General features: G+C 41.7%; 7 protein-coding genes and 1 pseudogene across 9 annotated transcripts in view; all 8 read left to right on the plus strand.

The window, feature by feature from the left end:
• Nucleotides 1-4434: 4434 nt before the first annotated feature.
• LOC139424378 (B-cell receptor CD22-like) lies at nucleotides 4435-25711 on the plus strand. Its single transcript, XM_071176141.1, has 9 exons — nucleotides 4435-4507; nucleotides 19717-19794; nucleotides 19902-20237; nucleotides 20426-20626; nucleotides 21179-21505; nucleotides 22627-22845; nucleotides 22990-23349; nucleotides 24594-24848; nucleotides 25070-25711. The coding sequence occupies exons 2-9, from the start codon at nucleotides 19740-19742 to the stop codon at nucleotides 25354-25356; spliced, it is 2040 nt and encodes a 679-aa protein (XP_071032242.1). The 5' UTR covers nucleotides 4435-4507; nucleotides 19717-19739; the 3' UTR covers nucleotides 25357-25711.
• A 9365-nt stretch (nucleotides 25712-35076) lies between these two features.
• LOC139424232 (B-cell receptor CD22-like) lies at nucleotides 35077-51646 on the plus strand (annotated as a pseudogene).
• Nucleotides 38121-39552, plus strand: LOC139424397 (putative nuclease HARBI1). The gene is made up of 3 exons (XM_071176170.1): nucleotides 38121-38316; nucleotides 38598-38709; nucleotides 38804-39552. The coding sequence occupies exons 1-3, from the start codon at nucleotides 38248-38250 to the stop codon at nucleotides 39172-39174; spliced, it is 552 nt and encodes a 183-aa protein (XP_071032271.1). The 5' UTR covers nucleotides 38121-38247; the 3' UTR covers nucleotides 39175-39552.
• A 15446-nt stretch (nucleotides 51647-67092) lies between the features above and the next one.
• LOC139424380 (sialoadhesin-like) lies at nucleotides 67093-108790 on the plus strand. 3 transcript variants are annotated; one of them, XM_071176143.1, is made up of 10 exons: nucleotides 83678-83759; nucleotides 83977-84026; nucleotides 102402-102479; nucleotides 102576-102920; nucleotides 103083-103295; nucleotides 104335-104661; nucleotides 105778-105996; nucleotides 106141-106500; nucleotides 106904-107155; nucleotides 107963-108790. In XM_071176143.1, the coding sequence occupies exons 3-10, from the start codon at nucleotides 102425-102427 to the stop codon at nucleotides 108004-108006; spliced, it is 1815 nt and encodes a 604-aa protein (XP_071032244.1). In that variant the 5' UTR covers nucleotides 83678-83759; nucleotides 83977-84026; nucleotides 102402-102424; the 3' UTR covers nucleotides 108007-108790. The 3 variants fall into 3 exon arrangements, with proteins under 3 accessions (XP_071032245.1, XP_071032244.1, XP_071032246.1); XM_071176145.1 differs by having other exon boundaries at nucleotides 83697-83759; nucleotides 106904-106966; XM_071176144.1 differs by lacking the exons at nucleotides 83678-83759; nucleotides 83977-84026 and adding an exon at nucleotides 67093-67119.
• LOC139424233 (B-cell receptor CD22-like) lies at nucleotides 67688-73170 on the plus strand. The gene is made up of 10 exons (XM_071175910.1): nucleotides 67688-67759; nucleotides 68052-68399; nucleotides 68569-68781; nucleotides 69392-69655; nucleotides 69764-70036; nucleotides 70274-70537; nucleotides 70727-70817; nucleotides 70905-70959; nucleotides 71055-71290; nucleotides 73089-73170. Exons 1-10 carry the CDS (start codon nucleotides 67705-67707, stop codon nucleotides 73168-73170), a joined length of 1881 nt encoding a protein of 626 aa, XP_071032011.1. The 5' UTR covers nucleotides 67688-67704.
• An 11953-nt stretch (nucleotides 108791-120743) lies between the features above and the next one.
• The window catches only part of LOC139424381 (sialoadhesin-like), a 51145-nt gene continuing 30609 nt past the window's right edge, over nucleotides 120744-141279 (plus strand). Inside the window, exon 1 of the mRNA XM_071176148.1 lies at nucleotides 120744-120758. The gene's annotated coding sequence lies outside the window, so the exon portion shown is untranslated. The remainder of the gene's footprint in view (nucleotides 120759-141279) is intronic.
• On the plus strand, nucleotides 121488-131928 carry LOC139424234 (uncharacterized). The gene is made up of 5 exons (XM_071175912.1): nucleotides 121488-121542; nucleotides 130544-130888; nucleotides 131051-131263; nucleotides 131465-131794; nucleotides 131885-131928. Exons 1-5 carry the CDS (start codon nucleotides 121488-121490, stop codon nucleotides 131926-131928), a joined length of 987 nt encoding a protein of 328 aa, XP_071032013.1.
• LOC139424235 (B-cell receptor CD22-like) lies at nucleotides 138342-139921 on the plus strand. Its single transcript, XM_071175913.1, has 5 exons — nucleotides 138342-138582; nucleotides 138828-139088; nucleotides 139181-139268; nucleotides 139362-139401; nucleotides 139524-139921. The coding sequence occupies exons 1-5, from the start codon at nucleotides 138342-138344 to the stop codon at nucleotides 139764-139766; spliced, it is 873 nt and encodes a 290-aa protein (XP_071032014.1). The 3' UTR covers nucleotides 139767-139921.

Genomic DNA, 141279 nt, shown 5'->3' on the forward strand with positions numbered 1-141279 from the left:
GTTACCCCAAAGTCCACAGATACACAGCACCTTAAAGCTTGACCTCTAACCTATGACCCCAAACACCACAGGCACACAACATAAAATACCACAATACTCAAATTAGATTTGTGTAATCTTGTCCAAACTCTCTCTCTCTCGCTCTGGTTCTTTGGGAATAATTGATACAGCTAAGGGTGTTTGGAGATCTACTCCTCTGACTTATCACAAGCTCAGAAGTCCATCCAGCTTGCTCCTGATTGGCCAAAGTGATGCTTCCACAAGGGAGTGCACTAACAGGGTTGAAGGTCACTATCTGAGCTATCTACTGTGAACGTGCACAATGCTTTGTGTGTGTCTGTCTGTCAGAATTCTGACTCTCTCGCCATCTTTCTTCCTCCCCCCTCCCCTCTTCTCTCCAGCAGTATGGTGAGGCAGAGAGGGCCATGTAACAGAGTGGAGGCTCCTCAGAGGAGGAAGGGGAGGGACATCCCCCTTAGTGAGTTTAACTATGTAATCAAATAAATTATTAAAACACACTATTTCGCAATGAAGGTCTATAGTAGCCTCAACAGCACTCTTTAGGGTAGCACCATGGTGTAGCTGGAGGACAGCTAGCTTCCGTGCCCTGGTACATTGATTTCCATACAAAACCTAGGAGGCTCATGGTTCTCGCCCCCTTCCATAGACTTACACAGTAATTATGACAAGTTCCAGAGCATGTCCTCCAACCTGTCAGAGCTCTTGCAGAATAAACTGACGTTTTGTCCACCCAATCAAAGGATCAGAGAATGAATCTAGTACTGAAAGCATAAGCTGCAGCTAGCTAGCACTGCAGTGCATACAATGTGGTGAGTAGTTGACTCAGAGAGAAAGACAATAGTTGAACAGTTTTGAACAAACACATTTTTTCCAAAATGAAGGAGGAGCAAAATAGAGAGCGATTTCATCATTATTTTTCACTTTCACTTTCTTAGCTAGCAAATGCAGCTATCTAGTTTAGCCCAGTCAAACACCCTGCTGAAACAGAGGGATGCTATATTAGCTAGCTGACTATGATGATCCAACTCAACACTGGAACTCTTCCACGTCAAGGGAAGCTTTTGGTTTTACTCATTTATTGCCACCGGGGCTCGCCTGTGTAAGTGCTAAACAGCTTACTGACAGAACACAGTAACGTTACTGCATGATTTTAGAGGGATTACTAACACTATAGTTCTATTAGCTATTGTAGCGACCCGCACAGACAGCTGTGTGTTATGTGTTAGGCTATTAGTTGGTTGTGTTGTACTTACCAGTACCCAGTGTTCGCGGGGCTGACATGCCAATCAACCTGCCAATCACGGAATGCCTGGAATGTTCTGATGCCGGGCATCCTGGTGGTTGGTGGAGTGGCATGGGGGTGGAGTGGCGTGAACATGGGGGTGGAGTGGCGTGGGGGTGGGGGTGGGGGTGGAGCATACATCTTGTATTTCCAGGTTTAGCCATTGTTCTCTCTCTTACGTCTGGCCTTCACAAGAGAAGTTCACGGTTGTTTTATAGGGTATCCTTCATTTATTTGGCGTGGGCTACGGCCAAACAGTAGCCTGTGTGAAGTTGGGTTAATAAAACCTAAATTCGTAAACTCAAACCTCTGTCTGGACAATTGTTCCTTTATGATCTAGCCAGGTCATTGCACTATGTTGACTATGACATTACTTTAGCTAATATGGTGACAACGATATAGGGTGTGTGTAGTAGTTTGGCTAGGAAAGTTGTTTTCGCCTGGTCACTTACAGCTGATGCGTTGTACATTGCTACTATAGCAACCTCCTCTCTTCTGGGAAGGCTAGATGTTGTAACATTGCTACAAGCATTTCGCTACAGCATTTGGCTAACACCCGCAATAACATCTGCTAAACACGTGTATTTGACAAATACAATTTGATTTGATTTGATTGCTGTGGGGAATTGCTTCCATTCAGCCACAAGAGCATTGGTGAGCTTGGGCAGTGATGTTCGGCGATTAGGCCTGGCCTGGCTTGCAGTCGGTGTTCCAATTTATCCCAAAGGTTTTTGATTGGGTTGAGGTCTGAGCTCTGTGCAGGCCAATTAAGATCTTCCACCCCGATCTCGACAAACCATTTCTGTATGGATCTTGCTTTGTACACTGGGGCATTGTCATGCTGAAACAGGAAAGTGTCTTTCCCAAACTGTTTCCACAAAGTTGGAAGCACAGAATCGTATAGAATATCATTGTTTGCTGTCGCGTTAAGGTCTCCCTTCACTGGAACTAAGGGATCTAGCCTAAACCAAGAAAAACAGCCCCAGACCATTATTCCTCCTCCATCAAACTTTACAGTTGGCACTATGCATTGGGGCAGGTAGCGTTCTCCTGGCATCCACCAAACCCAGATTCGTCCGTATGACCGTATGGTGAAGCGTGATTCATAACTCCAGAGAATGCGTTTCCACTGCTCCAGAGTCCAATGGCGGCAAGCTTTACACTACTCCAGCCGACGCTTGGCATTGCGCACGGTGATCTTAAGAAATGGAAACCCATTTCATGAAGCTCCCGACGAACAGATCTTGTGCTGAAGTTGCTTCTAGCCGCAGTTCGGAACTCGGTAGTGAGTGTTGCAGCCGAGGACAGATGATTTCTACACGCTACGCGCATCAGCACTCAGCGGACCCCGTTCTGTGAGCTTGTGTGGCCTACCACTTAACGGCTGAGCCGTTGTTGCTCCTAGACGTTTCCACTTCATAATAACAGCATTTACAGTTGACCAGGGCAGATCTAGCAGGGCAGAAATTTGACATCCTGACTTGTTGTAAAGGTGGCATCCTATGAAGGTGCCACGTTGAAAGTCACTGAGCTCTTCAGTAAGACCATTCTACTGCCAATGTTATGGAGATTGCATGGCTGTGTGCTCGATTTATACACCTGTCAGCAACAGGTGTGGCTGAAATAACCTAATCCACTAATTTGAAGGGATGTTCACATACTTTTATATAAAAAACAAACACATTTTGTTATATCCCCTAGATAGAGGACAGTCACTTCAAAACATTAGTCCTTATGATACATTTTTTCACTGTCTTTTTTAAAACCATTTATGGTAGTGTTACTCAATGCGTTTGTATTGTCAATAGCAGTAAAGGACTAATTCAATATTTTATCAAATCATTTTTTCATGTATTTAATTTTTTTACCTAAAGGGATACTATAATTCAAAATCAAATAGCTAAATGATCCAGCTAAATGATCCATGGTACGACCACCTTAAAACAATTCCAATGTCCAGCAGCTAAACACACAAATCAAATCTAATTGTATTTGTCACATGCGCTGAATACAACAGGTGTAGACCTTGCTGTAAAATGGTTACTGACAAGCCCTTAAGCAACAATGCAGTTGTTTTTATGTAAGAAAATATTAGATTTTTTAAACGATAAAAATGATAAAAAAATGAATTACACAATAAAATAACAATAACGAAGCAGCAATAAACAACAACATGAAAGATTATTCATTGTCATTTTCAAAAAACACTCATCATGCAGACTGAATGGGACAATAATCACAGACAGACAGACAGACAGACAGACAGACAGACAGACAGACAGACAGACTTAGTTATGTGGATGTCAGGGTTCACCTTGGGTCCGTTGTTCTGAAGATCAGTGAGCTGAAGACATCTCTTTCACACAAGAACACAGTGGAAATACAGAGCAGGTTTCCTTGGCCTTGGCATAATGACAGCTCACTGTTGTCTGTTGTTTCTAGCTAGCTAATGTTGATAGCTAAATGTCAGCTAACTAACTAGCTCACTAGCTAACTATAGGGTCTTGCTGTAATTCAGCAGCAGCACATCATATTGTTCACAATCCAGTACATTCAGAGTAGCTGTGTGATGCACAAAAATGCTTGTTTATCACTTAATAACAGCCACTTCATGTAGCTAACAAGCTAGCTGAGATCACTAGTTCACTCAATTCAAACGCCAGTTCAACATAAGTCCCAATAACAGTATTTTTACGTGCATGCCTAGTTTATTCTATATATATATTTGACATTTTCTACCTTCTATTGTGTATATTTTCATCAGACTAATAGGGGCATATGAAGCCTGGAGGCTGCAGTAATGTTGAGATGTCAGTAGGGAGAGCTCTAGTCTAGAACACTGGTACCAAAGATACTCCCCTTTCATCTGTTCTGGAACCTTCAGTACCAGCTGATGAGGAGTGATGGGAATGGGTCACATTTTGTCTCTTGTAAAACATGTAGATCCACTCCTCAAATAAAGAAATGTAACTACAGTATTCTGACGTTAGACCATTTTCTATTTAGATACAGTAACATCCCTTATGTGACATGCTGTTCCTGCATGTTAATGACCTGACTAGACTACTCGATAAGTGTCAACCACAGAACTCACACATAGGCTATGTCTGCTTCTACTAACACTTACAGTAGACTACTTCTTGTTTCCACACAGTGACAGTAAGTTGACTCACTGTTCAAGACCTCTCCTCTTCACTTCACTCTGTAAGTACACTTGACAATATCTTGAAATATAGTTTTAGTTTTGATGTTTTTAGCCAAACATCACATGACTTCCTGTATCTTTGTACTTGTTGGTTTATATTGAACTGTGTTTTGGTTGTTACATCAGGGCCTGTATTCATAAAGTGTCTCAGATGGTCCATATAATTATGATCTAAAAGGCTAAACTGATCCCAGATCAGCTCTCCTACTCTGATACACTTTGTGAATACTGACCCTGGACTGTGGTTTCATGTGTTTAGTTTAGATCAGTTTATTCATTTACATGTTTAAAACATGATCAGTAGAGTATACCAGTAACACCCAGATCTCCATTCAATAGGGTCATGTTCACTGTCAAAGTATAACAGGGTCAATGATAACTGTGTGTGTGATATGTCTGTGTGTGCGCGTGTGTAAATACATTTTTACATATTAATCTGATTGTTGGATATACAGTCAAGACCAAAATTATTTGCACCCTTGACAAATATTGAGCTATATTGTGTGCTATAAAAGATAGGAAGTACATTGTACATGTGGTTTCACATAAAGACTTGTGCATGCTATTTTAAGGGCTCTCAGAGCAACAGATTGTTGTGGAGACATTTTGAAAATTGCCTTAAGTAAGAGTGAGTGAGTAAGAGTGATTGAGTGGATGCTTCGTAAGAGCTTAGGAGTAGTATTAACATGAGACACAGTGATGGTGGGTTGTGTTTAGGAGTAGTATTAACATGAGACACAGTGATGGTGGGTTGTGTTTAGGAGTAGTATTAACATGAGACACAGTGATGGTGGGTTGTGTTTAGGAGTAGTATTAACATGAGACACAGTGATGGAGGGTTGTGTTTAGGAGTAGTATTACCATGAGACACAGTGATGGTGGGTTGTGATTAGGAGTAGTATTAACATGAGACACAGTGATGGTGGGTTGTGTTTAGGAGTAGTATTAACATGACACAGTGATGGTGGGTTGTGTTTAGGAGTAGTATTAACATGAGACACAGTGATGGTGGGTTGTGTTTAGGAGTAGTATTAACATGACACAGTGATGGAGGGTTGTGTTTAGGAGTAGTATTAACATGAGACACAGTGATGGTGGGTTGTGTTTAGGAGTAGTATTAACATGAGACACAGTGATGGTGGGTTGTGTTTAGGAGTAGTATTAACATGAGACACAGTGATGGTGGGTTGTGTTTAGGAGTAGTATTAACATGAGACACAGTGATGGTGGGTTGTGTTTAGGAGTAGTATTAACATGAGTAGTATTAAATCAAATCAAATAACATTGTATTTGTCACATGCACTGAATACAACAGGTGTCACCTTACAGTGAAATGCTTACTTTAAAGCCCTTAACCAACAATTCAGTTTTAAGAAAATACCCCCCAAAAGCAAGAGATAAGAATAACACATTATCGACCCCACAAATGCTAATGCTCCAGAAACTCAACTTGTCACGTTCTGACCTTTTTTATGTCTTTGTGTTAGGTTGGTCAGGGTGTGAGTTGGGGTGGGTAGTCTATGTTTTCTATGTTATATTTCTATGTGTTTGGCCTAGTATGGTTCTCAATCAGAGGTAGGTGTCGTTCGTTGTCTCTGATTGAGAATCATACTTAGGTAGCCTGTTTTCCCCATTTTGGTTGTGGGTGTTTAATTTCTGTTTTGTGTCTGTTCACCTAGCAGAACTGTTTCGTTTTCTCTTCGTTATTATTTTGTGCAGTGTTCAGTTTGTTCTATTAAAACATGATGAACACTTACCATGCTGCATTTTGATCCTCCTGCGTGCCCATAGTAAACTGAAAAGAAATCTGTCCAAAATTGCTAATATATGCATATAATAATTATTATTGGATAGAAAACTCTCTAAAGCTTCTAAAACCGTTTGAATTATGTCTGTAAGTATAGCAGAACTCACAGGGCAGGCAATCTCCAAAACTAGTTTTGGAATACTGAAAGTTGGGGCAACTTTGACGTCATCGCCCCCACCGTTCCCAACCAGCTATGGATCTGGAGACACTTTCTATGTCTTCCACTAGATGTCCTCATTCAGTAGAGCATTTAATTGTGCAAATCCCGTGAGCTTTGACCCTTTGGGAGGCGAAAGAGTGAGTGTCACGAGAAAATACATGTGCGTTAGGGCGCGCTTTGGGCACAGAGCTTCCTTTGTTCCAGCTCGCCTGAGAAGAAGTGTGATTGTCCGGTTGAATTGAGAATTGTTTTGTACGTTTATAACATCCTAAAGCTTGATTCTGCACTTAGTTTGACCAGTTTAGTCGACATATAATATGTAATTTTGAAGTTTTGATGCACAACTTTTCGGGACCAGAAGTCATTTTGGGTGCATTTCAGCTGAAAGTGGTGGCAGATGCTACTATAAGGACACACGAACTGAAACAAAACGATGTATTGGGTAAGTATGACTCCTTCCACTACATTCTGATCGAAGACCATCAAAGGTAAGGGAATATTTATGTTGTAATTTTGTATTTCTGTTGACTCCAACATAGCGGAGAAATATTGCTTACGTCTGAGCGCCGTCTCAGTTTATTGCATAGTCAACTAATTCTGTAACGTTAAAAACAAATCTGACACAGCGGTTGCATTTAGAACCAGTGTATCTTTCTAACTATATGTAAAACATGTATCTTTAGTCAAAGTTTATGATGAGTATTTCTGTTATCTGGCGTAGCTTTCTATAATTTCTCCGGACATTTTTGATAATTTTATGAACATGGCGTCAATGTAAACCGAGATTTATGGATATAAAATGCATATTATTGAACAAAACATAAATGTACTGTGTAACATGTCATATGACTGTCATCTGATGAAGATTTTCAAAAGGTTAGTAAATGATTTATTTTTTAATCCTGCTTTTATAATTTTATATTTTCTGGGACAAAATGGCTGCCTCTTGTCTTTGTTTCGGTGGTGGTCCAATATAAATATGTGCTGTATTTTCGCCGTAAAACATTTAAAAAATCTGACATGCTGGGTAGATGAACAAGGTGTTTATCTTTCATTTGAGGTATTGGACTTGTTAATGTGTGTAGGTTAAATATTTCTAAGAATATTTTTGCATTGCCTGCGCCACCGTTTCAGCTGAACGGGGGGGGGGGTGGTACCCCCTGGGGAACCTGTACCGTTAACAGGTCTAAAGAAGGTGTGGTGGTTCATTTCTTTACTATCAAATAAGGAGAGACAAACGTATCACACCAGTCAGAGTTATACTTAAACTAAATCTTTAATAATAAGATCTTTGCAATAGCAATGACTTTCAATGATTCACCATTTCTCATGAACCGTTGAGAGTGACAACATAATGGCTACTGAGATCTTTTACAGCAAAGATCCACCCCCCTATTCGACATAACAAACCAGAGATATTAGGAACAGTTCACAAAGTGAGACTTTATAAATGAGAAAGGAGTATCCCGTAGCCTGGTCCTCCATCCTCAGTGTCTGGTGGGCAGTATGGCACCTTCCTGCAGTGGCTGGCATGGATCCAACCTATCAGCTACGCGAACAGCAGTGGGGGTAATCAGCATCACCTGGTATGGTCGAGCCAACCTCTGCTGGTTCCAATGCTTTCGTCTCAGGTCTTTCACCACCACTCAGTCACCTGGTTGCAGTTTTTGCAGGACCCCACCAGAGGCTGGGGTAGAGCCGCTTTCACCCTGGGGAAAATAGCATTCAGAACATTGTCTAGAGCTGTACGATAACTTACAATGTCATCGTCACAGCCCATAAGTGTCAGCTTGTTCTGTGGGAAGGGAGAATTGATCGTCCTCATTGGTCTACCTGTTAGAACCTCATGAGGAGCCAATCCAGTGGTTCTGTGGGGCCGCCATCGCATGTATATCAGAGCCAGGGGCATCACAGTAACCCAGGAAAGCCCTGTCTCTGCCATAAGCTTCACCATCTTAGATTTTAGGGTGTGATTAGCGCGTTCAACTAAACTGCCTGATTGAGGCCTACGGCTATTATGGGTCCTGAGGTCTATCTGCAGACTCTCAGACAGGTTCTGTATCACCAGGTTCACAAAGTGGGAGCCATTGTCACTGATTAATTCAGATGGTAACCCCCTCCTTGGGATGATCTCCCTAAGGAGATTCTTGGCTACTGCCATAGCAGTGGAATGTCGACAGGGGAAAGCTTCTACCCACTTGGAGAAGACATCCACTATCACCAGACAATATTTGTAACCCTGACAAGAAGAGAGCACAGTAAAATCCATAATTACGTGTTCAAATGGTCCTTCAGGGGTTGGATGAGCCGACAATGGCATGGGAATCCCTCTTCCCATGTTGTTAGTCATACAAATCACACATTTTGCACAAAATTGTTGAGCAAACACAGAAACCACAGTTGCAAACCAAAATGTATTTACAAAACCAACAACTCCCCATTTGACACATGATCCCTACAATGTGACAACTTAGCTAAGCAGGGGAAACATGAACGTGGTGAGACTGGTATCCCAGCCGGGCACAGCCAGAGTTTCTGCACCTGGTCATATGTACATAGTCGTTTCCACTTCCTCAACTCAACTGGACCTACAGAGGATTGCAAGTCATATCAGTGGGAGAGAAGAGGTTATGATCAGGAAGTAAAACCATCTGTAACACAGGGGCCTCCAAGGAGACAGCTGCTGCCTTAGCTGCCAAGTTAGCCATAGCATTACCTTTGGAGACGGGGTCGGAAGAGTTAGCATGAGCAAGGCACTTACAAACAGCACCTTCAGAAGGGAGCAAAATAGCCTTTAGCAAGTTATCAACAAGTTTTGAATGAGAGATTGTCTTACCAGAGGAGGTCAGGAAGCTGCGCTGTTTCCACAGAATACCAAAATCTTGTACCACACCAAAGGCATATCTACTATCTGTATAGATAGTAGCAGACTGGCCCGGTTCTCCTTTCTGGCCTGGTTCTCCTTTCTCAGAACGCTGAGCAAAGCCATCTACAAACAGTTCCAAATGTGCATTTTGCAAAGGGACATCAGTTAAATACGACCTTGGTTTAGAGACAAGCTCCACCAGGGCAGCACAGTTGTGCGGCTCTCCATCATCCTCGGTTGGCAACAAAGTAGCAGGATTTAACACAGTGCACCTCTTCAGGGTCACATTGTCAGAAGAACATTCTGATAATGGAGCAGTTGAGCTGGTGTTAGATGGGCCGTCTTTGCCTGTGAAATAAGAGCATTTACAGCATGAGGAACGTGTACAGTGAGTTCACGCATGGCAACAATGTCTGCACAAGCCAACACAGCTTCAGTAGCAGCAGCCACAGCTCTCAAACAACAAAACAGACCTCTGGCCACACTGTCCAGCTGTTTGGAATAATACCCAACCGGGCGCTGCTTTCCTCCATGATCCTGTGTTAAAACAGATGACATAAAACCATTTTTCTCACAAACAAAGAGGTTAAAAGGTTTAGAATGGTCAGGGAGCCCCAAACATGGAGAAGTTGTCATGAGTTGTTTCAGTCTGGTCAGAGCAGTCAGTCCCTCTGGTGTCCACTTAATTTTCTCATTCATAGCCATTTTGTGGCCATATATAAGGTCAGCAAGCGGCTGCACCACCTCAGCATAGTCAGGTAACCATGCCCTGCCATACCAGTCAATGACATCATGTGCTGTTTAGTAACCGGCTGTGGGACGGAGAGAATAGTCACGACCCAGATACTTCACTGTCTGTGAAACCAACTGTAACTTTTTCTTTTAAACTTTGTGGCCATTCTCAACGAGAAATATCAACAGAGCCCGAGTATCAGTTTCACAAGCTTCCATTGAGCTGGAGCACAACAACAAATCATTCACATACTGAATCAGAGTGCTGCCCTTAGGTGGTATAAAACCCTCCAGATTTTGAGCTAAAGCTGCCGAAAAAAATAGCGGGTGTGGGTGGTACTGCCCCCAACAGAGTAGTAACATTAGGAACCACCGGGGCACGGGCAAAAGCTGCATCGTTCACAGGCCTTAAGTCCTGGACAAATCTCCAATCAGGGAATTAAAGCACCATTAGCTAAAAGGGATGCATGAACAGGAGTAATACCTGCTATTGCCTCCCTACTGAGTGGATAATGTGCTCTAGATGGGTGCCTGGTATCTTTAGAAGTGACCACCATTGGCTCAGCTCCCTTAATTCTCCCAAAATCATATTTGTCCCTTGCCCATAGGCATTCAGGGATCCCTCTCAGGAGGGGTGAGTCTTCACTCAACAACATGATATTGGTAGAAAAAGAAACCTGATCAACACCATGCACACCCCTCTCAGTTGGTGTTCCCCAACTGAGTGGGTAACAACTTGTCAGTGTGCTGGGTGAATAAGTTGACCCATCAGGGCACATCTCCCAGTCTGTAGCATCAACCAAGCCTTTCATCTAAATTCCAGTATCCACCCATTCTACTCTGTCTGATTTTGCCAGGGACACATGTGGTGCGCTATCCTCAAACAGGTAGAGCTTTTTCTACGCAGGGGTTAGATTAACCCATAAAGCACATCAATCACTTCTACAGTATAAACACTGCACTGACTCATTCTGTAATGTATCACACAGCCATTGTTTCTCATAATGGAGATCTCTTGTCAATGGTGAAAAATGGGAGGTGCAATGTAAGCCTGCTTCAGACGTGAAACTGCCCTCGTGGCCCCAATGGGTTTTGGACATTGAGAAAACACGAGCAATATTGGGCACCTCATCATCAACATCCCATGCATAATACCAGTCACAACACTCAGACATTAACATAAATTGTCCCCCCCTTCCTCCTCTTCCTCATGAATAACGGTTAAACCGGTTCGGCCACATGTTATGTTGATGCCCAGTTTACACAGGAGGTCCCTGCCTATCAGATTGACAGGACAGTGGTCAGAGTAGAGAAAATGATGTTGACACTTCTCACAAAAAAAGACAGGCAGAGGCATAGTAACCTGCTATCTGAATGGGAGGCCTGAAGCACCTACAGTTGTGACTGTTTCACTAGACATGAGAGGCTTTGTCATAGCCTTGCAGTTAATGACAGACATAGCAGCCCCAGTATCAACAAGAAATATTAGTGACTCACCATTGACGCAAGCCTCCACTGTGGACTCTACTCTCGGAAGAGTTTGACACTTTAAAAACAACTGCTCTTGTTGCTCTGAGGATTTTAGCACAACTGTCCCTGTCTCCTCATCACGTCAATACTCCTCCTTCTGTCCCTGTCCTGGATTGTACAGGGTTGTCTGTGCCGGCGGCCCCGTCTGTCAGGCTCCAGGTTGTCCTCTGCCTGGAGGGATTCCTTGTGGGCCCCACTGTTTCTGTTGCTTGACCCCGTGAGGTGGCCAGACCTGCCATTGGCTGGGAGGTGGCTGCCATGACTGTTGTTGGAATGGGGCTGTCCATGCAGGTGCTCCTTTTCCTCCTCTTCTTGCCCCCTCCCTTTGGGCCCCTCTTCTCGGTCCACCCCTGCCTGTGTTCCTCTGTGGATTCAGTGGCTCGGAGCAGTCCCGGCTTCCTACAGTTGAAGCACTTGCGCACTCCACCCCCTCGTCCTGTCCCTGCTGGGGCTTCCTGGTAAAACATCATCTGGGCAGCCTGTAGTTTCTGTGTCTTCACTTTTTCTTCCTTAATTTTTTCTTCCTTCTGAGTACTTTGTTGTCTTTCAGCATGCTTGTAGTGCTGTACCACCGTTGCTAATGGCTCAGTCTCCCAACTGATGCAGGTAGTCCTCACAGCTTTCTCTAGGCCCGGTACCAGACCCCTCACCAGGGTGTCTTTCAGCAGATCCCCATATGCATGTTTGTTTGGTCTGATGCCACTGTGTAGCCTGAAACAGGTCTCAAGTCTCTTTCTGAAAGCCTCCAGGCCCTCCTCTTTCATAGTGCATTCTCTGATGGCAGTCCAGTCGGTCTTAGTTGGATACATCTCCACAATCCTGGCCAGCAATGCCATTATCTGGTCCTGATACGCACCATTCTCAGCCCACAGGTAGTTGCAATCAAACTGTCCCTGTACATCCGCCCACCTGAGTCCCAGTTTCTTTTTTTACAGATATGGGCTATCTCAGCAGCAGATGGTTTGTACTGGCCCACCAATACCCTCATATCTGCTGAATATTTCACAGCATCCTTACTTGGGTCTGGTAGGTCTTCTACAATGTCTTTGATTTCATCATGTCTCCACGTCCTCTGGACATACACAATGGGGTTCCATGCTGCGGAGGCAGCAGCATTAGCATCATCAGGTCGAGGGTTGGGACAGGCCATTAGAGGGTATTGTCGATACATGTCTGATGTTGGGTCGTATGGGGAGGGGGTAGAGAGTTTGTGGGGCTGCAGGTTGTAGTGGTCTTGCATCCAGCGGACCAGCAGGAGGCGACTGAGGAGGAGGGAGGTCCGGCAACACTGAGTAGAGAGTTTGAGGAGTACAGTAGGGAGGGGGACCGTCTCTGTTATCATCATCCTTCCCATTCCTTCTCACTCTTTCATCTTTCCCCTTCTATTCTACTTCCTCAGTCTGAACTACCATATTCTGACAGGATTTCCCCCGAAATGGGTCCTGTCTCTTCTTTTGTTTGTCAGCTTCCCTTTCCCATTTCCTGAATTTCACCCAGTTTTCCATAGTTTACCTTCCTTCTCTACCAATTTATGTCTTATCTCATCTAACAGCGTCACACTTAGTGTCCCTGTCAAAGGAAAACCACCCTCTCTATGCCATAGAGGTACCTGTTCCAGAATATCTACCATAACTTTCAAGGCTCCAGTAGGAGGGTTCGGAATGCCTGGTTCTTTGCACCACGCGCACCCATGGCTCCTTAGTCACACACACACTCAAACACAAAATCTCACTCACACAAACAAAGGGAGAGAAAAACAGTTATAACAGAAATTCCTTAGGTACTCACACAGAACATTAATGATCACCCCACAGGATTGGTCAGATGCTAGCACAGAACTGGTCAGATGTCCACACAGAACAAATATTGAAAGGTTACCCACACAGAGTCAACCTCCCTCGCCCACACAGAACGCTCCTACAAAGATTACCTACACAGGATTTCAAACCCTGTCTATATGTACAGGGTAACACTGTAATCAAAATGTCACCTAGTGGTCCCAAAACACAGCACCCACACAGGGTAACCCAGGGCAAACCTGGCTAGCACATTTACAATTATTGGATTTCACCACTTCTGAGGGTCACTTAGACACTTTCAGAACAAGATCCTTCTTCCAATAGGGCTTCACCAAGTACCGTGTTTCACACAGAATGCACAGACCGCACCAATCCCCATTGTGATCAATTCAGTGTCAGGAAGGCTCTAGGTTGCCCGCAACCGACCACTGGCAGAGTATCTTTGAGTCCACAAACTCTCAGATTACTCTCCTCTGACTCGGCCCTGCTTACGCCTCCAAGGTGCCCCCCTCACACAGGAATACACACTCAGAGCCCACGTAACAGAGGCTATTGTTAAAAAACTCAACTTCAAGTGTGGTTTGCTCACCTCTTTTTCCTTTTTTTTATTACTATGTTTGGGATGTGGGATCCACTCAGCTCGCTGCCTCTCAGATCTTAGGTTGGTCCATCTGCTCCGTTCCCGAAGTGTGGTCTCCCTGAGATCCCAAGTTTGAGGGATCCCTTGTGCACGATTTACCCATCGACAAATGTGGTGGTTCATTTCTTTACTATCAAATAAGGAGAGACAAACTTATCACACCAGTCAGAGTTATACTTAAACTAAATCTTTAATAATTGCAATAGCAATGACTTTCAACGAGTCACCATTTCTCATGAACCGTTAAGTGACAACACGATGGCTACTGAGATATTGATATCTGATTGTCTTTCACATACCAGGGATATGTGAAAGACAAGCCTGACCTCTCCCCTCTCTGGGCCCAAAGTGACTGAGCCCCAGCTGAGGGAAGAAGTGCAACTGCCAACACCATAATTTATAACACATATCATTCACCTTATTACAATTCCAGTGGGTCAGAGGTTTACATACACTAAGTTGACTGTGCCTTTAAACAGCTTGGAAAATTCCAGAAAATGGCCTTAGAAAGCTTCTGATAGGCTAATTGACATCATTTGAGTCAATTTGAGGTTTATCTTTGGATGTATTTCAAGGCCTAACTTCAAACTCAGTGCCTCTTTGCTTGACATCATGGGAAAACCAAAAGAAAAACAATTGTAGACCTCCAAAAGTCTGGTTCATCCTTGGGAGAAATTTCCAAACGCCAGAAGGTACCACGTTCATCTGTACAAACAATAGTACGCAAGTATAGAAACCATGGGACCACGCAGCCGTCATACCGCTCAGGAAGGAGACGCGTTCTGTCTCCTAGAGATGAACGTACTTTGGTGCGAAAAGTGCAGATCCATCCCAGAACAACAGCAAAGGACCTTGTGAAGATGCTGGAGGACACAGGTACAAAAGTATCTATATCCACAGTAAAACGAGTCCTATATCGACATAACCTGAAAGGCTGCTCAGCAAGGAAGAAGCCACTGCTGCAAAACGCCATAAAAAAGCCAGACCACGGTTTGCAACTGCGCATGGGGACAAAGTTCGTACCTTTTGGAGAAATATCCTCAGGTCTGATGAAACAAAAATAGAACTGTTTGGCCTCAATGACCATCATTATGTTTGTAGGAAAAGGGGGAGGCTTGCAAGCCAAAGATCACCATTCCAACCGTGAAGCACGGGGGTGGCAGCATCATGTTGTGGGGGTGCTTTGCTGCAGGAGGGACTGTTGTACTTCACAAAATAGATGGCATCATAATGAGGTAAAATTCTGTGGATATATTGAAGCAACATCTCAAGACATATGTCAGGAAGTTAAAGTTAAAGCTTGGTCGCAAATGGGTCTTCCAAATGGATAATGACCCCAAGCATACTTCCAAAGTTGTGACAAAATGGCTTAAGGACAACAAAATCAAGGTATTAGAGTGGCAATCACAAAGTCCTGACCTCAAACCCCCCCAAAAATTGTTGGCAGAAATGAAAAAGCCTGTGCGAGCAAGGAGGCCTAAAAACCTGACTCTGTTACACCAGCTCTGTCAGGAGGAATGGGCCAAAATTCACCGAACTTATTGTGGGAAGCTTGTGGAAGGCTACCCGAACTGTTTGACCCAAGTTAAACAATTTCAAGGCAATGCTACCAAATACTGCAATACTACATAACAGGCTACATTAGATTATATATCAATAAAAGGCTACATTAGACTATATATAGATAACAGGCTACATTAGATTATATATGGATAACAGGCTACATTAGATTATATATGGATAACAGGCTACATTAGACTATATATGGATAACAGGCTACATTAGACTATATATGGATAACAGGCTACATTAGACTATATATGGTAACAGGCTACATTATAATATATATGGTAACAGGCTACATTAGACTATGTATGGATATCAGGCTACATTAGACTATATGTTGATAGCAGGCTACACTAGACTATATATGGATAACAGGCTACATTAGACTATATATGGATAACAGGCTACATTAGACTATATATGGATAACAGGCTACATTAGACTATATATGGATAACAGGCTACATTAGACTATATATGGATAACAGGCTACATTAGACTATTGATGGATAACAGGCTACATTAGACTATGTATGGATATCAGGCTACATTAGACTATATATAGATAACAGGCTACATTATACTTCATATGGATAGCAGGCTACATTATACTATATATAGATAACAGGCTACATTATACTATATATGAATAGCAGGCTACATTATACTATATATAGATAACAGGCTACATTATACTATATATGGATAGCAGGCTACATTAGAATATATATTGATATCAGGCTAAATTAGACTATATATGGATAACAGGCTACATTAGACTATATATGGACAACAGGCTACATTAGACTATATATGGCTAACAGGCTACATTAGACTATATATGGATAACAGGCTACATTAGACTATATATGGATAACAGGCTACATTAGACTATATATGGATAACATGCTACATTAGACTATATATGGATAACAGGCTACATTAGACTATTGATGGATAACAGGCTACATTAGACTATTGATGGATAACAGGCTACATTAGACTATGTATGGATATCAGGCTACATTAGACTATATATGGATAACAGGCTACATTAGACTATATATGGATAACAGGCTACATTAGACTATATATGTATAACAGACTACATTAGAATATGTATAGATAACAGGCTACATTAGACTATTGATGGATACCAGGCTACATTAGACTATACAGTATATGGACAGCAGCAGTCAATGCAGCAGACTATGGTGATGATGATACTGATGTCTCTGCTAACTAATGATACTACCAGTACTGTATACAAGGGTCAAAAGTGTAACGTAATATGATAGTGGCATGTTGTACTACTACAGACATCAGTGTTTGTGTGATTAAACGTTACTTTGTCAAGTAGCCAGTGTTGTGTTTCACCATTCTATTTGATTCATTTCCAGTTTGTAATGTTGTTATTAGCCCAACATTATTGAGGACATTATTATTAGGATGGTGCAGTAATGTTGAGATGCCAGTAGGCGGAGCTCTAGTCTAGAACACTGGAACCTTCAGTACCACTTTGATGCAGCTGATGAGGAGTGTAAATTGAATGTGTTTGTAGAATAGAATGAATGACATCATGGAACTAACCAAATGTAAATGGGACTTTGACCTGTTCCATGTAGAACTCAGAGGGTCAAGGCAACACATTCTAAGATATTATAAACATTCCATATAGAATAGTCAACATATTGTTAACATGGTTCTGTATTTAAATAAAAGTGGAAATGGGGGACATTGTCACGTCCTGACCTTAGTTCCTTTTTTATGTCTCTATTTTAGTTTGGTCAGGGCGTGAGTTGGGTTGGGCAATCTATGTTTTGTTCTGTATGTTATAGGCTACCTAAGTATGGTTCCCAATCAGAGGCTGCTGTCAATTGTTGTCGCTGATTGAGAACCATACTTAGGTAGCCTGTTTTCCCACTTTTGTTTGTGGGTGGTTATTTTCTGTTTAGTGTGTGTTGCACCTGATGGAGCTGTTTCAGTTGTTCTCTTTTTGTTACTTTGTATTTAGTGTTCAGTTTATTAAAATGATGAACACTTACCACGCTGCACCTTGGTCCTCACCTTCTTCAACCCACGACAGCCGTTACAGACATTTTGTCCATTATAGAAATGTAGGGCCCATTTTAATACAGTAACCTCCCTTTTCTGATGTGCTGGTCTGGTCCTCATGCATGTTAATGTCTTAAAGAGGAAGAAAGGACTGTTCTGTATCAGCTACTTGTGTTCTGACTACTATAAATATGTATCAACCACAGAACTGACACTTACTAGCAGTTGACACACACTACCAGTGAGTTAACTCACTGTACAAGACCTCTCCCCTTCACTTCACTCTGTAAGTACTCTTGACAATATCTTGAAATATTTTCTGGTTATTTGTTTTTAGTCATTAGTCATGTACTTGAGGGTAATGTATAATTTTACTCCTTGTTATGTTTTGAGCTGTGTTTTGGCTGTTACATCAGGGCCAGTATTCATAAAGTGTCTCAGTGTAGGAGTGTTGATCTACATAGGGATGAGATGATTAACCAGGGTAAGAAAAGACATGCAAACAAACATTGTAACACTGCATTGTGTGTGTCTGTCTGTCTGTGTGTCTGTGTGTGCGTGTTGGGGGGGATTTGTACATTGCTAGACATGACCACCTTGTTGACCTGATAGCAAGTAGTCTCACCAACAGCACACATGCATAAACGTTCGTGTGTAAGGGGAAGCTGGTTTAATGTTGATTATGATGTGTTTTCCTGTGTGCCAGATATTGTTGTTGTTGGGGGGGGGGGGGGGGGGGGGTGTGAGGTGCTCATTTTGGAAGTGAGCTGCTCATTTGATGAATACATGGAGCAGGCCCTTACAGAGAAGCTGCTTAAATATTAGCCCCTCGTGGAGCTTGGACAGGTGGAAGTGCAAGCTGATGGAGTTGATATTTGGCAGTCTGAGCCACTGCAGTTTGTGGCTTCCAGATTGAGGACCTGACAAAAGCTAGGTCAAATCAACTGGCTAGGTACTGCTCAGTTTCAGCTGACGCGGGCAGCCTAGCTGTTTGGAGAAGGAGGTGCTTTCGGTACCCTTGAGTGCCATGAATACAGGGGCCTTCAAAATGTTTGGATGCTTTTTATTTACAATTAGATTTTTTTGGATTCAAATAAAGTATTTAAAATGTGTATGACACAGTGGATTTATCTGAGGGCTCTTCAGGACCAGACTGATATTTTATTTAACCAGGCAAGTCAGTTAAGAACAAATTCTTATTTTCAATGACAGCCTAGGAACAGTGGGTTACCTGCCTGTTCAGGGGCAGAATGACAGCTTTGTACCTTGTCAGCTCAGGGATATGAACTTGCAACCTTTCGGTTACTAGTCCAACACTCTAACCACTAGGTACCCTGCCACCCCAGAGTAGGTTTGACCTCTATACTGTGTAGGATGTGTGTTTTAACTTTTTTACATCCATAACAACCAGCTCTCTAGACTTTGATACAGACTCCATGGGCCTTATGGGCCTTCACTACAGATGCTCTGTGTGTGTGTGCGTGCGTGCGTGCGTGCCTGCCTGCCTGCCTGCCTGCCTGCCTGCCTGCCTGCGTGCGTGCGTGCGTGTCACTTGCTGTTTATCCTCACAGCTTGGGGATAGGAGCTATCATTCAACCTGGTGGTCAGTCTTTAGGCTGCTGTAGAGCTTGATGGACCGTAGAGGATTGAACATTTATCCTCCTATAATTGTGGATCTGAGAATAAAACAGCTTCAGAACAATCAATGTAGAAATATGTGTTTACAGTTCTACAGATCTGTTGAATAAGTGGTTGTTGATGATGATGACTTTATTGAATTCATGAGGAAATCATTATTGTATCATACATCATGTCATCTTAAATAGACAGATGTAGACAGACATGCAACACATCACATTACATACATAGTGGAATAGACTTACAGACAGACAGTATTCACATAGACAACCATATAGCACAATACATCACAACACAATATGAGCCTGGTTCATTTTCAGTAATGAGGCCCTGTACCCCATTTACAGTTTATACTTCAATGTATCAGGTGTAGTTATTCACCAGCTATAGAGTGAGTTGTTGTTTATGTTTCTAAGACTGCAGGTTGGGAGATGCAACAATGGCCTTGAGAACAGCAGGAAGTGTGTTGGTGGTCTTTCTCTGGTCTGTGACAGGTATGGTCTCATTCATAGCTTGACATGTTTTTCAATCTACAGGCATCAGTGTGAGCCAATTAATTGGCTTAATTCTGATACCATTGTGTTGTGTGACTGTGTTTCAGTGGTACTGGGTCAGGATGGCTGGAGTGTGACATACACCACTCAGAGTATCTGTACCTTGAAGGGGTCAACAGTGGAGCTGACCTGCTCTTACAAATATCCCAGTGGTTATACAATCACAACAACCTTCTGGTTCACTAAAAATTATGCTGTTAGTCTGAGTAATGATGCAGACTACAAAGGACGTGTGACGTACCGTGAGAATAAAGACAATGGTCACACCCTGACAATCACAGACTTGATAGAGAGTGACTCAGCTAGGTACAAGTTCAGATTTACAGATCAGACTGGGAAATGGAGATATACTGGCGAACCTGGAGTCGCTCTGTCTGTCACAGGTACAGTTACATTATATATCCTGGTGATCTGTTTAATCACTCTGTCTGTTACAGGTACAGTAACATTCAATATAGGAAAATTGTCTTGGTTTGTGTTTATGTCTGTATAACATAGGATTTCTTCCATCTTTGTATTAGAGTGATAAATCAGTGATAAAGGGATTTACAGTGATATTGTTTTTCTTCAGGTCTTCAGGTGAAGGTGACTGGTAAGACACTGACCTGTATCACCACCTGTACTCTGACTGACAACCCCACCTACATCTGGTACAAGAACGGACACAAAGTGAAGGAGGACACTTCCAGCCTGTACCCAGACTCCTTTAGTCATGTAGACAGTTACTCCTGTGCTGTAAAAGGCCATGAGGATCTCCTCTCTCCTGCAGTGTGTAAGTGTGGACTTTTACATACAACATTTGTTTCAGGTTGTCAGACAATCATTATTGAATTTGCTGTGAATGTGACGTCCACTTCTGCTTTAGTTCCGTATGCTTTGCCACGCAGTGTTGAATGGGCTTCAAGATATATAATCACATTCATGAAAATGCAGTCAATGGATGAATTTACTTCTACCAGATACCTGTCATTATGTTGTTGTGCCTGTACACCATGGCACTACTTTTTTAAACAATGAAAAAAATGAAAATAAAAAGCTGAGGGACTAGTCACATCCTGGTTACTTTCTCTTTTTTCTTATTTTTCTTATCTTAAAATATTGTGGGTGCTCGTGTCTCTGGTTCCAGTTGTTGTTGCTAGTCAACTTTCAATGGACATGAGTGTCTTTCACAACCTCTCCTAGAAACCGGTCTCATTTTGGTATTTTTTAGTGACTCTTTGCTATTTCCCCCTTCTGTTTGAGTGACGTTTGGTTTTCTTGCAGGTGAACGTAACAGCGTAAGTGTATTGGTAATATTAAGGTGTTATATTGTCTTGTATTTTAGGTCAGAAGTGTTGGAGTGTGACTTACACCACTCAGAGTATCTGTACCTTGAAGGGGTCAACAGTGGACATATCCTGCTCTTACACATATCCCAGTTACCATGAGATCAAACAAGCTTTCTGGTTTACTAAATGGTCTGGTAAGGATCCTGAAGATCTGAGCTCAGTGCCAGGGTATGAGGGTCATATAGAGTACCTTGGGGATAAGGAGAGTGACTGTACCCTGAGAATCACAGACCTGAGATTGAGTGACTCTGCTGGGTACATGTTCAGATTCATAACATCCGGAGACAAGTTTGCTGGCTCACCTGTCTCCCTGACTGTCACAGGTAATATGTCACTCATCTCACATCTATTACTGTAATGACCTTATTAAGGGCAATCGTACAGACACAGTTGTGGCATGTGATGAAAAAATACCAAATATACTATTTCACATAAGAGGCCATACCGAACAAAAATGCAACATGTAATGTGCTTGTTACATGAGCTGAAATAAAAGATCCCAGAAATGTTCCAAATGATTCAAAAAATGTACATCTCTCAGATGATGTGCACACATTTGTTTACATCCCTGTTTGTGAGAATTTCTCTTTTGCCAAGATAACTCATCCACTTGACAGGTGTGGCATATTATGAAGCTGATTAAACTGCATTATTATTACACAGGTGCACCTTGTGCTGGGGACAATAAAAGGCCACTATAAATTGTGCAGTTTTGTCACACAAGACAATGCCACAGATGTCTCAAGTTTTGAGGGAGTGTGCAATTGACATGCTGACTGCAGGCATGTCAACCAGAGCTGTTATCAGAGAAATGAACGTTCATTTCTCTACCATAAGCAGCCTCCAACGTTGTTTTAGAGAATTTGACAGTGCGTCCAACTGGCCTCACAACCACAGACCACGTGTATGGCCACAATCAACAGCCTGATCAACTCTCTGTGAAGGAGATGTGTCACGCTGCATGAGACAAATACGCTTTTTGTTCATATGGAACATTTCTGGGATTTATTATTTCAGCTCATGAAACATGAAACCAACACTTTACATGTTGCGTTTATATTTTTGTTCAGTGTAGTTGAAACAGAGACCCGAGAGAGAGAATGACTGTCATTATTGTCTCTAAAATAGTTTATTCAGATTTAGGAGGGCAGTATGACACAGAGTTACTCTGTCTGTCACAGGTAATAAATACCGTGCTAAATACTAGACCAAGATTCAATACAAATGTGCATTATCAATCTACAGACTAACGTAATTTGAATTCAAACAAAATGAATAATCTAGTTATTGTAGGTTAGTTCAACACATCTTGATTTGTGTTTATTCAGTTTTAGGGTCAGGATGATAGTCTGTACAGACTGTAATAGGACAGGCTTGCATCATTTCTTCAGAAGAGAACTCAGTAAATTCATACAGTATTTTCATGTGTTGTATTTCTCTCCAGTTCTACAGGTAAAGATGACAACTTCAATGTTTTCAAGCTGGGTGACTGTGACCTGTAGTACCACCTGTACTCTGACTGACAGCCCCACCTACATCTGGTATAGGAATGGACACAAAGTAAAGGAGGACACTTCCAGCCAGTACTCAGACTACCTTAGAAATGCAGACAGTTACTCCTGTGCTGTAAAAGGCCATGAGAATCTCCACTCTCCTGCAGTGTGTGAGTGTAGATTCAAATACAGTATTCCTCCTCATTAGGCTATATTCATTCATGTTGGTGAATTACACATCTGAAACACTCATCACACAGAAAGATCTGAGAAAAGAATACAGAAAACACTATATTGTCATGTTATTGTTTAAGGTGTCCGTGGTCAGAACTGTTGGAGTGTGACTTACCCCCATGAGGGAGTCTGTGCCTTGAAGGGGTCAACAGTGGATATATCCTCCACGTATGACAGTGGTGATGCTACGATCACATCATCACGCTGGTTTAGTTCTAAACAGAGTTCCAGCTGGAAGGATGAGTTGATCCCTGAGGACCTAACCACAGACCCAGGGTATGCAGGTCGTGTGGAGTATGTTGGAGAGAAGGAGAGAGGTCGTTCCACCCTGAGAATCACAGATCTGAGAGAGGAGGACTCTGCTGAGTACAAGTTCATATTCAATACACAAACCTCAGAATGGGGGTACAGCTTCCCTGGAACAACTCTGACTGTCACAGGTAACACTGCACTCACAACCTACAGGTGAATGTGACTCCTGCCTGGTGATTCAACACTTTGGGAACATTCCCCAAATTCCAGAAATCCTAGTTGGAGGATTAATTCCTTCTGATTCTGGGAATATTGTGTAAAACATGGGGATTCTGGGAATATTGTGTAAAACATGGGGATTCTGGGAATATTGTGTAAAACATGGGGATTCTGGGAATATTGTGTAAAACATGGGGATTCTGGGAATATTGTGTAAAACATGGGGATTCTGGGAATATTGTGTAAAACATGGGGAATCTGGGAATATTGTGTAAAACATGGGGATTCTGGGAATATTGTGTAAAACATGGGGATTCTGGGAATATTGTGTAAAACATGGGGATTCTGGAAATATTGTGTAAAACATGGGGATTCTGGGAATATTGTGTAAAACATGGGGATTCTGGGAATATTGTGTAAAACATGGGGATTCTGGGAATATTGTGTAAATCATGGGGATTCTGGGAATATTGTGTAAAACATGGGGATTCTGGGAATATTGTGTAAAACATTGGGATTCTGGGAATATTGTGTAAAACATTGGGATTTTGGGAATATTGTGTAAATCATGGGGATTCTGGGAATATTGTGTAAAACATGGGGATTCTGGGAATATTGTGTAAAACATGGGGATTCTGGGAATATTGTGTAAAACATGGGGATTCTGGAAATATTGTGTAAATCATGGGGATTCTGGGAATATTGTGTAAAACATGGGGATTCTGGGAATATTGTGTAAAACATGGGGATTCTGGAAATATTGTGTAAAACATGGGGATTCTGGGAATATTGTGTAAAACATGGGGATTCTGGGAATATTGTGTAAAACATGGGGATTCTGGGAATATTGTGTAAAACATGGGGATTCTGGGAATATTGTGTAAAACATGGGGATTCTGGGAATATTGTGTAAAACATGGGGATTCTGGGAATATTGTGTAAAACATGGGGATTCTGGGAATATTGTGTAAAACATGGGGATTCTGGGAATATTGTGTAAAACATGGGGATTCTTGGAATATTGTGTAAAACATGGGGATTCTGGGAGAGTTACCAGAAGTGTTTAACCCTGTTCCTGCCACAGTGACAATGCAGCTGTGGGTGTGGTCTTTTTTTTTTTACATTGATACAATATGAACCTTCTGTGTAGGAAAGTCTTTGTTTATTGTAATAGATCAGGTGATTCAGGGTTTTAATTATGTTTTTACTCCAGGTCTTCAGGTGCGGTTTAATAAGGATCCAACCAACATCATAGAGGGAACGTGTCTTCGTCTGTTCTGTGAGTCCATATGCTTTCTGCAGGACAACCCCTCTTACATCTGGTACAAGAACGGACAACGTCTGATCAGACACGAAACTAAGTACCTGATCCTAGACCCAGTCAGCAGTGAGGATGCAGGCAGATACTCCTGTGTGGTTAACGGCCAGGAGGATCTCCCCTCTGCTGAAGAGGCTCTCACTGTTAGGTGTGAGTATGTGGGATATAGTTCTAGAACTACACACTGATTATACAAAACATTAAGAACACCTGCTTTTTCCATGACATAGACCAGATTTACACAACTGGTGGTCTGCAGGCCAAATTTGGCTTGCGGGTGGTTTAATTGGCCCCCCACAAGCAAGGTAAGAGTACACATTGTTGCATTATACTATGTGTATTCTTACCTTTTATGTCCTCCTCTTTACCAGATGGCCAAAGCAACACCTCGGTGTCAGTCAGTCCCTCTGGTGAAATAGTGGAGGGCAGTTCAGTGACTCTGACCTGCAGCAGTGATGCCAACCCACCTGTGGACAAATACACCTGGTACAAGATAACATACAAGAAAATGTCAATGAGACATTCTGGACAGAGTTACACCATCCATAATATCAGCTCTGAGGACAGAGGAGAATATTACTGTGAGGCTGAGAATGAAGTTGGAGCCAAAATATCAAAGCTTGTTCCTGTAAATGTTTTGTGTAAGTATTGCATATAATCTCCAATTTCGACTCTATTTTACTTGAATTGTGATTTTACAGATATATACTCTGACCCCAAAAGGAAAGTATTGTGACACATTTTTCCATCAGATAAACCAAAGAATACCTCAGTGTCAGTCAGTCCCTCTGGTGAAATAGTGGAGGGCAGTTCAGTGACTCTGACCTGCAGCAGTGATGCCAACCCACCTGTGGACAAATACACCTGGTACAAGAAGAATGTAGCCTCACCAAAAGCATCAGGACAGAGTTACAGCATCACTAACATCATCTCTGAGGACAGAGAGGGATACTACTGTGAGGCTCTGAACATTATAGGGAGAGAGACTATCCCTGTCCATATTAAAGTTATATGTAAGTATGACACATTCTGTCCATTTTTGGTGCTCTGTAATTTTACATATTTCATTCTGACATCATGCATTTATAAACCCAAGATCCTGCAGCAGTGTTTTCCTGGGTTCCTGTGATGGGGGTGGGGGCTGTCCTGACTACTGGAGCTCTGCTACTCACCATCTACTGCTATATGAAGAGGTGAGTCTCTCATTGACATGTACTGTATTAGTAACATATCAACTTCCACTAGAGGTCAGTAGAGAGCAGAACTCAAACTGTCCCTCATTACAGGAGCTCCACAGGAGGAAGTGATTCCACAGCAGACACACAGGTAATAATGTCAACAACCAAAGTTATTTCAATACCAATACAGCAGAAACAGACAGGAAGCAAATACATTTATGTATGTGTGTTTTATACAGTATTGTGTTTCTGTGTCTCTCTCTCTCGACAGAGTGTCCATCCTGATCCTAACAGTGAGACGTACACAGCTCTGAACATGAAGACCAGGTCTCCAGAGTACGACACCCTGGCGGTAAGTATTTTATAATGCAGTTTGTGTGTCTTTGTCTGTAAAAGTGTTAGAGGGAGGGGTTTGGAAAGTGCTCATTCAATGTGTCTTCTTTCAGAATGTGAGGGACTCCCCAGTGACACAGCCCCCCAAATAGACACTTAGCCCTCCGATTATGAAAACTTCAGAGAACCACCACTGAACCTGGACTGAAGAGAACCACCACATAACCTGGACTGAAGAGACCCACCACAGAACCTGGACTGAAGAGAACCACCACAGAGCCTGGACTGAAGAGAACCACCACAGAGCCTGGACTGAAGAGCAACAGCATCAAACTAAAGCTAGGCCTCACAATGTTATTATCTTACTATCATAATGCTTTATAGTCTAGAAGGTTTTCCAGACAATGATCTTTAACTTTTGAGTGAACGCTGGAATTTAGATTGTTCTCCTAATGATAAATACAGTATGTATATAGATGATCAATACAGTATGTATCTAGATGATAAATGGAATAGATTATGCTTCTGCTCTTTTTCTATAAGATTTTGCCTTTTCCAGATTTGATTACATTTCACGTCGAAATATGTTGAACTATTCATTAGCTCTGCTCCTTCAGGGTAGCAGTAAACTATACCACTCCCCCAGCAGGAACAAAGAACCTAACAGGTGGAGGCTGGGGTGGTGGGATGAGCTGAAAGCCAGCTCATAATAGCAGCAAGTGGCAGCAGGATGAGTGAGCAGACCTGGTCATCCTAAATATGTCACGCCTTGACCTTAGTTATCTTTGTTTTCTTTATTATTTTGGTTAGGTCAGGGTGTGACGAGGGTGGTTTGTTAGTTTTAATTGTCTAGGGGTTTTTGTATGTCTTGGGGTTTTTCTAGTCTAGGAGTTTATATGTCTATGGTTGCCTAGATTGGTTCTCAATCAGAGGCAGCTGTTTATTGTTGTCTCTGATTGGGGACCATATTTAGGTAGCCATATTCCTTGGGTATTTTGTGGGTTGTTATTCTATGTTTAGTTGCCTGTTCTGCACTAGCCATATAGCTTCACGGTTCGTTTTGTTGTTTTGTATAGTTTTGTTCAGTGTTCTCTTTCATTAAAGAGTTATGTACGCTTACCACGCTGCTCCTTGGTCTCCTGTTTATGACGACCGTGACAGCGTAAATGATACTAGCCTCTAATTGGTGCAATCTTAGCTGATGTGTCAGCTGAGACGGGCACTCAGGTTTTTTTTAATGAACTGGCTCCGCTTAGTTTCAGAAAGAAAACACCACAGAGAAATATGTTTAACCATTTACACTGTATTCAGACCTCTGGACTTTTTCCAAATTTTGTTACATTGGAGACTCATTCTAAAATGGATGAAATAGATTATTTCCCTCATCAATCTAGACACAATACCCCATATTCACAAAGCAAAATGTTTTCTCATTTATCAAAACAAATACAGAAATACCTTATTTACATAAGTGTTCAGGCCCTTTGCTATCAGACTTGAAATTGAGCTCAGTTGCATCCTGTTTCCATTGATCGTCCTTGATATGTTTATAGAATTTGATTGGAGTCCACCTGTTGTCAGGTTGTGCTCTACTGGTATAGAAGTCAAGTGCAGGAGAGCAGAGAGTTGTGATCAGACACCTTAAATGGCAGAAGAAACAACAGACGGACGCAACTGCTTCAAAAAACCTCCAGCCAATGGCAAAAGTGAAAAGCGCGACAACAGTCACAATGATGCAAATGTTTAACAATTAAACGTACTTCGAGTTAAACAAGGTACCCGGGCAAAAACCAGCCTGGCGCATCACACAAAACACATAACAAAATAATTCCACACAAAGACATGGGGGGGAACAGAGGGAATATATATGTAGTGTGATTAGGGAATGTAAACCAGGTGTGCGTGGAAACAAGACAAAACACATGGAACAATGAAAAATGGAGCTGCGATGGCTAGAAGACCAGTGATGCCGAACGCCGCTGCCCCAACAGGGAGAGGAGCCGACTTCGGTGGATGTTGTGACACCTGTGGTGAATTCAATTGATTGGACATGATTTGGAAAGACACACATCTGTCTATATATGATCACACAGTTGACAGTGTATGTCAGAGCAAAATCCAAGTCACGAGTCGAAGGAATTGTCCATAGAGCTCAGAGACAGGATTGTGTTGAGGCACAGATCTGGGGAATGGTAACAAAACATTTCTGCAGCATTGAAGGTCCCGAAGAACACAGTGGTATCCATCATTCTTAAATGGAAGAAGTTTGGAACCATCAAGATTCTTCCTAGAGTTGGCCGCCCGGCCAAACTGAGCAATCGGGGGAGCACCTCAGGGAGGTGACCAAGAACCTGATGGTCACTGACAGAGCTCTAGAGTTCCTCTGTGGAGATGGGAGAACCTTCCAGAAGGACAACCATCTGTGCAGCACTCCACCAATCAGGCTTTATGGTTGAGTGTCCAGACAGAAGCCACTCCTCAGTAAAAGGCACATGACAGCCCGCTTGGAGTTTGCCAAAAGGCACCTAAAGGACTTTCAGACCATGAGAAAAAAAGATTCTCTGGTCTGATTAAACCAAGATTGAACTCTTTGGCCTTGAATGCCAAGCGTCACGTCTGGAGGAAACCTGGCACCATCCCTACGGTGAAGCATGGTGGTGGCAGCATCATGCTGTGGGATGTTTTTCAGCCCCAGGGACTGGGAGTTTAGGAAGGATTCTGCACGACAGGCTGACAGAATCCTTATCATATACCAATACTGCAGGAACTCATGTAGGCTCCACAACCTAAGGTCAATCAAATGTAACATCGTAGCAGCAGAGCCCATGTCATGGGCCCATGTTCTTTAGAGTTAAGCTGGCATTGATTGAGAAGCAGTAGCAGTGTCAATGCAGACTTGGGAGGCCATAGCTCAGAGCTAGCCCTCATTGTTGATGAAGGAACCAGAGCCCGGGATGATTTCCCTGTTAATTATTTAATCTTGGGGTTTACGAGAGAACTCTGATTTACATGTCAGAGACCGTAATGTAAACAGAACTTAAGAGATCATGCAAAATTCAAGGGAAGAACATTCAGTGGATTTCAGACTGAAGAACCCATAAAGCCTTCATACAGAGCACCTCTGGAAAAGCTGAATGTAAACCCAACACCGTGAACTCAAACTTGTACTATTGAAAGAGGAGAGATACTCTTTGAAATGCATGTTCGTTGCTGCTCTGTAGGCCATGTTCAGTAGTCGACGATGGATTCCTGACTAGACTGCACGCTGAAGGGTCCTGACACAAAATATGAACTCGATGCCTGCTATCGGACCATGATAAGAAAGGAAATTGGAATAGAAAAGGCATACATGGTTATACAACAGAAGACATTGTACAGAGAGAAGAAAACAGTAGACTGATGCAGAGCGACAGAGCTCAGCCATGACATACTATCACATAGCATAAAACACAGTATTACTTACAAACCCCCCAAAACTGTAACTAAACATTAGATAGCTATCTTACTATCTAAATAGCCCAATGTCCTACTGAAACTGCTCAGCAGTAGCTGATGCATCTGCAGCATACACAGTGAGAGTGACCTGATAATCTGTCACGCCCTGAACGTAGATTGCTTTGTATGTTTCTATTTTTAGTTTGGTCAGGGTGTGATGTGGGTGGGTATTCTTTGTTGTATGTCTAAGTGTTGTTTTTCTATGTTTAGGTCTGGTATGGTTCCCAATCAGAGGCAGCTGGTTATTGTTGTCTCTGATTGAGAACCATACATAGGCAGCCTGTTTTCCCACTATGGGTGTGGGTAGTTGTTATCTGTCTTTGTGTGTCTCCACCAGACAGAACTGTTTCGTTTGTTCCACTTTGTTGTTTTTTTCTTCTTGTGTTCAGTTTCTTTATTAAATTTACCATGAACACGTACCACGCTGCACCTTGGTCCTCTTCACCTTCTTCCACCTACGACAACTGTTACATAATCACCCTAGAACTACAGTATAGTCTACCTGAGCTGAAGGCTAATGTTTAACGGTATATACCGGTAAGCCATGACAGAAGAATAAATTATGGCCTGATAACAAGAGAAATAGACCCTGTACATTACTAGAATACGCCTGCATATACTGTAAGTGTCTCAAGTAAACTACAACAGACATTTCCACAAGCTACATAGAACGTGTGATTACCAACACTGATCGCCATGTGGGTGTTAAGTAAGACCACCACATACTAGGTAATGCTAGTATCAACATCCCATCCAACACAGCTGAAACTACAGTAAGACCACCACATGTTAGGTAATGCTAGTATCAACATCCCATCCAACACAGCTGAAATTATAGCTAGACCACCACATGCTAGATTATGCTAGTATCAACATCCCATCCAACACAGCTGAAACTATAGTTAGACCACCACATGTTAGGTAATGCTAGTATCAACATCCCATCCAACACAGCTGAAACTATAGTAAGACCACCACATGCTAGATAATGCTAGTATCAACATCCCATCCAACACAGCTGAAACTATAGTTAGACCACCACATGTTAGGTAATGCTAGTATCAACATCCCATCCAACACAGCTGAAACTATAGTAAGACCACCACATACTAGATAATGCTAGTATCAACATCCCATCCAACACAGCTGAAACTATAGTTAGACCACCACATGCTAGGTAATGCTAGTATCAACATCCCATCCAACACAGCTGAAACTATAGTAAGACCACCACATGCTAGATAATGCTAGTATCAACATCCCATCCAACACAGCTGAAACTATAGTTAGACCACCACATGTTAGGTAATGCTAGTATCAACATCCCATCCAACACAGCTGAAACTATAGTTAGACCACCACATGCTAGGTAATGCTAGTATCAACATCCCATCCAACACAGCTGAAACTATAGTAAGACAACCACATGCTAGGTAATGCTAGTATCAACATCCCATCCAACACAGCTGAAACTATAGTTAGACAACCACATGCTAGGTAATGCTAGTATTAACAGCCCATCCAACACAGCTGAAACTATAGTAAGACCACCACATGCTAGGTAATGCTAGTATCAACATCCAACACAGCTGAGACTATAGTAAGACCACCACATGCTAGGTAATGCTAGTATCAACATCCAACACAGCTGAGACTATAGTAAGACCACCACATGCTAGGTAATGCTAGTATCAACATCCCATTCAACACAGCTGAAACTATAGTAAGACCACCACATGCTAGATAATGCTAGTATCAACATCCCATCCAACACAGCTGAAACTATAGTAAGACCACCACATACTAGGTAATGCTAGTATCAACTTCCCATCCAACACAGCTGAGACTATATCTAGCCTTGATTTGTCATCACACAGCTATACAGCGTCAGCTTCTCCACTAAGGTCCAATGTGATAACTTGAAGTCTTAGGAGGAAAGGTTAGGGTTAGACAGTAGTATCAATGTAAAATGATTTACTACTATTGTAAAATGATGTGTTCCATCGTACTGTGATGCACCAACCTGATGCTGTGGAAGGGGTATTTAGTGTTGGCCTTAATGTCAACACAACCTCACAGGTGTCATCGTTCTCCTCATTGGCCTGCTATATTTTGGACAGCCGTATTTCATTTATGGCCCTCAACTCCACCACTGCCCACACCTGTCACATCTGCTCCTACTCTCCCCCCCTGGCGCTTGAGGGCGCCAGGCTGCCCTGCATCATGCACTCCTAACATCCATTACGCACACCTGCTTTCCCTCATCACGTGCATCTGTGAAATTGGACTCACTTATCACCTAGTTATTACCTCCTCTATATTTGACAGTTCCCTTGCTCTGTTCCCCGCTGCTGAATTAATTGTTTTTTGTCTGTATTACTAATTGGCTGACGCTGTTACTGTCTCGTTCAATATTAAATGCTTGACTCCCCGTACCTGCTTCGTCTCTCCAGCGTCATCCCATGTGATACTGAGGCTATCCACAGTAATTGTCACATTGTAGGAATGATTGGAGACAGGCGGAGGAATCCGTAATGGAGGGGGGGTTTAACACTCCACTCAAAATATACAACATGCCTTGAAAGACACACGGACAAAGTCCAAAACAAACACGTATACCAAAAACACAAGGATGCAACCCAAACAAGATGGCAAAGTGGCTTAAGGACAACAAAGTCAAGGTATTGAAGTGGCCATCACAAAGCCCTGACCTCAATCCAATCGAAAATTTGTGGGCAGAACTGAAAAAGCGTGTGCGAGCAAGGAGGCCTACCAACCTGAATCAGTTACACCAGTTCTCTCAGGAAGAATGGGCCAAAATTCACCCAACTTATTGTGGGAAGTTTGTGGAAGGCTACCCAAAATGTTTGACCAAGTTAAACAATTTAAAGGCAATGCTACCAAATACTAATGCAATGCTACCAAATACTGACCCACTGGTAATGTGATGAAAGAGATAAAAACTGAAGTAAATTATTCTCTCTACTATTATTCTGACATTTCACATTCTTAAAATGAAGTGGTGATCCTAACTGACCTAAAACAGGGCATTTGTACTACGATTAAATGTCAGGAATTGTGAAAAACTGAGTTTAAATGTATTTGGCTAAGGTGTATGTAAACTTCCAACTTCAACTGTATATACACTGCTCAAAAAAATAAAGGGAACACTAAAATAACACATCCTAGATCTGAATGAATGAAATATTCTTATTAAATACTTTTTTCTTTACATAGTTGAATGTGCTGACAACAAAATCACACAAAAATGATCAATGGAAATCAAATTTATCAACCCATGGAGGTCTGGATTTGGAGTCACACTCAAAATCAAAGTGGAAAACCACACTACAGGCTGATCCAACTTTGATGTAATGTCCTTGAAACAAGTCAAAATGAGGATCAGTAGTGTGTGTGGCCTCCACGTGCCTGTATGACCTCCCTACAACGCCTGGGCATGCTCCTGATGAGGTGGCGGATGGTCTCCTGAGGGATCTCCTCCCAGACCTGGACTAAAGCATCCGCCAACTCCTGGACAGTCTGTGGTGCAACGTGGCGTTGGTGGATGGAGCGATACATGATGTCCCAGATGTGCTCAATTGGATTCAGGTCTGGGGAACGGGCGGGCCAGTCCATAGTATCAATGCCTTCCCCTTGCAGGAATTGCTGACACACTCCAGCCACATGAGGTCTAGCATTGTCTTGCATTAGGAGGAACCCAGGGCCAACCACACCAGCATATGGTCTCACAAGGGGTCTGAGGATCTCATCTCGGTACCTAATGGCAGTCAGGCTACCTCTGGCGAGCACATGGAGGGCTGTGCGGCCCCCCAAAGAAATGCCATCCCACACCATGACTGACCCACCGCCAAACCGGTCATGCTGGAGGATGTTGCAGGCAGCAGAACGTTCTCCACGGCGTCTCCAGACTGTCACGTCCGTCAATGTGCTCAGTGTGAACCTGCTTTCATCTGTGAAGAGCACAGGGCGCCAGTGGCGAATTTGCCAATCTTGGTGTTCTCTGGCAAATGCCAAACGTCCTGCACGGTGTTGGGCTGTAAGCACAACCCTCACTTGTGGACGTCGGACCCTCATACCACCCTCATGGAGTCTGTTTCTGACCGTTCGAGCAGACACATGCACATTTGTGGCCTGCTGGAGGTCATTTTGCAGGGCTCTGGCAGTGCTCCTCCTTGCACAAAGGCGGAGGTAGCGGTCCTGCTGCTGGGTTGTTGCCCTCCTACGGCCTCCTCCACGTCTCCTGATGTACTGGCCTGTCTCCTGGTAGCGCCTCCATGCTCTGGACACTACGCTGACAGACACAGCAAACCTTCTTGCCACATCTCGCATTGATGTGCCATCCTGGATGAGCTGCACTACCTGAGCCACTTGTGTGGGTTGTAGACTCCGTCTCATGCTACCACTAGAGTGAAAGCACCGCCAGCATTCAAAAGTGACCAAAACATCAACCAGGAAGCATAGGAACTGAGAAGTGATCTGTGGTTACCACCTGCAGAACCACTCCTTTATTGAGGGTGTCTCTAAATGCCTATAATTTCCACCTGTTGTCTATTCCTTTTGCACAACAGCATGTGAAATGTATTGTCCATCAGTGTTGCTTCCTAAGTGGACAGTTTGATTTCACAGAAGTGTGATTGACTTGGAGTTACATTGTGTTGTTTAAGTGTTCCCTTTATTTTTTTGAGCAGTGTATATATTTATATATATATATATTTTTTTTTTTACAATTTCACAAATGTTAATGCCAAAGACACAGCAGAATGGCTTACTAAGAGGTGTTCAGTGTTCCTGAGTGGTCTAGTCTCAGCACCTGACTTGCTTAACAATCAGAGACAAGGTTTGAATATTGCTGTCCATCAATGATTCCCAACCAAATGTTAAAAACTTGAGCAATTAGGATAAAAACAATGGGTAGATATTGCCCTAAGATTTTTGCAAAGGTGGTAGAATCTTATTTCAAAGGTTTCACAGCTGTAATGGCTGCCAAAGTGGTTTCCACTAAATATTAACTCAGAGGGGTGGAGACTAATCCAACTATGATGTTTCTGATTTTTTTCTTAATTAGAAAAATAATCTATAACTTTCTTTCACTTTCAAAATGATGAGTTGGTTGAGTATATCTGTTGGGAAGTTGTTTTAATTAAATTCCTTTTTATATTTAATTTTAAAGCAGCAAAATGTGAAAAAAGTTCAAGGGTGTGTAGAAATGTTCTATTTTAATACAGTAACCTCCCTTTCTGACATGATGTTCTGGTCCTCATGCATGTTAATGTCTTAAAGAGGAAGGAAAGGACAGTTCCGCATCAGCAACTTCTGACAACATAAATATGTATCAACCACAGAACTGACACTTACTAGCAGTTTCCACACACTACCAGGAAGCTGACTTACCGTATACAACTTCTCCCCTTCACGCTGTAAGTATGCGTTATGATATCTTGAAATATTGGTTTTGGTAATATGGTTTTTAGCCATAAGTCATGTACTTTTTGATTTATTTTGAGCTGTGTTTTGGTTGTTACATTAGGGTGAGTATTCATTAAGTGTATCAGAGTGTAGGAGTGCTGATCTAGGATCTGGGCCCCTGGTCCATTTAAGTAGGATATAAAAGGTGTGTGTGTGTGTTTGTGGACATGTTTAACTATAGTTGTGGGAACCAGATGCCCCAAGAATAGTAATCTACAAGAATTTGACCAACTAGGAACATTTTTGTTTGGGGTTTAAGGTTAAGGTTAGAATAAGGGTTAACATAAGAATTTGGTTTATGTTTAGGAGCTAGGGTTAGGGTTAAGGTTTGGTTTTGGGGTCAAGGTTAGGGTTAGGGTTAAGGTTAGGGTTAGGGCAAGTGTTAGGGAAAATAGGATTTTGAATGGGACTGAATTGTGTGTCCCCACAAGGTTAGTTATACATGACTGTGTGTGTGTGTGCGTGTGTTTGTCAGTCACTTAGCCTCACAGATTGTGGATAAGAGCTATCATTGAACCTGGTGGTCAGTCTTTAGGCTGCTGTACAGCTTGACGGACCGTGGAGGGTTGTACATTTATATTCCAATAGTTGGGGTTCTGAGTATAAAACAGCTTCAGAACAATCAATGTAGAAATATGTGTTTGTAGTACTACAGATCTGGGGCCTGTTGCACAAAAGTAGAATTAAGACATCCGGGATAAATGACTCAGCTGAGCTCAATGAAGCCAAAACATGTGCGTCCAGGCTTAATTGGTTGCACAAAGACCAAGCCAGGATGAGCAGACACGGATTCATTAAGCCAGGTGAAACCAATCCTGGATAGGTGCGCGCTCACGGCTCACTCAAATAGACCCCGCCACAGATCACAGATTAACTGATTTACCATGGCAACTAGAGCCGCGTACTTTTCCCCGTCGGAAGCACAAATCCTCATGGAGGCATACGAGGAGGTAAAAGATATAATTAAGAAGAAAGGCAACACCGCCACAGTGATAAAGCAAAGAGAAAAAGCGTGGCAAAGTATTGCAGACCGCCTGAATGCGTAAGTAGTGCACAATTACACACTCACCGCTCTGCTGAAACATCACAATTACAATTCAAATATTTAATTCACATCTCCAAAAATGCAGTTGTACTGTAATTATGAAACGGTTAATTTTTTTTATTGAAATGCACTGCAGATATGAGTGAAATTGTGTAAAGTAACTCCATCACACTGTATAAAGCTATGATAAAATTTTTGATATTTTTACTGAAAACAAGACAAAAATACCAAGTAATTTTTTGCAGTGTGACTCCATTAAGTGTGTGTGTGTGTGTGTGTGTGTGTGTGTGTAGATTAAACATGAACGGGCCAAAACGGACATGGCAGCAGGTCAAAATCAAATACAAGAACATTCTGCAGAATGGTATGGTCCCTGACTAATATTTAACAAAGCACAAGCATATATTGTACCCAGAAGGTGCCTGCTCACACATTGTCTGTACTGTTTTAGCAGTGAAAAAGAATACCCACAGACAAGGCACGGGTGGTGGGTCACCAAAGGCTGACCTTACCCCAGCAGAGGACATGGCCTTGGAGCTAAATAAAGGCAGGCCCGTCTTAGAGGGGATCCCTGGGGGGAAAGAGACGAGCATAGGTTCCTCCCAAGATGCCACCCGCTTCATTCAAGGTATGTCCTTCCATCTCTACATGGGATACAACCACATTCATATTGAATCAATTTGGACTGTCTGACTTTGGTTTACCTATTGCCTTGCAGTGTCTGTGTTCCTGTTAGAGCCACCAGCACAAGCACCAGACGATGCTGATCCAGTGAGTACTCCATCAAAGGCATACTGTAGGCCTGGCATGTCTTGTCTACTAGCTTCAATATGAATCCGATTAAATGTGATAGGGTGAAGGCCCCAGTGCAGCAGCAACAGCACATGATGGAGACGATGATGAGGAGGAGACCATCTCTCTGGATTCCAGAAGGCATGAGGTATCATGTTAAGACTGTGAAAGTACTATTTACTCTACAATGGTGAGGAGTCCTCATCAAAATCAAAAAATCTAATTTCTTTTACAGGACCCAGATGCTATACAGTGGGAAAACCAGCCTGGCAACATAGTGCGTATTAATAAAAGGACACCACATCCTGCCAAATTCCAGCTGCGCTAATTGTATTGTGTTCACAGAGCTCACAAGCTATCAGAAAGTTGTATGGCAACCACCTCCGGTGCCAAATAGAACTGGCAGACATAGACATTCAGTACAAGAAGAAAAAGATGGAAAATCTTGCACTGGAGTTCGAAATAAAAAAGAGGACAATTAGGAAACTGGACCTTGAAATAAAAAAACTTGAGAGGGAGGTGAGATATGCCTTCAATGTACACTGTATGCTAACTGTAACACAAATGTATTAATCATTATTTTTCTTTCCTCCCCCAGCTCCAAGAAGATGACACAGCTCAAAATAAAAATTAGGTATATTCTCGTAAAGTCAAGTGAGCCATGACATATGAGCTCTTATTGTGAGCACACAGGACGGTGGCATCTTTCTAAGGTTTTTTTTATTTTCCCAGCAATCAGTACAACCAAGTCATCGTTATAAGGCATCGCCCTCTTTTTCCCACCCCCCCCAGCACCAGGTGTGGCCACTAGCCTATATGAAGGCCCAAAATTGTGTGTTCCTTTCTGCTCTGACAATGGCATGCCCATTCGTGCGAGATGTGGTGGATGAAGAAGCACTTGTGCTGAGGAGAGCCTTCAGGTGAGAAAGGGTCTTCAGGGACCGGTTGGACCCACTGGCCTTCCCTGATGACCATCTATATGAAAGATACAGGTTTTCTGCAGATGGCATCAGGTATCTATGCAGACTACTGGGTCCCAGGATTAAGCACCGCACTGCACGGAGCCATGCACTGAGTGTGGAGCAAATGGTTTGTGTGGCCTTGCGCTTTTTTACTAGTGGAGCCTTCCTGTACTCAGTGGGGGATGCAGAACAGCTGAACAAGGCCACAATTTGCCGCACAATAAGGAGTGTGTGTCTGGCTATCAAAGCATTAGCAGATGTCTTCATCTCCTTCCCTGGCCACAGAAGACTCTGTGACATCAAAGAGGAGTTCTATAGGATTGCAGGTAAGAGGATCTACAAATTACAGGACAACTGTTAACACATAGTAGGATACTCATTACTTTGTGTGACAGGTTTCCCCAATGTCATTGGTGCAGTGGACTGCACACACATAAGGATAAAAGCCCCCTCAGGTGCCCATGAGGCCGATTTTGTGAATAGGAAATCCTTTCACAGCATTAATGTTCAGGTGAACATAACTTTTTGATATTGTCCATTGACGAACACTCTGCATTGCCAGTGATGTGCATTGATTGGTGTAATATTCCTCATCTTATGATTTCAGATGGTCTGCAATGCTGACTGTGTGATCAGCAATGTTGTGGCAAAATGGCCTGGCTCAGTCCATGACTCCAGAATCTTTCGGGCCTCTGAAATCTATCAGTGCCTATCACAAGGTAAGCCACACAACCCCTATTTATAACCATCATGGCTGTGTCAAGAATATCACTGTGTTTATGAGGTAGTAATGATGAGATTTTGTGTTGACAGGTGAATTCTCTGGTGTGTTGCTGGGAGACAGGGGGTATGGCTGCCAGCCTTTTCTCCTGACACCTTTCACAGACCCCCAGGAAGCACAGCAGGCCTACAACCATGCCCATGCCAGGACCAGGGCCAGAGTTGAAATGACCTTTGGCCTCCTGAAGGCACGCTTTCACTGCCTTCACAAATTAAGGGTCAGCCCTGTTAGGGCATGTGATATTACTGTGGCTTGTGCTGTCCTCCACAATGTGGCCTGCCTGAGGAAGGAGAGGGCCCCCAGAGTGCCACCAGCCATGGACTGGGACAATCCGGCAATCTTCCCTGATGACGACAGTGGTCGGCTGCTGAGGGACCAATATGTGTTGAATTATTTTAGTTAGTATGTGTGCTTTCAATTTTGGTTAAATATGTCCTGCGGTGGCAGAGGAATTTGGTTTTTTTTGGGTTCGTTTTTTGACGAATTTGGCCTCTTATGATGTTTGTGCGGTATACTGTGTGTAATACAAGGCTGCAGGGAGGCTACTGCATCCATTCATTTGTCTGTTCAGTTGATGTGTATGGATTTGTCCTGCATTTATTTTAGTGTGCAGACATGCAGGGTGTGTTATACACATTCAAAGGTCTGTATATGTATCATTTTGTATAATATGCTTAGATTCTGTGCTTTCCATCTTGTAGAGTCACTGTGACTTCAGTTTTGAAAGGAGCTGATGGTTTACCTGCTTTGTTTTGTCCTTATTCAATAAAGGAACATAATGTTACACATTGTGTTTTTATATTCATATGGAATGTGTATTTGTTTATATGACAGAGTACTAGGGCCACACTGAAGAAAAAGGATAAAGTCATAAATTTATGAGGCTGGTTCTTTCTGCAGAAAAGCTACATATTGTTTTTACAGTTTTGATACTTATGACAATGTGATACTTAATATTCTGGCACATCAGCATGTCTTTGTTTATGAAACCATACTGAAGTACAATTTCACGAAATGCCCCACATCTGTCATTTTAACAACTGTCCTCCTTTAAAACAACTGGTTACAATATTATGACTTGTGTTTTTTTCCCCTCTGTGGCCCTAATATTCTAGCATTTTATATATAGCCTTATAGTCTATGGGAAACTGTAAATTATCTAATGATAGCAACATCATCTAAAAATCATTTTTTATCCAAAATCATTGAAATTAATGATCACAAACGTTTAAATAACAGTGGGTCTAGTTATATGTGATAACAATGTATAGTGAGCAGTGAAATAACTATTGGTTTCCATTTGTGGTGACTGCTGACTGACATTAGGGATGAGATTAAATAGATCCTGGAATTTAGCCTGGTCTGGAGCAGGCTAGCTCCACAGAATAAATCTCCATGGTAATTTATACCATAACATATCCTCCTGCCCCCTATCCATCTTTAGTGCAACCGGATTACGGATCAATTGAGCCAGGATCACCAAGATATCCTGGCTTAATCCCTTATCCTAGTTTTGTGCAACAGGCCCCTGTTCTATAAGTTATTGTTGTTGTTGTTGTTTGTGTTGTTGTTATTGCTGTTTATGATGATGACTATTGTATACATTAGGAAATTGTTTTTGCATCATACCACATCTCAGTTTAAACATACACAATGACCATGTTTACATGTGCACAGTATTCCGGATAGTAGCTGTTTACATGTGTAACAGTATAACTTTAGACCGTCCCCTCGCCCATACCCGGGCGCGAACACCGCTGACTAGCTAGCCGTTTCACATCCGTTACACATGCACCTTTGATATCCCGCTCACCAGTATCCCTGTACCCATGAATACACAGAAAATGTATAATTGAAATTCACATAGGCTAAATGGAATAGTAACTGAAATATGGACACTGTCTGTAGGCCTATATCCTATTAATGCCAGTAGAATTGTGCTTTTTTCCCCCAGTAAAATGAAACAACAAATGTTAAATTTGTATCAGGAACAGGAGTGGAGAAATATGACTTCTTTCTTTCAGCATCTCTTGAGAAAATGGAATGGCGTGTCATGTGTTATCTTTGACACTGTTAAGCGAGCAGACAGTATTTCAACCACATATAATATGCACCCACGAATGAAGTCGAATCAGAAACTTGTTTCATAATTTCCTTCAAACTGGTCAAACTGATGACATTTGGACATTTGGCACAGGACGACACTTTCCACTGTTTTGGAGTTATTGTGTTTTCTCCCCGGTCCCTAAATGAAACAGAACTTTACTGGTGTTAATTACTAATGCACACTAATGCTCACTAATGCATTAATTCTTTCTATGTAAGACATTATTCTGGTTAGCACTACTTTATTTAGTCCTCTGGGGCAACAAGTTACGACAGAAGAGAAGCGGCTAACTGTAGTTGTGTATATATATATATATATATATATATATATATATATATATATATATATATATATAGATTCAATGCATACTATATATACAAAAGAATGTGGACACCCCTTCAAATTAATGGATTTGGTTATTTCGGGCCAACCCCAATGCTGACAGGTGTATTAAATCGAGCACACAGCCATGCAATCTCTTACTGGCTGTAAAAGCACGAGTGATGCGCGTTTGGAGCAATACTGGCTGTAATCAAGGCCAATCGTTCACATTACATAACAACAGAATGCAGCGCAGCACACAACTCAAGAAAGAAGAGATAACCAACTTACTAGTTACATCATCAGCGTGCGCCTTGGAATTGGCATTTTGTCAGTTACAGCAGCGCGTCCCCTGAATGATAACGAAGAGGTAACGTTAGGTGAGAAGCCTGAACACGGAGACATGGGTGAGAAGGTGATGAAATGTACTTCATGAGCTGTAACCGAAAAACAACTGATATTTGGAAAGTTTGAGGATAGGGAGAAAGAGGTGGAACAAGTATTTTTCAGTATCTTGCTAGCTGGATCGAATTATCCGTTAGTTAGCCAGAGAAATGTTGAACAACATTCAAATAATATATATTTTATGAAATATATTTTCATATGTTTAAAACTTTGTTGGTTACTACATGATTCCATATGTGTTATTTCATAGTTTTGATGTCAAACTACAATGTAGAAATAGTAAAAATGAAGAAAAAACCTTGAATGAGTAGGTGTGTCCAAACTTTTGACTGGTATATTTGTAAGTCCAAAAATCGATGTAACAACAACAGATTGCCCCTTTAAGTCTATCAAAAGTGTGCGAGTTTGAGCAGTTGTCCATTAGGCCTATGGGTAAAAAAAACTATTATCAGCATGAATTAGATTGAGCAATAAAAGCTCCACTTTTATTCCATAGGCTGGGAACCACACTATGCAGCTGTTGCAAGAGCGCATTTTTCACTGGCTGTCCACTGGTTTAAAAAGCAATGATTGATAGGCAGCTTAAACTTCCTGAATTCAACCACTATTGGGTTCAAATACACATTTAGATTTGTGAATAGCCGTCCACAACAACCACAATCCGTAAGGCGCAGATAGCTAAATGAGAGAGCAGCAGTATGATTCACATCAATGCGCTATGTAGATATCAATAATAAGAAATATCTGTATCACCGTAGACTACACCACTGCTGTCATCTTTACCTCCAAGAGTTTATTCAAGTTGGATAATCTTTGGATGCCGACAGCAGTCGCACCATTGGAAGACATAGCTTGGACTGAAGCCTACAAAAGCCCATTCCTGAGCTTTTCCCATGATCGATCAAACATATTTGGTGTGTCATCACAGGGATGTCTGACTTGAGCCTTTTTTCAATGATGATTTGAATTCCATTGAGAAAACAGAGAAGTGTCAAAGATATTTTTTGCAAACATCCTTTCTGAATGTAAAAGTCATCCTCGAATTAATCATCTAGTTTTTCAAAAGTATCCGTAATCTGATTGCAATATTTTTGCTGGTAACGTAACGGGTTACAGTTACCGTCTTTGTAATCCCTTACATGTAACCCGTTACTCCACAACCCTGTTTATTTATATAACTATTCAGACCCTTTGCTGATAGACTCGGAATTGAGCTCAGGTGCATCATATTTCCATTGATCATCCTTGAGATGTTTCTACAACTTGATTGGAGTCCACCTGTGGTAAATTCAATTGATTAGACATGATTTGGAAAGGTACACACCTATCTATGTAATGTCCCACGGTTGACAGTGCATGTCAGAGCAAAAACCAAGCCAAGAGGTCGAAGGAATTGTCCGTAGAGCTCCGAGACAGGATGGTGTCGAGGGGGAAGGGTACAGTACCAAAACATTTCTGCTGCATTACCCAAGAACACAGTGGCCTCCTTCATTCTTAAACGGAAGAAATTTGGAACCACCAAGACTCTTCTTAGAGTAGGCCGCCTGGTTAAACTGGGTAATCGGGGGTGAAGGGCCTTGGTCGGGAAGGTGACCAAGAACCCAATGGTCACTCTGACAGAGCTCTGTGGAGAGGGTAGAACCTTCCAGAAGGGCAACCATCTCTGCAGCACTCCACCAATCAGGCCTTTATGGTAGAGTGACCAGACCGAATCAACTCGTCAGTAAACATGACAGCCCGCTTGGAGTTTGCTAAAATGCACCTAAAGACCATGAGAAAAAATATTCTCTGGTCTGATGAAACCAAGATTAAACATTTTGGCCTGAATGCCAAGCGTCACATCTGGAGGAAACCTGGCACCATCCCTACGGTGAAGCATGGTGGTGGAAGCATCATGCTGTGGGGATGTTTTTCAGTGGCAGGTACTGGGAGTCTAGTCAGGATCGAAGGAAAGATGAACGGATCAAAGTACAGGTAGATCCTTGATGAAAACCTGTTCCAAAGCGCTCAGGACCTCAGACTAGGCCGAAGGTTCACCTTCCAACAAGACAAAGACCTTAAGCTAACAGCCAAGACAATGCACGACTGGCTTCAGGACAAGTCTCTGAATGTCCTTGAGTGGCCCAGCTAGAGCCTGGACTTGAACCTGATTGAACATCTCTGCAACCAGACAGAGCTTGAGAGGATCTGCAGAGAAGAATGGGAGAAACTCCCCAAATACAGGTGTGCCAAGCTTGTAACATCATACACAAGAAGAATTGTTGCTGTAATCACTGCCAAAAGTGTTTCAAAAAAGTATTGAGTAAAGGGTCTGAATACTTATGTAAATGTTATATTTCATTTTTTTATTGTGAATAAATTAGCAAACATTTATAAAAAACAGTTTTTGCTTTGTCATGAGGTTATTGTGTGTATTTAATCAATTTTAGAATAAGACTGTAATGTTACAAAATGTGGAAAAAGTCAAGGGGTCTGAATACTATCCAAATGCTGTAACGGGATTCTTCCGTCGAAGGAGAGGCGGACCAAAACGCAGTGTGGTAAGTGTCCATGGTTTTAATAGGAAAACTCAACATAAACACAACTACAAAAACAAGAAACGTGAAAACCCGAAACAGTCCCGTGTGGCACAAACACTGACACAGGAAACAACCACCCACAAAACCCAACACAAAACAGGCTACCTAAATATGGTTCCCAATCAGAGACAATGACTAACACCTGCCTCTGATTGAGAACCATATCAGACCAAACATAAAAATAGACAAACTAGACACACAACATAGAATGCTCACCCAGCTCACGTCCTGACCAACACTAAAACAAGGAAAACACACAAGAACTATGGTCAGAACGTGACAAATGCACTGTAGTTGACAAACAAATGGTCTACCAAATGTCGTAAATTACAAGCATAAACTTGTGTCACACCCTGATCTATTTCACCTGTCTTTGTGATTCTCTCCTTCCTCCTCCTGGTGTCGCCCATCTTCCCCATTATCTCTTGTGTATTGATACCGGTGTTCTCTGTTTGTCTGTTGTCAGCTCCTGCTTTTCCCCAGTCTCTCTTTTCTCATCCTCCTGGATTTTACCCTTGCCTGTCCTGTACCTTTGCCCCTGTTGCTGTAATTAACATTGTTGCTTCGACACGGTCTGCATCTGGGTCTTAACATATCCTGATAACTTGTCTAAATTAGGGGTGAAATTAGCCAATTATACCAGTCCAGAATGGAGTATCAGCAAAATAAATTATTTTGCAATTATGGTGGATCGAACTGCGAAGGTAGCCTAGTGTTTGAAGTGACTTATTTGACAATCAGATGAAAACATCATCACAAAACACCCATGATATGAGAAACTGAGCCTGACAGCACAGACCACGAAAAACAGTAAATGGGATGAGATGTTTACCTGCCACAGTATCCTGTCTAAAATCCTCATATCCCCAGGCATCTTATCCAGGTTTCTCATAACCGGAATACAAGCTTTTTGGGTTAATGTAAATGGGATATGAAGTTTATATGCGTCAAATCAAAAACAGAATACTAATAATAATGGAATATTGGTGTGCATGGAAACGTATTCAGTATGAGCCTGGTTCATTTTCAGTAATGAGGCCCTCTACCCCATTTACAGTTTATACTTCAATGTATCAGGTGGAGTTATTCACCAGCTATAGAGTGAGTTGTTGTTTATGTTTCTAAGACTGCAGGGTGGGAGATGCAACAATGGCCTTGAGAACAGCAGGAAGTGTGTTGGTGGTCTTTCTCTGGTCTGTAGCAGGTATGGTCTCATTCTTATCTTTTAGTTGCTCTGTTTAACAATCTACAGACATTTCTAAAAGGATAAGAATCATAATGTTATTCTGGTGTGTTCTGTTAGGTGTCTCCACTTCACTTTAAATAGTTATATTTCACACCTCACTGAGGGATGCTTTTCTATGGTTTCCATTCCTCAGCAAATGCAGTATGGCAACAATGTGTGGACAAACCCTACTGTCAGTGTGAACCAATAGGTTTGTGCTTAATGTAATGTGCTTTCAGTGGTACTCGGGCAGTATGGATGGAGTGTGACCTACACCAAGAATAGTATCTGTGCCTTGAAGGGGTCAACAGTGGAGCTGTCCTGCTCTTACACATATCCCAGAGGTCATAGAGTCACAACAATTGGATGGTCTTATTGGAATAGTGGTGCGGGTCGATTTGTTGAAATCCAATCTAATAATGAGGGTCGTGTGGAGTACCGTCAGACAACAGAGAAGGACTCTACCCTGAGAATAACAGACCTGAGACAGAGTGACAAAGATACATATTACTTCAGATATAAAACAGACAAGTCAGATTGGAAAACTGCCCGAGGTGGAGTCACTCTCTCTGTCACTGGTACTGTAATGTTTCATATATAGTATAGTACTCTACCATCTTAGTTATGTATTAAATGTTCTATGAGAACAGTGACATGGTGGTAATTGACATACTTACTCTGTTGTTGTTTTCATAACCTCTCTATGCAGAACTGCAGGTGGAGGTGACAGGACAATGGAATGAGAAAACACTGACCTGTAGAACCAGCTGCAGCCTGCCTGGTAACCCCACCTACGTCTGGTACAAGAACGGACAATATCTAGATGAGAGGACTTCCTCTATATACTCTAGATATGTCTACAGTGAGGATGCAGGCAGCTACTCCTGTGCTGTAAAAGGCCATGAGGATCTCCGCTCTCCTGCAATGTGTGAGTGTAGATTAATTTAGTTATAATTTCACAATATCAAAAAACAGCTACAATTGTTATTGATTTACAAAATTCTGAAAATGGTCAAGTAGTTTACTAGCACAAAAGTAAACAGAAATAGTTTAAAACTAACAGATGTCTTCATAATGTTTCAGGTGTTCATAATTCAAACTGCTGGAGTGTGACTTACACCAAGAGGATAATCTGTGTCTTGAAGGGCTCCACAGTGGACATATCCTGCTATTACACTCATGCCACTAGTTATATAGAACAAGGTTCATTCTGGTTTACACAGAAACACCCTGTAGATCTCAGGTCATATCCAGAGTATGCAGGTCGTGTGGAGTACAATAGGAACACAGAGAACCACCACACCATGACAATAAAATACCTGACAGAGAAGGACTCAGCTGAGTACAAATTCAGATTAATAACAAAATATGAGGGCAAATTTTCTGGCCTTCCTGGTGTGATGATGACTGTCACAGGTAATATTACACGTTATGCTACAGGACAAGTCTAGTTACATTACAAAGACTAGAGTCAAATACATATTTCCTCTTAGATATCCTGTTGGAGATGGATCCTACGTCTGTGTCAGAGGGGGAGAGAGTCACACTGAGATGTAGAACCAAATGTACAGTCGGTCTGAACCCCACCTGCATCTGGTACAAGAACGGACAACGTCTGACTAACACAATCACCAGTTATAACAGTCTGATCCTAGAACCAATCAGCAGTGAGGATGCAGGGAACTACTCCTGTGCTGTAGAAGGTTTTGAGAGAATCCTCTCTACAGAAGAGACTCTCACTGTCAGATGTGAGTACTTGGGATGTTGATATATCTACAGTGAAAGTCATTGATATCATCTCTCTAATACATGGTTCTACAGTCAGTGTAATATACTAATATATACTAATTTACATAATCTCTGTAATACATGGTTCTACATGTCAGTGTAATATACTAATCTCTACTAATTTACATCATCTCTGTAATACATGGTTCTACATGTCAGTGTAATATACTAATCTCTACTAATTTACATCATCTCTGTAATACATGGTTCTACATGTCAGTATAATATACTAATCTATATTAATTTACATCATCTCTGTAATACATGGTTCTACATGTCAGTGTAATATACTAATCTATACTCATTTACACCATCTCTGTAATACATGGTTCTACATGTCAGTATAATATAATAATTTATACAAATTTACATAATCTCTTGGTTCCTTACATGTTATTTGAGTTGTTATTTTTCTGTCATCTTCAACATCAGATGGTCCAAAGAACACCTCAGTGTCAGTCAGTCCCTCTGGTGAAATAGTGGAGGGCAGTTCAGTGACTCTGACCTGCAGCAGTGATGCCAACCCACCTGTGGACAAATACACCTGGTACAAGAAGAATGGGGGTCACTATCAGAGTATCTCCAATCAGAACACAGGACCACATCATACCTTCAATCAAATCAAGTCATCTGATACTGGGGAGTACCACTGCCAGGCCCAGAATGAGTTGGGGACAGACAGGCCTGAGTCTATCAACATGGATGTGAAATGTGAGTAAAATACATCTCAGTGTTTGAATTAGTGTTTGAATGAGACTTACATTTCCCTCACTAACTTTAAACATCAGCTATCTGAGCAGCTAAACGATCGCTGCAGCTGTACATAATCCATCTGTAAATAGCCCACCCAATCTACCTATTTCTTCCCCATATTGTTTTTATTTACTTTTCTGCTCTTTTGCACACCAGTATTACTACTTGCACATCATCTGCTCATCTATCACTCCAGTGTTAATCTGCTAAATTGTAATTGCTTCGCTAATATGGCCTATCTATTTCCTACCTCCTCATGCCATTTGCACACACTGTATATATTTTTTTCTATTGTGTTATTCCATGTGTAACTCTGTGTTGTTGTTTGTGTCGCACTGCTTTACTTTATCTTGGCCATGTCACAGTTGTAAATGAGAACTTGTTCTCAACTGGCCTACCTGGTTAAATAAAGGTGAAATATATATATACAGTGCCTTGCGAAAGTATTCGGCCCCCTTGAACTTTGCGACCTTTTGACACATTTCAGGCTTCAAACATAAAGATATAAAACTGTATTTTTTTGTGAAGAATCAACAACAAGTGGGACACAATCATGAAGTGGAACGACATTTATTGGATATTTCAAACTTTTTTAACAAATCAAAAACTGAAAAATTGGGCGTGCAAAATTATTCAGCCCCTTTACTTTCAGTGCAGCAAACTCTCTCCAGAAGTTCAGTCAGGATCTCTGAATGATCCAATGTTGACCTAAATGACTAATGATGATAAATACAATCCACCTGTGTGTAATCAAGTCTCTGTATAAATGCACCTGCACTGTGATAGTCTCAGAGGTCCGTTAAAAGCGCAGAGAGCATCATGAAGAACAAGGAACACACCAGGCAGGTCCGAGATACTGTTGTGAAGAAGTTTAAAGCCGGATTTGGATACAAAAAGATTTCCCAAGCTTTAAACATCCCAAGGAGCACTGTGCAAGCAATAATATTGAAATGGAAGGAGTACCAGACCACTGCAAATCTACCAAGACCTGGCCGTCCCTCTAAACTTTCAGAGCATACAAGGAGAAGACTGATCAGAGATGCAGCCAAGAGGCCCATGATCACTCTGGATGAACTGCAGAGATCTACAGCTGAGGTGGGAGACTCTGTCCATAGGACAACAATCAGTCGTATATTGCACAAATCTGGCCTTTATGGAAGAGTGGCAAGAAGAAAGCCATTTCTTAAAGATATCCATAAAAAGTGTCGTTTAAAGTTTGCCACAAGCCACCTGGGAGACACACCAAACATGTGGAAAAAGGTGCTCTGGTCAGATGAAACCAAAATTGAACTTTTTGGCAACAATGCAAAACGTTATGCTCGGCGTAAAAGCAACACAGCTCATCACCCTGAACACACCATCCCCACTGTCAAACATGGTGGTGGCAGCATCATGGTTTGGGCCTGCTTTTCTTCGGCAGGGACAGGGAAGATGGTTAAAATTGAAGGGAAGATGGATGGAGCCAAATACAGGACCATTCTGGAAGAAAACCTGATGGAGTCTGCAAAAGACCTGAGACTGGGACAGAGATTTGTCTTCCAAAAAGACAATGATCCAAAACATAAAGCAAAATCTACAATGGAATGGTTCAAAAATAAACATATCCAGGTGTTAGAATGGCCAAGTCAAAGTCCGGACCTGAATCCAATCGCGAATCTGTGGAAAGAACTGAAAACTGCTGTTCACAAATGCTCTCCATCCAACCTCACTGAGCTCGAGCTGTTTTGCAAGGAGGAATGGGAAAAAATGTCAGTCTCTCGATGTGCAAAACTGATAGAGACATACCCCAAGCGACTTACAGCTGTAATCGCAGCAAAAGGTGGCGCTACAAAGTATTAACTTAAGGGGGCTAAATAATTTTGCACGCCCAAATTTTCAGTTTTTGATTTGTTAAAAAAGTTTGAAATATCCAATAAATGTCGTTCCACTTCATGATTGTGTCCCACTTGTTGTTGATTCTTCACAAAAAAATACAGTTTTATATCTTTATGTTTGAAGCCTGAAATGTGGCAAAAGGTCGCAAAGTTCAAGGGGGCCGAATACTTTCGCAAGGCACTGTATATATATTTCTTTAAATGCCAAGGTTGCAAACAAGTATTAATGAAACAAAGTAGTCATTAAGCATCTCTAAATGTGTTCTTGTTAATGTTTTGTGTAAGTTATAGTTTTAGTTCTCTGATCAGTTCATTTTGATATGACATGTAATGTGAAGTTGTAATAAAACTACTGTCTTAATAATCTGACAAATTATATTTTACCAGATGGCCCAAAGAACACCTCAGTGTCAGTCAGCCCCTCTGGTGAAGTAGTGGAGGGCAGTTCAGTGACTCTGACCTGCAGCAGTGATGCCAACCCACCTGTGGACAAATACACCTGGTACAAGAAGAACGTAACCTCACCAAAAGCATCAGGACAGAGTTACAACATCACTAACATCACCTCTGAGGACAGAGGATAATACTACTGTGAGGCCCAGAATGGAAGAGGATCTATGAACTCTACAGCTCTGATGATCATTGTAGCAGGTAAAATACATCTTCAACACTTCAACACAGAACTACATGTTTCAATCTAATGTTAATCATTACACATCGTCTTATTACACCTTAGTCTACATCTATACACTGGGTTATAAGATCCCTTAACAAGTATTGTATTAATGTCATGTATTTAAGTTTATTTTTAGTTTATTATATCATGCCATGTACTCATACCATCCATATTTTATTGTAGGGAAACAGACCTCAATTCTGACTGCAGCTGTAGGAATGATAGTGGTTGTTCTGGTTCTCATCCTCTGTCTCTCTGGACTAATGTGGTTCAGGTGAGTTAAAATGCTTGGTTGTAGATTATTTAAATGTAGCACTCTGTTAATTATTAGCTTCATTACTTCATTAATACATTTGTTTACAAAACAGGAAGAAGGCCTCCAAACCCACCTCCAACACAGGAGACACATCAGAAAATGAACAGGTGAGTGTTGGAATCAGAAGGAGACTGTGATGATTGTGTATTGCTTTGTGGAACATTTCCACTCCTCATGTTGTCTGTCCTCTCACCCCATCAGGGAGACTCTAGTCCAGTGTACGACAACATCTCAGGCATGGCCATGACCCCTACTGCAGCACAGACAGTGGCCACAGATGACCAGGATGATGTTCACTACGCCAGCGTCCACTTCCAGGAAGTCCTTCTGTACTCGACCGTCCAACAGTCTCAAGCCCAGGAACAGGACGAGGATATCCAGTACGCTACTCTGAAATTCAACCTCCTGAGTGATGCCACCTGGTGAGCATATTCTGCCTTAAGGTCATTCATATGCTGCAGTTTATTGTAGGAGATGTCATCAATAAGCAAAACTGTTGACCACTAGTGATGTCATTTTCTTAATCTACCAACCCAACAATGGACAATGTCTATAATGAGGGAGTGATGCGATGATGGTTTTGAGGAACTGTTCTGCTTGTATTCCAAATGGCACCCTATTCCCTATTTAGTTCACAACTTTTGATGTGAGCCCCATAGGCCCTGGTCAAAGGTAGTGCACTATAAAGAGTATAAGGTGCCACCATTTGGGGCGCATACTTTGTTTAATTTCTCTCTCTTCAGCCCCACATCAGCAGACCCTGGTGCTGCTGAGGAGGACTCCTCTGTTCTCTACAGCACAGTCAACAAATACAGAATCAAGAAGACCTGAGCATTACAATACCAGAACCAAGTGGACCTGAACACAACAAACCCAGAACAAAGTGAACTTGAACACAACAAACCCAGAACCAAGTGGACCTGAACACAACAAACCCAGAACCAAGTGGACCTGAACACAACAAACCCAGAACAAAGTGAACTTGAACACAACAAACCCAGAACAAAGTGGACCTGAACACAACAAACCTAGAACAAAGTGGACCTGAACACAACAAACCCAGAACCAAGAAGAACTGAACACAACCAACCCAGAACCAAGAAGACCTGAACACAACAAACCCAGAACCAAGAAGACAAGAACACAACAAGTTTGACAATAACCTTGTGTATCTGTACCTGTATATCTAAACTAAGTGATATAATGCCTGTGGAGGTGTGGAATATTGACCATTATAAACTGGGTGGTTTGAGCCCTGAATGCTGATTGGCTGTGGTATAACATGGGTATGACAGAAAATGACTATTTACTGGTCTAATTACATTGGTCACCAGTTTATAGAAGCAATAAAGTATTTTTCTCTCCTGAAATGCTGGTTCAGCCAATCAGCATCGAAAAAACAAATTTCCCAGTTTATAATAGTATATAATAATATATGCCATCTACCAGACACTTTTATCCAAATTCATTCACTCAGTCATTACAGTCATTACAGTCATGCGTGAATAAATTTTTCATATGGAGGTCCCAGCAGGAATGGAGCCCAGGAGCCATGCTGTATAAACTGAGCCACACAGGACGACTCTATTCAACAAAACAAAACAATCACCAGACGTGTGAGATATGAAGTCTAACAACAATAGATATTCTGTTTCTATTATTTGTATTACTTCATATGGTACTATTAGATGATACGCAAAGTATACGTTTGCTTAATTTTTTTTAGATATTCATACTTTTTTTAAGACAAAGTTCTGGCACATTTTTGCCTCGATGTCCAGGAAAGAGTTCATCTTGATGCAACGTTTCTTATTGCTTTTATCAAATGTTTTTTGCTGTTTAAACTACTGTGTGACGTGTGACATTTTGAAAAGCTTTCAAAATCACGCCTCTTGTACTACACAGTATATATTGTACAGTAACTACAAATAAGACATTTACAGTACATTGGTTTGTATGGCAATAGTGTTTGTTTCATCTTCATCATCATCATCATCATCATGTCTGTAAAAAATATACACAGACACTTTCAGAAGGAGCGATGTCCACCACCTAGACACGCAACAAGTTACATAAAATATTATTCATTGTCATTTTTAAAACGCACAGACACAATATGACATAACATGGATGTTTGGAGTGTGGAGGGTAATTCAGTCAGAGAGGGCATTCCATTCCAGAACACTGAGAGATAGAACATTCTGGAACGTTCTATGATTGATAATAATACATCTCACATTTAACACATTCAGACGAGGCATTGAGATTAAAGCTTGTGTTAAAGCCTTTATAACAGTCCACCATTTTGTCCAACTAGTAGTTAGAGAATAGAATACATCATTGTTCAGTGAGAATAGAATACATTGTGCGTCGCCCCACGGACCTCCCGGCCGCGGCCTGTTACGACAGAGCCTGGGCGCGAACCCAGGGACTCTGATGGCACAGCTGGCGCTGCAGTACAGCACCCTTAACCACTGCGCCACCCGGGAGGTCCGCTTTGGTGTTTACTAAATAGCTTGGTGAAGAAATGATTTAGAAATCGAATCATAGATCTGTAGTTAGTAGTTACCTAGAAGAAGTTGTCGACGTGCTCCTTGGGGGCATTGTTCAGTGTACAGGGGTATATACACGTTCCCATCTTATCATAGAGCTCATGATATCAGTCATCTCCTGGAACGTACACACACGTGCACACACACACACACACACATACACATACACGCACGAACACACACAGTCACGCACATGCGCACACACACACACATACACATGCTGTTATCTTCATGTGAGATGGTAGCGTCCCACCTGGCCAACATCCATGAAATTGCATAGAGCGAAATTCAAACTACAGTATTATATATATTTAACTTTCATAAAACCACAAGTGTAATACATCAAAATAAAGCTTAACTTCTTGTTAATCCAGCCGCGGTGTCAGATTTCCAAAAGGCTTTACGGCGAAAGCACTCCATGCAATTATCTGAGGACAGTGCCCCGCATACAAACACATGAAAAACATATTTCAACCAGGCAGGTGCGACATGAAAGTCAGAAATAGCGATATAAAAAATGCCTTACCTTTGATGATCTTCTTCTGTTGGCACTCCAAAAGGTCCCAGTTACATCACAAATGGTCCTTTTGTTTGATAATGTCCTTCTTTATATCCATGAAGACTCAGTTTAGCTGGCGCGCTTCAGTCAATAATCCACCCAGTTTCTCTCCATCAAAATGCATACAAAATTAATCCCAAATGTTAATAGTAAACTTTTCCAAACAAGTCAAACAAAGTTTATAATCAAACCTTAATACGTAAATACACTATAAAATTTAAGACGGAGAATAGATATTGTCTTTACCGGAGAAAAATACCAAAGAAAGCACTCTCTTCCACGCGCTTGGAAACACTACAGCCAAAATGGGAGTTACCTAGAAAAATTATAATTTCTGGCTCATTTGTCTAAAAACCATCATGAAACTCTTTCTAAAGACTGTTGACATCTAGTGGAAGCCCTAGGAACTGCAATCTGGGAGGACAAGACCTTATAATAAAAGTGATAGCCATTGAAAATAGTGGTAGGCTGAAATCTTTTTTGGGGGGGGATGGTTTGTCCTCGGGGTTTCGCCTGCCACATCAATTCTGTTATACCCACAGACAGTTTTAGAAACGTTAGAGAGATTTCTATCCAAATCTACCAATTACAGTATATGCATTTCCTAGCTTCTGGGCCTTAGTAAACGGCAGTTTACTTTGTTCTCGCTTTTCATCCGGACGTCAAAATACTGCCCCCTACCAAAGAGAGGTTATAAAGGCCCTTACGATTTACCAGCCGACGAGCCAATCGATGCTCCTGTGTGTCCTCTAATTACCTTGCTAGATCCCTCCTACTGGGCGAGGCTAATCTGATAAAGAGGGAAACATGGGAGTAGAGCTAACAACAAAGAAGTTGTTACTAGGGTCACTGTATGCTAAAATATGTAAGTATCCCTAGTTGAGCATTGATAGTAAAGTCTGTTTGCAGGGACTGATGTTTATATGTGTCTTTGTTGATCATTTGTTAGCATGACCTGGCCTGAAACATTTTTGTTTAGTAGAGGTCATCTAGAGGTCATCCAGACCGTTGCAGCTTTTTCCAATCTCAGTCAGCTAGCTGGAGCTCGTCTGATCAGTTAGCTGGATATGCCGAGATCCGATACGTACTTAATGCTGATTGGTTTTGGTTCTGCCCTCTATTGTGCTGTCTGGTCAGAACATGGTGTTGAGGCCCGTCTCTCTACTCGTGATGGTCACCACCACCACATACATGCAGACACAGCTTTTTCCATTTGAAGATGTTTTATATTATTGTGTGGTTAAATTCGCTGGTCTCACACTTCAGTAAGGAACTGCATGACAAAAGTCTGTCAGCAACACAACACTTCTTCTCAAGACTGACGATGCCATGCACTAACTGAAGGTGAGGGGAGGCGGTGTCCTGCAGCGCATCCAAGTGCCCTGATAGGTTGGATGACCAGCGGTGTGAAGGGTGATTGACAGGGTTGCACAGTAATATGCTTTATTCTGCTAGTCTGTTGAATTCATATATCATGTCCATTTAGGTCTAGAGGGATGATATTTAGACACCATCCACTCAAGGCTGTGATGATGTGAGTTATATCTGCATCCCAAATTATACCTTATTCCCTACAGAGTGCATTACTTTTGACTAGAGCCCTACCTGCTGCCCCTGATGGTATGTATGTAGTTATTCACCAGCTATAGAGTGAGTTGTTGTTTATGTTTCTAAGACTGCAGAGTGGGAGATGCAACAATGGCCTTGAGAACAGCAGGATGTGTGTTGGTGGTCTTTCTCTGGTCTGTAGCAGGTATGGTCTTTCTCTGGTCTGTAGCAGGTATGGTCTTTCTCTGGTCTGTAGCAGGTATGGTCTTTCTCTGGTCTGTAGCAGGTATGGTCTTTCTCTGGTCTGTAGCAGGTATGGTCTTCCTCTGGTCTGTAGCAGGTATGGTCTTTCTCTGGTCTGTAGCAGGTATGGTCTTTCTCTGGTCTGTAGCAGGTATGGTCTTTATTATATTTTAGTTCTCTGTTTAACAATCTACAGACATTTCTAAAATGTTAAGAATCATAATGTTATTCTGGTGTGTTCTGTTATGCGTCTCCACCTCACTTTAAATAGTTACACCTCACTGAGTGATGCTTATCTGTGGTTTCTATTCACACTCAGCAACTACGACAACAAATTATGGAAAAACCCTACTGCCAGTGTGAGCCATTAGACTTTTCCTTAATGTAATATCATTGTGTTGTGTGAGTGTGTATTTCAGTGGTACTGGGTCAGGATGGCTGGAGTGTGACTTACACTCCTCAGAGTATCTGTGCCTTGGAGGGGTCAACAGTGGACCTGTCCTGCTCTTACACATATCCCAGTTGGCATAAAGTCACATCAACCTTCTGGTTAACAAAAAGTGATGCTGATTGGAATTATCTGTCTTAGTGCTGAACCAAAATTTCAAAGGTAATGTGGAGTTCAGCGGGGAGATGAAGAAGGACTCCACCCTGAGAATCACACACCTGAGAGAAAGTGACTCAGCTGAGAACAAGTTTAGATTCATAACAGATCAGACCATAGGACAATTTATTGGATATCCTGGAGTCACTCTGTCTGGCAGAGTAATATGCTTTATTCTGCTAGTCTGTTGAATCAATATATAATGTCCATTTAGGTCTAGAAATTCGATTTGCGTATATGAAATAGATTGAAGAATTAAAAGCGTTTGAGAATGTCTTGCATCATGTGATTAAACTTAACAACAGGTTATTCATGGTTTTAATGTTGTGATCTACTCCAGGTCTGCAGGTGACTCCTTCAAGTTGGCAAAATTGGGTGACACTGACCTGTAGCACCACCTGTACTCTGACTGGTAACCCCACCTACATCTGGTACAAGAACGGACAGTCTCTTGCTTCATTGACTTCCCAACAACACTCTATCTGGAGTTCTGAAGCAGAGAGTTACTCCTGTGCTGTTAAAGGCCATGAGGATCTCCACTCTCCTGCAATGTGTGAGTGTGGATTCAACTCAGTATTCTAGTATAACTGTTCAAGTACAACTCTTCTGTCTACTAAACAGCCCTCACAGTTGTGTAGGAACACTGCTACACTTTGACAACACAGAACGGCATAACTACTTTGGATTACTGAAACTCACAATTCCATTATGTAAATAATGCCCTCTTGATACGTTTCAGGTGTTCAGGATCAGAGCTGCAACAGAGGGAATTACCATAAGATGAGAATCTGTGTCTTGAAGGGTCAACAGTGGACTCTCTCCAGAAGTTCAGTGAGGATCCCTGAATGATCCAATGTTGACCTAAATGACTAATGATGATAAATACAATCCACCTGTGTGTAATCAAGTCTCAAGTATCAAGCGATAATATTGAAATGGAAGGAGTATCAGACACTGCAAATCTACCGAGACGTGGCCGTCCCTCTAAACTTTCAGCTCATACAAGGAGAAGACTGATCAGAGATGCAGCCAAGAGGCCCATGATCAGTCTGGATGAACTGCAGAGATCTACAGCTGAGGTGGGAGACTCTGTCCATAGGACAACAATCAGTCGTATCTTGCACAAGTCTGGCCTTTATGGAAGAGTGGCAAGAAGAAAGCCATTTCTTAAAGATATCCATAAAAAGTGTAGTTTAAAGTTTGCCACAAGCCACCTGGGAGACACACCAAACATGTGGAAGAAGGTGCTCTGGTCAGATGAAACCAAAATTGAACTTTTTGGCAACAATGCAAAACGTTATGTTTGGCGTAAAAGCAACACAGCTGAACACACCATCCCCACTGTCAAACATGGTGGTGGCAGCATCATGGTTTGGGCCTGCTTTTCTTCAGCAGGGACAGGGAAAATGGTTAAAATTGATGGGAAGATGGATGGAGCCAAATACAGGACCATTCTGGAAGAAAACCTGATGGAGTCTGCAAAAGACCTGAGACTGGGACGGAGATTTGTCTTCCAACAAGACAATGATCCAAAACATAAAGCAAAATCTACAATGGAATGGTTCAAAAATAAACATATCCAGGTGTTAGAATGGCCAAGTCAAAGTCCAGACCTGAATCCAATCGAGAATTGTTCACAAATGCTGTTCACAAATGCTCTCCATCCAACCTCACTGAGCTCGAGCTGTTTTGCAAGGAGGAATGGGAAAAAATTTCAGTCTCTCAATGTGCAAAACTGATAGAGACATACCCCAAGCGACGTACAGCTGTAATCGCAGCAAAAGGTGGCGCTACAAAGTATTAACTTAAGGGGGCTGAATAATTTTGCACGCCCAATTTTTCAGTTTTTGATTTGTTAAAAAAGTTTGAAATATCCAATAAATGTCGTTCCACTTCATGATTGTGTCCCACTTGTTGTTGATTCTTCACAAAAAAATACAGTTTTATATCTTCATGTTTGAAGCCTGAAATGTGGCAAAAGGTCGCAAAGTTCAAGGGGGCCGAATACTTTCGCAAGGCACTGTACTCCTGTGCTGTTGAAGGTCATGAGGCTCTCCACTCTCCTGTAGTTTGTGAGTATGAATTAAACTAGTATTCTATTTAGGAAGTATCAATCATTTAACTTGTTGACGCTACCCATCCCGGTAGCGGGATAATTGTCATCAGCAACCGCTGAATAGCATAGCGCCACAGTCAAATAATATTACTAAAAAATATTCATATTCATGAAATCACAAGTGCAATATAGGAAAACACAGCTTAGCCTTTTGTTAATCCACCTGTCATCTCAGATTTTGAAATTATGCTTTACAGCGAAAGCAATCCAAACGTTTGTGTAAGTTTATCGATAGCGTAACATAACATTATGTACACTAAGCATTAAGTAGCTAGGTCACAAAAATCAGAAAAGCAATAAAAAAAATTATTTACCTTTGATGATCTTCGGATGTTTTCACTCACGAGACTCCCAGTTACACAACAAATGTTCCTTTTGTTCCATAAAGATTATTTTTATACCCAAAATACCGACGTTTGTTTGTTGCGTTATGTTCAGAAATCCACAGGAAAGAGCGGTCACGACAAAGCAGACGTATATTCCAAATAATATCCATAATGTCCACAGAAACATGTCAAATGTTTTTTATAATCAATCCTCAGGTTTTTAAAATATATATTTGATAATATATCAACCGAGTGTGTAGGTTTTTCAATAACACCGGGAGGAACAAGGCCTTACTCAGTTGCTTAAAAACTCACTCTGAGAGCCCCCACCTACCCACTTACGCAATGTGATCATTTTTCAAAATAAAAGCCTGAAACTATGTCTAAAGACTGTTGACACCTTAGGGAAGCCATAGAAAAAGGAATCTGGTTGATATCCCTTTAAATGGAGGATAGGCATGCATAGGAACAGAGAGGTTTCAAAATAAGAGGCACTTCCTGATTGGATTTTCCTCAGACAATATTTTTACAGTTTTGGAATCTTTAGAGTGTTTTTTATCCTAATCTGACAATTATATGCATATTCTAGTTTCTGGGGCTGAGAAATAGGCAGTTTCAAATGGGTACGTTTTTTAGCCAAAAACTAAAATACTGCCCCCTACACGCAAAAGGTTAAGGTCAATGAGACGGGCTTTACATTATCAATATTCATCATTACATAGAAATTACAGAGAAAGTCATACATGTATGTACTCTGACTGTCACAGGTAACACTACATACCACATTGTACAGTTTTGAAGAGTCATGAAATGAATCACTAATTCTAAACTATGTACTCTGTTTTTACTCCTCTTTCATTTAGGTTTTCAGGTGAAGTTGACTCCAACGTCAAAGACACTGACCTGTAGCACCACCTGTATTCTGACTGGTAACCCCACCTACATCTGGTAAAAGAATGGACAGATCGTAACTGACAACACTTCCTCCTATTCAGTCTACCCTTATTGTCACGCCCTGACCATAGTAAGCTGTTTTTTCTCTGTGTTGGTTGGGGCGTGTTAGTGTCTTGAGTGGGTCATCTAGGAGTTTTTGTATTTCTATGATGGCCTGATATGGTTCCCAATCAGAGGCAGCTGTTTATCATTGACTCTGATTGTGGATCATATTTAGCTAGCTATTTCCTCATTTGTGTTTGTGGCATCTTGACTATGTGTAGTTGCCTGTCAGCATTATTTTGTATAGCTTCACGTTTCGTTTGTTCACTTTGTTTGTTTGTTTGATGTAAATTCATTAAAAGAGAATGTACACATACGACGCTGCGCCTTGGTCTCATTCTAACGACAGACGTGACAGAAGATCCCACCAACAAAGGACCAAGCAGCATGCCCAGGAGGAGGACGTATCCTGGATTTGGGAAGAGATCCTGGATGGGAAGGGATCCTGGACTTGGGAGGAAATCCTGGCAGGACAGGATTGCCTTTCTTATCTGGAGTCGCCTAGGAGCATGAGAGGACAGCAACGACGTCGGGGAGGAAGGCCACAGAAACCCCACTAATTGTTTTTTGGGGGGCACATGGAGCAGTCGGCGGAGCCGAGGAGTGAACCAGAGCCAGTCAGGGAGTCGAGTGAGGAGCTCGACGCAAAATTCCGGAGAGAGGTGCTGGCGTTGAGAGCACTGCAGATCGGGCGTGCTGAGGTGCGTGTCGTCAGCACGGTGCCACCTGTACTGGTCCCACGCATCAAGTCTCCAGTGCGCCTTCACAGCCCAGTGCGTCCTGTGATAGCTTCCGCACTTGCCGAGCTGGAGTGAGCATCCAGTCAGGAAGGGTTTTGCCAGCTATGCGCTCTAGACCTCCAGTGCGCCTCCACAGTCCAGTACGTCCTGTTCCTCCTCTCTGCACTCGCCCTGAGGTGCGTGTCATCAGCTCGGTGCCACCCGTACCGGTCCCACGCATCAGGTCTCCAGTGCGCCCCCACAGTCCAGTACGTCCTGTGCCTCCTCTTTGCACTCGCCCTGAGGTGCGTGTCATCAGCCCGGTGCCACCTGTACCGGTCCCACGCATCAGGTCTCCAGTGCGCCTCCACAATCCAGTACGTCCTGTGCCTCTTCCCCGCACTCGCCCTGAGGTGCGTGTCATCAGCCCGGTGCCACCTGTACCGGTCCCACGCATCAGGCCTCCAGTGCGCCTCCACAGTCCAGAGCTTCTGGCGACAGTTCCCCGTCCAGAGCTTCCGGTGACAGTTCCCAGTCCAGAGCTTTCAGCGACAGTTCCCAGTCCAGAGCTTCCGGCAACATTTCACAGTCCAGGGCCTCCGGCAACGGGCCACAGTCCAGAACCTCCAACGACGGGCCACAGTCCGGAACCTCCAGTGACGGGCCACAGTCCGGAACCTCCAACGACGGGCCACAGTCCGGAACATCCTGAGACGGTCCACAGTCCGGAACCTCCTGAGACGGTCCACAGTCCGGAACCTCCTGAGACGGTCCACAGTCCGGAACCTCCTGAGACGGTCCACAGTCCGGAACCTCCTGAGACGGTCTACAGTCCGGAACCTCCTGAAACGGTCTACAGTCTGGAAACTCTTGAGACGGTCTACAGTCCGGAACCTCCTGAGACGGTCTCCAGTCCGGGTCCTCCAGCAACGGTCTCCAGTCCGGGTCCTCCAGCAACGGTCCCCAGTCCGGAGCCTCCAGCGACGGTCCCCAGTCCAGAGCCTCAAGCAACGATCTGCAGTCCAGAGTCATCAGCGACGAGCTGTAGTCCAGAGCCTCCAGCGGGGGTTCCCAGTCCAGAGCCTCCGGCGACGATCTGCAGTCCGGAGCCTCCAGTGGTGGTTCCCAGTTCAGTGCCTCCGACGATGATCCACGGTCCGGTGCCTCCAGCAACGAAGCCTCCGGCAACGGTAGGTGGTCCAGAGCCTCCAGCTACGATCTGCAGTCCAGAGCCTTCAGCAGGGGTTCTCAGTCCGGAGCCTCCGGTGACTATCCACTGTCCGGTGCCTCCAGCGACAACCCACGATCCGGAGCTTCCGGCGATGATCCCCGCACCAGAGCAGCCATGGAGGAAGAGCACTGAGTATCTGAGAGCAGAGTGTGTACTTCATCCGGCACGGGAGCCTCGCCCGACGCACTGCGTCATTCATCATAGATGCCCACCTGGACCCTTCCCTATTGAGTCAGGTTTTGCGGTCAGAGTCCGCATCTTTGGGGTGGGGGTACTATCACGCCCTGACCATAGTAAGCTGTTTTTTCTCTGTGTTGGTTGGGGCGTGATAGTGACTTGGGTGGGTCATCTAGGTGTTTTTGTATTTCTATGGTGGCCTGATAAGGTTCCCAATCAGAGGCAGCTGTTTATCGTTGTCTCTGATTGGGGATCATATTTAGGTTGCCATTTCCTCATTTGTGTTTGTGGGATCTTGACTATGTGTAGTTAGTTGCCTGTCAGCACAATTTTTTATAGCGTCACGTTTTGTTTGTTCATTTTGTTGGTTTGTTCGGCATTCATTCATTAAAAGAGAATGTTCGTATACCACGCTGCGCCTTGGTCTCCTTCTAAGGACGGACGTGACACTTATTCTGTAGACAGCTACTCCTGTACTGTAAACGGCCAAGAGTATCTTTACTCTAATGCAGTGTGTGAGTGTTTATTTAATACATCATTGTTATACTGTATAATCTGTGTGTGTGTTGGTTTCACTTTGTCATTTGAGAACTTTTTGCATTTCTAGAAAGAACTGAGAATATGATCCAGTTGACCTCTTGTTATGTCACTGTGTTTCAGGTGTTCAGGGTTGATTGAACTCAGCCAGCAGCTCCTGAATTGAACAACTGATTAAACTCAGCCAGCAGCTCCTGAAGAGGAAGACCACCATGGTTGGCACAATTAGAAAGAACAAGCCTGAGCTCCCCCCTGCACTCCTCGCAACAAGGGGGAGAGAGGCCTTCTCATCAAAGTTTTCCTTCACCCCCACCACCACTCTAGTTTCTTACCTCCCAAAGTCAAACAAGAACGTGGTCTTCCTGAGTACACTGCACAAAACGGCTGTAATCAGTGATTGTGAGGACAGGAAACCAGCCTTCATCCTGGACTACAACCACAACAAAGGAGACATGGACAACCTGGACAAGGTGATTGGAACTTACAGCTGCAGGAGGATGACTGCCCGCTCGCCCCTGGTCATCATCCATAACATAATTGATGAGTCCTCATACAATGCCTTTGTGATATAGAACATTATCAACCCTACCTGGATACCTGATAAGCGGAACAAGAGGAGGGTGTTCCTGGAGCAGCTGGGAAAGGCATTTGTTACCTCACAGCTTTCAAAGAAGGGAGCGCCTCCCCTGCACAGCAGCCTCTGCAGCGCTTATGAAAGCTGTTCGGGGGGCTGAATCTTGCCCTGATCCACCTGAGGCTGCAGCTGAGGCAGACAAGAGGAGGAGAATCCAGTTCTGGCCCCAAACAAGGACTGGAAAACAAACACTATGTGCTGCACATGTGAGAAATACATCTGCAATGTCCATGTACACCCACTTGCATACTGTCCTACATGTGCTAATTAGAGTTGATTGATTGATGTTCGTTTTGATTTGTATCTAATATCTTCTTTTATTATTTTTCATTGTTGTTGTTTATACACTTGTGGGTGGGGGCAATGGTTAAAAAATGGGGGAAGACTAGTATTTTGTAGTTGAATTCCTCATTGTACAGTATGTAAGTTTATAACACTATGTTGCCAAAAAAGTTCAAGATTGTTATTGTTTCCTTTCAATAAAATGCATTTTTTTCTGCACTTTCTTAGTCTATACAAGTGCTATCTCTTGCTAAACAATGTGTTTACACCTATGCAGTACCTCTATCAATAATAATAATAAACCTCTACTTTAGAAAAAGAAAACAATTATAACAGGTGTGTTGTAATAAAAACGAGTAGTGCCCACTGATTAAATCCAGTCTTTCTGCATTGTGAAGAGTGAAAACAACGTTTGTGAATGACAGGTTGTTTCTTCATGTAAAATAGATTTGGGGTTTAAAATTCAATTAAGCTGCTTTATTTTAGGGGATTAGAGAAGGCAGGTCCTTTTTGACCCATAGAAGAAGTAGAGTATACAGAATGTCAAGGGTTCATTTGTGCTGGAACCTTCAGTAGCCTTGTTCAGGGAGAGAACCACAGATTTCTACCTTGAAAGCTCAGGGATTTGAACTTTGGTTGCTAGTCCACCACTCTAACCACTAGGCTACGCTGCCGCCCCATTGATGCAGCTGTTGAGGAGTGATGGGAATGGGTCACATTTTGTCTCTTGTAAAACATGTAGGCCCACTCCTCAAATAAAGAAATGTAACTACAGTATTCTGACTTTAGACCATTTTCTATTTAGATTCAGTAACATCCCTTATGTGACATGTTGTTCCTGCATGTTAATGCACTGACTAGGCTACTTTAAAATGTGTCAACCACAGAACTCACACTTCGGCTACGCCTACTTCTACTAACTCTTAAAGTAGACTACTTCTTGTATCCACGCACTACCAGTAAGTTGACTACCAGTACAAGACATCACTTCACTCTGTAAGTATGCTTGAAGATATTTTGAAATATTGTGTTTGGTTATTTGTTTTTAGTCATACATCTAGTACTTCAGGGTAATGTATCATTTTACTTTTTGTTTTATTTGACATGTGTTTTGCCTGTAGGAGAGTTGGAGAGTTGACCTAGGATCCATAAAATGATGATCTAAAAAGCAAATCTGATCCTGGAAAGGCACTCCTACTGTAAGACACTTTCTGAATATGGGCCCTGGACTGTGTTGATGTGTTTAGTTTAGTTTATTCATGTGCATTTATTTTTTGGTTTCTTTGTTTAGGATTAGTATTCACATGAGGAACAGTGATGTTGGGTTGTATTTAGGAGTAATATTAACATGAGACACAGTGATGGTGGGTTGTGTTTAGGAGTAGTATTAACATGAGACACAGTGATGGTGGGTTGTGTTTAGGAGTAGTATTAACATGAGACACAGTGATGGTGGGTTGTGTTTAGGAGTAGTATTAACATGAGACACAGTGATGGTGGGTTGTGTTTAGGAGTAGTATTAACATGAGACACAGTGATGGTGGGTTGTGTTTAGGAGTAATATCAACATGAGACACAGTGATGGTGGGTTGTGTTTAGGAGTAGTATTAACATGAGACACAGTGATGGTGGGTTGTGTTTAGGAGTAATATCAACATGAGACACAGTGATGGTGGGTTGTGTTTAGGAGTAGTATTAACATGAGACACAGTGATGGTGGGTTGTGTTTAGGAGTAATATCAACATGAGACACAGTGATGGTGGGTTGTGTTTAGGAGTAGTATTAACATGAGACACAGTGATGGTGGGTTGTGTTTAGGAGTAATATCAACATGAGACACAGTGATGGTGGGTTGTGTTTAGGAGTAGTATTAACATGAGACACAGTGATGGTGGGTTGTGTTTAGGAGTAATATCAACATGAGACACAGTGATGGTGGGTTGTGTTTAGGAGTAGTATTAACATGAGACACAGTGATGGTGGGTTGTGTTTAGGAGTAGTATTAACATGAGACACAGTGATGGTGGGTTGTGTTTAGGAGTAGTATTAACATGAGACACAGTGATGGTGGGTTGTGTTTAGGAGTAATATCAACATGAGACACAGTGATGGTGGGTTGTGTTTAGGAGTAGTATTAACATGAGACACAGTGATGGTGGGTTGTGTTTAGGAGTAATATCAACATGAGACACAGTGATGGTGGGTTGTGTTTAGGAGTAGTATTAACATGAGACACAGTGATGGTGGGTTGTGTTTAGGAGTAATATCAACATGAGACACAGTGATGGTGGGTTGTGTTTAGGAGTAGTATTAACATGAGACACAGTGATGGTGGGTTGTGTTTAGGAGTAATATCAACATGAGACACAGTGATGGTGGGTTGTGTTTAGGAGTAGTATTAACATGAGACACAGTGATGGTGGGTTGTGTTTAGGAGTAATATCAACATGAGACACAGTGATGGTGGGTTGTGTTTAGGAGTAGTATTAACATGAGACACAGTGATGGTGGGTTGTGTTTAGGAGTAGTATTAACATGAGACACAGTGATGGTGGGTTGTGTTTAGGAGTAGTATTAACATGAGACACAGTGATGGTGGGTTGTGTTTAGGAGTAGTATTAACATGAGACACAGTGATGGTGGGTTGTGTTTAGGAGTAGTATTAACATGAGACACAGTGATGGTGGGTTGTGTTTAGGAGTAGTATTAACATGAGACACAGTGATGGTGGGTTGTGTTTAGGAGTAGTATTAACATGAGACACAGTGATGGTGTGTTGTGTTTAGGAGTAGTATTAACATGAGACACAGTGATGGTGGGTTGTGTTTAGGAGTAGTATTAACATGAGACACAGTGATGGTGGGTTGTGTTTAGGAGTAATATCAACATGAGACACAGTGATGGTGGGTTGTGTTTAGGAGTAGTATTAACATGAGACTATGGTCCTCTGTAGCTCAGTTGGTAGAACATGGCACCTGCAACGTAATGGGATGCACATATAACTAACTGTAAGTCGCTTAATGACTAACTCTCGCATCTGCTAAATTACATTATTTATGGACAGCAGACTACAACACACTACACAGTCAATACAGCAGGCTATGGTGATGTTCATTGATGCCTCTGATAGATAAAGCTACTACTAGTACTGTACAACAGAGGAGGTTGGTGGGCAGAGATATAGGAGGAATGGCTGGAATTAATGGAACAGTATCCATTCATTCTATTCACATTACTGCACAAATGAATAAGGACATCAGGACTGGAGGCTGCAGTAATGTTTAGATGCCAGTAGGGGGAGCTCTAGTCTAGAACACTGGAACCTTCAGTACCACATTGATGCAGCTGATGAGGAGTGTAAATTGAATGTGTTTGTAGAATAGAATGAATGACATCATGGAACTGACCAAATGTAAATGGAACTTTGACCTGTTCCATGTATAACTCAGAGGGACAAGGCAAGACATTCTAATATATTATAAACATTCCATATAGAATAGTCAACATATTAAGATGGTTCTGCACTTTTAATAAAAGTGGAAATGGGGGACATTTTGTCCATTATTGAAATGTAGGGCCCACTCTAATACAGTAACCTCCCCTTTCTGACATGCTGTTCTGGTCCTCATGCATGTTAATGTCTTAAAGAGGAAGGAGAGGACAGTTCTGTATCAGATACATGTGTCCTGACAACTTTACATATTAGTCAATCACTGAACTGCCACTCACTACCAAGAAGTTGACTCACTGTACAAGACCTCTCCCCTTCACTTCACTCTGTAAGTACTCTTGACAATATCTTGAAATATAGTTTTGGGTTATTTGTTTTTTTTGTAATAAGTCATATACTTGAAGGTAATGTATAATTTTACTTCTTGTTTTGAGCTGTGTTTTGGTTGTTACATCAGAGTCAGTATTCATAAAGTGTCTCAGTGTAGGAGTGTTGATCTACATAGGGATGAGATGATTAACCAGGGTGAAATAGACATATCAACAAACATTTGAATGCCTGCTCAGTGTAACTGCACTGTTTGCATGTGTGTGTGTGTGTGTGTGTGTGTGTGTGTGTGTGTGTGTTTGTGTGTGTGTGTGTGTGTGAGTCACTTGTTTATCCTCACAGCTTGGAGATAGGAGCTATCCTTGAACCTGGTGGTCAGTCTTTAGGCTTCTGTACAGCTTGACGGACTGTAGAGGATTGAACATTTATCCTTCTATATATGGGGTTCTGAGAATAAAACAGCTTCAGAATAATCAATGTAGAAATATGTGTTTACAGTAATACAATGTATCAGGTGGAGTTATTCCCCAGATATAGAGTGAGTTGTTGTTTATGTTTCTAAGACTGCAGGGTGGGAGATGCAACAATGTCCTTGAGAACAGCAGGAAGTGTGTTGGTGGTATTTCTCTGGTCTGTGACAGGTATGTTATTATTCATTACTTGATATGTTTGTCAATCTACAGGCATTTGTAAAATATTAAAATTATATTTGTGTTTTATTATTCTGTTGTGTTCTGTTAGGCGACTACAGTTCACTTCAGTAGTTATCTTTCACACCTCTCTTACCTTACTGAATGATGCTTATGTGTTTTCTCATCACACTCGACTCAACTCAGCAACTATGGCAACAAAGTATGGACAAAGCCTATACTGTTAGTGTGAGCCAATTGGCATTGGCTTAATGTAATACCCTTGTGTTCTGTGACTGTTCAGTGGTACTGGGTCAGGATGGCTGGAGTGTGACTTACACCACTCAGAGTATCTGTGCCTTGAAGGGGTCAACAGTGGAGCTGTCCTGCTCTTACACATATCCCAGTGGTTATACAGTCACAACAACTCTCTGGTTCACTGAATGGGGGACTGGTGTAGAACCTAAAGATCTAGGTCAGGACCCAGAGTATGCAGGTCGTCTGGAGTATCATGGAGATAAGAAGAAAGACTGTACCCTGAGAATCACAGACCTGCGAGAGAGAGACTCAGCTACGTACAAGTTCAGATTTATAACAGATCAGACAAGAGGGAGATATTATGGCGACCCTGGAGTCACTCTGTCTGTCACAGGTACAGTTACATTCAATATAGTTAAACTGTTGAATTCCATTTAGTTCAGGAAAATTGTCTTGGTTTGTATTTATGTCTGAATAACATAGGATTTCGTCCATCTTTGTATGAGAGTGATAAGTGTAAGTCAGTGATAAAGGGATTTACAGTGATATTGTTTTTTCTCCAGGTCTTCAGGTGAAGGTGACTGGTGGACATCAGGATAAGACACTGACCTGTAGCACCACCTGTACTCTGACTGACAAACCCACCTACATCTGGTACCAGAACGGACACAAAGTAAAGGAGGACACTTCCAGCCAGTACTCAGACTACCTTAGAAATGCAGACAGTTACTCCTGTGCTGTAAAAGGCCATGAGGATCTCCACTCTCCTGCAGTGTGTGAGTGTGGACTTTTTTATACACATTTCATATAAATACAATTTGGTTCAGGTCGAGACTTTTGTCAATTAATCAATGAATATTGATCATTATTTAACAATGATGGTTTTCACTACTGTAAACTGGTTAACTAGTTGTATTCTACTTCATAAACAACATCAGTGTATACTGGAAGGTATTGTAATAAAATATTTATGAGATGTTATATTGTATTTTTGTATTTAAGGTCAGAACTGTTGGAGTGTGACTTACACCCATCAGAGTATCTGTACCTTGAAGGGGTCAAAAGGGGACATATCCTGCTCCTACACATATCCCAGTTATCATGAGATCAAACAAGCTTTCGGGTTTACTAAATGGTCTGGTAAGGATCCTGAAGATCTGAGCTCAGTGCCAGGGTATGAGGGTCATATAGAGTACCTTGGGGATAGTTTGGTATATTAACATTGTAGTGACAGATATTGGCTCCACATGATACTTGAATAGAGAATCTTCAATAAGAGGATGGATCTAAAAGTCATTGTGTGGAAAAGTACATTTGTGGAAAGTTTGTAATATTTTTACCTGATTTAATTTGTACTATTTTTAAATCCACTGTCTTTTACACCAGATGGTCCAAGGAACACCTCAGTGTCAGTCAGTCCCTCTGGTGAAATAGTGGAGGGCAGTTCAGTGACTCTGACCTGCAGCAGTGATGCCAACCCACCTGTGGACAAATACACCTGGTACAAGAAGAACGTAACCTCACCAAAAGCATCAGGACAGAGTTACAACATCACTAACATCATCTCTGAGGACAGAGGAGAATATTACTGTGAGGCTGAGAATAAATATGGACGTCTCAACTCTTCTTCTGTGTCTGTGGACGTTCAGTGTAAATACACCTAACCTCATCTTTTAATCAGAGGATCACATTTAAATTCATATTTCAATAACAAGTAAAACACTATTTAAAACACTGTTGTTACACATTGTCCACCAGACGGCCCAAAGAACACCTCAGTGTCAGTCAGTCCCTCTGGTGAAATAGTGGAGGGCAGTTCAGTGACTCTGACCTGCAGCAGTGATGCCAACCCACCTGTGGACAAATACACCTGGTGGTACAAGAAGAATGGAGGTGACTATCAGAGTATTTTTTCAGGACCACAGCATGTCTTCAACCAAATCCAGTCATCTGACACTGGAGAGTATGATTGTGAGTCCCAGAATGAGATGGGGACAGACAGGTCTAGGACCATCAACATGGATGTGAAGTGTGAGTAAAGTACAGATCAGTGTTTGAATGAGAAGGTATAAAAACAATTAGAACTAAATGAAGTAGTCCTGAAGCATGAAATCTCCAAATTGTTAACGTTTTGTGTAGGTTAGAGTTTTAGATAGTTTTATGATATTAACAGAGAATATATTTTTGACATGACATATCATTTGTAAATATACTACTGTCGGAAATATACTACTGTCCTTTCCCCTCTGACAAATTCTCCTTTACCAGATGGCCCAAAGAACACCTCAGTGTCAGTCAGTCCCTCTGGTGAAATAGTGGAGGGCAGTTCAGTGACTCTGACCTGCAGCAGTGATGCCAACCCACCTGTGGACAAATACACCTGGTACTTTCAAAATGAGACTTTTCTAAATGGATGTGGACAGATGTACAACATAAGTAACTTCAAGTCTAAGGACAGTGGACATTACCACTGTGAGGCCTGGAATAGAAGAGGATCTAGGAACTCTACAGCTCTGATGATCATTTTACCAGGTGAAGTTTCATCTTATATATTTCAATACAAAATTACATTTCAATATACATTGGCTTATTGTACTTTGTTTTATAATTATATATACGTTGAGATTAGATCAGTTAACAAATATTGTATTATTGTCCTGGACTATGTTTATGTTCAGTTTATTATATGCCAGGGCTCATATCATCCATATTTTAATTTAGGGAAACAAACATCAGTTCTGACTGCAGCTGTAGGAATCATAGTGGTTGTTCTGGTTCTCATCCTCTGTCTCTCTGGACTCATGTGGTTCAGGTGAGTGATCTTTAAACATTATTTCACCCTAACACTTTTTATTAACTTAATTTGTTTCAAGAATAAATTAATTCATTTAAAAAACAGGAAGAAGGCCTCCAGATCCCCCTCTGACACAAGAGACACAGCAGACGATGGACAGGTGAGTCTGTTGGAATCAGAAGATGACTGTGATGACTGTGTATTCTTTGTGGAACAATTCTACTCCTCATGTTGTCTGTCCTCTCTCTCCATCAGGGAGACTCTAGTCCAGTGTATGACAACGTCTCAAGCGTGGCCATGACCTCTACTGCAGCACAGACAGGAGCCACAGATGACCAGGATGATGTTCACTACGCCAGCGTCCACTTTTCTCGCTCCAGATACCAGGAAGTGCCTCTGTACTCCACCGTCCAGCTGCCTCAACCACAGAAACAAGACGAAGATGTCCAATACGCTGCTGTGAAATTCAACCTCCCCAGTGCTGCCACCCAGTGAGCATATTCTGTCATTACAACAACAGGGTCAATACTATAACATTGTGAACACACAGCATTAAAGGAGACGTTGGATTGTTTACAACCAAATCTGGGTGTCCAGTATGCTGCTGCTGGAAGGTTGGGGGTGGACGGGGGGGGGGGGCATTATCACCTTGGCTACTGTAGGTTATTTCACCTCAGTCTATCTACAATCACATAGCCTATTAGTTATAATGTTGTAATGTTATACACCTGAAAGGGAGGAAATATGAGAAATGATTCACACTGACACACTAATCAGAGAAGAAATAAAAACATATTACATTTCTAGCACTGTATTGTTTACATGTTGATAGTATTATAATGTAGAACTATAGGGAGGATCCCTGTGGAGGTGTTCATATTGAAACATATCTTTATATATATATATAGCTATATAGGGAAGAAAGGTCCTGTGGTGATGTTTTTTTATGTTCCTAAATTGTTTGATTAAATTAGTACAGACTTTCTCAGGGGACCCCATATGGGTCCCCGACCCCAAGTTTGGGAACCACGGTAATAACCTCTCCCTCTGCTTCCTTCCTCTCTCTCTCTGTCTCCTCTACTTCTACCTGCATTGCAGCCTGCCTCAGCCTCTCCACTGATCGCCACATCACTGTCTGTCTCAGTAGCCTGCTCTCTGTAAAGGACTTAGCAGCGTATTTGTTTCTCCTGCTGAAGTCGGCTCCAATTAACCTTAGCGTCTTACTTCATCCTTCTAGCTGGCTAAGTAATACTAACCAGACCCCTTCAATGTTACTGCAATAGAAGTGTCTTCCGGTAGCTATCCTCCAACCTGAATGACTGACATACAGTATGTATCTATAAGAGACTATTTACCAGCTGTGATCTCATTCTCTGAGTGTGATGTTTTGATTGGTTGATGTCTTTAGACACGGTGGGATGGTTTTAAAAATGGCCTTTTGTCCAGCATCTGGCAAACACACTGTTAGCAGAGCAACCTGCAGCCTGGGGTAGTGCGTTTCACGTCGCCCTCGGCCTGTGCCGCGAGAAGGGGAATTATTATCCTTCTGAGAAAATGGTGAATGTGCTGCTGAAAATCAGCGAGGCAAATCCGGGGGATGCAGGAGAACATAACCATCAAACCATTGTTCATAATTCCACTCGTTCACAAAGAGGCAGGCGCGATTAGTCACATCAAGAATATAAGAGTTTTGAGCTTTGACCATCACTGGGAGCAATATTTAGACGTTGATCCGTAATTCATTTTCTTTATTATGTACATTATTTGTATTAGTATGTGATTATATTTAAATTAGAAAATAATTACTTGGTCCGAACCTCAGTGTTCTCATATGTAGTTATTGCTATATGCTCATTGGAGGACTAGACAATGATGACGCCATCAATAATGCATATTCTGCATTAAGGTAATTCATGCCTCAACACCAGAAACAGGACGAGGATCTGCAATAAGCTGTTGTGAATTGTAACCGCCTCACTGCTGTCACCCGGGTGACCATATTCTGCATTAAGGTCATTCATATGCTGCTGCTTATTGTACGAGTCATCAATAAGCAAAACAGTTGACCCCTAGTGGCCACTTTTGATGTTATATCCTTAAACTATGAACCCAACAATGGACATCTCAAGACAATTACTATGACAATAGTGAGGGAGTGATGTCATGATGATTTTTTAGAATGTGTTCTCTCTTTGCGTTCCAAATGACACACTGTTCCCTATTTAGTGCGCTCCTTTTGACCTGAGTTGGGATGCGGATTTTGTTTAATTTCTGTTTCTCTCTCTTCAGACCCGTGGCTGCACAAGCAGCTGAGAAGGAGCCCTCTGAGATCTACAGTAGAATCAACAAACCCAGAACCAAGAAGACCTGAACACAACAAATTCAGAACCAAGAAGACCTGAACACAACAAATTCAGAACCAAGAAGACCTGAACACAACAAACCCAGAACCAAGAAGACCTGAACACAACAAACCCAGAACCAAGAAGACCTGAACTCAACAAACCAAGAAGACATGAACATAACATACCCAGAACCAAGAAGACCTAAACACAACAAACCCAGAACCAAGAACACCTGAACTCAACAAACCAAGAAGACCTGACCTCAACAAACCCAGAACCAAGAACAGCTGAACACAACAAACCCAGAACCAAGAAGACCTGACCACAACAAACCCAGAAACAAGAAGACCTGACCACAACAAACCCAGAAACAAGAAGACCTGACCACAACAAACCTAGAACCAAGAAGACCTGAACACAACAAACCCAGAACCAAGAAGACCTGAACACAACAAACCCAGAACCAAGAAGACCTGAACTCAACAAACCAAGAAGACATGAACATAACATACCCAGAACCAAGAAGACCTGAACACAACAAACCCAGAAACAAGAAGACCTGAACTCAACAAACCCAGAACCAAGAAGACCTGAACACAACAAACCCAGAACCAAGAAGACCTGAACACAACAAACCCAGAACCAAGAAGACCTGAACACAACAAACCCAGAACCAAGAAGACCTGAACACAACAAACCCAGAAACAAGAAGACCTGAACTCAACAAACCCAGAACCAAGAAGACCTGAACACAACAAACCCAGAACCAAGAAGACCTGAACACAACAAACCCAGAACCAAGAAGACCTGAACACAACAAACCCAGAAACAAGAAGACCTGAACACAACAAACCCAGAACCAAGAAGACCTGAACACAACAAACCCAGAACCAAGAAGACCTGAACTCAACAAACCAAGAAGACATGAACATAACATACCCAGAACCAAGAAGACCTAAACACAACAAACCCAGAACCAAGAACACCTGAACTCAACAAACCAAGAAGACCTGACCTCAACAAACCCAGAACCAAGAACAGCTGAACACAACAAACCCAGAACCAAGAAGACCTGAACTCAACAAACCCAGAACCAAGAAGACCTGACCACAACAAACCCAGAAACAAGAAGACCTGACCACAACAAACCTAGAACCAAGAAGACCTGAACACAACAAACCCAGAACCAAGAAGACCTGAACACAACAAACCCAGAACCAAGAAGACCTGAACTCAACAAACCAAGAAGACATGAACATAACATACCCAGAACCAAGAAGACCTGAACACAACAAACCCAGAAACAAGAAGACCTGAACTCAACAAACCCAGAACCAAGAAGACCTGAACACAACAAACCCAGAACCAAGAAGACCTGAACACAACAAACCCAGAACCAAGAAGACCTGAACACAACAAACCCAGAACCAAGAAGACCTGAACACAACAAACCCAGAAACAAGAAGACCTGAACTCAACAAACCCAGAACCAAGAAGACCTGAACACAACAAACCCAGAATCAAGAAGACCTGAAAACAAAAAGTTTAACAAAAACCTTGTACTCTATATATACGAAAGTGGACACCCCTTCAAATGAGTGGATTTGGCTATTTCAGCCACACCCGTTGCTGACAGGTGTATAAAATCGAGCACACAGCCATTCAATCTCCATAAACAAACATTGGCAGTAGAATGGCCTTAATGAAGAGCTCAGTGACTTTCAACGTAGCACCGTCAAAGGATGCCTCCTTTTCAACAAGTCAGTTTGTAAAATTTCTGCCCTGCTGGAGCTGCCCCGGTCGACTGTAGGTGCTGTTATTGTGAAGTGGAAACATCTGAGAGCAACAACTGCTCAGCCGCAAAGTGGTAGGCCACACAGCCGCAAAGTGGTAGGCCACACAGCCGCAAAGTGGGAGGCCATAGCGTGTAAAAATCGCCTGTCCTCGGTTGCAACACTCCCTACCAAGTTCCAAAACTGTCTCTGGAAGCAACGTTAGCACAACAACTGTTCATAGGGAGCTTCATGAAATGGATTTCCAAGGCCGAGCAGCCGCACACAAGCCTAAGATCACCATGTGCAATGCCAAGCGTCGGCTGGAGTGGTGTAAAGCTTGCCACCATTGGACTCTGGAGACATTGACTCTGTTGCACAAACACCATTGCACATTGACTCTGTCCCATTACCCCCTGTATATAGCCCCCGCTATTGTTATTTACTGCTGCTCTTATTATTTATTTTTCTTATCTCTTACTTTTTTATTTGTATCTTTTTAGGTATTTTCTTTAAACTGCATTGTTGGTTAAGAGCTTGTAAGTAAGCATTTCACTGTATTCGGCACGTGACAAATACAATTTGGATTTGATTTGAGCATTGGAAACATTCTCTGGAGTGATGAATCATTCTTCACCATCTAGCAACATCTTCACCATCTAGCAGTCCGATGGACGAATCTGGGTTTGGCGGATTCCAGGAGAGCGCTTCCTGCCCCAATGCATAGTGCCAACATGGTGGAGGAATAATGGTCTGGGTGTCACTGTCGTCATAATGAGGAGACCAAGGCGCAGCGCGGTAAGCGAACATAACTCTTTAATAAAAGAGAGAACACTGAACAGAACTAAACAAAATGAACCGTGAAGCTATATGGCTAGTGCAGAACAGGCAACTAAACATAGAATATCAACCCACAGAATACCCAAGGAATATGGCTACCGAAATATGGTCCCCAATCAGAGACAACGATAAACAGCTGCCTTTGATTGAGAACCAATCTTGGCAACCATAGACTTATAAACACCTAGAATAGAAAAACCCCTAGACAATAAAAACTAAACAAACCACCCTCGTCACACCCTGACCGAACCAAATAATAAAGAAAACAAAGAACTAAGGTCAGGGTGTGACACCTCTATGACACTGGGGCTGTTTTTCATGGTTCGGGCTAAGCCCCTTCGTTCTAGTGAAGGGAAATCTTTACACTATAGCATAGAACGACATTCTAGACAATTCTGTGCTTCCAACTTTGTGGCAACATTTTGGGGAAGGCCCTTTCCTGTTTCAGCATGACAATGCCCCCGTGCACAAAGTGAGGTCCATATAGAAATGGTTTGTGGAAGAACTTGACTGGCCTGCACAGAGCCCTGACCTCAACCCGATCGAACGTCGACTACGAGACAGGCCTAATCGCCCAACATCAGTGTCCGACCTCACTAATGCTCTTGTGGCTGAATGGCAGCAAGTCCCTGCAGCAATGTTCCAACATCTAGTGAAAGCCTTCCCAGAATTGTGGAGGCTGTAATAGCAGCAAAGGGGGGACAAACTCCACATTAATACCCACGATTTTGGAATGAGATGTTTGACGAGCAGGTGTCCACATACTTTTGGTAATGTACTTTGTATCTGGACCCGTATATTCAAACTAAGTGATATACACTGACTATACAAAACATTAGGAACACCTTCCTAATATTGAGTTGCACCCCCTTTTGCCCTCAGCACAGCCTCAATTTGTCAGGACATGAACTCTACAAGGTGTCAAAAGGGATGCTGGCCCATGTTGACTCCAGTGCTTCCCACAGTTGTGTCAAGTTGGCTGGAAGTGGATCTTTACTCCGAATAGCTTGTTCCATCTCATCCTACAGATGCTCAAATGAATTAAGATCTGGTGACTGGCCAGGCTACTGAGTAAGCAGAACTCCCCGTCAGTTCACTGTCACTGGACAATCCTAGCCTTGTGGCATGGGGCATTATCCTGCTGAAAAATACATATTTGCAGATGGATACACTGGTGCCATGAAGGAATGCACCTGATTGGCAATGATGAGGTTCAGATATCCTGTGGCATTGAAACATTGCTCCACTTTTATCAAGGGGCCCAATGTGTACTATGAAACCACACCATCACACCACCACCACCAGCCTGTGATGTTGACACGCAGCATGATGGCTGCATGTGTTTCTCTCCATACCCTAGTCCTCCCATCAGCGTGAAACAGCAAGAGCCAGGATTCATCAAACCCAGCTGCGTTGCAGTTCTTGACACACTCAAACTGGTGCGCCTGGCACCTACTACCATACCCTGTTCAAATAAACATGTTGTCTTGCCCATTCAGCCTCAATGGCACACATACACAATCCATATCTCAATTGTCTCAAGGCATAAAATCCTTATTTAACCCTTTTCCTCTCCTTCATCTACAAGTGACATCAATAAGGTATCATAGCTTTCACCTGGATTCACCTTGTTAGTCTATGTTTTGTACACTCAGTTTATACAGATATATGTAATTAAGCAATAAGGCCAGAGGTATATTGGCCAATTTACTGTCCCACGGCTAATGACTCCTCTTAGGCAACGTGACGTGAAGCGGAGTGGCTGGATACAGCCCTTAGCCGTGGTATATTGCTATTATAAACTGGTTACCAACATAAATAGAAAAGTAAACACGTACACTAACCGGTGTACAATAATATATAATATCTAGCAGACACTTTTATCCAAAGTCATTCACTCATTCATTACAGTCATGGGAACATAAATCTTTCATATGGGTAGTCCCAACAGGAATGGAACCTCCGAGCCACACTCTACCAACTGAGTCACACAGAACTACTCTATTCACACTCAGAGTACGAGTGCTGATCTAGGGTCAGTTTTGACGTTTAGACTACGATTAATAAGAAAGGGGCATTGTAAATATTTAGAAAAGTATATATGTATTTTTTGAAATATTTTTTTAAGTTACGGTAAACTCAGAATCTAACGACAAGAACTTTTGACAAAAAATGTAGATATCTGAATTAGGCAGCCTCGATGTCCAGTTATATTTTATATAACTATATTTTGTTATATGTTATCTGTCAGAAAGAATCATCAAACATATGAGACTATTGCGTTTCAGGTAAGACCCAAATGCAGACTGTGTTGACGTAACAATGTTTACTACAGCAACAGGGGCAGGCAAACGTCAGGTCAAGACAGGCAGAGGTCGATAATCCAGAGTAGTGGGGCAAGGGTACAGGACGGCAGGCAGGCTCAGGTTCAGGTCAGGCAGGCTCAGGGTCAGGTCAGGCGGGCTCAGAGTCAGGACAGGCAAGGGTCAAAACCAGAAAGGCGAGAAAAAGAGACTGGGAAAAAGCAGGAGCCGAGACAAAACGCTTTTTGACTTAACAAACAAGACGAACTGGCAACAGACAAACAGAGAACACAGGTATAAATACACAGGGGATAATGGGGAAGAAGAGCGACACCTGGAGGAGGGTGGAGACAAGCACAAGGACAGGTGAAACAAATCAGGGAGTGACAGAGACTATATATGAAGTCTAACAACAATAGTTATTCTGTTCTATTATATTGTAATAGTTTATATGGTATTGTTAGATGATACACATAAAACTATTTAAAAAATGCTAATTGATATGACAAAGTTATGGCACAAATTTTCCTCAATGTCCAGGAAAAAGTTAGGCTTGATGCAACGTTCCTTATTGCTTTAAAAATAATAATGTGTGAAGTGTGTTATTTTATGAAATAAGCGTATAAGATTAATCTTAATTGTCACTGTTTTTACCTTGTTATAACAGTGTATTTAGTGGAAAGAAAATTAAAAGCTTTCAACATCTCACCTCTTGTACTGTGCAGTACATACAGTAACTACAAATGAGACATTTACATTGGTTTCTAGAGCAATAATGGTTTATTCACCTTCATCATCATCATCATCATCATCATCAGTACAAAATATACACAGACACTTTCAGAAGGGCCAATGTCCAGCACCTAGACACACAACCAGTTACATTAAATATTATTAACCTCTCTGAACCACCCATCCCGGATCCAGTATAATTGTCATCAGCAACCGCTGAATAGCATAGCGCCACAGTCAAATAATATTACTAGAAAATATTAATATTCATGAAATCACAAGTGCAATATTGCAATACAGCTTAGCCTTTTGTTAATCCACCTGTCGTGTCAGATTTTGAAATGATGCTTTACAGCGAAAGCAATAAAAGCGTTTGTGTAAGTTTATCGATCGCTCAACAAAACAATAAGTACACCTGCATCAGGTAACTCGGTCGCGAAAATCAGAAAAGCAATCAAATTAATTGTTTACTCTTGATCTTCGGATGTTTTCACTCACGAGACTCCCAGTTAGACAAATGTTCCTTTTGTTCCATAAAGATATTTTTTTATATCCAAATACCTTCGTTAGTTTGTTGCGTTATGCCCAGGAATCCACCGGAAAGAGCGGTCACGACAACGCAGACAAAAATGTCCACAGAAACATGTCAAACGTTTTTTATAATCAATCCTCAGGGTGTTTTTCAAATATCTATTCGATAATATTGATAATTGATAATATATCAACCGGGACAGTTGGCTTTTCACTAGGACCGGGAGTAACAATGGTAGCCTTTCTCTTTTGTGCACAACTCACTCAGAGCCCCCACCTATCCACTTACGCAATGTGGTCGTTCACGCTCATTCTTCAAAATAAAAGCCTGAAACTATGTCTGAAGACTATTAGGAAAAGGAATCTGGTTGATATCCCTTTAAATGGAGCAATGGGAGGCTATGGAACATGGAGTTTTCAAAATAGAAGCCACTTCCTGGTTTGATTTTTCTCAGGGTTTCGCCTGCAATATCAGTTCTGTTGAACTCACAGACAAAATGTTGACAGTTTTGGAAGTTTTGGAAACTTATATGCATATTCTAGCATCTGGTCCTGAGAAATAGGCCGTATACTTTGGGAAAAAAACTTTTCCAAACATAAAAATAGTGCCCCCTAGTTTCAAGAGGTTTTAACACATATTTTCCTTAAAAGTAAATTGTTGGTTAAGGGCTTGTTATTCAGAATTCCACTGTAAGGTCTACATATGTATAATTCTGCACGTGACAAATACTATTTCATTGGTTTCACATGAAAACATATTGTGAACCTGGTGTGACATTATTGAAACTGTGCTGACACCTAGTGGAAATCAAGAGAAACTACACCATACACACACACACACACACACACACTATAACCTTAACACAGATGGGATGCTTTACATACATTGCTCTTTCTTTATTAGACACTAATATATATGTCCAATAAACAGACGTTCAAAAGTCGGAATGTAAAACACAAACGACTGAAGATATTCAAAAGCAGTTGTAGTGAATCAAGCATCTTGGGGTTACCTGAAATTGGTCAAAGTATATATTTTAAATGTTATATTTCATTTTATATTTATTTAACTAGGCAAGATGAACTCAACGCAGACACAGTTTACCTGCTATATCTGGGAAACAGGATTAACACCGAAAGAACTTGGCAAAATACAATGCATGTTTCTGTAGTACGAGTAGGTCAGTGGTTCTTAACCTTGTTGGAGGTACTGAACCCCACCAGTTTCATATGCGCATTCACCGAACCCTTCTTAATTGGAAAAATAAAATGATTTTTTCAAATTCAAAACAGGTATATATTTGACTGGTGCACAAAATGAACCAACATGCATCAACATCACTGTGTTCAAAGAACAAAATCATCAAAATCTAAGTGCGTGGCAATTGCTTGCTTCAGTTCCGCTGGTACAGAAATGTCTCCGATTCCAGATACATCTTCGATCTTACTTACACAGTCGTCCAGCAGGGGAAAGTTTGCGAAGTTATTGTTCTCTGTTCGTCGTTTCCATAACGGTAGCCTTTTTGAAAAGCCTTCAGGTTTTCCTTTGCTTCGATGATGTTGACTCCACCACCCTGCATCTTTTGATTGAGATGATTGAGAGCTGCGAAGATATCGGCCATGTACGCTAAAATGAGAATGAACTCAGAATTTTTGAAGCAATCTGCATGGCAATGTTGGTGCTCTTGCAAAAACAGGGCTAATTCCACACGCATGGCAAAAACACGATTCAGCACCTGTCCCCGGGATAAACACCGAACGATAGAATGGTACAGAAGTACCTCGAATTCAGAGCCCATTTCTTTACACAGCTCACTGAAGATGCAATGCCGCAGAGCACTAGTTCGCACATAGTTCACGCATTCCACTACAATTTGTAATACTTCTGCCAGTTTTGGAGGCAAGGTTTTTGTTGCCAACGCATGCCTGTGCAGAAAACAATGCGTAACAATGATGTGTGGTGCATCGGCTTACACTAGCGCACCAAAACCAGACTTTCTTCCCAGCATGACTGGTGCTCCGTCCGAACAAACTGCAGAACCCATATCCCACGAAAGATTGTTGTCTTTGAAGAATTCATCCACAAGTTTCTTCACATCGGCTGCCTTAGTTGTTGTTGTAAGAGGCTTACAAAATAAAAAATCGTCCTTTATCACGTCGTCTTTCACATAGCGCACGAATACAGCAAGCTGGCTTAGATTGGAAACGTCTGTGGTCTCGTCCAGTTGAAGGCTGAATTTTGCCGGGCTTGAAATCAGATCTGCAACTACTTGAGCCAAGATGTCGTTGCTCATGTCCTCTATTCTGTCGCTGATGGTGTCATTTGAAAGAGGAATTTGGGATAACTTAACTTCAGCCTCTTTTCCCAGCATGATATTCGCCATCTTCAACACAGCTGGTTTTATGAGTGTTTCACCAATGGTGTGTGGTTTGCCCTGCTTTTCGATCAGGTAAGCAACTTCGTACGATGCTGTGAGGATCGGTTTGTTGATGGGTACAAAGCCGAGAACAGGCAGAGTAGCCTTTTCATCGAATTTGGCTCTCTTCACCTTGAATTCAGCGAGTGTTGTGTTCTTGTATTTTCCATCTCCATGCAGCTTAATGAAGTGTTCTCTTAGTTTTGCCGGTGCTAGACTTGAATTGCTCAACTTGGCATTGCAAATCATGCAGTTAGGACACTGACTCCCATCACGTTCCGTTATACATGTGAATCCATATTGTACATATTCGTCCGACCACTTTCTTTTTTTGCTCGACATAGTAAGTATGAAGGGATTAAAATATTAAGAAAGAAATCACAAGACGTACCATCACGACAGTCACAAGTCGACTACTGAGCACACCAAATTCCCTGCAGCACAGATAGGCCTAGCGATGTAGCGTGATCACATGCAGCCAATGATGGCCAAGCGGAGCGTGTCATCACGAATCATATGAATCGGAAGTGTGTCTTGACCTCGGCCGAACCCCTGAGACTGACTCACCGAACCCCTGGGGTTCGATCGAACCCAGGTTAAGAACCACTGGAGTAGGTATATACAGTATCATCGGTAACAATTGTGTACAAGACACCTAGCTAATAAAAATACTGGGGTTTGCGGTCATGAGTTACATTTCAACCACAGCGATTCCCCAATTGAGGCGCAACAAAGTTCACCGGGAAATGCAGGAACACCGGAAATAATGAACGTGATTACATAGCTCACTCCCTACCCGGTATCTCATTCTACTGTTATACGACTCTGTATGCGTTGTTTGTTGGCAACCTTGATATTTACAAAGTTTTTGGAACGGATTCCTGTTGGAACGTTCCACAAATTACACCCACCCCTCCAGAGAAACTTTAGTCCTTATGATGCATTTTTTCACTCTTTAAAAAAACTAACATTTATGAATGTGTTGTTCAATGCGTTTGTATTGTCTATAGCAGTAAAGGCCAAATTCAATATTTTATCAAATCATTTTTCAGTATTTAATCTTTTTACCTAAAGGGGTACTATAATTCAAAATCAAATAGCTAAATGATCCATGGTACGACCACCTTAAAACAATTTCATATGTCAGCTAGTAGAACCCCCCACCCCAAATGGCTTAGACTTTTAGATGTTCAGAAACCCAGTGTCAGAGGGAGCAATGTCCAGTACCTAAACACACAAATCAAATCTAATTGTATTTGTCACATGCGCTGAATACAACGGGTGTAGACCTTACTGTGAAATGGTTACTGACAAGCCCTTAACCAACAATGCATTTGTTTTTATGTAAGAAAATATTATATTTTTTTAAATTATGAAAATGCTAAAAAAAAGGACCAACTTAGTTATATGCATGTCAGGGTTCACTTTGGGTCCGTTGTTCTGAAAATCAGTGAGCTGAAGACTGAAGATCTCTTTCACACAAACACACACTGGAAATTCAAAGCAGCTTGCTGTTGTCTGTTGCTTCTAGCTAGCTAACGTTGATAGATAAAAGTTAGCTAGCTCACTAGCTAACTGTAGGGTCTTGCTGTAATTCAGCGGCAGCATATCGTATTGTTCACAATCCAGTACATTCAGAGTAGCTGTGTGATGCACAAAAATACTTGTTTATCACTGAATAACAGCCTCTTCATGTAGCTAACAAGCTAGCTGAGATCACTAGTTCACTCAATACAAACACCAGTTCAATATAACTCCCAATTACACAGCATTTTTACGTTTATTCTATATATATTTAACATTTTTGAATGTTATTTTACCTTCTATTTTGTATATTTTCATTGGACTTGTAGGGACATATGAAGCCTGGAGGCTGCAGTAATGTTGAGATGTCAGTAGGGAGAGCTCTAGTCTAGAACACTGGAACCAAAGACACTCCCCTTTCATCTGTTCTGGAACCTTCCATACCAGCAGATGAAGAGTGATAGGAACGTGTCACATTTTGTTTCTTGTAAAACATGTAGGTTCACTCCTCAAATAAAGAAATGTAACTACAGTATTCTGACTTTAGACCATTTTCTATTTAGATACAGTAACATCCCTTATGTGACATTCTGTTCCTGCATGTTAATGCCCTGACTAGGCTACTTTTAAAATGTGTCAACAACAGAACTCGCACTTAGGCTACGCCTGCTTCTACTAATACTTACAGTAGACTACTTCTTGTTTCCACGCAGTGACAGTAAGTTGACTAACTGTTCAAGACCTCTCCTCTTCACTTCACTCTGTAAGTACACTTGAAGATATCTTGGAATATAATTTTAGTTTTGATGTTTTTAGCCAATCATCACATGACATCTCAGTCATCTTTGTACTTGTTGATTTATTTTGAACTGTGTTTTGGTTGTTACATCAGGGCCTGTATTCATAAAGTGTCTCAGAAGGTCCATATAATTATGATCTAAAAGGCTAAACTGATCCCAGATCAGCTCTCCTACTCTGATACACTTTGTGAATATTGACCCTGGACTGGGGTTTCATGTGTTTAGTTTAGATCAGTTTATTCATTTACATGTTTAAAACATGATCAGTAGAGTATACCAGTAACACCCAGATCTCCATTCAATAGGGTCATGTTCACTGTCATAGTATAACAGGGTCAATGATAACTGTGTGTGTGTGTGTGTGTGTGTGTGTGTGTGTGTGTGTGTGTGTGTGTATAAATTCATTTGTACATATTTATCTGAATGTGGGATATACAGTCACAACCAAAATTATTGGCACCCTTGACAAATACTAACCTGAATTGTACATGTTTCACATAAAGACTTGTGCACGCTATTTTAAAAGCTCTGAGAGCAATAGACTGTGGAGACATTTTGAAAATGGCCTAAAGTGAGAGTGACCGTAAGAGTAAGAGTGATTGAGTTGATGTTTCAAAAGAGCTTTAGAAGTAGCATTAACATGAGACACAGTGATGGTGGGTTGTGTTTAGGAGTAGTATTAACATGAGACACAGTGATGGTGGGTTGTGTTTAGGAGCAGTATTAACATGAGACACAGTGATAGTGGATTGTGTTTAAGAGTAGTATTAACATGAGACACAGTGATGGTGGGTTGTGTTTAGGAGTAGTATTAACATGAGACACAGTGATGGTGGGTTGTGTTTAGGAGTAGTATTAACATGAGACACAGTGATGGTGGGTTGTGTTTAGGAGTAGTATTACATCAAATCAAATAACATTTTATTTGTCACATGCACTGAATACAACAGGTAGACCTTACAGTGAAATGCTTACTTAAAAGCCCTTAATAAAACCAAAAACGATAGACTAATTAACATAATTTGAGTCAATTTGAGGTGTATCTGTGGAAGTATTTCAAGGCCTACCTACAACATCAGTGTCTCTTAGCTTGACATTATGGGAAAATAAAAAAAAACTCAGCCAAGACCTCAGGAAAAAATGGTAGACCTCCACAAGTCTGATTCATCCTTGGGGGCAATTTCCAAACGCCAAATGGTACCACGTTCATTTGTACAAACAATAGTACGCAAGTATAAACACCATGGGACCACGCAGCCGTCATACCGCTCAGGAAGGAGATGTATTCTGTCTCCTAGAGATGAACATACTTTGATGCACTTCACAAAGTAGATTGCATCATGAGGAGGAAAATGATGTGGATATATTGAAGCAACATCTCAAGACATCAGTCAGGAAGTTAAAGCTTGGTCGCAAATGGGTCTTCCAAATTGACAATGACCACAAGCATACTTCCAAAGTTGTGGCAAAATGGCTTAAGGACAACAAAGTCAAGGTATTGGAGTCGCCATCACAAAGCCCTGACTTTAAACCAACAGAAAAGTTGTTGGCAGAAATGAAAAAGTGTGTGCGAGTAAGGAGGCCTAAAAACCTGACTCCGTTACACCAGCTCTATCAGGAGGAATGGGCAAAAATTCACCCAACTTATTGTGGGAAGCTTGTGGAAGGCTACACGAAACGTTTGACCCAAGTTAAACAATTTAAAAGCTACCAAATACTAATTTAGTGTATGTTAACTTCTGACCCACTGGAAATGTGATGAAAGGAATTAAAGCTGAAATAAATAATTCTCTCCACTATTATTCTGACATTTCACATACTTAAAATAAAGTGGTTATCCTAACTGACCTAAGACAGAGAATTTTTACAAGGATTAAATGTCAGGAATTGTGAAAAGCTAAGTTTAAATGTATTTGGCTAAGGTCTATGTAAACTTCCGACTTCAACTGTATATGGATAGCAGGCTACATTAGACTATATGGATAACAGGCTACATTAGTCTATATATGGATAACAGGCTACATTAGACTGATGGCAGGGTTGTGCGCTACTGGTGCGAAGTCAGGTGCAGGAGAGCAATAAGTTGTGATCAGGCACACTTTTATTTGGCAAAAGCACAAAAGACAGACGCAACTGCGTCCAAAATCCTCCAGCCACAGGTACAGTACACCCCCCCTTGACGCGCGGCTCTAGCGGCGCGCCGACACTGCCCTCGGGGACGACCCGGAGGGCGAGGCACAGGGCAATCCGGCCCGCGACGAGGGGTTAATGTGGTAATCGGGGGGAAGCTGTAACCTGTAACACACCTCGTTCACTCTCCTCAGGACTTTGAATGGCCCCACAAACTGCGGGCCCAGCTTCCGGCAGGGCAGGTGGAGGGGCAGGTTTCGGGTCGAGAGCCAGACCTGGTCTCCCGGTGCAAATACAGGGGCCTCACTGCGGTGACAGTCTGCTCCCACTTTCTGGTGCAGCAAGGCGCGCTGAAGATGGACATTGGCGGCGTCCCATGTTTCCTCTGCGCACAGGAACCAGTCGTCCACCTCAGGAGCCTCGTTCTGGCTCTGATGCCAAGGTGCCAGAACCGGTTGATAGCCCAGTATGCACTGGAAGCGGGAGACGTTAGTGGAGGAGTGTCGGAGCGAGTTCTGGGCCATCTCTGCCCAGTGCACGAATGCTGCCCACTCCCCCGGCCGGTCCTGGCAATAGGACCTCAGAAACCTACTAGCATCATGGTTTACTCTCTCCACCTGCCCGTTACTCTTGGGATGAAAACTTGAGGTAAGGCTGACCGAGACCCCCAGACGTTCCATGAACACCTTCCAGACCCTCGACGTGAACTGGGGACCCCAATCATATAATATGACAATATATCCTCAGGCATCCCGTAGTGCTGGAAGATGTGTGTAAACAAGGCCTCCGCAGTCTGTAGGGCCATAGGGAGACTGGGCAAAGGGAGGAGACGACAGGACATAGAAAAACGATCCACAACAGCCAGGATCACGGTGTTACCCTGTGAGGGAGGAAGATCGGTAATCAGGAAATCTACCGACAGGTGCAACCACAGCCATTGTGGAACGAGTAAGGGTTGTAACCCTCACGTCCTTAACCAAGGTGGGCCACCAGTACTTCCCAGTCAGACAGCGCACCGTCCAACTGATCCCCAGATGACCCGAGGAGGGTAACGTGTGGGCCCAATAGATCAACTGGTCACGGACAGCAGACGGGACGTACAGACGCCCGACCGGACACTGGAGGGGAGCGGGCTCTGTACGCAACGCCTGCTCAATATCCGCGTCCAGCTCCCCCACGACTGGCGCTACCAGTCAGGAGGCCGGGAGTATGGGAGCCTGATCCATGGGCCGCTCCTCTGTGTCATACAGCCGGGACAGTGCGTCTGCCTTCATATTCTGGGAACCTGGTCTGTAGGACAGGGTAAACAGAAAATGGGTAAAGAACATGGCCCACCTTGCCTGACAAGGATTCAGTCACCTCGCTGCCCGAATGTACTCCAGGTTACAGTGGTCAGTCCAGATGAGAAAAGGGTGTTTAGCCCCCTCAAGCCAATGTCTCCACGCCCTCAAAGCTTTAACCACAGCCAACAGCTCCTGGTCCCCCACATCATAGTTCCGCTTCGCCGGGCTGAGCTTCTTCGAGAAGCTTCGGTGGCGTGCCTGAGCGCTGAGAGAGCACAGCTCCTATCCCAGCCTCGGACGCGTCCACCTCCACTATGAACGCCAAAGAGGGATCCGGATGGGCCAGCACGGGAGCCGAGGTAAACAGAGCTCTTAGGTGCACAAAATCCCTGTCCGCCTCAACCGACCACTGCAGACGTACAGAACCCCCCCTTCAACAGTGAGGTAATGGGAGCAGCCACCTGGCCAAAACCCTGGATAAATCTCTGGTAGTAATGGGCAAACCCTAAAAACCGCTGCACCTCCTTTACCGTGGTGGAATCGATGGGAATCGATGGGGTGGTAATTGAGTACTGAGCCAAATCGGCATATTCTGGGGGGATGCGCACGGTGGAGACCTGGTCTGGACTTTCCACCGTCTTAGCACCAACGGAAGCCCCTACACACCTCCCTGAGCACTCTCGCGACCACCCTCGGGCGGATGGTCGAAGACGGCCCGAAGCGGCGGGTGAACTCCTCGAAGTGGTCCAACGCCGCGTCTCCCTCTCCCCACACAGCGTTTTCCCACTCCAGAGCTCTCCCTGAGAGGCATGAGACGAGGGCGGACACCCTCTCCCTTCCCGGGTGGCCAGGTATAGGTCCAGCTGTAATAGGAACTCCTGGCATCGTGCTGCTGTCCCATCATACTCCCTGGGAAGGGAGAGACGCATCTCACTGGGACTGGATCCAGGAGGGACGGGTAGAGGTAACCCCGGTTGCGCTGGTCGGGACACTGGAGAGACTTCCTGTCTCTCCCAACGGTCCATGGTATGGTTAACGCGAACCATCATGGCACCGAGATGTTGCAGCATTGCTGAGTGTTCCCGGATGCGCTCCTCGACTTCTCTGACCGGGGTACCTGCTCCTGCTGACTCCATGGGTGGTGTGAAATTCTGTCAGGGTTGTGTGCTACTGATGTGAGGTCAGGTGCAGGAGAGCAGTGAGTTGTGATCAGGCGCACTTTTATTTGGAAAAAGCACAAAAGACAGACGCAACTGCATCCAAAATCCTCCAGCCACAGGTAAAATTCAATAAGCGTGAAAACACTCACAAATATACAAATGTATGACAAATAAATACAACGGGTCAAAATACGATACCCGGGGGGGGAAAACCAATCTGGCGCATCACACTAAACACGTAAACAAAACTATTTCACACAAAGACATTGGGGGGAACAGAGGAATAAATACATGCAGTGTGATTAGGGAATGTAACCCAGGTGTGCAGGGAACAAGACAAAACTAATGAACAATGAACAAATGGAGCGGCGTTGGCTAGAAAGCAGGTGACGTCGACCTCCGAACGCCACCAGAACAAGGAGAGGAGCCAAATTCGTCGGAAGTTGTGACAACTATATATGGATGACAGGCTAAATTAGACTATATATAGATAACAGGCTACATTAGATTAATTATGGATAACAGTCTACATTAGATTATGTATGATAACAGGCTACATTAGACTATATATGGATAACAGGCTACAATAGACTATACATGGATTACAGGCTACATTAGACTATATATAGATAACAGGTGTTGTAGAAAAGGCCCATGAAGTTGGTGGAATAATCCTTTAGTTCATTGCCATTTACTCAGCTGGGCCAGTGGCGCTTTAATTAGGTCAGGTGGAAATGTCCGTCAGATCTCAACTCCATAAAAGGAGGAAATTGCATCGCCTGATCTCGCCGCTTTCTCTTCCTTAACTCCAGAAGTTCTGTGCGTCCGCGAATCCACGTAAGTCCACCGACTCTGTTACCTTTTCATCTGAATTATCTGTGGCGATCGGGAGAGTGGGCCAATCAGTTATTGCTTATCGTTATTACCACGGCATGTGGCTTGGAGCGCACGCTTCAAACATATTGTGTATTGTGAGTTGTCAATGATCATGGCCCTACGGATCCTCATAGACCAAATATGCAATCGATATGGTTCATATGTAATGAAATGAATTACATGTACACATGAAGACATGAAAGGGTGAAATGAGAAACGTCATTGTTTGCTGAACTGATCGACTTTGATATCAAACTTGGATTGGATTGGATACATGTTATTTTGTTTCCTTTGTTATGCAGCACAGACTACTCAGTAAATATACCACTTTATGGTTAAAGGAATTCCTGCCTCCGTCTCATCCATTCCTCTGTCACCTGACATGTGACCACCTGTTCACCTTCACTGTCAGTCATCCTACCTGTCCAGCTACCCACACAGATTCCACTTATCTTTCAATGGTCCTTCGAGCCGGATGTTGACTGAACCAAAGACAGGTGAAAAGGAAATGGAGGTGGAGAGGGAATAATTGTTTCCACTGGAAGGAAGAAGAGAGGAGGAGAGAGCAGCTGAGGGTAAGGTCTTGGAACAAAATAAATATCCAGGAGCTAAGCCTAAAGCAACAAAGGCTTCATCCTCAACCAGCAGCAGCACCAGAAGAACCAGGCAAGCACCTGGTTATCTTAAGGATTATGTGGTCGAGTTTCCGACCTCAAAGGGCAAGCCCACCAGAGCTCAAAGTGGTAATGGATCAACTGTACGTTTCAGCCATCAACCATCCCCTTTGAGCCAAGGACCAGAAACTGCTTTGGAGCAGGAAAGTGGACTACAGGAAGAACCCATGGAGGTGACTCCCACAGCACAGGTTGACCAGCTTCCTGAGGCAGGCTCCGCTCACCCCTTAACTAATGGGAAATCGTCGAAGCACTCTAGACGGAGTGGGAGTTCGACCAGTGGCTACCCCTTTGGAAGTGGCCATGGCAGCCGCCATTCACTAGCTCTCAGCGATTCACCGACCGCTGTCCTACAAGAGAGGATGGAACAACAAGATGACGAAGGATGTCACCAATTGGATGTGCAGGCCCGTAGAGCTCTACAGGAACGGGAATTCATTGCCAAGGACCTGGCACAGCAGCGACAGCACCGCCATGCCAGAAGGGAATTGGAGTAGGTACGGATGGTCTCATCCTTCCTGGAAAGGAACGAACAGGGAGTTGACCTGACCACCCCTCCACATGGACCTGACCTGTCTACCTTTCTTTCCCAATCTGCCCCTCTGGTACTGCATGGCACACAGTCCCCGGAGGCTCCGGGGTCAACAGCTAACATGGAGCATAGGGACAGGCTGCTCCACCATCGCCCTCTATGCCAGTGACACAAGTTAGCATTCCTCCATCTGGACAAATCATCACTCCTTCGCCTTTCCGCCAATTACCAACCACGGCAAATTGTTCCTCTCGTCCAGGGCCAGGCCAGTCCTCAAATATCAGATGGGAGGGCTCTCACCCAATTCCAGCTGCCACCATTGGAGGGTCTGGAACAGTAGGGGACTGGCCCAATGAGGCCACAGTGGGCTCATCAGAAGTCCCGGATGTATCCTTCACACACTCATAAGAGGGAACATTATGAAACTTCTAGTAGCCTCAGCCTATGGAATTCCCAGACCCAAACTGCCATACTTTGAGAGCGGAAAGGAGAGTGAATTTGCTCTTTGGAAATGGCATTGGAGAGCCTACTGGCTATTCACAGTCATCTGTCAGAACGCTACAAATACCAAGTACTAATGGATCATTTGCGGTTTCCCAGTGCATATAGGCTGGCCCAATCCTTTATGCACTTCGCTACACCATACACTGCTGCTCTCCAGGTCCCGAAGCCCAGATATGGTGAGCCACGCCAGCTAGTCCAGAATGAACTGAACAACATCCTGAACACGTCTCCAATTAAAACGGGAGACCATGCTTCCTTCCAAGAGTTCTCCCTGGCTGTCCAATCCCTGACCTCGATGCTCCAATCCGTTGAAGGAGAAGACGGGAACGAGCTGAAATGTGGCTCCCACGTGGACAGGCTTCTTAGCAAATTTCCAGTGTACCTCAAAGACAGTTTCATGGAAAATTGTTTGAACAAGGGCATCCTGAGAGAGGGCTCGAGAAGCACCTATGCTCTCAGAGACCTGGCCGCATGGTTGGAGGTGAAGGCAAAGGCGAAGAGCATCGCTCACCAGGCCACAATCTCAGCCATAGCCACTGGGGAAGGAAGGAGTTTGAACACCAGGAGGAACAGAAAAGGCCAAATCCCACTACCATGTACTTAAATAGTGAAGCCGGGGAGGAACCTGGGAAGAAGACCCCTGTCAAGAGCAAGAACATCAAATACCAGCCTTACTGCCCTTATTATAGTAAGGGGCACTTCCTTGGCTCATGCCCCAGGGTAAAAAAGCTCACTCAACCTCAATTAAAGGCCTGGCTCACTTCAGGTGAGCGACGCTACAAGTGTGCCCGTAGCATAAGGCGGAGACCTGCACATTTCGGGAACCCCGCAATTGCTGTAAGGAAATCTCACCGTGTTGCATGATGTAATTCCCCAAGCACAGAAGGATCATAGTTTGCTCATGTAAGGGAACACCCCCCTGAAATGGACAAAAATGAATGGGAAGTCATTGGCATTGGACAAACCATATACACGGTGTCCAATACCACCCAATTCGGCGTTGTTTCGTGTAAAGTTGAATGCAAATGCCATATGGCAAATGCCAGGTGTAACACTTTGAAAATCCAACAGGTGGCGAGTGCGCTCCACCGTGGTTTTTCATATTGCAAATGCAACCCATGTCAACATCCAAAAGCAACATTTTGAAAAAGTGAATTTTCTTTCCATAACCTAGCAACCCCTTTAAAAAAGTGCTTTCTGGACCGTTTTTCGAAATTCTTTCGATTTTTTTGGTCAATTACACGTGTAAGAACTGAACAATTTTATTATCATAATTAAAAATAAAAAAAACTTGCGCATAAGGCATATGTTTTGTCCATTTGCAATATGATTTCGTAGGAAGTCAAAAGTCAAAAATAGCTAAATTTTATAAAAAACTTCACACACCCTTAAAAAAGTGCGTGAAAAGTGCACGTGCATTTGCAATATGTTTCAATGGAATGGAATTTTGCATGCTCTAAAGTCAAACTATACTTTGCTCAAACTATACTTTTGTATGCCATAAGAAATTTGACATGCTCAAAAATCCTGCAGAAATGCAAAATTGACTGGCCTGATGAACACAGGATGGCCGTGCAGTGATAGTTGTTCCTTTCCATCACTCGTTGTGTTGATTTCATCATGTCCATTTGGTGATGTTTTTTTCACTATTGAATCATATTGCAAATGCACGTGCATTTGCAATATGTTTCAATGGGCATTTACCATCACAAATTTGTCATGCTCAAAAACCTGCAGGAATGCAAAATTGACTGGCCCGATGAACTCGGGATGGCTGGTTAGTGATTCTGGTTCCTCTCGATCGCTCGTTAGGGTTGATTTCAGAATGTCACTTTGGTGATGGTACCTCACTGTTTAAACATATTGCAAATGAATAAGAGTCACCAGCAAGTCACCGTCCATCAGTCAATTAGATATCATTCTGACACCAAACTGATACAAACTGACACCAAACCAAATCGTTTAGTAGTCAACTATCACATACTACAGAGATGGCCCAAAATTCACAACGCATTCTATTCAAACCATAATAAAAACGTAAAACAGGTAGTTACGTTCCAGCTGCGGGTCCAGTTCAGATGTCATGTGTAGGCCTACCTGAGGCGACACCGAATCCCAAGTTTCGGCCCGGTAGGTCATTTGGTGTCCGAGCAAGACCCTAATTGGTGCTGAAAATCCACTTTTTTCCATGACTTGCTACGGGGTCCTTGAATGAGCTATCGGACAGAAACGTTGGGGTCCGTCTATATGGGCCGAGACGGTCGCAATGCACCTAGTCTTGCGACTCTGGGACTTTTCTAAATGTCGTCATTTTCGTGATGCAAAAAATGAATTGAAGTCATTGCAAATGTACGAGGCTGTTTCTCGGTCCGAGAACCTTCTAGAGCCACGTAACTCACCACGCACTATCGACCTGAGGTCTAGAACAGGTTTCTAAAGTTTTGTAACTCTAGGTCTGACGGTTCTTTAAAAGTTCCAACAAGGTTAACTAATGCAGGCAGTGTATGTCTCTACGCACCCCAATGTGTCCCTCCTTCGAAGCTGTGTGTGTGTGTGTGTGTGATTTAGTTTTTCTTTGACATTTTATGGGAAAGATGACTGATTTACAGTTCATGAGGGTTACCTAGTCACACATATGAAGTTTTAAAAAGATCGGACCTTTTAAACCCTTCGAACCAGCACCTATGACACCCTTTTAAGGCACTTCCGGTTGGCACAGGAAGCTATAAGTAAACACATGTCTTGATTGAGGTAGCCTCTTACAGAATCCTGAGTTTTAAGTATTTAAGTTAAGAATGGACTGATCTACACAGGGTTGAATGCAGTGATTTTCATAATGACAGGTTATGTGTTTCAAAACACTTTTAGGGTGATTTTAACCACTTCCGGTTGCTTCAGGAAGCTTAGAATTGACACAGGTAGACCTCATAGTGGTCTGATGGACTGTCATACAAGACAGGTTCATAAGGCATTCATAACCCACATAGGCTTCAGGTTGACTTTAGAGGAGCAGGCAATGTATTCCTATGGGGAGAGATGTCATTGTAATCTGTGAGATCAAAAAACCCTGTTTTACTGTTAAGGGTTAATGCCACACGGTCAAGGTTAGGCTTGCACAGGTCGGGAGGACCTCAGGATCGTACCTGAGGTCGAATTGTGCTTCTCACCCTAACGGTTCTCTGACTGTCACCCAAATGCAAATGACATTTAGGGCCAGGCTTCATTTTGGGCCTACTTTTTTACACGGTCGCTGCACTCAGAGTGAGCTACGGTCAAGCGGGGCGTCTCGTTGAACTCGGCAACGGCCTAGAGAATATGGAAATGCCATTCCAGGCTCTGTGTGTCTTTAAGCACCGCACTTTGTCACTCCATCCTTGCTGTGTGTGTGTGTGTGTGTGTGTGTGTGTGTGAGAGAGAGCTTTTCTTTGACATCTGTTGGGAGAAATGACTGACTTACAGTTCATGGGGGTTACCTAGTCACACATATGAAGTTTTAAAAATATTGGATCTTTAAAACCCTTCGAAACTGCACCTATGACACCCTTTTAAGGCACTTCCGGTTGGCACAGGAAGCTATAAGTAAACACATGTCTTGATTGAGGTAGCCTCTTACAGAATCCTGAGTTTTAAGTCTTTACGTTAAGAACTGAGTTATTTACGGAAGGTTTAGTGAGTGTGTGATATTTCAGAAAATCATAGAAAATCACAGAAATCTCGCAGAGCTCCGCAGCACACTTTAAAAAGATTTGTATGAACACCCTGCAACTGGATCTGTAACTGTTTAAAAAAACAAAACTATTTTTGAACATCACCAATTTGACATTGTACGATTTCTCTTAAATGACGATAGATAAATGGCTGGTTCTTTTTTTATTTACACCGGAGGCTCCTTGACTTTGACGTGAAGTGGAAAAATTACTTCTCTATTTTCATTTTGGACCTTTAATCCCAGAAGAATGGCCATAACTCAAAAACCGTTGAGGCCTAGACGCCATCTTGTTCGGGGCCAACTGCCCATTATGCCAAACCTACGCTCACCGAGTTTCGGCTTCAAAATATTTTCCGTTTTGGAGATAAGGCCATGTCGTGATTCGTGATGTTTTGTACATTTGCAATATGATTGCTTATGCCCTCTTGTGGGTTTTACCGGGACAGCGGAAAAATGACCAAAATTTGATTATTTTATAAAATGGAAACCGAATGTCAGAGAAAGTTTGTTTGATGACTTCCCGGTAGGTCCGGCTCTGCCACTCGGCCTGATGCCGTCCGCGAATTTTACAAACGTTTTCGGACGTCTAGTAAGGGACCGTACATTTGCAATATGGACTTTCTCACTAACCATACGGAAAATGTCAAAATGTTCCCTTAAGGTATGGTAGGAGCTGCAAAGGAGCTGTACCTCGACCAGCAGAACCGGTCTCCAAGGGTTATGTTGAAGGTGGTCAAGGTCACTCTGCAAAGTGAAGGGAGAAGCATTGATACATTCGCCGTTCTAGATGATGGGTCAGAAAGAACAAACATTCTCACGGCGGCCACCCGTCAGCTGAACCTGGAGAGGATCCCCGAGACCCTTAATCTCAGAACGGTGCGACATGACGTTATCCAAATGAAAGGCTCTGCTGTGACCTTTAGCATTTCACCTTCAGGAAACAGGGACGTGGCCTATAATATCACCAATGCCTTTACGGCAGATGGCTTGAATCTCGCAGAGCACTCCTGCCCGGTAAGTGTTCTACAGAAACAATATCCTCATCTACGAGAATTGCCTCTTCCTAACCTGGCCAGAGTAGCGCCACTTATCCTGATTCGGTCAGACCACCCACATCTCGTCACCCCGACTGAGCCTATACGAGCTGGACCAGAAGGAGGGCCCATTGCTATCCATACATCCTTGGGTTGGGCTATGCAAGGTCCAGCCCATCTACTTCTCTCCACCCAAGCTGTACAGTCACAGCAAGTTCTCTTCACCAGAAGCAATCCAGATCCATCCCCCTGTGCAGCCACTGACCTCCTTTGGAATGTTGAGATGCTCTGGAAGATGGACACCTTCGCCCACCGGAAGCTACAGGAGGTCACTCGCTCGAAATATGACTCCTATGCATTAGACCTCCTGGAGAAGAGCACCACCACCACTGAAATGGATGACGTTCACAGGTATGCGACACCACTGCTACGGGTGCCCAACCATCCTCCACTGGCAACCACAACACGGGCTGTACTCCCACTACTGCGTGGAACTGAGCGACGCCTGGTAAAGAATCCTGAGCTTGCTGAAGTTCATGACTGAGAGATTCGTAACCTTGTGAAGGCAGGCTATGTCACAAAAGTGACCGCTCATGAAGAGGGAAACCCACTCAGCGAATCCTGGTATCTCCCTCACCATGTTATCCAGCAACACGGTGGGAAGTACCGACTTGTCTTCAACTGTTCATTCCAAGCTGCTGGTCAAAGCCTGAATGACTGTCTACTCCCCGGACTGACCTTAGGTCCTTCCTTGCGCGGTGTCCTTCTCCGGTTCCGGCAGCACTCTACAGCCATCAGTGGAGACATTAAAGCCATGTCTCATCAGATTTGTCTGCTGCCTTCTGACACCACACTGCTCCGGTTCATATGGTGAGATATGGAATGAGATGCAGAGCCCACAATCTATGAATGGCAGGTTCTCCCATTTGGCACCACCTGTAGTCCTTGCTGTGCCATATACGCTCTGCAGAGACACGCACGGGAGCATCCAGTCAGTGACCCAGAAGTATTGGATTCATTGGAAAATGAATTCTATGTGGATAACTGCTTACAGAGCGTCCCATCCACGGCTGAAGCGAAAGCACTCCTTGATAAAGTACGTAATCTCCTGTCCAAAGGGGGATTTGAGGTCCGACAGTGGGCTAGTAACATAGCGGCGGTTATCCAGCACCTCCTGCCCCAAGCTAGGTCCAGTAGCAGTGAACTATGGCTAACGCAGTCTGGTGCTAACCCAGAAGAGCCCACTCTAGGACTGAGGTGGAGCTGCATACCGGATTCCCCGGGGTATAAGCACCGCTCATCCCTGAGTACCGAAACCCCCACTCTGCGCACCATCTATCGGACCCTGGCCAGTCAATACGATCCCCTTGGGTATATCCTGCCATACACAACCCGGGCAAAAGTCTTAGTCCAGGACCTGTGGCAGACCAAGAGGGACTGGGATGAACCGATCCACCCGGCTGACCTAGTGGAACGATGGATCTGTTGGGAAACAGAGTTATCGGAGCTCTCTGAAGTCCAAATGTCAAGATGTTCTGTACCACCCTGTGCTGACGAACTGGGATCATGCCTGGAACTGCATGCATTCTGTGACGCTTCGGAGCGAGCTTATGGGGCTGTTTCCTATCTAAGAGTGGAGGATAAGGCAGGCCATACCCATGTCTCCTTTGTCATGGTCAGGTCCAGGGTTGCACTCAATAATCATTTGTCAATGCCTAGGCTGGAACTCAGTGCCGCCCTTTCCGGAGCCCAGTTGGCGCCTACCTTGCGAGCCGAGCTCACCTTGCCAGTCCAACGGGTCGGAGTCTTGTTGGTATAAGGTGTTCGTCGGAACTCGCATTGCGGAAATCCAAGACCTAACAGAAGTCCAGGACTGGAGGTATGTTGATAGCATACTCTGTGAGTATAACAGAACTGATATTGCAGGCAAAATAATGAGAAAAATCCAATCAGGAACGCAGCGGTTTCTAAATAAGAGTCCCTGCCTATGCTTCCCTATTGAGCAGTGAATGGGATATGAGATTCCTTTTTCTATGGCTTCCTTAATGTGTCTAGTATCACAAGACATAGTTTCAGGCTTTTATTTAGAAAAATGAGCCTGAGCGACAACATTGCGTCAGTGTCCACCTGATGGCTCTTTGTGTATTTCTCGCGCAAAAGACAGAGGTAGCCATTTTTCCACCTGGTCTTACTGAAAAAAGCTCTGTCCCGGTTGATATATTATCGAATAGATATTTGAAAAACACCTTGAGGATTAATTATAAACAACGTTTGCCATGTTTCTGTCAATATTATGGAGCTAATTTGGAATATTTTTCGGTGTTGTCGTGACCGCAATTTCCGGTCGTTTTCTCAGCCAAACGTGAAGAACTAACGGAGATATTTTTGTCTACAAAAATAATTTTTCGGGAAAAAAGGAACATTTGCTATCTAACTGGGAGTCTCGTGAGTGAAAACATCTGAAGCTCATCAAAGGTAAACGATTTAATTTGATTGCTTTTCTGATTTTTGTGACCAGATTGCCTGCTGCTAGCTAGGCATAATGCTATGCTAGGCTATTGATAAACTTACACAAATGCTTGTCTTGCTTTGAGATGACAGGGTGATTAACAAAAGGCTAAGCTGTGTTTGAATATATTTCACTTGTGATTTCATGAATATGAATATTTTCTAGTAAGATTTTTTGTCCGTTGCGTTATGCTACTTAGTGTCAGTTGATGACAATTCTCCCTGATCCGGGATGGGTAGTTACAAGAAGTTAAGGAACTGACTCAACCCCATCGCTGGAGCTTGGGACCACCATTCTTGACACAACCAGAGAACGAGTGGCCGACAGCCCCCAGGCGTGCGGGCCCTCCACAACCAACTGAAGCTCATGAGTTAAGGAAGTCCGCCCAATGCTACAGCATCTTTACGGAACCAATGACAGCTCTCCCTGACCTAGCACAATCCCAAACACTGCCGGATCTGATCACCGCCACAAACCAGACCTCAGATGGGGTGGCTTCTATATCCACCTCCCTCGCGGCAGAGACACTACTCCTCCAGCAAGCACAAGCAGTTAGCTTCCCTGAGGAGTTAAAAGCTCTGAAAGCTGGTAGGGAAGTTGCTAAGGAGAGCCGACTTCTCTCTCTCGCCCCAGAATATGATCAAATCCTTGGAGTGATCATAGTCAGAGGGAGGCTGCGCCAAGCAGAAGTTTTGGACCCCGATGCTATCCACCCAATTATCATTGACTCCAAGGAGACTTCTGGTCAACAGGAGTAGATTGCTTTGGCCCCTTGATGATCAAGCTAGGTCGTCGTGTGGAAAAGCGCTGGGGCATTCTATTCAAGTGTTTGACAACTAGATGTGTCCTCCTGGACCTACTGGAGAGTTTGGATACGGAAGCCTTCTTCATGGCCATACGGCGGTTTATCTCCCGACGGGGGAAACCCTATGAGATCCTGTCTGACAGAGGTACGAATTTCAAGGCAGGAGAAGCCAGGTTGGAGGAAGCCTTCCAAGCCATGGAACCCAGCCTCCAGGATCAGCTGATGGACCAACAAATCTCATTCAAATGTAACCCTCCAGGAGCTCCTCATTTTGGAGGAATATGGGAGCGAGAGATCAAATCTGTAAAGACGGCTTTACGAGTCGTACTAGGGGACCAAACTGTCACTGAAACTGTCTTGAGGACGCTCCTGATAGAGGTGGAAGGGATACTGAACTCCAAACCCTTGGGATATGTCTCTGCAGACATCACTGACCCCGATCCGGTTACACCGAATATGCTCCTGATGGGACGCTGAGATGCATCACTTCCTCAAGCCATGTATGCTGATACCAACCTCGTTGGCAGGCCAGATCTTAGCTGACCATTTTTGTGCCCGATTCATTCGGGATTACCCACCAAGTCTACAGCACAGAGGGAAATGGCGGAGAGAAATGGCCAGCCTGGAAACTGGCCAGGTAGTAATGATGATGGACCCTCAGCTGCCGTATAACTAAGACCATGCCTGGAACCGATGGTCGTGTTAGATCAGTGGAGATCCAGGTGAAGAACCGGACATATATCCGGCCAGTTCCCTGATTAATTCCTCTCCCTGAGATGACAGAGGACGGGGAGCCTGACACGTTCACCTTCACTGTCAGTCATCCTACCTGTCCAGCTACCCACACAGATTCCACTAATCTTTCAGGTGTCATGACATTGGCCTGGGGGATAGGTTTATGACAGTCATAAATACCCCCCCCCCTTTTTCCTCTCTCTAACCTGCTGAGGTTACATTAAAAAAAACCTTGGTTAACATAGAGATTCTGGGAACATCAGTAGGTCGGGGAAAATGAACTATATTCTGGTAATCCGAACAATTGAACATATGCAGTGGTACTTAATGAATATGATGTCAGTTCGGTTGTCATCTGTGACATTCTCGTCAATGATAAGATGACAAACTCTACAGTGGAAAGTCTACACATCAGAGTTATTAGATTCACATGGAATTGTTGTTCAATTTAAATGTTTGAATATGAAATTATTTGTGATGGGATGAAATGTGATTTTAGCTTCTAAAATGTGAGATGTGGGTTTTCATAAGATACTGCTGTTCACTCAGTGGCCCGCCCACATGAAGAGACAGAGATTGTAAACTATTACACACACCCCTTTTCTTCCTTCCTATCTAAAGCTTTGACGACAACATAACTTCCTGTTCAATGAGGTAGGATGACGGTACTATGTCAGAATGGTTCAGATAACTGCAGAACGAAGCCAACATCAGCATGAGCTTTGGTTGCGAATGGTATGAACTTTGAACTCTTATTCACGACAGAAGTGATACCTCCTAGCCGTTGAGTTAGCGACCGCAGCTGCAATTGCAGGTTAGGAAGGAACAGACAGAGTATCCCATCTACCACACAATGACGTTACTACAACGTATCCAAGTGACCACCAGAGACATTCTTCAAAGGAAAGAGGACTCGGTTTGGCAACACGGTCTTCCATCGACCACCAACCTACTGAAGCGCAGCTCAGAGTAAATATTTATTGCATTTTCCTTTTCCAAATGGGCGGTAATTTAGAATGCATAAGATACTGTATTTACGATAGCACAGCTTCGCCTTTGTTCCAGTCTCCCGCTCTTTCACTCAACCCAGCCCCTTTTCCTCTGTGTAACAAGCTGTCATATCTGTTCTGCTCGCTAGGGACGTTTTCCTTTATGACGGCAATTTGTAATCAAGTTATGATTTAATTATGTGTATGTGTGATTCTGTGTGATGAGTTAGGTATTTAGTAAATAAATAATTAAACCCAATTTTGTATTGCTGATTCAAATTGTTATCAGGGTTCTTGCAGATAACCAAGAATTTACAACTTTCAGATAAGACTGAAGTAAGATGAAGATTAATGTTGACTGCTATGGATGTAAAATATTACTAGTTCTTTAAGAGTTTATTCGGAAGATAACAGCTCTATAAATATTCTTTCGTGGTGCCCGACTCTAGTTAATTACATTTTATTTGATTAGCTCGATCAGGTGATATTAATTACTGAGAAATTATTTTATAGAATAGCATGTCTTAGTAATTAATCCGGCATAGCCAAAGACACGACACCACTCACTACCAGTAATTTGACTCACTGTACAAGACCTCACCCCTTCACCTCACTCTGTAAGTACTTTTGACAATATATTGAAAATTAGTTTTTGGTTATTTGTTTTTAGTCATAAGTCATATACTTGAAGGTTAATGTATCATTTTACTTGTTGTTATGTTTTGGTTGTTACATCAGGGTCAGTATTCATGAAGTGTCTCAGTGTAGGAGTGTTGATCTACGTAGGGATGAGATGATTAACCAGGGTAAAAAAGACATGCAAACAAGTATTGTAACACTGCAGTGTGTGTGTGTGTGTGTGTGTGTGTGTGTGTGTGAGTCACTTGCTGTTTAGACTCTCAGCTTGGGGATAGGAGTTATCATTGAACCTGGTGGTCAGTCTTTAGGCTGCTGTACAGCTTGACGGACCGTAGAGGATTGAACATTTATCCTCCTATATTTGGGGTTCTGAGAATAAAACAGCTTCAGAACAATCAATGTAGAAATATGTGTTTACAGTTCTACAGATCTGTTCAATAAGTGGTTGTTGTTGTTGTTGATGATCATGACTTTATTGAATTCTTGAGCAAATTATTTTTGCGTCATACATCTCATCTTAAATAGACAGATGTAGACAGACATACAAAACGTCACACACACATTACATACATAATGGAATAGACTTACAGACAGACAGTATTCACATAGACAACCATATAGCACAATACAACACAACACAATATGAGCCTGGTTCATTTTCAGTAATGAGGCCCTGGACCCCATTTACAGTTTCTACTTCAATGTATCAGGTGGAGTTATTCACCAGCTATAGAGTGAGTTGTTGTTTATGTTTCTAAGACTGCAGGGAGGGAGATGCAACAATGGTCTTGAGAACAGCTGGAAGTGTGTTGGTGGTCTTTCTCTGGTCTGTGACAGGTATGATCTAATTCATAACTTGACATGTTTGTCAATCTACAGGCATCAGTGTGAGCCAATTGGCCTTGGCTTAATTCTGATACCGTTGTGTTTCAGTGGTACTGGGTCAGGATGACTGGAGTGTGAGTTACACCACTCAGAGTATCTGTACCTTCAAGGAGTCAACAGTGGAGCTGTCCAGCTCTTACACATATCCCAGTGGTTATACAGTCACAACAACCTTCTGGTTCACTAAGTATAATGCTGAGGGTCCTGTTAGTCTGAGTGATGACCCAGACTACAAAGGTCGTGTGACGTACAGTAAGAATAAAGAGAATGGTCACACCCTGACAATCACAGACCTGAGAGAGAGTGACTCAGCTAGGTACAAGTTCAGATTTACAGATCAGACTGGGAAATGGAGATATACTGGCGAACCTGGAGTCGCTCTGTCTGTCACAGGTACGGTTACATTCAATATAGTTAAACTGTTGATTTCCATTTAGATTGGGAAATTGTCTTGGTTTGTATTTATATGTGTATAATATAGGATTTCTTCCATCTTTGTATTAGAGTGATAAGTCAGTGATAAAGAGATTTACAGTGATATTGTTTTTTCTCCAGGTCTTCAGGTGAAGTTGACTGTTGGATTTTGGTATAATACACTGACCTGTATCACCACCTGTACTCTGCCTGACAACCCCACCTACATCTGGTACAAGAACGGACACAAAGAAAAGGAGGACACTTCTAGCTCGTACCCAGACTCCTTTAGTCATGTAGACAGCTACTCCTGTGCTGTAAAAGGCCATGAGGATCTCCTCTCTCCTGCAGTGTGTAAGTGTGGACTTTTTTACTCAACATTTGTTTCAGGTTGTCAGACGATCATTATTGAATTTGCTGTGAATGTTACGTCCACTTCTGCTTTAGTTCCGTATGCTTTGCCACGCAGTGTTGAATGGGCTTCAAGATATATAATCAAATTCATGAAAACGCAGTTAATGGATGAATTTACTTCTACCAAATACCTGTCAATATGTTGTTGCACTTGTACATCACTGCACTACTTTTTTAAACAATGAAAAAAATTAGAAAAAAAAACTACAAAGCTGAGGGACTAGTCACATCCTGGTTACTTTCACAGCATATGATTTTAACTGGTGAAAACTAGTTTCCCTACTTAATCAACAGTGTTGACTTCTTTTAGTTTATTTTTTTCGAGATGGGATCACCTCGTTAGTCAGTATGTGTTACACATGTGCTCGCTTGTCCATCTGGTTAGTGGGAAGGTATTTCACCTGTGCTGGCCCAGGTGATATTTAAATGATGAAGTTTAAGAAATGTGGAGAGTCAACACCTTGATTTACTGATTTCTGAAAAACAAGTCTTCACCTTCCCTGCTTTTGTTTTTCTCCACTTTTTGGTTTGCTTCCTGTCTTCACGTTTGGTGTAGGTTTTTACTTTTTTCTTATCGGGCAAATACTGTGGGTGCTCATGTCTCTGGTTCCAGTTGTTGATGCTAGTCAACTTTCAATGGACATGAGTGTCTTTCACAACCTCTCCTAGAAACCTGTCTCATTTTGGTCTTTTTTAGTGACTCTTTGGTATTTCCCCCTTCTGTTTGAGTGACTTTTGGTTTTCTTGCAGGTGAACGTAACAGCGTAAGTGTATTGGTAATATTAAATCAAATCAAATGTATTTGTCACATACACATGGTTAGCAGATGTTAATGCGAGTGTAGCGAAATGCTTGTGCTTCTAGTTCCGACAATGCAGTAATAACAAGTAATCTAACTAACAATTCCAAAACTACTGTCTTGTACACAGTGTAAGGGGATAAAGAAGGTATAAAGGTGTTCTATTGTCTTGTCTTTCAGGTCAGAAGTGTTGGAGTGTGACTTACACCCATCAGAGTATCTGTGCCTTGAAGGGGTCAACAGTGGACATATCCTGCTCTTACACATATCCCAGTGATCATGAGATCAAAAAAGCTTTCTGGTTTACTAAATGGTCTGATAAGGATGCTGAAGATCTGAGCTCAGCGCCAGGGTATGAGGGTCATATAGAGTACCTTGGGGATAAGGAGAGTGACTGTACCCTGAGAATCACAGACCTGAGGTTGAGTGACTCTGCTGGGTACAGGTTCAGATTCATAACAACCAGAGACAAGTTTGCTGGCTCACCTGCCTCCCTGACTGTCACAGGTAATCTGTCACTCATCTCACATCTATTACTGTAATGACCTTATTAAATGCAGTCATACAGACACATTACATGTTGCATACCACTGTATGTGATACCAAATGTAGTATTTCACATAAGAGGACATAGTGAACACTGAACAAAAATATATATAATGTGTTTGTTTCATGAGTTGAAGTAAAAGATCCCAGAAATGTTCCACATGTACACAAAATGTACATCTCACAAATTTGTTTACATCCCTGTTTGTGAGAATTTCTCCTTTCCCAAGATAACTCATCCACTTGACAGATGTGGCATATTATGAAGCTGATTAAACAGCATTATTATTACACAGGTGCACTTTGTGCTGGGGACAATAAAAGGCCACTATAAATTGTGCAGTTTTGTCACACAAGACAATGCCACAGATGTCTCAAGTTTTGAGGGAGTGTGCAATTGGCATGCTGACTTCAGGAATGTCAACCAGAGCTGTTGCCAGATAATTTAATGTATGTTCATTTATCTACCGTAAGCTGCCTCCAATGTCATTTTAGAGAATTTGACAGTGCGTCCAACTGGCCTCACAACCGCAGACCACGTGTATGGCCACAATCAACAGCCTGATCAACTCTCTGTGAAGGAGATGTGTCACGCTGCATGAGACAAATACACTTTTTGTTCATATGGAACATTTCTGGGATTTATTATTTCAGCTCATGAAACATGAAACCAACACTTTACATGTTGTGTTTATATTTTTGTTCAATGTAGTTGAAACAGAGACCCGAGAGAGAGAATGACTCTCATTATTGTCTCTAAAATAGTTTATTCAGATTTAGGAGGGCAGTATGACACAGAGTTACTCTGTCTGTCACAGGTAATACTGTGCTAAATACTAGACCAAGATTCGATACAAATGTGCATTATCAATCTACAGACTAACGTCATTTGAATTCAAACAAAATGAATAATCTAGTTATTGTAGGTTAGTTCAACACATCTTGATTTGTGTTTATTCAGTTTTAGGGTCAGGATGATAGTCTGTACAGACTGTAATAGGACAGGCTTGCATCATTTCTTCAGAAGAGAACTCAGTAAATTCATACAGTATTTTCATGTGCTGTATTTATCTCCAGATCTACAGGTAAAGATGACAACTTCAATGTTTTCAAGCTGGGTGACTCTGACCTGTAGTACCACCTGTACTCTGACTGACAGCCCAACCTACATCTGGTATAGGAATGGACACAAAGTAAAGGAGGACACTTCCAGCCAGTACTCAGACTACCTTAGAAATGCAGACAGTTACTCCTGTGCTGTAAAAGGCCATGATAATCTCCACTCTCCTGCAGTGTGTGAGTGTAGATTCAAATACAGTATTCCTCCTCATTAGGCTATATTCATTCATGTTGGTGAATTACACATCTGAAACACTCATCACACAGAAAGATCTGAGAAAAGAATACAGAAAACACTATATTGTCATGTTATTGTTTAAGGTGTCCGTGGTCAGAACTGTTGGAGTGTGACTTACCCCCATGAGGGAGTCTGTGCCTTGAAGGGGTCAACAGTGGATATATCCTCCACGTATGACAGTGGTGATGCTACGATCACATCATCACACTGGTTTAGTTCTAAACAGAGTTCCAGCTGGAAGGATGAGTTGGTCCCTGAGGACCTAACCACAGACCCAGGGTATGCAGGTCGTGTGGAGTATGTTGGAGAGAAGGAGAGAGGTCACTCCACCCTGAGAATCACAGATCTGAGAGAGGAGGACTCAGCTGAGTACAAGTTCATATTCAATACACAAACCTCAGGATGGGGGTACAGCTTCCCTGGAACAACTCTGACTGTCACAGGTAACACTGCACTCACAACCTACAGGTGAATATGACTCCTGTCTGGTGATGCAACACTTTGGGAACATTCCCCAAATTCCAGAACACCTGGTTGGAGGATTAATTCCTTCTGATTCTGGGAATATTCTTGAAAACATGGGGATTTTGGGAATATTGTGTAAAACATGGGGATTCTGGGAATATTGTGTAAAACATGGGGATTCTGGGAATATTGTGTAAAACATGGGGATTCTGGGAGAGTTACCAGAATTGTTGAACCCTTTTCCTGCCACAGTGACAATGCAGCTGTGGGTGTTGATGTCTTTTTTTTACACTGATACAATAGGAACCTTCTGTGTAGGAAAGTCTTTGTTTATTGTAATAGATCAGGTGATTCAGGGTTGTAATGATGTTTTTTCTCCAGGTCTTCAGGTGCGGATTATGGATCCAACCAACATCATAGAGGGAACGTGTCTTCGTCTGTTCTGTGAGTCCATATGCTTTCTGCAGGACAACCCCTCTTACATCTGGTACAAGAACGGACAACGTCTGTTCAGTCACGAGACCAAGTACCTGATCCTAGACCCAGTCAGCAGTGAGGATGCAGGCAGATACTCCTGTGCTGTAAACGGCCAGGAGGATCTCGCCTCTGCTGAAAAGACTCTCACTGTCAGATGTGAGTATGTGGGATATAATTCTAGAACTACACACTGAGTATACAAAACATTTAGAACACCTGCTTTTTCCATGACATAGACCAGATTTACACAACTGGTGGTCCACAGGCCGAATTTGGCTTGCGGGGGGGGGGGGGGGGGGAGAGAATAAAACCACCCGCAAGCCAAGTAAGGTAAGAGACACATTGTTGCATTATACTATGTGTACTCTTACCTTTTTCTGTCATCCTCTTTACTAGATGGCCCAAAGAACACCTCGGTGTCAGTCAGTCCCTCTGGTGAAATAGTGGAGGGCAGTTCAGTAACTCTGACCTGCAGCAGTGATGCCAACCCACCTGTGTACAAGGGGCGGTAGGGTAGCCTAGTGGTTAGAGCTTTGAGACTAGTAACCAAAAGGTTGCAAGTTCATATCCCCGAGCTGACAAGGTACAAATCTGTCGTTCTGCCCCTGAACAGGCAGGTAAACCCACTGTTCCTAGGCCGTCATTGAAAATAAGAATTTGTTCTTAACTGACTTGCCTAGTTAAATAAAGGTAAAATAAAACAAACACACCTGGTACAAGATAACATACAAGAAAATGTCAATGAAACATTCTGGACAGAGATACACCATCCATAATATCAGCTCTGAGGACAGAGGAGAATATTACTGTGAGGCTGAGAGTTGGAGTTAAAATATCAAAGCTTGTTCCTGTAAATGTTTTGCATATCATCTCCAATTTCTACTCTATTTTACTTTAATTGTGATTTTACAGATATATATTCTGAACTCAAAACGAAAGTATTGTGACACATTTTTCTATCAGATAAACCAAAGACCACCTCAGTGTCAGTCCCTTTGGTGAACTAGTGGAGAGCAGTTCAGTGACTCTGACCTGCAGCAGTGATGCCAACCCACCTGTGGACAAATACACCTGGTACAAGAAGAACGTAACCTCACCAAAAGCATCAGGACAGAGTTACAGCATCACTAACATCATCTCTGAGGACAGAGGAGAATATTACTGTGAGGCTGAGAATAAATGTGGACGTCTCAACTCTTCTTCTGTGTTTGTGGACGTTCAGTGTTAGTTCACCTAACCTTCATCTATTCATTGACAATCACACAGGTCAACAACAATAAAGAATCATTAGTAATGTTACACCCTCATCATACCATATGACATAGTATTAGTAATATTACACACCTATCATACCATATGACATAGTATTAGTAATATTACACACTTATCATACCATATGACATAGTATTAGTAATATTACACACTTATCATACCATATGACATAGTATTAGTAATATTACACACTTATCATACCATATGACATAGTATTAGTAATATTACACACTTATCATACCATATGTTATAGAATTAGTAATGTTACACACGTATCATCCCATATGTTATAGAATTAGTAATGTTACACACGTATCATCCCATATGTTATAGAATTAGTAATGTTACACACTTATCATCCCATATGTTATAGAATTAGTAATGTTACACACTTATCATCCCATATGTTATAGAATTAGTAATGTTACACACTTATCATCCCATATGTTATAGAATTAGTAATGTTACACACTTATCATCCCATATGATATATAATTAAATAAATATTGTTTCATTTTCTTCTTCCCTGGTTTCCTCTATGTCATATCTCCATCATGCATTTATAACCTCATGATACTACAGCAGTGTTTCCCTGGTTTCCTCTATGTCATATCTCCACCTTGCATTTATAACCTCATGATACTACAGCAGTGTTTCCCTGGTTTCCTCTATGTCATATCTCCACCATGCATTTATAACCTCATGATATGACAGCAGTGTTTCCCTGGTTTCCTGTGGTGGGGGTGGGGGCTGTCCTGACTGCTGGAGCTCTTCTAGTCAACATCTACTGCACTCTGAAGAGGTGAGTCTGACATTTACATGTACTTATCTTACACTAAGGTCAGTAGAGAGCAGAACTCACTCCGTCCCTCATTACAGGAGCTCCACAGGAGGAAGTGATGCCACAGCAGACACAGGTGATAATGTCAAAAAACAAAGTTATTTCAATACCAATACAGCAGAAGCAGACAGGAAGCGAATTAATTAATGTATTTGTGTTTTATGCAGTATTGCGTATTTGTGTTTCTGTGTCTCTCTCCACAGAGTGTCCATCCTAATCCTAACAGTGATACGAACACATCTCTGAACATGAAGACCAGGTCACCAGAGTATGACACCCTGGCAGTAAGTCTCTTAGAATGCAGTCCGTGTACATAAACGTGTTAGAGGGAGGGGTTTGTAAAGTGCTCATTCAATGTGTCTCCTTTCAGAATGTGAGGGACTCCCCAGTGACCTTCGCAGTGACACAGCCCCAGTGGTGGACCTCTCCTCTCCTCAGGACTCCAGTGGTGGACCTCTCCTCTCCTCAGGACTCCAGTGGTGGACCTCTCCTCCCCTCAGGACTCCAGTGGTGGACCTTATAAACAGTTTGTTATTTTGTTATTGATACAAATGTATGAGGACATGATTGGGATATATGAAGAGAGACAGGAGGCTGCGGTAATGTTGAGATGCCAGTATGGGAGCTCTAGTCTAGAACACTGGAACCTTCAGTAGCACTTTGATGGAGATGATGAGGAGTGATGGGTCACATCTTGTGAGGAAACACATTAAGAAACCATATAGAACAGTCAACACTTTGTTGTGGATCTGTATTTAAAGAAAATACTATGTTGAAAATGGGCTGCATTTAGCCCCTTTAAAACATGTAGGCCCACTCCTCAAATTAAGAAATGTAAATAGCTATGCAGTCTTTAGCAGTACATCCAGTACATCCCTTTCTGACATGCTGTTGATGCATGTGATTGTCTTAAATCCCTGACTAGGCTACTTTAAAAATGTGTCAAACACAGAACTCACACTTCTTGTTTCAATGCACTGCTACACCAGTAAGTTAACTCACTTACTCTGTAAGTATGGTTGACGAGATCATTAAATATATACAGTACCAGTCAGAAGTTTGGACACAACTACTCCTTCAAGGGTTTTTCTTTATTTTTACTTTTCTCTGCGTTGTAGAATAATAGTGAAGACATCACAACTATGAAATAACACATATGGAATCATGAAGTAACCAAAAAGGTGTTAAACAAATATATATATATATAGATTTTATATTTGAGATTCTTCAAAGGAGCCACCCTTTGCCTTGATGACAGCTTTGGACACTCTTAGCATTCTCTCAACCAGCTTCATGAGGTAGTCACCTGGAATGCATTTCAATTAACAGGTGTGCTTTGTTAAAAGTTCATTTGTGGAATAGATTTCCTTCTTAATGCTTTTGAGACAATCAGTTGTGTTGTGACGAGGTGGGCGTGGTATACAGAAGATGGCCCTATTTGGTAAAAGACCAAGTCCATATTATGACAGTAACTGCTCAAATAAGCAAAGAGAAACGACAGTCCATCATTACTTTAAGACATGAAGGTCAGTCAATAAGGAAAATGTCAAGAACTTTGAAAGTTTCTTCAAGTGCAGTCGAAAGAACCATCCAGTCCTATGTACAGAACGACCGTACTATCTAACAAAACTTACTATATCCCTTCCTTCAGTTATATTATTTGTGGTAGAATTCGTTACCAAGGTCATTTCGGGCCTTCTTCCTTCCTTCCTATCGATTTTGGTTAAAACACAAAGTAGGAACCTCTATATTTGTTCAGAATATTCAAGCACCTATCATTGATTAAATCCAAACTCCTTTAGAACATTCAATCAAAAATATCTTAAATAATTCCTCCCAAATTCGAGAATAAAGACTATTTACCTTCGTCCTGTAGACTGGGAAAAGCAATGTCGGTTCGATTCCATCACCTTCTCTGTCGTCCTTGGATCATATATCGGCCTGTTTTTTTAAACGTCAATTCAGAGGCCAGGTCTTTAAATAACGAGTCCAGGCCCGTTCGTGCACGGCTTTCGGCTCTCCCTTCGGACGACAGAGACAAGTTTGTGGAATCCGTCTCGAAGGACCAATTGTTACTGTAATTTAGTTATTCCAATATGTTTTCATTAATTGAATTCCCTTAATCTATTTTATGAGAATTTGTAAGATTCTTGTTCGCATAAAATAGACGGAGACCAGTCTTTTCAATAATAGGTAACAGAATTTATTCTCGGAGCGCGCTCCCACGTTACCATGAGCAACAGTTTATATACAATAACATGACGTCATTTCATTGCTTCTAAAATGAATCTCCTCCTCCAGACAGGGACAAAGGGAAGTTTAAAAGTTCATTAAAAGTTCATTCTGACCCCCTAGCACATACACAGGACACACAACAAAACTGAATTGACTTTTGACTCCTCACCATTATCGATCACCACTTAGCTGACAGTTCTAACTAACAGAAAACCTAGGAATGTTTGTTCAACGAAACTTAATCCACAACCCATTCCTTTCTTCCCAGTTGGAATGGTGTTCATTAATTTTAATTACTCCATGTCCGTGTCACACAATCCCTTCTTATGAACTCATATTGTTAATCAGATATAATAAAACTAAGTATACGTTTATTTAGTTACAGTTCTATTTAAAATGAGAATATTGTTTATTCATTTATTCATAATATTTCTAACAACAACGCATCACCGGTTGCAAACTACCTGCCCTCAAGGTCACCTACACCACCCAATGTCACAGAAAGGCCAAAAAGATCATCAAGGACAACAACCACCGGAGCCACTGCATGTTCACCCTGCTATCATCCAGAAGACGAGGTCAGTACAGGTGCATCAAAGCGGGGACCGAGAGACTGAAAAACAGCTTCTGTCTCAAGGCCATCAGACTGTTAAACAGCCAACACTAACATTGAGTGGCTGCTGCCAACATACTGAATCAACTCTAGCCACGTTAATAATGTAAAAATTGATGTTATCAATTTATCACTAGTCACTTTATATAATGTTTTACATACCCTACATTACTCATCTCATATGTACACTGCTCAAAAAAATAAAGGGAACACTTAAACAACACAATGTAACTCCAAGTCAATCACACTTCTGTGAAATCAAACTGTCCACTTAGGAAGCAACACTGATTGACAATACATTTCACATGCTGTTGTACAAATGAAATGGAAGGTGGAAATTATAGGCATTTAGCAAGACACCCCCAATAAAGGAGTGGTTCTGCAGGTGGGGACCACAGACCACTTCTCAGTTCCTATGCTTCCTGGCTGATGTTTTGGTCACTTTTGAATGCTGGCGGTGCTTTCACTCTAGTGGTAGCATGAGACGGAGTCTACAACCCACACAAGTGGCTCAGGTAGTGCAGCTCATCCAGGATGGCACATCAATGAGAGATGTGGCAAGAAGGTTTAATGTGTCTGTCAGCGTAGTGTCCAGAGCATGGAGGCGCTACCAGGAGACAGGCCAGTACATCAGGAGACGTGGAGGAGGCCGTAGGAGGGCAACAACCCAGCAGCAGGACCGCTACCTCCACCTTTGTGCAAGGGGGAGCAGGAGGAGCACTGCCAGAGCCCTGCAAAATGACCTCCAGCAGGCCACAAATGTGCATGTGTCTGCTCAAACGGTCAGAAACAGACTCCATGAGGGTGGTATGAGGGCCCGACGTCCACAGGTGGGGGTTGTGCTTACAGCCCAACACCGTGCAGGACGTTTGGCATTTGCCAGAGAACACTAAGATTGGCAAATTCGCCACTGGCGTCCTGTGCTCTTCACAGATTAAAGCAGGTTCACACTGAGCACATGTGACAGACGTGACAGAGTCTGGATACGCCGTGGAGAACGTTCTGCTGCCTGCAACATCCTCCAGCATGACCGGTTTGGCGGTGGGTCAGTCATGGTGTGGGGTGGCATTTCTTTGGTGGGCCGCACAGCCCTCCATGTGCTTGCCAGAGGTAGCCTGACTGCCATTAGGTACCGAGATGAGATCCTCAGACCCCTTGTGAGACCATTTGCTGGTGCAGTTGGCCCTGGGTTCCTCCTAATGCAAGACAATGCTAGACCTCATGTGGCTGGAGTGTGTCAGCAGTTCCTGCAAGAGGAAGGCATTGATGCTATGGACTGGCCCGCCCATTCCCCAGACCTGAATCCAATTGAGCACATCTGGGACATCATGTCTCGCTCCATCCACCACAGACTGTCCAGGAGTTGGCGGATGCTTTAGTCCAGGTCTGGGAGGAGATCCCTCAGGAGACCATCCGCCACCTCATCAGTAGCATGCCCAGGCGTTGTAGGGAGGTCATACAGGCACGTGGAGGCAACACACACTACTGAGCCTCATTTTGACTTGTTTTAAGGACATTACATAAAAGTTGTTTCAGCCTGTAGTGTGGTTTTCCACTTTAATTTTGAGTGTGACTCCAAATCCAGACCTCCATGGGTTGATACATTTGATTTCCGTGTGATTTTGTTGTCAGCACATTCAACTATGTAAAGACAAAAGTGTTTCATAAGAATATTTCACTCATTCAGATCTAGGATGTGTTATTTTAGTGTTCCCTTTATTTCTTTGAGCAGTGTATACGGATAACATGCAACATTAGACTGTATATGGATAACAGGCTACATTAGACTATATATGGATAACAGGCTACATTAGACTATATATGGATAACAGACAACAGACTATATATGGATAACAGTCTACATTAGACTATATATGGATTACAGACCACATTAGACTATATATGGATAACAGACCACATTAGACTATATATGGATAACAGACCACATTAGGCTGTAAATGATAACAGGCTACATTAGACTATATATGGATAACAGGCTACATTAGACTATATATGGATAACATGCTACATTAGACTATATATGGAAAACATGCTACACTAGACTATATATGGAAAACATGCTACATTAGACTATATATGGATAACAGACCACATTAGACTATATATGGATAACAGGCTACATTAGACTATATATGAATAACATGCTACATTAGACTATATATGGATAACATGCTACATTAGACTATATATGGATAACAGGCTACATTAGACTATATATGGATAACATGCTACATTAGACTATATATGGATAACAGGCTACATTAGACTATATATGGATAACAGGCTACATTAGACTATATATGGACAACAGGCTACATTAGACTATATATGGATAACATGCTACATTAGACTATATATGGATAACAGGTTAAATTCGACTATATATGGATAACATGCTACATTAGACTATATATGATAACAGGCTACATTAGACTATATATGGATAACATGCTACATTAGACTATATATGGATAACAGGCTACATTAGACTATATATGGATAACAGGCTACATTAGACTATATATGGATAACAGGCTACATCAGAATATATATGGATAACAGGCTACATTAGACTATATATGGAAAACAGGCTACATTAGACTATATATATGGATAACAGGCTACATTAGACTATGTATAGATAGCAGGCTACATTAGACAATATATGGATAACAGGCTACATTAGACTATATATGGATAACAGGCTACATTAGACTATATATGGATAACAGGCTACATTAGACTATATATGGATAACAGGCTACATCAGACTATATATGGATAACATGCTACATTAGACGATATATGGATAACAGGCTACATTAAACTGTATATGGACATGCTACATTAGACTATATATGGATAACAGGCTACATTAGACTATATATGGATAACAGGCTACATTAGACTATATATATTGATAACAGGCTACATTAGACTATGTATAGATAGCAGGCTACATTAGACAATATATGGATAACAGGCTACATTAGACTATATATGGATAACAGGCTACATTCGACTATGTATAGATAGCAGGCTACATTAGACAATATATGGATAACAGGCTACATTAGACTATATATGGATAACAGACCGCAGACTATATATGGATAACAGTCTACATTAGACTATGTATGATAACAGGCTACATTAGACTATATATGGATAACATGCTACACTAGACTATATATGGTAAACATGCTACACTAGACTATATATGGATAACAGGCTACATTAGACTATATATGGATAACAGGCTACATTAGACTATATATGGATAACAGGCTACATTAGACTATATATGGATAACAGGCTACATCAGACTATATATGGATAACATGCTACATTAGACGATATATGGATAACAGGCTACATTAAACTGTATATGGACATGCTACATTAGACTATATATGGATAACAGGCTACATTAGACTATATATGGATAACAGGCTACATTAGACTATATATATTGATAACAGGCTACATTAGACTATGTATAGATAGCAGGCTACATTAGACAATATATGGATAACAGGCTACATTAGACTATATATGGATAACAGGCTACATTCGACTATGTATAGATAGCAGGCTACATTAGACAATATATGGATAACAGGCTACATTAGACTATATATGGATAACAGACCGCAGACTATATATGGATAACAGTCTACATTAGACTATGTATGATAACAGGCTACATTAGACTATATATGGATAACATGCTACACTAGACTATATATGGTAAACATGCTACACTAGACTATATATGGATAACAGGCTACATTAGACTATATATGGATAACAGGCTACATTAGACTATATATGGATAACAGGCTACATTAGACTATATATGGATAACAGGCTACATCAGACTATATATGGATAACATGCTACATTAGACGATATATGGATAACAGGCTACATTAAACTGTATATGGACATGCTACATTAGACTATATATGGATAACAGGCTACATTAGACTATATATGGACAACAGGCTACATTAGACTATATATATATGGATAACAGGCTACATTAGACTATGTATAGATAGCAGGCTACATTAGACAATATATGGATAACAGGCTACATTAGACTATATATGGATAACAGGCTACATTCGACTATGTATAGATAGCAGGCTACATTAGACAATATATGGATAACAGGCTACATTAGACTATATATGGATAACAGGCTACATTAGACTATATATGGATAACAGGCTACATTAGACTATATATGGATAACAGGCTACATCAGACTATATATGGATAACATGCTACATTAGACGATATATGGATAACAGGCTACATTAAACTGTATATGGACATGCTACATTAGACTATATATGGATAACAGGCTACATTAGACTATATATGGATAACAGGCTACATTAGACTATATATATTGATAACAGGCTACATTAGACTATGTATAGATAGCAGGCTACATTAGACAATATATGGATAACAGGCTACATTAGACTATATATGGATAACAGACCGCAGACTATATATGGATAACAGTCTACATTAGACTATGTATGATAACAGGCTACATTAGACTATATATGGATAACATGCTACACTAGACTATATATGGTAAACATGCTACACTAGACTATATATGGATAACAGGCTACATTAGACTATATATGGATAACAGGCTACATTAGACTATATATGGATAACAGGCTACATTAGACTATATATGGATAACAGGCTACATCAGACTATATATGGATAACATGCTACATTAGACGATATATGGATAACAGGCTACATTAAACTGTATATGGACATGCTACATTAGACTATATATGGATAACAGGCTACATTAGACTATATATGGACAACAGGCTACATTAGACTATATATATGGATAACAGGCTACATTAGACTATGTATAGATAGCAGGCTACATTAGACAATATATGGATAACAGGCTACATTAGACTATATATGGATAACAGGCTACATTCGACTATGTATAGATAGCAGGCTACATTAGACAATATATGGATAACAGGCTACATTAGACTATATATGGATAACAGACCGCAGACTATATATGGATACAAGTCTACATTAGACTATATATGGATAACAGACCACATTAGACTATATATGGATAACAGACCACATTAGACTATATATGGATAACAGGCTACATTAGACTATAAATGATAACTGGCTACATTAGACTATATATGATAACAGGCTACATTAGATTATGTATGATAACAGGCTACATTAGACTATATATGGATAACATGCTACACTAGACTATATATGGAAAACATGCTACACTAGACTATATATGGATAACAGGCTATATTAGACTATATATGGATAACAGGCTACATTTGACTATATATGGATAACAGGCTATATTACACTATATATGGATAACAGGCTACATTAGACTATGTATAGATAGCAGGCTACATTAGACAATATATGGATAACAGACCACAGACTATATATGGATAACAGTCTACATTAGACTATATATGGATAACAGACCACATTAGACTATATATGGATAACAGACCACATTAGACTATATATGGATAACAGGCTACATTAGACTATAAATGATGGCTACATTAGACTATATATGATAACAGGCTACTTTAGATTATGTATGATAACAGGCTACATTAGACTATATATGGATAACATGCTACACTATACTATATATGGATAACATGCTACACTAGACTATCTATGGATAACAGGCTATATTAGACTATATATGGATAACAGGCTACATTAGACTATATATGGATAACAGGCTACATTAGACTATATATGGATAACAGGCTACATCAGACTATATATGGATAACATGCTTCATTAGACGATATATGGATAACAGGCTACATTAAACTGTATATGGGCATGCTACATTAGACTATATATGGATAACAGGCTACATTAGACTATATATGGATAACAGGCTACATTAGACTATATATGGATAACAGGCTACATTCGACTATGTATAGATAGCAGGCTACATTAGACAATATATGGATAACAGGCTACATTAGACTATATATGGATAACAGACCACAGACTATATATGGATAACAGTCTACATTAGACTATATATGGATAACAGACCACATTAGACTATATATGGATAACAGACCACATTAGACTATATATGGATAACAGGCTACATTAGACTATAAATGATAACTGGCTACATTAGACTATATATGATAACAGGCTACATTAGATTATGTATGATAACAGGCTACATTAGACTATATATGGATAACATGCTACACTAGACTATATATGGAAAACATGCTACACTAGACTATATATGGATAACAGGCTATATTAGACTATATATGGATAACAGGCTACATTTGACTATATATGGATAACAGGCTACATTAGACTATATATGGATAACAGGCTACATTAGACTATGTATAGATAGCAGGCTACATTAGACAATATATGGATAACAGGCTACATTAGACTATATATGGATAACAGACCACAGACTATATATGGATAACAGTCTACATTAGACTATATATGGATAACAGACCACATTAGACTATATATGGATAACAGACCACATTAGACTATATATGGATAACAGGCTACACTAGACTATATATGGATAACAGACCACATTAGACTATATATGGATAACATGCTACATTAGACTATATATGGATAACATGCTACACTAGACTATATATGGATAACAGGCTACATTAGACTATATATGGATAACAGGCTACATTAGACTATATATGGATAACAGGCTACATTAAACTGTATATGGACATGCTACATTAGACTATATATGGATAACAGGCTACATTAGACTATATATGGATAACAGGCTACATTAGACTATATATGGATAACAGGCTACATTCGACTATGTATAGATAGCAGGCTACATTAGACAATATATGGATAACAGGCTACATTAGACTATATATGGATAACAGACCACAGACTATATATGGATAACAGTCTACATTAGACTATATATGGATAACAGACCACATTAGACTATATATGGATAACAGACCACATTAGACTATATATGGATAACAGGCTACATTAGACTATAAATGATAACTGGCTACATTAGACTATATATGATAACAGGCTACATTAGATTATGTATGATAACAGGCTACATTAGACTATATATGGATAACATGCTACACTAGACTATATATGGAAAACATGCTACACTAGACTATATATGGATAACAGGCTATATTAGACTATATATGGATAACAGGCTACATTTGACTATATATGGATAACAGGCTACATTAGACTATATATGGATAACATGCTACATTAGACTATGTATAGATAGCAGGCTACATTAGACAATATATGGATAACAGGCTACATTAGACTATATATGGATAACAGACCACAGACTATATATGGATAACAGTCTACATTAGACTATATATGGATAACAGACCACATTAGACTATATATGGATAACAGACCACATTAGACTATATATGGATAACAGGCTACATTAGACTATATATGGATAACAGGCTCCATTAGACTATATATATGGATAACAGGCTACATTAGACTATGTATAGATAGCAGGCTACATTAGACAATATATGGATAACATGCTACATTAGACTATATATGGATAACAGGCTACATTAGACTATATATGGACAACAGGCTACATTAGACTATATATGGATAACATGCTACATTAGACTATATATGGATAACAGGTTAAATTAGACTATATATGGATAACATGCTACATTAGACTATATATGATAACAGGCTACATTAGACTATATATGGATAACATGCTACATTAGACTATATATGGATAACATGCTACATTAGACTATATATGATAACAGGCTACATTAGACTATATATGGATAACATGCTACACTAGACTATATATGGATAACATGCTACATTAGACTATATATGATAACAGGCTACATTAGACTATATATGGATAACATGCTACATTAGACTATACAGTATATAGACAGAAGCAGTCAATACAGCAGACTATGATGTCAACAATATATAATAATATGATTGTGGTATGTTGTCATACAGTGTTTGTGTGATGAAATGTGACTTTGTCAAGTAGCCAGTGTTGTGTTTCACCATTCTATCTGATTCATTTCCAGTTTGTAATGTTGTTATTAGCCCAACATTATTGAGGACATTATTATCAGGATGGTGCAGTAATGTTGAGATGCCAGTAGGAGGAGCTCTAGTCTAGAACACTGGAACCTTCAGTACCACTTTGATGCAGCTGATGAGGAGTGTAAATCGAATGTGTTTGTAGAATAGAATGAATGACATCATGGAACTGACCAAATGTAAATGGAACTTTGACCTGTTCCATGTAGAACTCAGAGGGACAAGGCAACACATTCTAAGATATTATAAACATTCCATATAGAATAGTCAACATATTGTTAACATGGTTCTGTATTTATATAAAAGTGGAAATGGGGGACATTTTGTCCATTATAGAAATGTACGTCCACTCTAATACATTAATCTTTATTTTCTGACTTGCTGTTCTACATGTCATGCATATTAATAACTCAAAGAGGAAGGAGAGGGCAGTTTTGCATCAGCTACTTGTGTTCTGACTACTATAAATATGTATCAACCACAGAACTGACACGTACTAACAGTTCCCACACACTACCAGTAAGTTGACTCACTGTACAAGACTCTCCCCTTCACTTCACTCTGTAAGTACTGTAATTACAATAAAATATATAGTTTTGGGTTATTTGTTTTTAGTAATAAGTCATATACTTGAGGGTAATGTATAATTTTACTTCTTGTTCTGAGCTGTGTTTTGGTTGTTACATCAGGGTCAGTATTCATAAAGTGTCTCAGTGTAGGAGTGTTGATCTACATAGTGATGAGATGATTAACCAGGGTAAAATAGACATGCAAACAAACATTGTGGCACTGCAGGGTGTGTGTGTGTGTTTGATGGTTAGTCTTTAGGCTGCTGTACAGCTTGACGGACCATAGAGGCTTGAACATTGATCCTCCTATATCTGGGGTTCTGAACAATCAATGTAGAAATATGTGTTTACAGTACTACACATTTGTTCAATAAGTGATTGTTGTTGTTAATGATGATGGGGGTGGTGATGGTGACTTTTTTGTATCCATTAGGAAATTATTTTTGTATCATACATCATGTCATCTTAAATAGAGAGACGTAGACAGACATGCAACACGTCACACACATTACATGCATAGTACAATAGACTTACAGACAGACAGTATTCACATAGACCATATAGCACAATACAACAACACAATATGAGCCTGGTTCATTTTTAGTAATGAGGCCCTGGACCCCCTTTACAGTTTATACTTCAATATATCAGGTGGAGTTATTCACCAGCTATAGAGTGAGTTGTTGTTTATGTTTCTAAGACTGCAGGGTGGGAGATGCAACAATGGCCTTGAGAACAGCAGGAAGTGTGTTGGTGGTCTTTCTCTGGTCTGTAGCAGGTATGGTCTCATTCTTATCTTTAAGTTGCCCTGTTTATCAGTCTACAGACATTTCTAAAAGCATAACCATTTTTATGTTCTACTGTCGACACATTTGGTGTCTCCACTTCCCTTTAAAAAGTTGTCTTTCTCACCTCACTGAGTGAATCTTATCTGTGGTTTCCATTCACACTCAACCAAAGAGTATCAATGTCTCAACTCAACTAAAAGGTTAAGAATCATGTTATTTTGGTGTGTTTTGTTAGGCGTCTCCACTTCACTTTAAATAGTTATCTTTCACACCTCACTGAGTGATGTTTATCTGTGGTTTCCATTCACACTCACATCAGGAACTATGACAACAATGTGGACAAACCCTACTCAGTTTGAAATTGGTCCATCTTAATGAGAAAAACTAAATGCACAACCCTCCACAGAGTTAATCATATTTTCACACGACTCTCCCCTTGTACTGTAAACCAAATGGCACCCCTCCCCCTCACATAATCAACTCAAAATAATGTTTTCAACCACAGAGAAGCGACTCAATTTTTTGGGGTAATGCTGTGTTCAATTGGTTGTAATCTTGGACTGAGCAGACCTTCCCATACAATTCCAATCAACTCCATGAAATACATAATTCTACCAATCCAATTCACAATATAATTTACAAACAAAATACCCTTTCAAACATATTTCCCATAAATACAGGTATTTTATCAACCAGCATATTTGAGTTAGAACAAATATTACAACAAATATTATGGTTTATCTTTTTTTATGAAATTGAAATTGTAACCAGCTCTGCAATGCTTGTTTGAAAAAGACAGATACTTTGAAGGTTTCATTTTCTATTCATCGAACGTTAGACATGGCAATCTGCACAAAGACAAAATGGCCATTTATCAACAAGGCATGAGCTTTTCTTAGTAATCGACTTGAGAACCATTTTGGGTTCAAGTAAAACTTTTGTATCAGTGAAGCTTTTAGAGAGTTTTAGTGCTTTTATATTTGATCATCTCAACCCACCCAGTTAGTAATCATTATATAGCGACTGTGTGTTTATAAATGTGAAAATTGACTTCGCCACTTCAACATGTTTTTGTGGCACAGTTAATTCCACGCAGAGTTATTGGCCAGAAGGTTGAGGGTTCGCCGACTCAGATTTTCAACATTTTGACGCCATATTTGTATGTACAGTATATAAAATATATGCAACACATTTTCCACCAACAGGTTTCTGTGCCAAAACACCACACAACCAAGACAGACACAAAAGTCTAAAGACTTCGAGCACTTCAATATCATGGTTTTCATTTTGAAAACCACAATCAATTCTCGATCGCAATTTGGACAAACAGAAAATACATCCCTCCTTACCTTGTAGGCCAACCCAGTATTGAAGGCTTGACAATCTCTGAATGTCATTCAACTTGTTGGTGTTTTGTGACAGATTTCTCTTTCCATTAATGAAATGGCTGCTGCTCAGTTTGGATTGATTGATTTTATTTGTCAGACACATTAATACAGACACATTACAGAGATAGACACATTAGAGAGATACAGACACATTACATTAATACAGACACATTAGAGATACAGACACATTACAGAGATACAGACACATTACATTAATACAGACACATTAGAGATACAGACACATTACATTAATACAGACACATTAGAGATACAGACACATTACAGAGATACAGACACATTACATTAATACAGACACATTAGAGATACAGACACATTACAGAGATACAGACACATTACAGAGATAGACACATTAGAGAGATACAGACACATTACATTAATACAGACACATTAGAGATACAGACACATTAGAGATACAGACACATTACAGAGATACAGACACATTACAGAGATAGACACATTAGAGAGATACAGACACATTACAGAGATACAGACACATTACAGAGATAGACACATTAGAGAGATACAGACACATTACAGAGATAGACACATTAGAGAGATACAGACACATTACAGAGATACAGACACATTACATTAATACAGACACATTAGAGATACAGACACATTAGAGATACAGACACATTACAGAGATACAGACACATTACAGAGATAGACACATTAGAGAGATACAGACACATTACATTAATACAGACACATTACATAGATACAGACACATTAGAGAGATACAGACACATTACATAGATACAGACACATTACAGAGATACAGACACATTAGAGAGATACAGACACATTACATAGATACAGACACATTACATTAATACAGACACATTACATTAATACAGACACATTAGAGAGATACAGACACATTACATAGATACAGACACATTACATAGATACAGACACATTACAGAGATACAGACACATTACAGAGATACAGACATATTACAGAGATACAGACACATTACAGAGATACAGACACATTACATAGATACAGACACATTACATAGATACAGACACATTACAGAGATAGACACATTACAGAGATACAGACACATTACATAGATACAGACATATTACAGAGATACAGACACATTACATAGATACAGACACATTACATAGATACAGACATATTACAGAGATACAGACACATTACAGAGATACAGACACATTACATAGATACAGACACATTACATAGAGACAGACATATTACAGAGATACAGACACATTACAGAGATACAGACACATTACAGAGATACAGACACATTACAGAGATACAGACACATTACAGAGATACAGACACATCACATACAGACACATTACATACAGACACATTACAGAGATAGACACATTACAGAGATACAGACATATTACAGAGATACAGACACATTACAGAGATACAGACACATTACATAGATACAGACACATTACATAGATACAGACACATTACAGAGATACAGACACATTACAGAGATACAGACACATTACAGAGATACAGACACATTACAGATATACAGACACATTACATACAGACACATTACTGAGATAGACACATTAGAGGTACAGACACATTACAGAGATACAAACACATAGATACAGACACATTACAGAGATAGACACATTAGAGGTACAGACACATTACAGAGATACAGACACATAGATACAGGCACATTACAGAGATACAGACACATTACAGAGATACAGACACATTACAGAGATACAGACACATTACAGAGATACAGACACATTACAGAGATACAGACACATTACAGAGATACAGACACATTACATAGATACAGACACATTACAGAGATACAGACACATTACAGAGATACAGACACATTACAGAGGTACATACACATTACAGAGATACAGACACATAGATACAGGCACATTACAGAGATACAGACACTTTACAGAGATACAGACACATTACAGAGACATTACAGAGACAGACACATAGATACAGACACATTACAGAGATACAGACACATAGATACAGACACATTACAGAGATACAGACACATAGATACAGACACATTACAGAGACAGACACATTAGGGAGATACAGACACATTGCATAGGTACAGACACATTACAGAGATACAGACACATTACAGAGGTACAGACACATTACATAGACACAGACACATTACATAGATACAGACACATTACAGAGATACAGACACATTAGCTAGATACAGACACATTAGAGGTACAGACACATTAGAGGTACAGACACATTACAGAGATACAGACACATTACAGAGATACAGACACATTATAGATACAGACACATTAGAGATACAGACACATTAGAGAGATACAGACACATTACAGAGATACAGACATATTACAGAGATACAGACACATTACAGAGATACAGACACATTACATAGATACAGACACATTACAGAGATACAGACACATTACAGAGATACAGACACATTACAGAGATACAGACACATTAGAGATACAGACACATTAGAGATACAGACACATTAGAGAGATACAGACACATTACAGAGATACAGACATATTACAGAGATACAGACACATTACAGAGATACAGACACATTACATAGATACAGACACATTACAGAGATACAGACACATTACAGAGATACAGACACATTACAGAGATACAGACAAAAAATACCCAACCTTCAAATATGTTTAAGTACAATTCTTACAAGCCTTTGGCTGGTCTGTAACTTATTCTTCAGATGTTTGGTGCTGCTGGTGAACCATGCTGTGCAGCATAATCAAAGTGAGACTGTACTAGCGCATTTGCCAGAGTCTATAAGGTGTCTATAGTCAGGTTTCCATTCAATTTGCAATACATTTTCATTAAAATATTTTAGAATCTGCATAAAAATAGTATGCACATTTTCCCATCATAGTTGTGTTTCCGTCAAATAGATTTTTGCAGTTAAAAGTCCATCTCATTTCCAACTCTATTAATATTTACAGGCCTTCTGATGGTTTCCAACTCTATTAATATTTACAGGCCTTCTGATGGTTTTCAACTCTATTAATATTTACAGGCCTTCTGATGGTTTCCAACTCTATTAATATTTACAGGCCTTCTGATGGTTTCCAACTCTATTAATATTTACAGGCCTTCTGATGGTTTCCAACTCTATTAATATTTACAGGCCTTCTGATGGTTTCCAACTCTATTAATATTTACAGGCCTTCTGATGGTTTCCAACTCTATTAATATTTACAGGCCTTCTGATGGTTTCCAACTCTATTAATATTTACAGGCCTTCTGATGGTTTCCAACTCTATTAATATTTACAGGCCTTCTGATGGTTTCCAACTCTATTAATATTTACAGGCCTTCTGATGGTTTCCAACTCTATTAATATTTACAGGCCTTCTGATGGTTTCCAACTCTATTAATATTTACAGGCCTTCTGATGGTTTCCAACTCTATTAATATTTACAGGCCTTCTGATGGTTTCCAACTCTATTAATATTTACAGGCCTTCTGATGGTTTCCAACTCTATTAATATTTACAGGCCTTCTGATGGTTTCCAACTCTATTAATATTTACAGGCCTTCTGATGGTTTCCAACTCTATTAATATTTACAGGCCTTCTGATGGTTTCCAACTCTATTAATATCTACAGGCCTTCTGATGGTTTCCAACTCTATTAATATCTACAGGCCTTCTGATGGTTTCCAACTCTATTAATATTTACAGGCCTTCTGATGGTTTCCAACTCTATTAATATTTACAGGCCTTCTGATGGTTGTCACATATAAATGTTGCAGTATATATTGAATGTGCCAACTCTGTTATTGGCATGTGCTCTCCAGCCAACAGCTTGCAGAGACAGTGCAGGTGTAGCCTACATGATGAGATTATTATGGACAAAAGTGTAAGATTCATTTTATTTGTCAAACTGCAGCCAATCATCATGTGACCAGAATAAGAACCTCAATATTTATTGAAAGGAGCATCAAGCTCATCACTGTGCACTTTCACCACCCTGTGAAGTCCATAATGTATTTCATCTGTAGCTTAATAACCTGCATGCTGTCCCATGATGTTGGCCCATTTTTATCCAACATACTTTATTTGCATAAAAAGGTTGGATGGAAGCCGGGTTCATGTCAGGACATTTTCAGGATTCTGGAATGACATTTTGGACGAAGGTGCACATGACTAAAGGAGACGTCTGAAGTTGCCTAATCAGATTAAAACATTGTGACTGGTTGTGTTTATGCCACATATACAAGGTAATACATTTTAAATGATTATTTAGGCTATACTGAAGCCTTACGTCTAATGTACGAGAGGAATAGCTGGCTCGGGATTGGAGAGGAGGCAGATCTGGTTAAGCTTTCCTGAATAGCTGGGTCTGCCGGGAGAATATATGGCCACATTATCATAGGAGGACTTGGGAGAATGATGCTCTGAAACAGACAGTGCATATCAGTATCAGAACTAAAAACACAGCCATACTGGCCTGCTACTGTGCCTTCCTAGACCTTAAACTGTTGTAGACCCACAACGGATTCAAATGGAATGAAACATACAAATCACAGGGCGTTTGCACCGTTATTCATGATATTTCACCACAGAGTATAATTTTGTACTCACTTAAAAACCACATTGCAACTATTCATTGCATTGTTGTTTGGTAGTCTAGTCTAGGTAGGATCGTCCTTAAACAAGATCATTGGGGGGCTTTTTAAACTGTGTGTCTCATGTTCTTTCTTGCGCAATGATGCACCTGGTCTCTCTGCTGCCTATCAGGTCTCTCTGCTGACTATATCTGGTCTCTCTGCTGCCTATTCCTATTTGTTCATGTGAATTCATATTGAAAATGTGTGCAGCTTTGAATGATTTTATGTGTGGTATGATTGCTAATTAGCCTATTACAGATCTGGACAAACAATCCACATACCACTATTGTCACTATGAATGAGGAACAGAGGGAAGGATAGACAGTTAGATAGAATATACTGACCTGTGGTAGGTAGACTATACTGACCTGTGGTAGGTAGACTATATTAACCTGTGGTAGGTAGACTATACTGACCTGTGGTAGGTAGACTATACTGACCTGTGGTAGGTAGACTATATTAACCTGTGGTAGGTAGACTATATTGACCTGTGGTAGGTAGACTATATTAACCTGTGGTAGGTAGACTATATTAACCTGTGGTAGGTAGACTATATTAACCTGTGGTAGGTAGACTATACTGACCTGTGGTAGGTAGACTATATTAACCTGTGGTAGGTAGACTATACTGACATGTGGTAGGTAGACTATACTGACCTGTGGTAGGTAGACTATACTGACCTGTGGTAGGTAGACTATATTAACCTGTGGTAGGTAGACTATACTGACCTGTGGTAGGTAGACTATACTGACCTGTGGTAGGTAGACTATACTGACCTGTGGTAGGTAGACTATACTGACCTGTGGTAGGTAGACTATACTGACCTGTGGTAGGTAGACTATACTGACCTGTGGTAGGTAGACTATACTGACCTGTGGTAGGTAGACTATATTGACCTGTGGTAGGTAGACTATATTGACCTGTGGTAGGTAGACTATATTGACCTGTGGTAGGTAGACTATATTTTATTTTATTTTTTATTTGACCTTTATTTAACCAGGCAAGTCAGTTAAGAACAAATTCTTATTTTCAATGACGGCCTAGGAACAGTGGATTAACTGCCTGTGGTAGGTAGACTATACTGACCTGTGGTAGGTAGACTATACTGACCTGTGGTAGGTAGACTATATTGACCTGTGGTAGGTAGACTATATTGACCTGTGGTAGGTAGACTATATTGACCTGTGGTAGGTAGACTATACTGACCTGTGGTAGGTAGACTGTACTGACCTGTGGTAGGTAGACTATACTGACCTGTGGTAGGTAGACTGTACTGACCTGTGGTAGGTAGACTATATTAACCTGTGGTAGGTAGACTATGGATGTGTAAAAGCGTAGTGTATAATGGAAGTACCAAAACACCTTGATATAGTGGAGGCCATGCAAGAAGATGAGGACATTTAGCTAGCATGGAAGAAATTAGCATGGAGTAAAACCTGCAAAATAGCGAATGTAAACCAGAGAAACAACACACTACCCTCCCCTGTGGCCAATACAAAACACAAAACCCTCCCTAAAGCAATAACAACAAGTTAGACAACCCACCACTATTTTGGGGCCCCGAAGGTAAATTGCGATCTGTAAGATCACATTAGTGAAGGAAATGAAGAAATGTATTAAAATGTTGGAAATGAACGCTGGAATTAAACTATTAACTATGCAAATGAGTGGAAGCAGTGTGCAGGGATAGGCGGGACGCAAATGTCTCAACTGGCCAACTGCCAGGGAAAATGCAGAGCGCCAGATTCATATAAAATACAATAAAAATCTAACTTTCATTAATTCACACATGTAAGATACTCAATTAAAGCTACACTCGTTGTGAATCCAGCCAACGTGTCAGATTTTAAAAATGCTTTTTGGCAAAAGCATAAGAAGCTATTATCTATTATCAGCCTGCACCATCTGCACCAGCAGTAAACAAAGGAGTTAGCATATTTCAACCCTGCAGGCGCTACACAAAATGCTGAAATAAAATATAAAACATACATTACCTTTGACGAGCTTCTTTTGTTGGTACTCCAATATGTCCCATTAACATCACAATTGGTCCTTTTGTTCGATTAATTCTGTCCATATATATCCAAAATGTCTATTTATAAAGCGCGTTTGATCCAGAAGAAAACAGCTTACAAAAAATGCAATGTCACTACAAAATATTTCAAAAGTTGCCTATGAACTTTGCCAAAATATTTCAAACTACTTTTGTAATCCAACTTTAGGTATATTTTAAACGTTAATAATCGATAAAATTGTAGACGGGGCAATCTGTGTTCAATACAGGAAAGAAAACAAACCAGCGACACTTTTCACATCTTAGGCAAATCACAAAAGTGTCCCCAGTTCTTAGCTGGCCTACTTCTTCATTGCACAAAGGAATAACCTCAACCAAATTCCAAAGACTGGTGACATCCAGTGGAAGCGGTAGGAACTGAAAAAAGGTCCCTAAGAAATATCCCTTGGCAATAACAAGTGAGGGAAGAGAGAGAGGACAAAAACAAATTCTGAACAGTTAGTCCTCGGGGTTTTGCCTGCTACATAAGTTCTGTTATACTCACAGACATGATTCAAACAGTTTTAGAAACTTTAGCGTGTTTCTATCCAAATCTATGAATAATATGCATATCTTATATTCTTGGCATGAGTAGCAGGAAGTTGAAATCGGGCACGCTATTTATCCAAAAGTGAAAACTCTGCCCCGTAGGAAATAGAAGCCTGGCTCAAATAGAAGCCTGTCTGTAAAAAAGCGCCTGTTGTTTCTAAGTGATTTAACGGTAGGCAAATAAACACCCAGGCTAATTGAAGATTTACGGTAGGCCAGGCTTCACAAGCTATAGTAGCATGGCACACCTTGATCTGTTATCTCTCGATCTGTCCCTTAGTCTGGCTTAATTCTGATACCATTGTGTTGCGTGACTGTTTCAGTGGTACTGGGTCAGGATGGCTGGAGTGTGACTTACACCACTCAGAGTATCTGTACCTTCAAGGAGTCAACAGTAGAGCTGTCCTGCTCTTACACATATCCCAGTGGTACAGTCACAACAGCCTTCTGGTACACTGAATCGGGGACTGGTAAAGAACCTGAAGATCTAGGTCAGGACCCAGAGTATGCAGGTCGTCTGGAGTATCATGAGGATAAGAAGAATGGTCACACACTGAGAATCACAGACTTGAGAGAGAGTGACTCTGCTGAGTACAAGTTCAGATTTATAACAGATCAGACTGGAGGGAAATATATTGGCAGTCCTGGAGTCACTCTGTCTGTCACAGGTACAGTTACATTCAATATAGTTAAACTGTTGAATTTCATTTAGTTCAGGAAAATGTCTTGGTTTGTGTTTATGTTTGTATAACATAGGATTTCTTCCATCTTTGTATTAGAATGATAAGTCAGTGATAAAGGGATTTACAGTGATATTGTTTTTTCTCCAGGTCTTCAGGTGAAGGTGACTGGTGGACATCAGGATAAGACACTGACCTGTAGCACCACCTGTACTCTGACTGACAACCCCACCTACATCTGGTACAAGAACGGACACAAAGTAAAGGAGGACACTTCCAGCCTGTACTCAGACTCCTTTAGTGATGCAGACAGTTACTCCTGTGCTGTAAAAGGCCGTGAGGACCTTCACTCTCCTGCAGTGTGTGAGTGTGGACTTTTTAATACAAATTTATTATGAATACAATGTTGTTTAAAGTTGTGATACGGAATATTGATCATTATTCAATAATTCCGTTTTTTTCTCAGTTCTGTAAACTGTTCAACATTTACAACATCAGTGTATAGTAGTAGATATTGTAATTTAAGATTTATAAAAGGTGTTATATTGTCTTCTTGTCTTTCAGGTCAGAAGTGTTGGAGTGTGACTTACACCCATCAGAATATCTGTGCTTTGAAGGGGTCAACAGTGAACATATCCTGCTCTTACACATATCCCAGTAATCATGAGATCAAAACAGCTTTCTGGTTTACTAAACGGGAGTCTGGTATTGGTCCTAAAGATCTGAGCTCAGTGCCAGGGTATGAAGGTCATATAGAGTACCTTGGGGATAAGGAGAGTGACTGTACCCTGAGAATCACAGATCTGAGATTGCGTGACTCTGCTGGGTACATGTTCAGATTCATAACATCTGGAGAAAAGTTCTCTGGCTCACCTGTCTCCCTGACTGTCACAGGTAATCTGTCACACATTTCACACACAGTTGAAGTCAGAAGTTTACATACACCTTAGTCAATGTAAAGGTTTTCCTCCTCTTCGTCTGAAGAGGAGAGGCGAGAAGGATCGGAGGACCAATATGCGGCGTGTTGAGTGTCGATGGTTTTTTAATAAGAAATACTCCAAATGAACACAACTGATTCAAAAACAATAAACGTGAAACGAACGAAAACCGAAACAGTACCGTGTGGTGAAAAACACAGACACGGAAACAAACACCCACAAACAAACAGTGAAACCCAGGCTACCTAAGTATGATTCTCAAACAGAGACATCTACTGACACCTGCCTCTGATTGAGAACCATACTAGGCCGAAACATAGAAATGCCCCAAAACATAGAAAAACAAACAGACTGCCCACCCAACTCTCGCCCTGACCATACTAAATAAATACAAAACAAAGGAAATAAAGGTCAGAACGTGACAGTCACATACATTTAAACTCAGTTTTGAACAATTCCTGACATTTAATGCTAGTAAAAATTCCCTGTTCTAGGTCAGTTAGGATCACCACTTTATTTTATGATTGTGAATTGTCAGAATAATAGTAGAGATAATTATTTATTTCAGCTTTGATTTCTTTCATCACATTCCCAGTGGGTCAGAAGTTTACATACAGTCAATTAGTATTTGGTAGCATTGCCTTTATTGTTTAACTTGGGTCAAACGTAGTCTTCCACAAGCTTCCCACAATAAGTTGGATGAATTTTGTCCCATTCCTCCTGACAGAGAAGGTGTAACTGAGTCAGGTTTGTAGGCCTCCTTGCTCGCACACGCTTTTTCAGTTCTGCCCACAAATTTTCTATAGGATTGAGTTCAGGGCTTTGTGATGGCCACTCCAATAACTTGACTTTGTTGTCCTTAAGCAATTTTGCCACAACTTTGGAAGTATGCTTGGGGTCATTGTCCATTTGGAAGACCCATTTGCAACCAAGCTTTGACTTCCTGACTGATGTCTTGAGATGTTGCTTCAATATATCCACATAATTTTCCTGCCTCTTGATGCCATCTGTTTTGTGAAGTGCACCAGTCGCTTTTTCAACAAAGCACCACCACAACATGATGCTGCCACCCCCGTGCTTCACAGTTGGGATGGTCTTCTTCAGGTTGCAAGCCTCCCCCTTTCCTCTAAACATAAGATGGTCATTATGGCCAAACAGTTCTGAGAGCTATGACGGCTGCGTGGTCGCATGGTGTTTATATTTGCGTACTATTGATTGTACAGATGAACGTGGTACCTTCAGGCGTTTGGAAATTGCTCCCAATGATGAACCAGACTTGTGTAGGTCTACAATTTTTTCTGAGGTCTTGGCGGATTTCTTTAGATTTTCCCAAGATGTCAACCAAAGAGGCACCGAGTTTGAAGGTAGGCCTTGAAATACTTCCATATGTACACCTCCAATTGACTCAAATGATGTTAATTATCCTATCAGAAGCTTCTAAAGCCATGACATAATTTTCTGGAATTTCCAAGTTGTTTAAAGGCACAGTCAACTTAGTGTATGTAAACTTCTGACCCACTGGAATTGTGATTCAGTGAATTATAAGTGAAATAATCTGCCTCTCACACAATTATTGGAAAAATTACTTGTGTCATGCACAATGTAGATGTTCTAATCGACTTGCCAAAACTATAGTTTGTTAACAAGCAATTTGTGGAGTGGTTGAAAACGAGTTTTAATTATGACTCCAACCTAAGTGTATGTAAACTTCCAACTTCAACTGTAGATTACTTTAATTACCTTATTAAGGGCAGTAATACAGGCTTAGTAGTGGTATGTAACAGAAAAATAACAAATATTGTATTTCACATCAGAGGACATAGAGTTGAAGTCGGAAGTTTACATACGCTTAGGTTGGACACCAATCCCGAAGAAGTTAAAACTTTCCACCTTCTCCACGACTGTCCTGTCGATGTGGATGGGGGGGGGTGCTCCCTCTGCTGTTTCCTGAAGTCCAAGATCATCTCCTTTGTTTTGTTGATGTTGAGTGAGAAGTTATTTTCCTGACACCACACTCCGGGGGCCCTAACCTCCTCCCTGTAGGCCGTCTCGTCATTGTTGGTCATCAAGCCTACCACTGTAGTCTGCAAACTTGATGATGGAGTTGGAACCGTGCATGGCACGCAGTCATAGGTGAACAGGGAGTACAGGAGAGGGCTGAGAACGTACCCTTGTAGGGCCCCAGTGTTGAGGACCAGCTGGTTGTAGATATTGTTTCCTATCTTCACCCCCTGGGGGCAGCCCGTCAGAGAGTCCAGGACCCAGTTGCATACGGGACCCAGGGTCTTAACGACGAGTTTGGATGGCACTGAGCTGTAGTCATTGAAGTGTAGTCATGTTTCCGTTCTTACGTAGGTATTCTTCTTGTCCAAATGGGATAGGGCAGTGTGCAGTGTGTTGGCGATTGCATCATCAGTGGACCTATTGGAGCGGTAAGCAAATTGGAGTGTGGGTCTTGGTCTATCACCAAGTCAGGTGATATGAGACTTGACTAGTCGCTCAAAGCACTTCATGATGACAGAAGTGAATGCAATGGGCGATAGTCATTTATTTCAGTTACCTTAGTTTTTTTGGGAACAGGAATAATGGTGGCCCTCTTGAAGCATGTGGGGAGAGCAGACTGGGATAGGGATTGATTGAATATGTCCGTAAACACACCAGCCAGCTGGTCTGCGCATGCTCTGAGGACACGGCCAGGGATGCCATCTGGGCCGGCAGCCTTGCAAGGGTTAACCCGTTTAAATGCTTTACTCACGTCAGCAACGGAGAAGAAGAGCCCACAGTCTATGGTAGCGGGCCATGTCAGTGGCACTGTATTGTCCTCAAAGCGAGCAAAGAAGTTGTTTAATTTGTCTGGGAGTAAGACATTGGTGTCTACGACGGGGCTGGTTTTCTTTTTGTTATCCGTGATTGACTGTAGACCCTGCCACATACGTCTCGTGTTTGAGCCGTTGAATTGCGACTCTACTTTGTCCCTATACCGACGCTTTGCTTGTTTGATTGCCTTGCGGAGGGAATAGCTGCACTGTTTGTATTCGGTCATGTTTCCAGTCGCCTTGCCATGGTTAAAAGCGGTGGTTCGCACTTTCAGTGTTCAATTCTGCCATCAATCCACGGTTTCTGGTTAGGAAACGTTTTAATAGTCACAGTGGGTAAAGCATCTCTGATGCACTTGCTAATAAACTCGCTCACCAAGTCAGCATATACATCAATGTTATTGCCTGATGCTATCCGGAACATATCCCAGTCCACGTGATCGAAGCAATCTTGAAGGGTGGAATTCGATTGGTCAGACCAGCGTTGAATAGACCTGAGTATGGAAGTTTCCGGTTTTAGTTTCTGTCTATAGGCTGGGAGCAACAAATTAGAGTCATGATCAGATTTGCCGAAGGCAGGGCGGGGGAGGGTTTTGTATGCATCACAGAAGTTAGAGTAGCAGTGATCCAGAATGCTACCAGCTTGAGTCACGCAGTCGATATGCTGGTACAATTTAGGAAGGCTTGTTAACAGGTTGGCTTTGTTAAAATCCCCAGCTACAATAAATGCAGCCTTGGGATGTATGGTTTCCAGTGTGAAGTTCTTTCAGGGCCGACGAGGTATCTGCTTGGGGGGGATATACACGGCTGTGACTATAATCCAAGAGAATTCTCTTGGAAGATAATGCTGTTGGAATTTGATTGTAAGGAATTCTAGGTCAGGTGAACAGAAGGACTTAAGTTCCTGCATGTTGTTATGATTACACCACAGGTATTGAATCATAAGGCATACACCCCCTCCCTTCTTCTTACCAGAGAGATGTTTGTTTCTCTTGGCGTGTTGCATGAAGATACCGGGTTGCTGTACCGACTCTGACAACGTATCCATAGTGAGCCATGTTTCCGTGAAAGAGAGAATGTTACAATCTCTGATGTCTCTCTGGAAGGCAACTTGTCTGGAGAATGGACATTGGCGAGTAATATGCTCGGAAGCGGTGGATGGTGTGCTCGCCTTCTGCGTCTGACCAGTAGGCCATCTGCCTCTCCTGCGGCGACCACGTTGTTTTGGGTCGGCCTCTGGGATAAGATCTGACGTCAGGGTGGAGTTCCGAACAAGGGATCCACTTCGGGAAAGACATATTCCTGGTCTAAATGTTGGGAAGTTGACGTCGCTTTAATATCCAATAGTTCTTCCCGGCTGTATCTAATAACACTTGAGATTTTCTGGGCTAACAATGTAAGAAATAATACATTAAAAAACAAAGAACTTTTCTAAGGACCCGAAGCGAGGTGACCATCTCTGTCAGCGCCATCTTGTGTCGACGCTTGGCATAGCTCATGGTGATCTTAGGCTTGTGTACGGCTGCTCGGCCATGGGAACCCATTTCATGAAGCCCCCGACGAACAGTTATTGTGCTGAAGCTCCAAAGGCAGTTTGGAGCTTGATAGTGAGTGTTGCACCCCAGAACAGACGATTTTAAAGTGCTAAGCGCTTCAGCACTCGGCGGCCCCGTTCTGTGAGCTTGACTTGTGTGGCCTACCAATTTGCGGCTGAGACGCTGTTGCTCCTAGATGTTTCCACTTCACAATAACAGCACTTACAGTTGAATGGGGCTGCTCTAGCAGGGCAGAAATTCGACAAACTGACTTCTTGGAAAGGTGGCATCCTATGACGGTGACATGTTGAAAGTCACTGAGCTCTTCAGTAAGGCCATTCTACTGTCAATGTTTGTCTATGAGGATTGCATGGCTGTGTGCTCGATTTTATACACCTGCCAGAAACGGGTGCAGCTGTAATAGCTGGATCCACTAATTTGAAAGGGTGTCCACATACTTTTGAATATATTGTGTGTTTACAGTGCCTTGCGAAAGTATTCGGCCCCCTTGAACTTTGCGACCTTTTGCCACATTTCAGGCTTCAAACATAAAGATATAAAACTGTATTTTTTTTGTGAAGAATCAACAACAAGTGGGACACAATCATGAAGTGGAACGACATTTATTGGATATTTCAAACTTTTTTAACAAATCAAAAACTGAAAAATTGGGCGTGCAAAATTATTCAGCCCCCTTAAGTTAATACTTTGTAGCGCCACCTTTTGCTGCGATTACAGCTGTAAGTCGCTTGGGGTATGTCTCTATCAGTTTTGCACATCGAGAGACTGACATTTTTTCCCATTCCTCCTTGCAAAACAGCTCGAGCTCAGTGAGGTTGGATGGAGAGCATTTGTGAACAGCAGTTTTCAGTTCTTTCTACAGATTCTCGATTGGATTCAGGTCTGGACTTTGACTTGGCCATTCTAACACCTGGATATGTTTATTTTTGAACCATTCCATTGTAGATTTTGCTTTATGTTTTGGATCATTGTCTTGTTGGAAGACAAATCTCCGTCCCAGTCTCAGGTCTTTTGCAGACTCCATCAGGTTTTCTTCCAGAATGGTCCTGTATTTGGCTCCATCCATCTTCCCATCAATTTTAACCATCTTCCCTGTCCCTGCTGAAGAAAAGCAGGTCCAAACCATGATGCTGCCACCACCATGTTTGACAGTGGGGATGGTGTGTTCAGCTGTGTTGCTTTTACGCCAAACATAACGTTTTGCATTGTTGCCAAAAGTTAAATTTTGGTTTCATCTGACCAGAGCACCTTCTTCCACATGTTTGGTGTGTCTCCCAGGTGGCTTGTGGCAAACTTTAAACAACACTTTTTATGGATATCTTTAAGAAATGGCTTTCTTCTTGCCACTCTTCCATAAAGGCCAGATTTGTGCAATATACGACTGATTGTTGTCCTATGGACAGAGTCTCCCACCTCAGCTGTAGATCTCTGCAGTTCATCCAGAGTGATCATGGGCCTCTTGGCTGCATCTCTGATCAGTCTTCTCCTTGTATGAGCTGAAAGTTTAGACGGACGGCCAGGTCTTGGTAGATTTGCAGTGGTCGGATACTCCTTCCATTTCAATATTATCGCTTGCACAGTGCTCCTTGGGATGTTTAAAGCTTGGGAAATCTTTTTGTATCCAAATCCGTCTTTAAACTTCTTCACAACAGTATCTCGGACCTGCCTGGTGTGTTCCTTGTTCTTCATGATGCTCTCTGCGCTTTTAACGGACCTCTGAGACTATCACAGTGCAGGTGCATTTATACAGAGACTTGATTACACACAGGTGGATTGTATTTATCATCATTAGTCATTTAGGTCAACATTGGATCATTCAGAGATCCTCACTGAACTTCTGGAGAGAGTTTGCTGCACTGAAAGTAAAGGGGCTGAATAATTTTGCACGCCCAATTTTTCAGTTTTTGATTTGTTAAAAAAGTTTGAAATATCCAATAAATGTCTTTCCACTTCATGATTGTGTCCCACTTGTTGTTGATTCTTCACAAAAAAATTCAGTTTTATATCTTTATGTTTGAAGCCTGAAATGTGGCAAAAGGTCGCAAAGTTCAAGGGGGCCGAATACTTTCGCAAGGCACTGTAGGAGGATATTAATGATTTGTTTCCTTTTACTCTAGATGTTGTGTTGGAGATGGAGCCTACATCTGTGTCAGAGAGGGAGAATGTCACACTGACATGTAGAACCAACTGTACACTGGACCCCATCACAGTCTACAGTTGGTTTAAGAATGGACAGTCTATACCAAACAGCAACACCTCCTCTCCTGTCTATATCCTATTCTCAGTCAGCAGTGAGGATACAGGCAGATACTCCTGTGCTGTAGAAGGACATGAGGATCTCCCCTCTGCTGAAGAGACTCTCACTGTCAGATGTAAGTACATGGGGTTCAAATCATTAGCTTGGTATATTAACATTGTAATAATTTTGTATCTATCTCCAGTTGTATTATTTATTAAGGAAAATCATGTGATTGTAATTTTTCTCAATGTAATTATTTTAATATATCTTGTAAAATGCACCGATGTACTTTATTTGCTAAATCTAATGTCTTCAGAAAGCCAAGATAATATATACAATAACCAAGATGTTAATGTCTTTTTAATGGTCCTTTACCAGATGGCCCAAAGGACACCTCAGTGTCAGTCAGTCCCTCTGGTGAAATAGTGGAGGGCAGTTCAGTGAATCTGACCTGCAGCAGTGATGCCAACCCACCTGTGGAAAACTACACCTGGTACAAGAGGAATGTAACCTCACCAAAAGCATCAGGACAGAGTTACACCATCCATAACGTCAGCTCTGAGGACAGAGAGGGATACTACTGTGAGGCTCTGAACATTATAGGGAGAGAGACTATCCCTGTCCATATTAATGTTATATGTAAGTATGACACATTCTGTCCATTTTTGGTGCTCTGTAATTTTACAGATTTCATTCTGACATCATGCATTTATAAACTCATGACCCTGCAGCAGTGTTTTCCTGGGTTCCTGTGGTGGGGGTGGGGGCTGTCCTGACTGCTGGAGCTCTTCTTGTCACCATCTACTGCTATATGAAGAGGTGAGCCAGCCATTTACATCTACTGTATTAGTAACATATCAACTTCCACTAGAGTTCAGTAGAGAGCAGAACTCACTCTGTCCCTCTTTACAGGAGATCCACAGGAGGAAGTGATACCACAGCAGACACACTGGTAATAATGTCAACAACAGAAGTTATTTTAATCCTAATAACATAGACAGTAAGAAAATTAATTTACATAAAAATGTAGAGGGAGTGGTTCGTAAAGTGCTAATTCAGAGTGTCTTCTTTCAGATTCAGGGACTCCCCTGTGACACAGCCCCTCAGATAGATGCTGAGCCCTCCGATTATGAGAACTGGAGCGAACCACCAAAGAACCTGGAAAGTGACACAGACCCTCAGATAGATGTTGAGCCCTCCGATTATGAGAACTGGAGCGAACCACCAAAGATCCTGGAAAGTGACACATATCCTCAGATAGATGCTGAGCCCTCCGATTATGAGAACTGGAGCGAACCACCACAGAACCTGGACTGAAGAGAACCACCACAGAACCTGGATTGAAGAGAACCACCACAGTACCTGGACTGAAGAGAACCACCACAGAACCTGACTGAAGAGTACCACCACAGAACCTGGACTGAAGAGAACCACCGCAGAACCTGACTGAAGAGAACCACCACAGAACCTGACTGAAGAGAACCACCACAGAACCTGACTGAAGAGAACCACCACAGAACCTGACTGAAGAGAACCACTACAGAACCTGGACTGAAGAGACCCACCACAGAACCTGGACTGAAGAGAACCACCACAGAACCTGACTGAAGAGAACCACCACAGAACCTGGACTGAAGAGACCCACCACAGAACCTGACTGAAGAGTACCACCACAGAACCTGGACTGAAGAGAACCACCGCAGAACCTGACTGAAGAGAACCACCACAGAACCTGACTGAAGAGAACCACCACAGAACCTGACTGAAGAGAACCACCACAGAACCTGACTGAAGAGAACCACCACAGAACCTGACTGAAGAGAACCACCACAGAACCTGGACTGAAGAGAACCACCACAGAACCTGACTGAAGAGAACCACCACAGAACCTGACTGAAGAGAACCACCACAGAACCTGGACTGAAGAGAACCACCACATAACTTGGACTGAAGAGTTACAGCATCAAACCAAAGCTAGGCCTCATAATGCTATTCTCTTACTATCATAATGCTTTATAGTCTAGAAGGTTTGAGACAATGAGCTTTAACTTCTGAGTGAATGCTGGAATTTAGATTGTTCTCCTAATGATACAGTATGTATATATATGATAAATACAGTTTGTATATAGATGATAAATGGGATAGATTATGCTTCTGCTATTTTTCTATAAGATTTAGCCTTTTCCAGATTTTATTACATTTCATGTAGAAATATGTTGAACTATTCATTAGCTCTGCTCCTTCAGGTGTTTAGTAAGCCCACTGCATGCTAGGTAATGCTAGTATCAACATCCCATCCAACACAGCAGAAACTATAGTAAGACCACCACATGTTAGGTAATGCTAGTATTAACAGCCCATCCAACACAGCAGAAACTATAGTAAGACCACCACATGCTAGATAATGCTAGTATCAACATGCCATCCAACACAGCAGAAACTGTAGTAAGACCACCACATGCTAGGTAATGGTAGTATCAACATCCCATCCAACACAGCTGAAACTACAGTAAGACCACCACATGCTAGATAATAATAGTATCAACATCCCATCCAACACAGCTGAAACTACAGTAAGACCACCACATGCTAGATAATAATAGTATCAACATCCCATCCAACACAGCTGAAACTACAGTAAGACCACCACATGTTAGGTAATGCTAATATTAACAGCCCATCCAACACAGCTGAAATTATAGCTAGCCTTGATTAGTAATCACAGCGTCAGCTTCCCCACTAAGGTCCAATGTGATAACTTGAAATCTGAGGAAGAACGTCAGGTTTAAGAAGTAGTATGACATTTTAAATGATGCCGTACATCTATGAA

The sequence above is a fragment of the Oncorhynchus clarkii genome, chromosome 13 (genome assembly GCF_045791955.1).
Source record: "Oncorhynchus clarkii lewisi isolate Uvic-CL-2024 chromosome 13, UVic_Ocla_1.0, whole genome shotgun sequence".
In the NCBI taxonomy this organism is placed as follows: Eukaryota; Metazoa; Chordata; class Actinopteri; order Salmoniformes; family Salmonidae; genus Oncorhynchus; species Oncorhynchus clarkii.

Excerpts from the sequence above, each read along its gene's own strand:
- LOC139424397 (XM_071176170.1), top strand. The coding sequence starts at position 38,248 with ATGTCTTCATCTCCTTCCCTGGCCACAGAAGACTCTGTGACATCAAAG. Across the intron at positions 38,317-38,597 it reads GGAGTTCTATAGGATTGCAG|ATGGTCTGCAATGCTGACTG; the intron begins GTAAGAGGATCT and ends TTATGATTTCAG. Across the intron at positions 38,710-38,803 it reads CTATCAGTGCCTATCACAAG|GTGAATTCTCTGGTGTGTTG; the intron begins GTAAGCCACACA and ends TTGTGTTGACAG.
- LOC139424234 (XM_071175912.1), top strand. The coding sequence starts at position 121,488 with ATGGCCTTGAGAACAGCAGGAAGTGTGTTGGTGGTCTTTCTCTGGTCT. Across the intron at positions 130,889-131,050 it reads AGTCACTCTGTCTGTCACAG|GTCTTCAGGTGAAGGTGACT; the intron begins GTACAGTTACAT and ends TTTTTTCTCCAG. Across the intron at positions 131,795-131,884 it reads TGTCTCCCTGACTGTCACAG|AGGAGAGGCGAGAAGGATCG; the intron begins GTAATCTGTCAC and ends CTTCGTCTGAAG.
- LOC139424235 (XM_071175913.1), top strand. The coding sequence starts at position 138,342 with ATGGAGCCTACATCTGTGTCAGAGAGGGAGAATGTCACACTGACATGT. Across the intron at positions 138,583-138,827 it reads AGAGACTCTCACTGTCAGAT|ATGGCCCAAAGGACACCTCA; the intron begins GTAAGTACATGG and ends GTCCTTTACCAG. Across the intron at positions 139,269-139,361 it reads ATCTACTGCTATATGAAGAG|GAGATCCACAGGAGGAAGTG; the intron begins GTGAGCCAGCCA and ends CCCTCTTTACAG.
- LOC139424378 (XM_071176141.1), top strand. The coding sequence starts at position 19,740 with ATGGCCTTGAGAACAGCAGGAAGTGTGTTGGTGGTCTTTCTCTGGTCT. Across the intron at positions 22,846-22,989 it reads TCTCCACTCTCCTGCAGTGT|GTGTCCGTGGTCAGAACTGT; the intron begins GTGAGTGTAGAT and ends TTATTGTTTAAG. Across the intron at positions 24,849-25,069 it reads AGAGGCTCTCACTGTTAGGT|ATGGCCAAAGCAACACCTCG; the intron begins GTGAGTATGTGG and ends CCTCTTTACCAG.
- LOC139424233 (XM_071175910.1), top strand. The coding sequence starts at position 67,705 with ATGTCCTTGAGAACAGCAGGAAGTGTGTTGGTGGTATTTCTCTGGTCT. Across the intron at positions 67,760-68,051 it reads ATTTCTCTGGTCTGTGACAG|TGGTACTGGGTCAGGATGGC; the intron begins GTATGTTATTAT and ends GTGACTGTTCAG. Across the intron at positions 68,400-68,568 it reads AGTCACTCTGTCTGTCACAG|GTCTTCAGGTGAAGGTGACT; the intron begins GTACAGTTACAT and ends TTTTTTCTCCAG.
- LOC139424380 (XM_071176144.1), top strand. The coding sequence starts at position 102,425 with ATGGTCTTGAGAACAGCTGGAAGTGTGTTGGTGGTCTTTCTCTGGTCT. Across the intron at positions 105,997-106,140 it reads TCTCCACTCTCCTGCAGTGT|GTGTCCGTGGTCAGAACTGT; the intron begins GTGAGTGTAGAT and ends TTATTGTTTAAG. Across the intron at positions 106,501-106,903 it reads AACAACTCTGACTGTCACAG|GTCTTCAGGTGCGGATTATG; the intron begins GTAACACTGCAC and ends TTTTTTCTCCAG.